Below are 132,500 nucleotides of genomic sequence, written 5' to 3' on the forward strand. Positions count from 1 at the left end.
TAGTGTAATAATGCTCATTGTCATTTCTGTATTGTTATTTATTTCGCTAATTGCTTCTTCGCTATCACTTTTACCATCATGTTTGTACATATCGTATTTGCTGAAGTTGCTCTATTGTTGTTGTTGTTGTTGTTATTGTTGTGTTTGCTGTTGTTTTTGTGTCTCTGTCTGATCCCCCTCTTGTCCCCACAATTCCCCCCTCTGTCTTCCTTTTTTTCTCTTTCTATCCCCTCCTGCTCCGGCCCGGCTGCACCAAATGATAATATAAATACATGTAATAAAGTCAAATACAAATAAGGCAACAAGAGAAGTATCCTACACTTCTCTTTTGTAAAGTAAATCTGAACAGCCAATATGGGCATCCACATCAACTATATGATTTGCCTGAGAAGCTGGACAGGGCAAAAAAAAAAGAAGAAAAAAAAAGGAAATATTAGAAAAGTAGTTTTGTTTTTTTTATAGCCAACCTAGCATTTAAGTGGAAGATGATGACGAGTGAACATCATCACTACTCACATGACGTGAGTAATGTCAACAATCAATTTATTAATTCAACAATAACTTAAGGATTGTTTTTTCTACATCTAAAACACTTCCTTGTGGTCTACAATAAATGTAATGGTGGTTCTTTGGTCATATTGTTGCATAGATTCGGTTCAAGCCACTTTCTGACCGTCTCTTCAGTTTTATTAACGTGCCTCCACTTGGACTGCGTCTTCTCCCTGCCAGCTGTTGAAGTTCAGGAGTTTCAAGGTCGTTTTAATTGAGGGCCATATTGCAGCATATTGCCGCTTGTTACAGTGACTAAATATAAATTCTAAATGTAAATTGGCCTCATTATATCATTTCACAATTCCCTATGGATTTGATTATTACATTTGTTTACGGATAATGTATGTTTTTGAAGTTAAAGGTCAGCGGGACAATCATTTTGTTCTCACAAAACATTTTTGGAATATATGTTAATATTACAGGGGTGTCACAACTCTTTTCCAACAAGGGCCACAGACTGAAAAGTCAAAGCATGCGGGGGCCATTTTGATATAGTATTGTTTTGTAAAAAAAATATGCTAAAAATACACATTACATATAATTAAATACAAAACTTAGTGTCAGCCTTGTGTTATAGGTGACTATTATTAAATATTACACAGGTAAAAAAAACAGCAGTGAAAAAAAAAAGTAATGTTGTGAGAAAAAGCTGAAATGTTGATACTAATAAGTAATAACAATGCACTGTCACTTATAACGGCAGAAGGGTTAGTGCGTGTGCCTCACAATAAGAAGGTACTGGGTTCGAATCCCGGGCTCGGGGTCTTTCTTTCTTTCCTAGTGGACTTTGCATGTTCGCCCTCTGGGTACTCCAGCTTTCTCCCACATCCAAAAACATGCACCTGAGGACAGGTTGATTGGCAACACTAAATTGACCCTACTGTGTGAATGTGAGTGTGAATGTTGTCTGTGTTGGCCCTGCGATGAGGTGTCCAGGGTGTAAACCGTCTTTCGCCCAAATGCAGCTGGGATAGGCTCCAGCCTCCTGCGACCTCGAGAGGGACAAGCGGTAGAAGATGTCACTTATAACCAGTGTTGGGTTAGTTACTGAAAACCAGTAACTGTTTACAGTTACTAGTTACTTTATTTCAAAAGTAACTCAGTTACTAACTCAGTTACTTACACCAAAACGTAATGTGTTAAATAGTAACTATGAAAAGTAACTATTTAGTTACTTCTTTATTTCTTCTTTTTTATTTTAAGGCTCCCATTAATGCCCTTTTAGCCTTCATTTCAGTACTGTTATTGCACTGGAGAATAATACAATCTGTTGATAAACTTGACATGGCATCACTGAACTCTGCTAAGCAATGTGCTCTACATACAACACACAAAGACAAAGATATGTTTGAAAGGGCCAATTTATTTCAGGCCAGAACAAATTGACAAAACTATTTTAAATATCTGCAACATAACATACATAAGTAACAAACAGCATAATAACAACATATCTGTAAACCTGGCTTCACCCAAGGAAGGCACACATGACATACACAAAGCCCAACCAGGCATTTTTTTCTCCCAAGGAATTGTAAAATAAAATCATGTCTTCAGGAGATCAACACTGCACTGAAGCCCAGAACACTCTACACATTTCCCCAGTTTTAGTTTAGAGAGAAGGAAAGATTGGCCTGGCCCACTAGGATCCCTCTTCATGTTTGTGAACTTTATAGTCTATACATTTAGAATGATGTGATAATCAAACACTCTAGAAGTCTAGAATTAAAGAGTATATAAGAGAATTGACAGAGTGTGTGTGTACCTTCAGTGCTGAATGATGAGCAGAGGCAGAGTTTGGAGTGTTTTCTTTAGCTCGCTTTCCATTTTTATGTCCTCACTGTCCAGGTACGTGGAAAATGTTTTCTGTGCCATTTGCTGTTTGACGCCAGTATCACTCCAATTAGCTGCCTGAAAGCGGGTGACTCCACTGTAGAAATAGCCTGCATGTCTTCTAGCACATACGCTGCAATGGCTCTATCAATGTTGTCCCGACTAGCTGTCCCTCCGTTAAAATCCTTAGGTGGAGGTGAAGGTGAAAGTGGAGGTGAAGTGGCATCGGAGTCTGTGTCTCTCTTTACTAGCTTCGTCGATGCATGTTGCTTTTGTAGCTGTTTCAGCATATTTGAATTGCTGTTTTGGGCAGTATATGGGATCTTTGATCCAACACACAACTTACATTTAACTAAAATGTCCGTTTCTTTGTGCTCAACAAAAGAAAAGTAGTGAGAATATCTCCATGTTAATGTCTTGTTAGAAAATGATAAATAAATGATAAATGGGTTATACTTGTATAGCGCTTTTCTACCTTCAAGGTACTCAAAGCACTTTTGACAGTATTTCCACATTTACCCATTCACACACACATTCAGACACTGATGGCGGGAGCTGCCATGCAAGGCGCTAACCAGCAGCCATCAGAGGCAAAGGGTGAAGTGTCTTGCCCAAGGACACAACGGACGTGACTAGGAAGGTAGAAGGTGGGAATTGAACCCCAGTAACCAGCAACACTCCGATTGCTGGCACAGCCACTCTACCAACTTTGCCACGCCGTCCCAGACACGCACCCCCCCCCCCCCCCCCCCCCCACACCCACACACACAGCGCGCCTCTTCTCTTCTCCCCCTTGTGACACAGGAAGATTCAGAAGGGCGACATCGCAGCTCTCCAATAAAACACACTCAGATCTTTTTAGTTTCTAGCCAATACTACATAAAAAATAACGTAAAATAACGCAGTAATGCATCATGTAGTAACGGTAACTGAGTTACTGAATATAAAAAATAATGCGTTTTAACTACTAGTTACCGCCGAAAATAACTGTAACACCGTTATTAGTCCCAACACTGCTTATAACCCAAATCTGACCCTAAGGTTTGTCTTTAAATACTGGAAATACTGTATAAAGGCCTCCGTATACTTTGACTTTACAGTATGAGACACTTGATGCAAGAAATGTGGACACTTTTTTAGGCTTTTTTTTTGCATTGCATCACAAAATGTTACTCTTTTTTTAATTATTTAAATGTTTACTGTTTTATCCACGAAAATGTGATATAGGAGAGCCCACCACAAATTTCCCAGGCACTGCTTCCTCATAGGAAGACGTGTAGGTGGGATTGAGGAGGTCTTCGAAGTATTCCCTCCACCGATCCGCAACATCCTGAGTCGAGGTCAGCCGCACATCATCCCCACCATACACAGAGTTGACAGTATAATGCTTACCCCTCCTGAGGTGGCAGATGGTGGCTCAGAATCCCTTCGAAGCTGTCCAGAAGTTGTTTTCCATGGCTTCCCCAAACTCCTTCCATGTCTGAGTTTTTGCCTCTGCGACCGCCAAAGCTGCACGCTGCTTGGGCCGTCGGTACCTGTCCGCTGCCTCCGGGGTCCCATGATCCAAAAGGACCCGATAGGACTTGAGCTGTTTAAAAAAGCGTAATGTTTAGAAAAGCATTTTATTAAAGCAAACTAATTGTCCAGTCATGGTAATGAAAACTTCAAAATGATCTGTCTTGAGTACAGTAATGATTAAAAAAGTATATCTATCTGCGATCAATCTTGACTAACTTTGCGTTAACTATGAACAAAGTGTGATTAATCGCGATTAAACATTTTAATAGTATGACAGCCCGAGTCTCTCTATAAATGGCACCTTTTGTTGCAACTTCTGCCACAATTTTCTTGAAAGGCTGCCTCGTATTTAGGCATTTTAGGCAACAATCACAAATAAAGCCGGCGAAATCCTGAAGGGACTGTTTATTTTCTCCTTAACTTGATGTCCTCCATGAATTTCCTCTGCGGTGCAAATGTTATCAATCAATCAATCAATGTTTATTTATATACTGTAGCCCTAAATCATGAGTGTCTCAAAGGGCTGCACAAGCCACAACGACACAACAAACTTTTACAAGCATAATATAATTTTAAAAATAGCTGATGTTAAAGTTAAAGTACCAATGATTGTCACACACACACACTAGGTGTGGCAAAATTATTGATGAAGTGGAATCCCTAGCACAATACACAATAAGAAATTGCATTTTTTATTTTTTAGAAGATTTAACTTCACCAAAGTAGACTTTTCAAGCTATCTGGTTGACTGCATTTCTTTTGGATCGAGTCGAAACCCAAAAGTATGGAGGTACATAAATTCTTTACATCTGTATGGGTCAACAAATTACGCATTAAACCATGACTTATTAATGCATCTGTAAGAAATATATTTAATGGGTGTTAATAAATACCCTCGCCGCTGAAGGAATGTCATATTTTTTTGATGCTAACTAGTACTACGTATATTGTTGTTACACACATCAACTTCATGCCAACTGTTACATAATTATGATAGTGCATCATAGGAAATCAGTTTAAAAATGGTCAGTTTTAAAGTCTCACACATAATGTCACACAGTACAGATACAGTACAATACAGTCGATGACACACGGGTGCAAAGGTTTTTGTACGAACGATAACACCCACATTCTGTTCATACAGACATGAACAAAGTGGTCGCTGCAAACTTAATCGTGTTGTTGACTTGACTCCACTTGCCGAGACGAGCATGACAGGCTTAACACAAGAAGCAACCTGTCTGTGTTTTTGTTTTTTTTTACCAACTTTTATTCCTTTATGGTGAACTATCTGAGGGACTTTTACCAAAATCCCTATTTGAACCCATTCCACAGGCTTAATGCTTTCAATGGACTTCTTGTTTGGAATACCCATGTTGGCACTTTATGAGCACATGTGGCCTCTGGCCGTGACGTCATGTGAAATCCAGCATGTCAATGTCACCAAACTATCAAACCCCTAGAAGGGTTGACAACCTGTTGACAACAGGTCAGAAGAAAAACCTGCCAACTAACAAACAGAAGGACAAACACAACATTACATATATTTTTTTACTTTTGCGTTAGGCCTTGGCAGAAGTGCGAGCTCTACAAAGTGACATTCTAGTAACTTCTTTGTGGTCATTTTTAGGGGTCTCAAATTATTGCGGTAATTGCGATTAATTAACAACAGCCATATTTAGTGTGTTGTGTTTTTTAATCGCCTTAATCTAATTGTTAATCTCTAACGTTGCTGTTCTGGTAAGCCTGTAAATTGCCTCTTCTGCTGGAGTCTGAGCAATTCTACGGTTTCTCCTTCCAGCTGCTTCTCCGTCAAACACACTATCAGCAGCTTCTCCATATTTTCATTGATAAATGTCTGCCTTTAAGATATTATTTTAACATCCTTGGTTGCCACTTGACACATTCTGCTTCAGTTTGGTGCAGACTAGCAGTGATACGCTCGAATTGTTTTGCCAAGTTGGCGACATGTTTTTGATGATTTATTTCTTTAATTCAATGTATATCACCCAGTTCTTCTTCTCAGCACTGTCCTTCACACTCCCTTTCCATCCCTTATGAAGTCAAGCATTGTAGTCCAAATGGTTTGATTGAAAGTAGGTCATGCGTATCCAGGATCATCAATGAAAAAACCTTTTATGACACTACAAGCCTACAATAATTCAATATTTGTAATTTAGTGTCTTGTTTGACCTTTTATACATGACTTAATAATGCTTACATGCACCTGTGATGCAACAAATATCAGTCATAAAACATCTGTTCAATAAAGATTAGACTGTCAATAAGCAGCAGAGGTGAGGCATCTGCTCTGTACTGTATGATGTCATTAGAACTGTTATATAATCAGTGGACAATTAAGCTTTCCTCATGCATGAATGCAGAGCATCAGGAGAGGGCGTGCATTAGTAAGTTAATCTCTTCTGCTTAGTTTAACTAACTACTTTTATTGTTTTTCTTCCCTCTAGTGTCCTGCAGCAGATGGCTGACCTGCCAGGCGGTCTAGTACCTGTCACTAGTGCAGAATCTGAAAAAAAAAAGTGAAAATATGAATATTTTTCACTGGCAAAAGTTTTGGGGGTATCAGACTAATTACAGGTAATTTGGGGGAAATAAAACATATGTTGTTGGCTATGTGTTTGTTTAATAGCTGTCTGTTTCTTTTTACTGTCATTACTCGACTGCTAACATTTGTTAAAATGGCACTATTCTACATTTACAAGTTTTCAGACTTATGTATATTATTGAAAATATTTTTACGCCTGTCATTAGGTTAGTGTGTTTTTAACTTATCCTTGATTGCCTTTTTTGGCCACTCCTTAATCCAGAGGTGGGTACTACTAAGTAGAATGCTACATTTACTCTGTTACTTTTACTTTAGTAACTGTTTGGATACATTTTACTTGTCAGAGTAATTTAATTGCAACATATTTACTTTCACTTGAGTATTTTTGAGAAGAAGAAGCTATACTTTTACTCAGCTACTTCTTCATGCGGGCGCTGTCACATGACTTGGTTTCACTAATCCTACGTAAGCACTAGAGACAATTGACTCTTTTCTCCAATCAAATGGAGCCTGGCTGTCACATGACCACACTGTTGGACTCACACTGTAAAAAGCAACATGATGGCATCTTCTTACAAACTACCAAAAAACATTTATATCATGCGCATCATTTGTGTGTGTAGAAATATTAACATTTTTGGCTGGCAAGAATTCCACTTCCAATTAAAGAAAACACATTGCAGTAGATCTTTTGAAAATTCAGATTTATTTAAAGTTTATTTTAAATGTTTTTACAATTATTAGAATTGTCAGGGGATTTTATTTTAAAATCCCCTGACGAGCAGGGAAACCTGCGAAACAGGCTTGTAGGGATGATATATCCTCTTGTGTTTGTTCCTGACCTAACGTATATTCCGCTCTATTGAGCACTGTAAACCACAGAAACCTCGACTATATATGTGTATATACACACACACACATATATATATATACATATATATATATATACATATATATATACATACATATATATATATATATATATATATATATATATATATATATATATATATATATATATATATATATATATATATATATATATATATATATATATATATATATATATATATATATATACACACACGTATATATATATATATACACCGGTATATATATATATGTGTGTGTGTGTGTGTGTGTGTGTGTGTGTGTGTGTGTGTGTGTGTGTGTGTGTGTGTGTGTGTGTGTGTGTGTGTGTGTGTGTGTGTGTGTGTGTGTACATTTTTTTTAATTAATTAATTGTATTTCTTTTGCATCCAACTTCAGCCCTAAAAATAAATACTAAACGTGTAATGTTTTTTAATTTAAATTTTAACCGTTTAAATTTTGATCAAATGAAAATGTTTTTAGTTCGTATAAATTTGCATAACTAATTCAAACCTGTGACATTATTTGATCAAAAGGCCGTCAAAAGGATTGCAATGTAAAAAAAAATAAAGAAATCATTACATAAGCAATATTTTTGTTTAGGACTAAAGCTTATTGAGCAAACAAAGTCAAATAAATTGTGAATCCAAAACTTTTGTGTCCTGTTTGGCATTAAAGTTGAGTAAAACAAATGTCCCTAGATTGTTTCCGGTAATTTACAAAATCTGATGACTATAGTGACTAAAATAAATACTTAATCTAATAAGCAGTATGTACAAATGACATCACTCAATTTTCAATCATTTATTAAGTTGACAGCATAAAGTAACACATTAAAGCCAATATGTTTGAATCAGAAGGCCTTAAAAGCTGGAAATCCCAAGACAGTCTTCTGGCTGTGTGTTCCCATTGCCAAAGTAGGACCACCATTTTCAAACTTTAAAGGCTTGAGTGAAAGACTTGGAGATTTTCTTGCCCACAGAAGAGAAAAATCTTTGGAAGGCAGAACGCTTCTTTGGAGGCGCAACAAGATGATGTGCGAATATGGAGGTGAGGGTGGCGGAGATGAGGTTGCTTTCAGGACATGAGTATAGAGAAACAAAAAGCTTCATTGCACTGCCCCACTCAACCAGCAGGTCTTTAAAGATCACCTCAACAATCAGTTCTGGGTCTGCGGACACAATATCGGCACATTTTACCTCAGCCCAGGTACACTCGTGCAGATGGTTGATGATGACCTCTGCTTTTTTCTCAACCAAAACCAAATGCACCTTCAAACTGGCCTCCTCCAGGATCATTTCCACGACCCTGTGCACCATCTTCTCCTCACTTTTAGGTGCAGACTCTTCCAGATGGTAAAACACAGCATTGCTCGTTTTCTTAGTAGTGACACCTGAGAGAGCGTGCAGAACACGGTTCATGTTGACAGCCCAGCTTGAGGTGAACATCAAACCTGAGCTTGTGTGTAGATGTATACTGTACACCGATAGTGCTTGGGCCAAGATATATATGACACAAACCTAAAAGCCATCAAAGTTTCAAACAGTGTCTTTGCTTATTATCACATCACAACACACGTGTAATCTCTCAGCAGTTTAATAAGTAAATCAACTTTACATAATACATATACATGTTTATATAAATACTGTATGTATATATATATATATATATATATATATATATATATATATATATATATATATATATATATATATATATATATATATATATATATATATATATATATATATATCCATCCATCCATTTTCTACCGCTTGTCCCTATATATATATACATATATATATATATATATATATATATATATATATACACATACAGTAGGAGCAGCACGGTGTTACAGGGGTTAGTGCATGTGCCTCACAATACGAAGGTCCTGAGTAGTCCTGAGTTCAATCCCGGGCTCGGGATCTTTCTGTGTGGAGTTTGCATGTTCTCCCTGTGACTGCGTGGGTTCCCTCCGGGTACTCCGGCTTCCTCCCACCTCCAAAGACATGCACCTGGGGATAGGTTGATTGGCAACACTAAATTGGACCTAGTGTGTGATTGTGAGTGTGAATGTTATCTGTCTACCTGTGTTGGCCCTGTGAGAAGTGGTAGAAAATGGATGGATGGATGGATATATACAGTATATATATATATATATATATATATATATATATATATATATATATATATATATATATATATATATACATACATATATATGTATGTATGTATGTATATATATATATATATATATATATATATATATATATATATATATATATATATATATATATATATATATATATATATATATATATATATATATATATATATATATATATGTGTATATATATATATATATATATATATATATATATATATATATATATATATATATATATATATATATATATATATATATATATATATATATATATATATATATATATATATATATATATATATATATATATATATATATATATATATATATATGTATCCCTTGGGGCGATGGACGGCGTGGCGGCGCTTACAGCAGCGGCTGGCAATCATGGCCCCACACTCCCTCCCCTCTGTGCAATTTTTGTGGACTCTATGTGTCACATAGTATGTGATATGTTTTTGTTTATGTGTGCTATGGCTATGAGGTTTTTTTTCCTTGGTCTCTGTCTGGACATCACTCTAGGGAATCCAGCCTTAGACTGAATTTTTTTTTTCTCACCCCCCTCCCACCCTTCCCCCAAATGTTGCCTATATCTTACCTTTTTAAGGGGCGCCGTAATGTGGGGGTCCTGTTTTTTCTCCCTGTAATGTATGTCTGCTCTTAGCGGGACTCCGCACAATTTAAATTCTTGTATGTCTTGTACATGGTGAGAATTGACAATAAAAGCATACCATACCATACCATAAGATATAGACACAGGGTTTAACCATGTAAAGTGCTTTGAGTCTCTAGAGAAAAAGTGACTACTATAAATAATTAATGAAATGTGTCATGAATGAATTATAATTTAAATCAAATATATAAATGTGTTATTAAATGAGTCTTTTTAAATGTAAAATTACATTTAGCGATGTAAATGGGTTATACTTGTATAGCGCTTTTCTACCTTCAAGGTACTCAAAGCGCTTTGACACTATTTCCACATTCACCCACTTTCACACACTGATGGCGGGAGCTGCCATGCAAGGCCCTAACCACAACCCATCAGGAGCAGGGGTGAAATGTCCTGCTCAAGGACACAACGGACATGACAAGGTTGGTAGAAGGTGGGGATCGAACCAAGAACCCTCAGGTTGCTGGCACGGCCACTCTCCCTACTGCACGACGCTGTCCCCGGTGTAATACTTAAATTAATTACTGATTTAATGATTTCATGATTTAATTGATGTTTTCATGACCTAATTAATATATACATTTTAAATATTAATAACACATTTAAGTATGTTTGAATATTTTATATTATTGAATTTTGTCCCAATTGGCCCTCCATATGTAAACAATTCTTTGATTTTGCGGCGCTAAATTGCCTGGAGCCCTGTGTGACTGTTCGGGCTTTAGGACCCAGCGGTGCACCGCTCAGGAGCCCTTTAACTCATTGACACAACAATGGCGGTGTTTACCTGAGTGCCACCCACTGACGACGCGTTTCGACCCTATCCGTGACGTTTGTTCTTTGTTCATCTTCAGTGGTCATTGTATTGTCACTGTGTTTGTGTTCATATCTGCTGATGGAGCACATCCGACTACCAAAGGTAAACGAGAGTCTGACTGTGGTCATCATTTCCGCATTTCAGCCCCTCGCTGACGCTAACCCTCGAAAAGCCACCACTCTACTGGGGTTTTATTAGATATAATAACACCGACTTTAACAGTAAGTGCCACGTAGACGAGTGTTGCAGGGTGTGTGTATCAGTCAGTGCACTGCAGTGTGTCAGTGTAAGGCAATTCAGGCTCCAGCAGTGCCAGATTTGATTGAAGATGACGTCATGCAAAAGGGTGGTTGAGATTGATGCCATATTTGCATATTCCAGGTGCAGAAGGTGAGGCTGCTTGACAGAGTGTTCCCCAGAAGAAGCAGCGTGGGCACCCTCTACCTGACGGCCACTCACACCATCTTTGTGGAGAGTGAAGGAATGCGCAATGAAACATGGGTAGGCAGACTCATGTTGAATAAACTGCAGTGTTTTTCAACCACTGTGCCGCGGCACACTAGTGTGCCTTGGGAGGTTATGTAATTTCACCTAATTGGGTTGAAAATATGTTTTGTACACAAGTAATTATAATCCGTAAATAATGTGCCGTTGTTTGAGTGTCTGTACTGTCTAGAGCTCGGCAGAGTAACCACGTTATACTCTTCCGTATCAGTAGGTGGCAGCAGGTAGCTAATTGCTTTGTAGATGTCGGGAACACGTCGTGTCGTGATCACAATATGCAGACGACAGCGGGAAGCAGCGTGCAGATAATAAGGTATCTTATGCTTAAACCAAAAAGAAAAGTAGGGATGTCCGATAATGGCTTCTTGCCGATATCCGATATTCCGATATTGTCCAACTCTTTAATTACCGATACCGATATCAACCGATACTGATATATACAGTCGTGGAATTAACACATTATTATGCCTAATTTGGGCAACCAGGTATGATGAAGATAAGGTCCTTTTTTTTTTTTAAAAAGTAATAAAATGAAATAAGATAAATAAATTAAAAACATTTTCTTAAATAAAAAAGAAAGTAAAACAATATAAAAACAGTTACATAGAAATTAGTAATTAATGAAAATGAGTAAAATTAACTGTTAAAGGTTAGTACTATTAGTGGACCAGCAGCACGCACAATCATGTGTGCTTACGGACTGTATCCCTTGCAGACTGTATTGATATATATTGATATATAATGTAGGAACCAGAATATTAATAACAGAAAGAAACAACCCTTTTGTGTGAATGAGTGTAAATGGGGGAGGGAAGTTTTTTGGGTTAGTGCACTAATTGTAAGTGTATCTTGTGTTTTTTATGTTGATTTAATAAAAAATAATTAACCGATACCGATAATAAAAAAAAAACGATACCGATAATTTACGATATTACATTTTAAAGCATTTATCGGCCGATATTATCAGACATCTCTAAAGAAAAGGCATTGAAGCTTAGGCATGGCTACGCAAAACGAAACTAAAACTGAACTGGCTGCAAAGTAAGCAAAACACAACAAAGACAGCAAAGACTTACAGCGTGTGGAGCAGAGACGGCGTCCACAAAGTACATCCGTACATGACATGGACAATCAACAATGTCCCCACAAAGAAGGAAAGCGTCCGCACAACTTAAATAGTCTGGATTGTGAAAACAAAGCAGGTAAGGGGAATAGCACTCAAGGAAGACATGAAACTGCAACAGGAAAATACCAAAAAAACAGGAAAAAACACCAAAATAGGAGCGCAAGAGAAGGACTAAAACACTACCCACAGAAAAACAAAAAACAACTCAAAATAAGTCACGGCATGATGGTCGTGTTAGTACACCTACTTTGAGACAAGAGCTATAGTGATGCATGCTTGGTTATGGTTTAAATTCATATCCAACAATTGCGAGAACGACTTTTTATTGTCAATATCAGCTACTGAGTTTCGTTTTTTAATGATTTCTGCTTGTGGTGTGCCTCAGGATTTTTTCAATGAAAAAAATGTGCCTTGGCTCAAAAAAGGTTGAAAAACACTGGAAAAAAGCAACTGCAAGCTCTTGCCTGTTTGCATTTCAAAGCACAGACTGATTATGTACTTTTTTGTTTTAGGTGCTTCACAGTTTGGTTTTTGGTGTGGAGAAACACACATCCACACCATCAGGATGCCCCCTCCTAATGCGCTGCAAGAACTTCCAAGTTCTTTATTTTGTCATTCCTCAAGAGCGAGAATGCCATGATGTGTATGTGTCTCTGCAGCGCCTCGCCCAGCCAGGTGAGATGCTTGCACACCATCACGTCACAGATTATTGCCTCCACCAAGCAGGCATGTTGCAAAAAGGTCTCATTTTTGTTGATAGAAAACATTTAGAAAACATTTGAAAAAAGTGGCACTTGTAGCAATTTGTATCTAGATGGGTCTGATTACTCCATAAATATAGCTAAGTTGCTGCAGAGCTGCAAATTGCAGACCCCTGCTTTATTAGACTATACTCTCTTTAATTACGGAAGCAAACTGTTGCGTGAAAAATGACTGTTTGTTCCCATTATTATTTATTGTCCATTTCAGCTTTCTTAGGATCCACTAGGGTAGCGCAATATAGACAATATACGATTATAAATTATACAAATTTGGCCAACGACAGAGCTTTTAATACTGTCATGCATGCATGTTGATGATACATTCTGTGACATGCAAATTTCATAACGACAAACGGCCGTGTCCTCAACGCAATGTAGCGTCCTTGTTAGTGAGATAGCGGCTAACATCCCTCCACCAATTGTTGCCTCTACAGTGACAAATAAACTGTTTCTTACAAGTAGGGCTGGATGATATGGACAGAAAAGTATATCTCTATATATTTTTACTTAAACTCGATATTCGATATATATTCCGCTGAAAGTATACATATAAAGATATTCATTTTTGAGTGAGATTCACTGAAATTTAAGTGAATGACAACAGTCCTGTAAACAGTCAGTGGCACTTTTATTTACCAGTTAGTCAAGATGGGTATTAACAGCAAAGAAAATAAACTGTTTAAGTAGCACAGAATTACATAACATAAATAAAATAGAAAAATATTCTTTCTACGTAAAATAAATAACATAGCTGTGCAAATAATACATTTTTGGCAGCATTTCTCATGCGAAATATGACTGTTCTCCAGTTGCTTGGCAACTGGAGAACAGTTTGGATTTGGGCGTACATGGTAAACAACTCAAATGTATGTTTTGTCCAGACGCATACATTTGTCTAAATGTGGCCAAGTAGACACATTGTGGTTTTCCTGGACGTGGTCTACATCGCTAAAAGAAAAATCTAAAGAAGAGAATCCCTCTGCCATCTTCCACTAGTTTTTTAATATATAAATCGCTCTTCTCTCCTATGACTCTCTCGTCGTCATTTGGGATGTCTGTTGTGATTTCCCTTCCTGGTTCGATGACCCGCCCTATCTTGCCTCTGATTGGCCTAATCTCAACCAATCGTGACTCATCATAGTAAACAACCCACAAATCATGGAAGTTCTTACATCGTCTTTTGCCTCCCCGTTTACCTCCAACACTTAAGTGCGAAGACTGCCCCACGCTTTTCCACATACACCTTGGACTGCACAGTCACTAGCATGCACACAGACAGCGAGTCCAGCTAGCTCAGAGAGTCCAGAAAGTGAAGATGAAGGTGGCAAATAAACTGTTTCTTACAAGTATTATTATCGTTGGAGGACAAGGAATAGTTTAACATGCTACACTACACACCGTAGGGGGCTACAACCCCGGATTTCCACGTGATGAATAACGGCTGCTGAACGGCGACACCATGGAACGTCTAGCGTGGCCTTTTACGAAATCTTGCGAATCCACGCAAAATCATGTGATAAGGGGAGTTGTAGTATAGCGAACCACAAACAGTTATTTTTTCCTTCCAGAGGAGCATAAGCAAATAAAGTCGGTCCTGCCATTCCAGATACGTACCGGCTACCGAACAGCAACACCGCAGAACGTCTCGAGCTTTGCTGTCCATCAACACTCACAGGCGGGCGTCTGTGATGGCAGTGACTAGATTTGACTCGTAAAAAAGATGACAGTTTTGCCCTGTAGAATGACAACTTTATTTTTTTGGTAGCAAGTAACAACACAACAGTAACATTATCCCTGGCGAGCGTTGTACACACACACACGCACACATACAAACACATACGCACACGCATGCACATGTATAAACACACGCACACACATTCAACTCCTGCTAAGTACTCCCCTGTTTCCCCATCCTCCGTATTAGCTGGTATTTGATACAGGCCCCTAAATAGTTATACAGGCCCCGAAATAGTTGTACAGGATATGCCTGTAATGTGATTCTTTGATATGGACCTTTTAGAATCAGCATGTCTTCATCCATTTTTGTCAGCAACGTGAAATTATGTATGAAAACCTTTGACAAGTTGACTTCAGGTTCGCCCCCGCCCATTAGGACATTACAAATGAAAAATACGATTTGCCTCAGCAAAAAATCTATGCCAACAGCCAGTAATGATATCAAGTATAGTATCAGTATATGGCCATTACGACAGTAATCAGATCAGACTTTTTTAGTATCATGAAATCCTAATTTTTGTCGTTTTGGTTTACAAACTCAAGAAATAAGTCCCTGGACACAGAAGGACTAAGTGCAAGAAGAAAGGATTTAAATCCAAGCCAATTATAGTTTTTGCTTATCTTTAGTCATTTTGCACTATTTACTTTATTTTGCTCAAAAATTGTATGTACCAAATTTCCCGGGCTATTGAGTGCACCGATATTTAAGCTGCACCCCCTGAATTTTATAAGAAAACTATTTTTTTTAACATATACTACCGTATTTTTCGGAGTATAAGTCGCACCGGCCGAAAATGCATAATAAAGAAGGAAAAAAACATATAAGTCGCACTGGAGTATAAGTCGCATTTTTGGGGGAAATTTATTTGATAAAACCCAACACCAAGAATAGACATTTGAAAGGCGAATAGACATTTGAAAGGCAATTTAAAATAAATAAAGAATAGTGAACAACAGGTTGAATAAGTGTACGTTATATGACTAATAAATAACCAACTGAGAAGGTGCCTGGTATGTTAACATAACATATTATGGTAAGAGTCATTCAAATAACTATAACATATAGAACATGCTATACGTTTACCAAACAATCTGTCACACCTAATCGCTAAATCCCATGAAATCTTATACGTCTAGTCTCTTACGTGAATGAGCTAAATAATATTATTTGATATTTTATGGTAATGTGTTAATAATTTCACACATAAGTTGCTCCTGAGTATAAATCGCACCCCCGGCCAAACTATGAAAAAAACTGCGACTTATAGTCCGAAAAATACGGTAGTTGGACTGGATTATAAGATACAGCTATATACGTTGTAAAATGAGATATTTGTAAATGTTTTGCATACCTTAATTGTTTCTAAACGGTGCCTGTCACACGGCAGTAAAACGGGTAATAAAACAAAACAGAAGTCCTTGTCATGGACACACGAGCTGCAAATGCTAGCTCTCCAATCAGCCAAATGGACTCAATAACACCACGGTGAATTTACGAAAATGAAACAATGCAAAAATAATGTCATTGTAAATTATTAATACTAACACAGACACTTGTAAATGTGTTAGCATATTCGCTAATGCTAAGAACACTAGCTTCATTACATTATTACGATAGGACGTACAAATATGCATGAAAAACACTTCTACCTACATCACACATTGGACGGTTTAGTAAGTATGAATAGCTTGTTATATTGTAAAACTTGAAATCATTGCTTGGCGTGATAAATCAAGAATCTTTTCGAGCAGAAATGCTTTGCAATAATGTTCATTTTCATATCTGTATTATTATTTATTTCACTAACTGCTTCTTTGCTATCACTTTTACTATCATTTTTATACATATCGTATTTGCTGATGTTGTTCTGTTGTTGTTGTTCTGTTTGCTGTTTTTGTCTCTCTGTCTTATCCCCCTCTTGTCCCCACAATTTCCCCCTCTGTCTTCCTTTTTTTCTCTTTCTATCCCCTCCTGCTCTGACCCAGCAGCACCAAATAATAATATAAATACATTTAATAAAGTCAAATACAAATAAGGCAACAAGAGAAGTCTCCTACACTTCTCCTTTGTAAAGTAAATTTGTACAGCTGATATGGGCATCTACATCAACAATATGAATTGCCTGAAAAGCTGGACAGGACAAAAAAAAAAAATGCTATGCACGGTTATAATTCCGGGTCAAGGCACGAAACAGGAAGTACATTTTCAACCGGCAGCATCTGCAGTGAACAAACTCGTCCAAAATATGTTGCCATAGCACGAACAATAACACACCTTTTCAGTGTCTTTGTTGGTGTAATATGAAAACTATTTGTTAAATACAAAACATCTATGAATTATCTATAAATTAGTCTTACCGTTTTATAAGCCGCGGGGTGCAAAGGGTTGGAAAAAAGTAGCAGCTTATAGTTTGGAAAATACGATAATGAAAAAGAATAAGGAAATTATTTGAATATATAATTGACATAGCATCCTCAGTTTTTGTCCAATTATAATTATGATAACAAATTTAATCATTCAATGATCTTGAATGTTTTATCAGCATTGGTATGACCAGTACTGCCTGCCTGTGTAACTACTTGGTATTGGATCGATACCCCAAATTTGTAGTACCTCCGAAATTAATAGCTTGTAATTATATTTTTAGGGGTATTCAGATCTGAAAGTTCCTGGTGTCACCCATCACAGACATGCCAGATTCGATGCTTCTCCTCAGACTGCGATCTGACAACTTTATTGGTACCTTGCAGAGCGCTATGAGGAACTGTATTGTTTTTCCTATAAACCGAACATGGATGAGAATGAGAAAGGACAGGAATGGGACTTTGTGAACCTCCGAGCTGAGTACAGCAGAATGGGACTCCCAAACTCCCTGTGGAAACTCTCCTCGGTCAACCGGCACTACAAGGTGAAGAAGTGACCAGGCACATCATAGTCATACTATTGTGGATCATGCAATAACTGATTTGTGTTTATTTTTGTAGGTGAGTGACACTTACCCTGCTGAACTCTTTGTCCCTGAGTCAACAACTCCTTCGGTCATCGCAGGAAGCTCCAAGTTCAGGAGCAGAGGTCGATTTCCTACTCTGTCGTACTACTCCAAAGACAATCATGTAAGTTGACAGCGTGCGTGTCATTTTGAGTATTTTTAGGAAACTAATTTGCTACAGTGTTTTTTTCTTACAGCAGTCTGAGGATGTAAAATTATGAGAAATAGCTTTTTGCTATTAGGATTGGGTATTGTTTAAATACTATTTGATACTGGTACGTAATAGGGATGGGCTTGAGATATATATTGCAGCCTCTTGTGATGATAATTTATATTATTTGAGTTATAAATGATAACAAGTTAAGATGGCTCCTTATTTAGATGCTGATGTATGTGCTAACAGATTGTGTCGTATCTGGTTGTATTTTCTCAAATCTAGGGTTGGGAATTGTTTGTATTTGGATGATTCCGATTCCGGTTCCCAGCGATTCTTGATTCTGATTCTTTTCAAAGGCAGGGTCAAAAATTTACTATTCTCACGGAGCTATTTTCAAGCAGTATATAAATGTCAATCCTCTTTACTTGAATATAATATGTTATGAAGTTTCTTTCCACAGATGTCCATCGACGTCCCATTGGGGTTGTGAGTTTTTCCTTGCCCTTATGTGGGCTTTGTACCGCGGATGTCGTTGTGGCTTGTGCAGCCCTTTGAGACACTTGCGATTTAGGGCTATATAAATAAACATTGATTCATTGATTGATTGAGATGTACACTTTCACAAAGATTCACTTTAATTTTGAAAACCGATATTAAAAAACATTTATACAGTACATTTCCTGTTGTACCTGTGTTAAATATAGAGATGTTCTGATCAGGGTTTTACCGTTGATTCCAATCATCAATGAGTGAAATTGGCAGATACCGATTACATATATTTACCATAATTTTTTAAATGTATTAGTGGTGAGTGCTTTTGATGGTTTAACAATATCAGCACCATCTTTGAACTAGTCCCTTATTTTATTTTATTACATTCAATTGTTTGATCAAAAGTCAGTATTACACAGTAAGTAAACAGAAGCAAAAACTACTATTTACCAATCATGTAAATCCTTTGGCTTTTGCCCTCAAAGTGCCAGGGAATTATCTGAGTTTGTAAACTTAAACAAAAATGAGACAAAAGATTTTTGGGATAATAAAAATATTGATCTAATCACGCTTCGGTATCAACATTGTCGATACATGGATTGATCCGTCTTCCCCTTTCGTATATGCCTGACAGTCTTCGCTGAACACCCACAGAACAGCACAACCGTTGTTATACAGTGCATTCGGAAAGTATTCACAGCGCATTATAAGGCACACCGTATTATAAGGCGCATATAGAGGCTGGGGTTACGTTATGCATCCTGTAGTTGTGAGACCTGTTGTGGCTCAATATTGGTCCATATATAAAGCGCACCGGATTATAAGGCGCACTGTCAGCTTTTGAGAAAATTTGAGGTTTTTAGGTGCGCCTTATAGTGCGAAAAATACGGTAATTAAATAATCTTAAACATGTTGGTATCCACATTGGTTTTGCCCATGTACGGTAACTACGTGGTATTGGGTCGATACCCAAATGTGTAGTGTCGCCCAAAACTAACTAACTAAACAACAGAACAATACAATCAAGTACATTTTAACATAAGTGTAGATGGAAAGATGTTACAATTGAAAGTAACCAGCTAATAATAGTAAACTAGCAAGTAGATTATTAATAGTTTTGATAAAATAATAAAACCGGAAATTACGCAATATGTTTTTGCATATGTCAGCAGCCAAATTAATTTGTAACCCGTTACATAGTAGTTATATTATCATTTATATGCCAAATTATATATCGTGATTTATATTGTTATCGCAAACGGCTGCAATATATATCACAATATAAATTTTAGGCCATGTCGTCCATACCCACTGGGTACAGCTGTCGACGTCAGCAAGTTTCAGTATGGATCCCTACTTCGTACCCCTTTTTTTCTTGCAGCCTTTCTTTCGTGAGACTCAGATTTTGCATGTTTATACCATCCAGTAATAGCGGCAATCCAGTGTTACTAACTATAGTGATTACAGCCACTGTATAAAACAGCAAATGTGCCTGTGGTTCTGTCAGAAGTCCAGTGTGATCAGGACTAATGTTTATATTTCATTTTGTTAATACTTAACAGAACAGTTGGGAGTGCTTTATGAGTGTTGGGTCAACTTCCCAGGGTTGAGGGCCCAATGCGTCAAGCCCAAACATATAACGGTCTTAAGTTTGGTTCATTGGCCTTAAGGGTGAACCACATAATAATTCTTGGTCTGGTCCCCTGGTGGATAATAAATGGAGATATGAGAAAATTATAAATTTTAATGTGTGTCAAGAAAAGGACTGTGGTTATTTGTTGATGTTTTTCTTTCCCCAAAACATCCATGTAAAGCAATAATGTCCTTAAGATGAGCTTATGGGGGGAAAAGATCCACATAAGAAGCTTTTTCTTGGGTCCTCCCAGGCTGCCATCTGCCGCAGCAGTCAGCCCCTGTCAGGCTTCAGCGCTCGTTGCCTGGAGGATGAGCAGATGTTGAAGGCCATTCTGAGGTCCAATCCCCGCAGAGACTTCATGTATGTGGTGGACACCAGGCCCAAGGTGAGCCCCATGAATGGAAAGGACACACTGTAATAATATAAGCCATGCTGTATTGTGTTATATGTTCAGGTGTTTGCTTTTCCAAACCGCCTTTTTGCAGCTGGACGGATGAGACTTGTGGAAACATCTTAGCTCTGGTCTAAGTAAGCCGTGACCAGGATTATGCAACTAAAGTAGGTCTTAAAGGGCCCCTCTAATGCTGTCAACATTGGCACTCATTTCATAGTTGTGGACCTCAAAATTATTTAAAAAAAATAGACACCGTAGTGATTTTAGGCATGTCAAACGAGTTACAGCAAATTAGGGAACACCCACTTATAATCACCGAATGATTCCCGAGCGTGGCACACGCTGCTGCTCACTGCTCCCCTAACCTCCCAGGGGGTGGACAAGGGGATGGGTCAAATGCAGAGGACAAATTTCACCACACCTAGTGTGTGTGTGACAATCGTTGGGACTTTAACTTTATAAATCCAATATGTGGGCGGGCATCAGCCTGCTGACGTCACATACAGAAGACTGGAGCCAATTTTATACAGGGCTCGAAAGTGTGACGTGGAAACACAATTCATTGTGGTTCTTGCTGGCCTCTGAATAGTTAGGACACAGTCTTGCCTTCAGCCATGTAAATAAAGTTGTTCTTTTCTTTAACTAGTGAAAAACATGGCGCGAACGTGCGACATAATTAACTGCCACAATGATAGTCTTCATCGCGTCAGGGAAAAAAAAGGATTTGGTGAGAGTTAAGATTAAAGATTAAAGTACCAATGATTGTCACACACACATTAGATGTGGTGAAATGTGTCTTCTGCATTTGACCCGGCCATCCCCTTGGGGAGCAGTGGGCAGCAGCGGCGCCGCGCCCGGGAATCATTTTGGTGATTTAACCCCCAACTCCAACCCTTGATGCTGAGTGCCAAGCAGGGAGGTAATGGGTCCCATTTTTATAGTCTTTGGTATGACTCGGCTGGGATTTGAACTCCAACCTACCTCCTTCCAGCCTAGAAGCAAAGCAAAGGAAGTCGGGTTAATGAGCTAATAAAGAGACGATGAATAGCCTCGATAGCAAGCTTGAGACTTTTGAATCAAAACATGTTTTATTCATTTGCACAAGTTGCACTTAGTAGGCTATTAGCGTTAGCTGCTAAGCTAAACTAGCTGCGGGTCATGAACAATGTACAGTATTTTGGGAAAAAAGCAATACCCCTATTCATAAACAAGTGTTGGGACTGTAACGCCGTTAGTTTCGGCGGTAACTAGTAATCTAACGCGTTATTTTTTATATTCAGTAACTCAGTTACCGTTACTACATGATGCGTTACTGCGTTATTTTACGTTATTTTTTATGTAGTATCGGCTTGAAACAGAAGATCTGAGTGTGTTTTATTGCAGCGCTACGGTGTCGTTCTTCTGAATCTCTTGTGTCACACGGAGGAGCCGCGCTGTGTGTGTGTCTGAGTGTGGGAAGGAGGGAGGGAGGGAGGGGTGCACGCAGCAGCATTCGTGAGGGAGGGGCGGAGACAGAGAGAGCGAGAGAGTTGTTAACGCGCATGCGTCGCCAGGCTCAGTTTTTTATCGATAGATTTATCAGATTACATTTTTTATTATCTATAGCAGGGGTGTCAAAAGTGTGCCCCGGAGGCCATTTGCGGCCCACAGCTAATGTTTTAAAAGCCCACAGCACATTCTAAAAATACTATTAAAATAAACAAAAACATAACAAAAGTGAAATAAAAAAGCTTAAAGGTGAAATGTAATTTAGAAAAAGTTGCAATGTTGACTAACAAAACAAAGCTGTTTTTTTTCTTTCAAACTGTCATTGCTCAAAACATAATATTGAATCAAAATCGTTGTGGCTTGTACAGCCCTTTGAGACACTTGTGATTTAGGGCTATATAAATAAACATTGATTGATTGAAAATCAATGTTATTATGAATTATAGTAGACACACTCTGTCAATTCTCTTATATACTCTTTCATTCTAGACTTCTAGAGTGTTTGATTATCACATCACTCTAAATGTATAGAATATAAAGTTCACAAACATAAAGAGGGATCCTAGTGGGCCAGGCCAATATTTCCTTATCCCTAAACTAAAACTGGGGAAATGTGTAGAGTGTTCTGGGCGTCAGACATGATTTTATTTCAGAATTCCTTGAGAGAAAAAACGCCTGGTTAGGCTTTGGTATGTAAAATTAAAGTTAAAGTACTTATTTGGTTTACAGCTATGTTGTTATTATGCTGTTTGTTACTTATGTATGTTATGTTGCAGCTATTTAAAATAGTTTTGTCAATTTGTTCTGGCCTGAAATAAGTTGGCCCTTTGAAACATATCTTTGTCTTTGTGTGTTGTATGTAGAGCACATTGCTTAGCAGAGTTCAGTGATGCAAATGCATGTCAAGTTGATCAACACATTGTATTATTCTGCAGTGTATTAACAGTACTGAAATGAAGGCTAAAAGGGCATTAATGGGAGCTTTAAAAAAAAAAAAGAAGAAAAAAATAAGTAACTAAATAGTTACTTTTCACAGTAACGCATTACTTTTTGGTGTAAGTAACTGAGTTAGTAACTGAGTTACTTTTGAAATAAAGTAACTAGTAACTGTAACTAGTTACTGGTTTTCAGTAACTAACCCAACACTGTTCATAAATCAATAACTGAGAATACTTCAAATATTTCCCACATTAATGCACAGTTTATTTCAGACTTGAAATATATTTGGTTTGAAACAAATTTCTCCAGGAGACCCACACAGTGAAGTCCTGTTGGCTTAACTCTGAACGGACGACAGTTTTCGTTTTTTAAATTAATGTAAAATTCTGAGATCTTGCACACACCCAAAGTTGGTTTGTCCGTGACACTTTATCAACTTTGCATTTCGAAATGTTTGGACTACATATAAACTGACTTCGTTGACGATCGAGATACAGGACACATTCGACAGCTTGTTCAAATCTTGTCTATTGAACAGGCTCATATGGATCAATTCTACCAATTTTAATTATTTTTTTCCAGTTTGCTTCGGTACAGTCCCAAAATGTTTTTCTTTTTTACTATCCATTTTAACCTAGTTTGTTGCTCTCTCACAATACCACTGGTGGAGTACAGCCATGTAAACAAATTCTTTGTCCAGAAACCATGGCTACCCAGCCCCACAGTGCATTGCGAAATCACGAGCCCTATTGTGTGGTATGTGTTTTGGTAGCATCTTCATCATGGATCACATAACTTTTGCACAGAATTAAAAACATTTTAAATGTTTGCCAGATGTATTGTTGGATGTTGTAGCAATACAACTAAAGAAGGGATCGGGCTGCATACATCTCCAAATTATGTAAATATGAAGAATAGATTAACGTTTCCTCGCAATTTGACTGGCACAAAATGGGATTGACTAAGCGAAAAGAGTGTAATTTGCAGAGATCATTTTAATGACTGATTTTGAAAAAGGGTTTTAGTCTGAGTTTGAATGGAAAAATTTGAAAAGATTCCAGCCCAACGGGATCCCAAAAATCAGGAGTACCTTCGAGGAGCAAAATAATGAGTCAGAAAACGGACAAAGTGGAAAAAACGGACAAAGAAGAGCAGACCCGACACTCAAAAACGAAAAACAAAGATAGTAAGCCTTTAGCATTCTATTTTGTGTCCTCTTCTGCTGATTTTTTTCTCAAGATTCTGGAGGAAATACCGAAAGAGCATGAGGAAACACAGGCTATGGTGTCTTTAGAAGAGGAGATTGAAGACCAGGACTCCTGGAAATAGCGATTCTTTTATATTTATGTTTTCCTAATGATGTTAAAACTAGTTTTGAAGTATTTATTGACCAGGGCGCCAGAGACATTCAAAAACACACCAAGAGGGGGCAGCATATCGAGTCTGGCGATTGAAAGGAGGCATTCCTATCACAATTAGTTATCTAATAATTACTCAAAAACTAATTAATATTAATGGAAATGACTGTCAGATTCATTTTCAAAAGTAAAAAATACATAAGGAGAATTTTTTGGTGAAATTTTGGTCATTTGTATGTCATGGGTTGTTAGAATAACTAAATGTTCTTTCAATCTCCCAAATGTATTTTATAGTTGAATGCGATGGCCAATCGAGCAGCAGGAAAAGGCTATGAAAACGAGGACAACTACGCTCACATTAAGTTCCAGTTTGTCGCCATCGAGAACATCCATGTAATGAGGAACAGCCAACAAAAAATGCTAGAAGGTACAGTAATTACAAATTCTCACAGAGACTTCATTTGTTGTTGGAACATTTCCTTGGCAGTGAATCCATTAGTGTGTCAGGAATATTTCATCACTTCAGTATTTGTGGAACAAAATGTATCATATTTGGCATCATCTTTAGAACTGTGTTGTTTCTTTACATGATTGCGGCACAGCCCCATGTTACCCCTTTGGCTCTCAGATGCACTCAGCGAGACTGCACTGAGCCCACTGGAGAATTTCTGGGTATCATGCAGGGGTTCTCCTAAGAAGACTTTGAATCCATCTGGGTTTTATTTCTGAGCTATTTTAGTTTCCTGGAGAGCACAATCTGCGACCTACCCCACCAAAGCAAAACTGAGGGCGTGAGAATGATGTGATTTGTGGTCTGAAAAGTTGTAGCCGCTCTTTACTTGTTATAACTCTTGGCGTCCTGGCAGCTCAGAAGAAGTCTTATGACGTTTTGAGACAAAGCTTTTGGCCTTTAGGGATTGCTAGCGTGTCCTTTTGCATGCTTAAATACAATTTCTGGCAGCATCAACTTTGGGTTATTTAGCTTGTAGCAATGCTCTTCAAAAGTCATTAAAGGTGGAGAGAACTTGTTCACCTGCTCACTCATAGACCCAGGAACACAGACAAGGTGGTAATTGCTAATGAAAGTAAAAGTGCACAGTGGTACCTCGGTTTTTGTTATTATTTCCAAAAGGTCCTACATATAATTAGTTATTATCATTACTATTACTCATTTTATTTTTTTCTGTTTTTATTACTTTTTGTAAAATCTGCACTGCGACCACATTATTTCCTCATTGTGTGATGAATACCTTTTTGATTCATTGAAACTTTTATTAGTAGATTGCACAGTACAGTACATATTCCATACAATTGACCACTAAATGGTAACACCCGAATAAGTTTTTCAACTTGTTTAAGTCGGGGTCCACGTTAATCAATTCATGGTACAAATATATACTATCAGCATAATACAGTCATCACACAAGTCAATCATCAGAGTGTATACATTGAATTATTTACAATCCGGGGGGTGGGATGTGGAGGGGGTTGGGGCGGGGGGGTTAGGTTTGGTTGATATCAGCACTTCAGTAATCAACAATTATATCATCTGAGAAATGGACATTGAAACAGTGTAGGTCTGACTTCGTAGGATATGTACAGCGAGCAGTGAACATAGTGAGTTCAGAAAGCATAAGAACAAGTACCGTATTTTTCAGAGTATAAGTCGCACCGGCCGAAAATGCATGGTAAAGAAGGAAAAAAACATATATAAATCGCACTGGAGTATGAGTCGCATTTTTTGGGGAAATTTATTTGATAAAACCCAACACCAAGAATAGACATTTGAAAGGCAATTTAAAATAAATAAAGAATAGTGAACAACAGGCTGAATAAGTGTACGTTATATGACGCATAAATAACCAACTGAGAACGTGCGTGGTATGTTAACGTAACATATTATGGTAAGAGTCATTCAAATAACTATAACATATAGAACATGCTATACATTTACCAAACAATCTGTCACTCTTAATCGCTAAATCCCATGAAAAAAAATAATATTATTTGATATTTTACGGTAATGTGTTAATAATTTCACACATAAGTCGCTCCTGAGTATAAGTCGCACCCCCGGCCAAACTATGAAAAAAACTGCGATTTATAGTCCGAAGAATACAGTATATACATTTGATTATTTACATTTGATTATTTACAATCCGGGGAGGTGGGATGTGGTGAGGGGAGGGTGTTAGTCTAGGGTTGTAGTTGCCTGGAGGTGTTCTTTTAGTGCGGTTTTGAAGGAGGATAGAGATGCACTTTCTTTTACACCTGATGGGAGTGCATTCCATATTGATGTGGCATAGAAGGAGAATGAGTTAAGACCTTTGTTAGACCTCTATCCTATCCTATCCTATAAACAAACACAGAGACTCAGCCACTTATGGCTTAAATGCTTGGGCACTTGATTTGCGGTATGATATGCGCAATGTTTGGCTGTACTATAATCGAGATGATAAACAAAAACTGGGACAAAAGGTTGGCAAAAATGTTTTGTCTCAAATCGAAATGTATTAAACAAAAAAAATTACATTGAAGTCATTGTATCTTCTATGTTCTGCCAAACACAGCTTTACGTTTCATTGCACACAGAGCCCTTTGACATGACAGAAAAAATATATTTACCAGTAAGGGGCTTTGCTTTAAATGCGATCGTTCTTGCTGCTGTTGAAAAAGTTATTTAATGCAGGGAGTATTGGTTTAAAATGTCCAAAGAACGATTATGAAGTTAAATGGCACCTCACACTTACCGGTACATATGTAGAAGAAGTGTGTTGTTTGATAAAGTGCGTAAGCTATTCCTTGTGTTTCCTGCCACTGAGACAGCTGTGTTGCTATTTCAGTGTGTGAGCTGCGTTCCCCCGCCATGTCTGACTTCCTGGAGGGCCTGGAGAGCTCAGGCTGGCTGAAACACATTAAAGCTGTTTTGGATGCAAGCGTCTTCATCGCCAAGGTCAGTCTGCAGTGTAATCCCTGCTGTCTGCATTACCGCTACTTTCATTATTATCTTGTTAGTGTTGCATCATGTGTGTGTGCTTGCTTTTTAATGCAGTTAAGACTCCTGAAAACAATTTACAAACATTGTTGTATGCACAAATTATTAGGAAGTATTATGATAAGAATAAAATGTATATTTCTAATTCACATCACATTTAGTTATGAGTGATATAGCTTTTGAACATTTTTTTAGGAATACAGCCAAAATCCATGCAAAGGCATAATGCTGCAGTCTGATCCCAATAACTTCTCCCTACTTCCTGACAGCCGCTGTATGATCAGGATATTATTATATAATACAATACAGCCATGTACTGTATATGGTCATCTTTATTCCTCCAAACACATACATTTGCACAGTTACTTTAAAGTCCTGATACCCTTGATTATAAGAGTGAGACTACCTAAGACCGGGCCTAGAATTGTCTCCCATAGATCTCTTAAATCATTTTAAAGTTTTAATCCCGGCTTGAAGTCACTAATTTGGGATAATATTTATTCAGAAAAAACAGACCAATGTTGCTCCAAATGTGTTTGCAAAGATGCTTCAGAAAGTAGCCAATAAACATGCACCTTTTAAAGAAAATGTATGTTTATAAAGACCAGAGCAACTTGATACATAACTAAAAACGTGAATGGCTCACCGAGATTATTCAAAGCAAGCTGCTGTAAAATCTGATGATCCAGGTACCGTAAACTGAAACATATGGTGACTAACATGAACAAGCAGAAAAAACATTCAAATTAAATCTATCTGGTAAAATTGCCAACTGTTTTAATATTTGTTTATGAGTAAGGTACATCAAATAGAAAATAATACAATCGATTTGATCAATGGACAATTTAAGCATACTAAATTTTGTGAAAAATTGCAACTTCACCTTTTGACCAATATCACCATATGATGTGAAAAACCTTTGGGCACTGTGAAAAATAAGTCTGGGCTACGTTGTCTTGATGGAAAATGAATACATTATATGTCAGATTACATTTCCGAACCTGTTTGTTATATTTTTAATCTGAGTTTAAAATATTGTATATTCCCCCAAGCTTGGAAAGTAGCCAAAGTGATAACCATAAAACAAATACAAAAAATAAAACAAATAAGATGTATATTTCCCCAAGCTTGGAAAGTAGCAAACATAATTATACAGACTTCTGTGGTGCCAACAGTAGACCAACTAATATTCTTCCTGTTCATAGTAAAATCATGGAAAAACTTGTTTCTTAAATTTTTTAATATTTTAATCCTGCTCTTAATTCCAGCATGCCTACAAAGATGGTCACTCTACAACTACAGCAATTGTCCATATGACTGATGATTGGCAGCAACAAATTGATGCTGTTTTACTAGATTTTAGTGCAGACGGTTTAGATCATGGTTTACTTTTGAGAAACCTTCTTGCATGTGTGTTTAGGAATTGTGCAATTAATTTGATGGAGAGCTATTTTAAATAGTAGGTCTCAATCTTTGTATTTTAAATGTAACCTTTCTAATGCAGGGAGATTAGACTGCAGAGTTCCCCAAAAAAGCTGCCTTGTTCCTCTGCTCTTCTCTATTTTTTACTAATGATCTTTTTTACATGTAAAAAGTGCATCTATAACTATATATGCAGATGACTCTACAGTTCATGCAACTTCAAATAACGTAAGTATTTTAAACAATATACTGCAAAGTACATTACACCAGTTTTAAAGTCGTTGCATTGGCTCCCTGTCCGCTTCAGGGTCGATTTTAAAGTTATATTATTAGTTCTTAATTGCCTTGCGCCATCTTATCTATCTGACCTGCTTTTATCACCCCTCGCGGATCCTGAGATCCTCTGGGATTGGCCTTTTATCTTTACCAAATACCAGAACAAAGACCCACATTAAGACACTATTTCCCTCACCTGTGGAACAGCCTGCCAGAGAGCCTCAGGACAGCCCTAAGACCTAACCCTATATCAATTCGATATGTCGTAAACAAAATGTATGTTTGTTGATGTCAATTTAATTTTTAGTGTCGTGTTTGTGTGCAGGCTGTTGCAGAGGATGGTGTCAGCGTCCTAATTCACTGTTCAGATGGTTGGGATCGTACTGCTCAGGTGTGCTCAGTGGCCTGTGTGCTGCTGGAGCCTTACTACCGGACCATCAAAGGACTCATGGTACAAATAAACTGATTTTTTTAAATATAGCATATTAATATTTTGGAAATATAGAGTACTGTATGAATATATACATCTAGACAAAAGTAAAAAGACACCTGGTCACTACACTTATGACAATGGCAGAAAACATGACAATAATCTTCCCTTTGCAGCAATTACAGATTTCATATAATATGAAAATACGTTCTACAAGGTTGTGTAGATTTTTCTAATCATACAATTGTCTAAAATGTCTTGTTTTTTTTTTATGTCTATGGGATTATATGGGGACCAAAACAATACCACAATCGTTGCACATAAAAACACTCTGCGTGGCCCCCTGTACGCAGACGCGGACTCACTTTACACTTGTGTGGCCTCTTTGCACGCAGCGTATTTTTGCCCGCACACTGACTTGTTGGTTTGCGCCTGTGATGTATTTTTCTACACGGGCGGTGTTGCACCCTTTTGGCAGGCATTAAATAAACGGCCAAGCAAATCCTTTCTGATTGATCACTTTAAACACGTACTGTCTCTTGGTCTGAGCTAATCCAAGGGTACTGTTGCCGTCAAACTGTGTCCCTTTTGAAGAAGAGTCTAAAGTTAAGACAAAATAACCTATTGTATTATTCCTTATGAAGTAAAGTGCTGAAAATAAAATCAATAAAATACCACATAAATTTGATCACATTATGAGGGTGTCACACTAGCAACTGGCAATATGACATCAGAGCGTAGATAGATGAGCTACCTTTTATCATATAAGTACATCTATATAATGCAACATTGCAATTACCTGGGAACATATATCCAGGAAAATATATTATCAGTTGAAATAATCTATTTTTAATTACATCAAATTTTTTAAAGGTTGTTGTTAAAGATTGAGATTTTTGACAGGACATCATAATAAATGTTAATGTTCTTGTTTAAAGTACCAGCATAATGTAAAACAGGTTGCCTCTATGTTGAAGCGGTTATCATATATTTCCATTTTATAACAAAAGACTTACAATGTTTGCGAGTAAAAAGATATGATCAAATAATATAAATCTCCCAGAGATTCCCAAGCCATTTTGTGGCATAATGAGCATGAGTGGTCATGTGATCTGTGGAGTGTATTTGCGAACTACAATTCCCTTCAACAACAAAAAACCTCCAACTCACGGCATACTTTGTGAGGGACAACAACGATTACTTAGGGACAAACTATGATCCATAAACTTATATTTTTTAGCCTGAATATAAAGAGGATGAGGAACAAAGTTTTATAAGTTGTGTGCTAAACAGATTAAGCTTTAGTTGAACACTTTTGCATCATGCAGCAATGCCGCTAAGTGCTGAACAAGAAATACAAACTAAGAACATAATAAAACAAGCACTTAAAGTACAATGTCTGCTCTCACTGGGATGCTGATGACAGGTTGTTAAAATCTTAAAAAGGGTTAAAAAAAAATAAAAATAAGCAAAAGCTGCTGCAGAGCCTCTTTTTGTGTTTTCTCACAATCTCTGGGTCAAAGTTGGATGTAAAATTTTACCAACTTTTCGGTTTATTGCTACAACCTTCTACTATGCATGTGAGTTGCATGATTTATAATGTAGAATTAACTTTCACAAGTTTAAAAGCGATGTAAGCGACCTACTCAGTGGCCTAGTGGTTAGAGTGTCCGCCCTGAGATCGGTAGGTTGTGAGTTCAAACCCCGGCCGAGTCATACCAAAGACTATAAAAATGGGACCCATTGCCTCCCTGCTTGACACTCAGCATCAAGGGTTAGAATTGGGGGTTAAATCACCAAAAATGATTCCCGGGCACGGCCACCGCTGCTGCTCACTGCTCCCCTCACCTCCCAGGGGGTGATCAAGGGTGATGGGTCAAATGCAGAGAATAATTCATCCATCACTGTGTTTCTGTTAATTACAATTACACTCAGCTGGAAATAATATTTATGTATGGCATGCACGTGCAGAGCACATACCTTTTACATGATATATCATAACAAATATATCATATAAATCAGGAGTCACCAACGCGGTGCCCGCGGGCACCAGGTAGCCCGTAAGGACCAGATGAGTAGCCCGCTGGCCTGTTCTAAAAATAGCTCAAATAGCAGCACTTACCAGTGAGCTGCCTCTATTTTTTAAATTGTATTTATTTACTACAAAGCTGGTCTCGCTTTGCCCGACATTTTTAATTCTAAGAGAGACAAAACTCAAATAGAATTTCAAAATCCAAGAAAATATTTTAAAGACTTGGTCTTCACTTGTTTAAATAAATTCATTAATTTTTTTTAATTTGCTTCTTATAACTTTCAGAAAGACAATTTTAGAGAAAAAATACAACCTTAAAAATGATTTTAGGATTTTTAAACACATATACCTTTTTACCTTTTAAATTCCTTCCTCTTCTTTCTTGACAATTTAAATCAATGTTCAAGTAATTTTTTTTTTATTATTGTAAAGAATAATAAATCAATTTTAATTTAATTCTTCATTTTAGCTTCTGTTTTTTCGACGAAGAATATTTGTGAAATATTTCTTCAAACTTATTATGATTAAAATTCAAAACAAATATTCTGGCAAATCTACAAAATCTGTAGAATCAAATTTAAATCTTATTTCAAAGTGTTTTGAATTTCTTTAAAAAATTTTGTTCTGGAAAATCTAGAAGAAATAATGATTTGTCTTTGTTAGAAATATAGCTTGGTCCAATTTGTTATATATTCTAACAAAGTGTAGATTGGATTTTAACCTATTTAAAACATGTCATCAAAATTCTAAAATTAATCTTAATCAGGAAAAATTACTAATGATGTTCCATAAATTATTTTTAAAAATTTTTCAAAAAGATTCGAATTAGCTAGTTTTTCTCTTCTTTTTTTCGGTTGAATTTTGAATTTTAAAGAGTCGAAATTGAAGATAAACTATGTTTCAAAATTTAATTGTCATTTTTTTTTTGTGTTTTCTCCTCTTTTAAACCGTTCAATTAAGTGTAAATATCATTAACTATTAATAATAACATAGAGTTAAAGGTAAATTGAGCAAATTGGCTATTTCTGGCAATTTATTTAAGTGTGTATCAAACTGGTAGCCCTTCGCATTAATCAGTACCCAAGAAGTAGCTCTTGGTTTCAAAAAGGTTGGTGACCCCTGATATAAATCAATACAATCACTTAGCATGTTATGTGGGTGTACATTTTGTAACAATAGGAATTATTTGTGTTTATGTTGCACAGACGTACAGTATATGAATGACGGACTGGAAGCCATATTGAGTGTTAGTGATAGCTACCGATGTGTGTGTGTACTGTGTATTATATAAATAAATTGACTCAGTGATCAAGTGCAATGCTCGATTGCCCAGTTTATAGTCAAAAGACAGAACGAACTGAAACACATTTAATTAAGCAAGATGTGTTTTTTAATGCCACGCAAAGGCGACGTAATGGAGTGACGTCAAACGGCAACCAGAGACCTGTCAGTAGACGCTATATTGCTTCAAAGCAACTTTATTTTATTACTTACTATTTTCACTTATTTGAATGGTATAATATTGGCCCGGGGATAAATGGATCACTAGGAGGATAGTTGATAAAACACGGTCGTGACGCATCGTGAGTATAATGCGTTCACTTCAAACTGACACAGCGTGCATGAATTTGAGGAGGAAATACTGTTGTTACAAACTTTTGTGTGGTGTTGCTTTCTTATTTGTCATTATTTAAAGCTGATCTCAATGTGTAGCAGCAGCAGCTGAACTAAATGTGACAGTGTGTCATAATTACGTCGGTCATGCTGGAACAAAAAATTACGGAATAAAACCGGTATACATCCCTTGTTGCTGGGACGCCTATTCAATGTATGCCTGTGAGTACCAAAAGAGTGTAACACTCTGCGTATATAGAAAGTGTCCGTGTGTGAGCAAAACAAGTCCGTGCGCAAAATTAGGCAGAGCGTGCACAGACAGGTCACGCAAACGTCGAGTGGGGTTTTTACACATTCGGTTTGGCACAATGCTACACCCCCTGATTGAGTGACTGTATGATTTAGAAGTGCGTCTCAATACTTTTGTACATAATTATGCACTAAAAAAAATGTACCGGTACATTCCACAGAGAAAAAATGTGCACCATTACTTTTATTGTGACGCAAAACAACTTTTATTACATAACTTTGACATGTTTTTTACCCCCTTTTAGGTTCTAATCGAGAAAGACTGGGTCTCATTTGGTCACAAGTTCTCTCACAGGTTTGACTTGAAGGCATTTGATTCACAGCATTGATTGTTTGGTTTGTTTTGGTCTGACAATCTCCATCTCCTGTCCAGATGCAACCATCGGGTTGGAGACCCGAAAGAGGTGTCTCCTATTATCGACCAGTTCCTGGAGTGTGTATGGCAGCTGATGGAGCAGTTTCCCTGCGCCTTTGAGTTCAATGAGCGGTTCCTAATCACCATTCACAGCCACATCTACTCCTGCCAGTATGGCAACTTTATTGGAAACAACCAGCGGGAGAGGATAGAACTGGGGTGCGATCATTATATGTTTCTCCTTCTGACAGTGTTTATAAATGACTGAATAATGTTCCAAATCCCTTTCCTTGTTTTCATATTTGACTTTCCCCTTTCTTCACCTTACTTAATATTAATGCAGACTTTGTACAAGGACCCACTCTCTGTGGAGTTATCTGTGGTCAAACCGTGCAGATTACGCCAACCCCTTGTACAGACCAAACCACAGCCAGGCACAGGGCCTCCTGCGGCCATCTACTGCCCCCTGCAGGTTTAAGTATGTACCACCCATACAGTAAACACCTTGATCGGCTAAAACACAACAGAACCTCTAAGGTCAAACATAATCTGCTCCAAGATACTGCCACTCTGTTTTTTCTTTTTTTTGTGCAGCAATTATTTGGTTACATTTTACCACTAATATAAAACAAACACTCTGATTAATTTGCCCGTGGAGATTCCACTGTACTGTATTTTTGAAGTATTACTTCAAATACAATATGTTAGTAATTTGTGAGTTGAAAGGCTCTTCTTGCCTTGCAGATTTTGGAGGGGTTTGTACAACCGGTTTGACCGCGGGATGCATCCTCGTCAATCTGTCGAGGATTACCTGAGGGCCATTCAGGAGGAAACACAGCAGTTAGAGGAGCTGCTCGCCTCACATAAGCAGGTCGGATGCAATAATTTAAAAGTTTATTTGTTTAATTGACTTTAAGTTAAATATAAGTGCTGTCAAATGATTAATTTCTCAATCAGAAATAATCACATTTGGTATTTTTGATTCATCTCAATTCTTCACGGTATATTACTTGCTCACATAATTACTTTTTTTTTTTTAAAAGACACCACTATTTTGACACAAAGCAATGTGATTTTCAGAAAGTCATAAACATTTTTTAAAGGTTTTTATGTGAATACACATTTATTTGCTCAAAGCTCGATAACCGTATTATCTACTGATGGGTAAATGGTGCCTTGGTGAGTGTATGGCATACCTGTATCTGCGTGTGTTAGTGTTTGATAATGTTCATTCGCCATCTGCTGGATTAAAAAAGTCACGACATTTGACCTGCAATTGAAATTGATAGTTTGTTCAAGATCCCCATTAGCTGCTAGTGGCTATTCTTCCTGAGGTCTAACATTTAAAAAACCCTTTAATTCAATAAAGCAAAGGAGAATACACACATTTATACATGACAATAACACCACATTCAAAATAAAACAACTGCGCAAATTTTTTTACAGTATACTAATGTAGAATTACACAGTAGCTATACAAATACAATTGTTTCAAGGAAAGTCTAAGCCCTTAAAAAAAGGTGCAGATTGAGTCCATGCAATCAAGTAATAAGTGTCCTTAGTTGAACAATATTGGAGTCTAATACACATTTGTCAATCTAAACACATCAAATAATCATAATTGTGTATTACTTAAAGATATAAAATCTCCAAAGCACAAGCATATTAGAACGTATCCAGTAGACAGTGTCCACATCATTCAACATGCTGTGTTAAGAACTCAAATCAATCAAATTTACTTATATAGCCCTAAATCACGAGTGTCTCAAAGGGCTGAAAACCTAATGAGTTATTTTGGCCACTAGGTGTCGCCAAAAACAATTACCACTTCACTTCAACTGAAAGACCGCAAAAGTCAATTTCAGACACCTATTAATAAATAGTTTAGGGTTTTTCATACCTCCAAATTATTAAAAGTATGTCTGATTCGTGCTCGTATCAGTTTAATATTGGTATCGGCCACTACTTAAGGAGGAACTGCACTTTTTTTTTAATAGTTCACAATCATTATCCTTGTCACGTCCGTTGTGTCCTTGGGCAAGACACTTCACCCTTGCTCCTGATGGCTGCTGGTTAGCGCCTTGCATGGCAGCTCCCGCCATCAGTGTGTGAATGTGTGTGTGAATGGGTGAATGTGGAAATACTGTCAAAGCGCTTTGAGTACCTTGAAGGTAGAAAAGCGCTATACAAGTATAACCCATTTATCATTTATTTATTTATTTATTATTGGAGACAAGAAGACACAATTTTTTTTTTTGCATTCCACCATACCAACTTTATTTATAAAGCCCTTCTAAAACAACCACAGTTGAAGAACAAAGGGCTGTACACCACAAAGAAATAGAGGCAAAGGACAGACTAAAAAATAACATTTAAAACAGAAGTAAAATACAAATTGAAAAAGCAAATACAAATTATCCTAAGAACAATTTTTTAGATAAAAAGCAGTTAAAAGGTTAAAAACAGTTAATTAATATATATATATATATATATATATATATATATATATATATATATATATATATATATATATATATATATATATATATATATATATATATATATATATATATATATATATATAGACGTTGGAGGGTTTTGAAGTTGTCTTAGAGCAGGGGTGTCAAACTCATTTTAGCTCAGGGGCCACATGGAGGAAAATCTATTCCCAGGTTGGCCGTAATGGTAAAATCATGGCATGATAACTTAAAAACAAAGACGATTTCAGATTGTTTTCTTTGTTTTACTTTGGCCAAAAATAGAACAAGCACATTCTGAAAATGTACAATTCCCAAATAATCCTTTTGACAAAACACTTAAAATTATGAGGGGAAAAAACTGTGTGACTTTGTCTCAGTGTATCTACAAAGCCGGTAAACATGAAGTCACAGCCTATCTGGGATTGAACAAAATAGATAAACTTCTAGGTGTCAAATACCTCAGCAAACTACACATACGGATGTAGAAACGGTTGAAGATGGTTGAGTTACACTCACTTTTCTCATTTTTGACAGACATTTAGGGGCAATGAAGGTGCCAAAGAACAATGCGTTTGAAGCAGAAGACCTAAAACTGCAGGTTTTGCGTTTAATTTGTTCGAGGGGAGGAGCCACAGCCACGCGTTACCATAGCGATATGCGCTTTACTGCGTGCCTCTTGCTTCAAGTGCCCCTGGCTGCAGCCCGCAGATCGAGGAGGGGCTAAACGTTTAACCCATGGGTTCACCCCCGCTGCAGTCAGGGGTTACTCGATCGAGGAGGGGCTTAAATTTTCCCTAAATGTGGGCTGGTCTAAACGTTTTATTGTACATTATAAACTAATGTATGGATAGACAAACAAGTCGAGCATTAAAAAATTCATGCAAGTAACAGCCAATCAGCATTCAACCGTCAAACTCAGTGCAGTGTAGTGCAGTCCGGGGTGAACTGCAGCATGGAGGAGAAAGTGATTGTTGCCGTTTGCGACATGGGTTAAACGTTTAGCCCCTCCTCGATCTGCGGGCTGCAGCCAGGGGTTACTCTTTTGCTTGGCCCTGGTATCAAGCGTTTGCTTGCCCAACAGAGTTGTTATTGCGACACCCAGTGGACACATTTAGATCAGCACTTTCTTTCGATAAACAATTTCAGCTCAATTTTATACTTAGCAAACTCATCTCGCGGGCCGCATAAAACCTGTTCGCGGGCCTGATCCGGCCGTTTGACACCCCTGTCTTTTGTTTTGAAGGCTACAACGGTGACTCCCATTAGCCGCATCTTCCAAGTGTTTTTTTTACCATCTTTAAAATTATTTTTAAAAATTCAAAAAAGACGTGTGTTCTTGTGTTAATGATTGTATTCCCCAAAAAGTGCAGTTCCTCTTAAAGGCTCCAATATCGGTATCGCATCGGGAGTGAAAAAGTTGTATCTCGACACTGCTAGTTAAAACATTTGCTATGGTTTTACATGATCAACAGAAAATTGCTGAACTGGAAGAGGAGCAGGTGTGGAGATGCACCCGTAAAGCCACCACCTATGATAAAAGCCCCACAGCCTGGGTTGTTAGTAACGACCTGGGCTTGGCAAACACCCCTCAAGACTACACCTCGGGCTTCCTCACCAGCAGCCCCTGTCAGCCTAAAGCGCCACGCAGCGGCCTGACCCTCTCGCCCCAAGATTTGAATCGAACGTTCGACTCCAACAACTCCAACGGCAGCGACCGGGAGTCTGGAATAGCGGACCTGAGCTGCCGTTCACCCTTCAGCGAGGACAGCGCCAGGGATCAAGACTCTGACGATACCGCCTACTCAGCTGCTTAAAAAAATGTAAGCAGCTACTGAAATCTCACTGGAGCGCTGAACAAACACTAACTATATAATTATGTACTCAAAAAAAAACTGGCTTTTTTTCTCATTTCAGTCAAAAGTAATATTCAGGTTGCATAAATAAGTTTTGTTTGCATGTGGTGTTGAACATATACTTGAACACTGTTACCGTAGCGGACCACTTTGTAGTTTCCACACAAAGAACAAGGTGTCAGATGAATGGAATATTTTTTCCCAAATTAAACCGTTACTCTGTGCAGACAGTTTAAAATAGTCAAGTGCCTCCTGGGCCATTTTGTAGGCCCATTATACACTCCAAAAAACATTATCTTGAGTGAGGAGCCAAAACACTTCAGACTTCAGAGTGCATGTGAAGTGGATGTTTATGTACATCGCCTCTTCGGTGTATTTATGCAGCAGATGGTTTACTTCACAATGCAAACACACGCAAAAAAAAAAAAAGACCAGAAGTAACCTGATAATAGTTGATGCATTGCAACAAATGGTATTTACTTGAATCTGCTTCAATCATGTATGGAAGAAAGTCATCTTATCAAATGGAACAAATATTTTAATCATAATACAAGGTGAATATGGCTTGTCATTTTTTTTTGTTGCTATAGTGACATTGTCACTCGAAGCCTTCATGTGAAACATTTAGTGGATGGCGCCAACAGTGGACCGCATGTGAACACAAAGTATCACTGTGTTAGTAGGAAAATCTGCCTATTATTGTACTGTATAACATTGCCAATGAACAATGCAGCATGCAAGTATATTTTTGTACTGTATTTTTTTGGTTTGTAATCCTCCTTGCATGCATGTCATTTTGTTGTATCCAGAAAGTTTACATTATTTTGTCCGACCTCATGATAAGGGGATGTTTTTGTTGATGTGGAATGAATGTCCCTGCGAATAATATTATTGAACTCTGGTGTTGTTAATTGTAATTTTTTTTGTCAAATTAAATAAGATATCACTGTCACCTATCCCATTGACTCCCCATTATTTATGCTATCTTCCAAATGGATTAAATTCATAAAAATACATTGGCGTTATTAACTTCAGGTTGTAAAGGCATTGAAATACTTTAACAGTATATAGGTTACCCATCTAACTCAATACTAAACTTGGTAGTTTTATCGATGACACTGTTCTTTATTCTTGTAGTAATAATTAGAATTCCAAACACTGATTAAGTGTCAAAATAGCATTAAATCTTTGGATTATATTTGGATATGATCCACATGTGAATATTTGTATTAATGCGTTTTAAATCCAATAGATAATACATGAAGAGAAACAGTACAGTAGACCGATAATAAATACATTACTGTAATCAAGTAGAAAATATGTAACAAAAGCTGTCCGTTTAATTTGGGTCGAATCTAAACAGTGGTGGGCCAGCAAGGCCTTCTCTGCCTACCTAACATAACCAATAATTAAAGATAAAATTACTTTTTAATTTAATTTCCCTAAATATCTAATAGTATTCATATCCCATTCATGTCATATTATGCTCCTTCCAGTGCTGTTGTTTTTAGGTTAGAGTTTGTACCCAATCAGAATTCAGCTATTCATGCTGTACGAAATCTGCCCGGGGCCTTCAGAATCAACAATGCAGGCGTCCAAAAACTATAAGTGAACGGACATGTACAGTTGATAGATAATTGTGATAGCCTATCAGATCACGAGTTGTTGTCAGTAAGGCCTTCTAGCTGGCGTCACGTTGAACGTGACGTTCACGCGTCCTATGATTGGATACTCACCTGGACCGTTAGCGGATGAATTTGAGAACACATACAGTTGACAGACATATGCGATAGCCAATCAGATCACAAGTTGTTGACAGTAGCCTATCTAGGTAGCCTGATGTTAACGAGTCTGCGATTGGATACTCACTTGTCACTCCAAAGTGAGTATCCAATCACAAGTTGCAATTTAGCAGGAAGCAGTTAGTGTTTACCACTAAGAAGGAAAACAAAATGTTGATTAGGTGGCAGATATATATTTGCGAGGCCGTTTTCAAGAAGGATATTTAAAAAGAGAAACTACATCTTGTGAGACGATGTCCGCGATTAAATAGGGAAATGCCCGCCATTTCCACTCGAATCAACGTTATATGGCGTCGAATGGGTGCTACAAATAGTGAGTTCAAACATTTTATTTCTTTATTTTTTCACGTTTAATGTTTTTTTCAATTTTCATTTTGACAGTACCACGTAAGATATGTCTTAATTGCTGATGCAAGTTTATTGATTTTTAAATGCGCCAGAAAATAAGCCATTTTGTACGCTGTTCAGGTGGTTCAATGGCCAGTAGTGCTTAATTGTGTTCCTTTATAGCAGCTGATTGTTTACCGGCCCGCCACACATTCTGGAAATGCTATTGCAAAAATTTAAAAAACATTAAAAAAAAGTGGAATGAGGTGAAATCTAACTAGAAAAAGTTGCAATGTTGACACAAAGCTGCCATGTAGGTTGTTTTTGTTTTCGTTTGTCCAACTTTATTTTTCTTTTTTTGCCATTGCTCAAAAAAAAAAAAAAAAAAAAAAATGTTATAATGGATTATTGACCTATTCAAGGCTCCAATTATTTCAAATATTTCACTTTAAAATGTTTTATGTGGAAAATATTGCAGAAAATATTGTGTGGTTGCCATACAAAAACATCAACGTTTTCTTTGACTAAAGAGCATAAAACAAACAAAATAATAGTTCAAACGTAAAATCGACATATATCTGAAGTTGATCTTGTAACTTAAGTGTTGAAAGTAAAAAAAACACTAATAAAAATGTATCACTTTATATGAGTGGGGCACCTTTTGGATCCCAAATATATTTAATGGGATTTTATTTATCTTTTCACTGTGATTACTCAAAAATAATAATGAATGAAAATCAATGGTGTCCTGCATTATTGATTATTTTAAGGCTCTAATTACTTCACATCAAACATTGCTTTCTGAATGTTTTGGACAGAGGGGGAAATACTGCATATTTCAGTTTTATTATAAAAAAACAAAGTTTTCTTTGACAGAAAAGGCATAAAACCTTTTTTTTTACTTTATATCAACCTGAAGTTGATATACTGAAGAGATTTACTGTAAGCGTTAAATAAATAGAAATAATAATTTGACTTGTTTTTAACATTTTAATGACTTAGACCCTTTATGGTCCCCGGAAGCCCTAAAGGTTAAAAAAATAAAAATACAAAAATACATATATTTTGTTATGGTTTGAAAATGAAAAATATCAAAATGGCCCCCGCATGCTTTAATTTTTCCGTGTGCGGCCCTCAGTGGAAAAAGTTTAGACACCCCTGCTTTATAGTATTTCTCCCACAATGGTCATGTGGTGACATATATGCTGGTATTTGGAGAGGTAATCATTGAAGTCGGACATCACTGAAGGCCTAGGTGGGAAACGCACGGCCCCCCACTGAATCTGAATACTTAATGAATAAAGATGAGTTTTGTTTAGTCTGCAAATATGACTAATAAAACTGGATTATTTCAAAATGTGTTTTATACAACTTGGAAATGTTTTTTACTCTGGTTGGACGACACGGCAACTGTTCATATCAATCGGATATTAAGTAAATAAAAATGTATTATTTGTACTCTATTTTTGTAAATTTTATGTTATTTCCCCCCATTATTGGTGTTTTTTTTTTAGTTTTCTTGGGTAATTGTATATATATATTTTGGTCGCATGACGTAGCCTACTAAACAGGTAAATATTTAAATAAGAGTTGATTTAAAATAAAAATCCGGGAAAAAATAAATATATTATATATAAAAATACAAATAAATACATTATATTTATATTATATATGAAAATAAATATATTATATTTATATTATATATGTTATATATTTTATTTATATATATATATATATATATATATATATATATATATATATATATATATATATATATATATATATATATATATATATATATATATATATATATATATACATAAAAATATATATATATATATATATATATATATATATATATATATATATATATATATATATATATATATACCTATATATATATATATATATATATATATATATATATATATATATATCAGTGGCGTGCCGTCACTAGAGGCAGGGGAGGCACGGCCTCACCTGCCATCATGGAAAGAAAAAAAAAGTAAAAAGAAAAAAAAAAAAATTAAATTGTTATATGTATCCAGTGAGTATACTAAAGTTATTTTCCATTTAACTTCACCAGTTTTAGATTATTTTTATTTTTATTTTCACATTTGCCGTTCAAATACTGAGAAGAGACGGTGCAGTGATCAGCAGCCAGTTGAGGCACTTGTGCCTCACCATGGATTGCGACTCGGCTAACTGCTGGCCTGCTGTGCAGTGAGACTGTATTGCTATATGAATTATATTATACATTTCCATAGTTTAGTTAGCTGAGGTATATAATGTACAGTGTATTTTGTCAACAACTGTATGTGTGTAACTTATTTTTAGTGCTGAGCGATCATAAATCTGCTGCGGAGACACACTGTGTGAGGCTCGTATCATAACCCCGCCTCCTGGTGCCAAGCACCTCCGCAGAATGCACCGCCCGCACCCAAACCCTCCACGTGCAAGACCGAATCCACCCAAAAAAAGTCACTTAACAAGAAGCCAAAAAGTGCAAAAACAACAATGCTCGCGCTGAAGGAGCCGCGAACAACCGCAGGCATAGGTGGATTAATGACCGGGCCTACCGGGCCCAGGCCCAGGGGGCCAGAGGCCCCAAGGGGCCAGGCCAACTTGGCCCCGCGGCCGCGACCCAAGCAAAACTACTTTTGCAAAAATAATAATCTTAAGCCCCAAGGGGCCAGGCCAACTTGGCCCCGCGGCCATGATCCATAGAGGGTAAGAGGCCCCAAGGGGCCAGGTCAACTTGGCCCCGCGGCCGCGACCCACAGAGGGCCAGAGGCCCCAAGGGGCCAGGCCAACATGGCCCCGCGGCCATGATCCATAGACGGTCAGAGGCCCCAAGGGGCCAGGCCAACTTGGCCACGATCCATAGAGGGTCAGAGGCCCCAGGGGGCCAGGTCAACTTGGCCCCGCGGCCACGATCCATAGACGGTCAGAGGCCCCAAGGGGCCAGGCCAACTTGGCCCCGCGGCCACGACCCACAGAAGGCCAGAGGCCCCAAAGGGCCAGGCCAACTTGGCCCCGCGGCCGCGAGCCACAGAAGGCCAGAGGCCCCAAGGGGCCAGGTCAACTTGGCCCCGCGGCCACGATCCATAGAGGGTAAGAGGCCCCAAGGGGCCAGGTCAACTTGGCCCCGCGGCCGCGACCCACAGAGGGCCTGAGGTCCTAAGGGGTCAGGCCAACTTGGCCCCGCGGCCATGATCCATAGAGGGCCAGAGGCCCCGAGGGGTCAGGCCAACTTGGCCCCGATCCATAGAGGGTCAGAGGCCCCAAGGGGCCAGGCCAACTTGGCCCCGCGGCCACGACCCACAGAGGCCCCAAGGGGCCAGGCAAAATTGGCCCCGCGGCCATGATCCACAGAGGGCCAGAGGCTCTCAATCATTATTATCAAAGCTAATTCTCAAATTGGATGGATCACACAACCTCACTCACATATTCTTTATCAATTATTAAAGGTTGTTTCTGAATTTTGATCACAGAACTTAATGCAAATATTCTTGATTGATTGACAAAGCTCATTCTCAAATTTTGATTACACAACCTTACTCTGACAAATTATCATTATCAAAAAGCTCTATCTCGAATTTGGATCACAGAATCTCACTCAAGTATTCTTAGCTGTGCCCCTCCCCCATCAAGTCTTTCATAAACCGGTCTGTTCTTTTAGAATCTCCTCATTTGGTATTTTGAACTCGTGAGAGACTGCTCAAAATTTGGTTTCCTTTCCCTCAGTTCAGACTCAGAGATAATTTGAAATCATTCAACAAGAAGTTTAACGCGCGCACACACACACACACACACACTTGAGTTGAGCATTACTTGGAAATTCTTATATTTTCCATTTTGCTGTTATTATCAGCATCTTCCCATTTTGTCCTTTTCTTTCGAGAAAGTTTACAGTCTGACATTTGTCACTGCTGTCAGTTAATAACTTTTTGGTCTTTGACCCATTTTGTCATTTTCTCGATTCGATCGTCACTGACCACTCTCTCCTGTCTGGCAGACATCGTTGCTGCCATCATAGCTAGCAAGCTGCCTGCAGCGGGTCATCCCTATGTTCCCCGTCCCTATGTTACCCGGGTCCTATGTTCCCCTCTACCGGGGAACTAAGGACCCTTTTTAAAAAAAAGGGTTCTATGTTCCCCGCTGCGGGGAACGTACAACACTTTTTCCAGAAAAGGGTTCTATGTTCCCCGCTGCTTCCAATGCGCGACTAAGTAAGACGCACGCAGACACGCATGACAGAGACGCGTTTAAGTTGTCGAAGGAAGGAAGTTCGCGTTTGAGTTGCTCTATCTGCTGCCGCACGCCCTGTGACAGGTTAGGTTTAGGGATGGTTTTGGTCAGGGCACAATTTCGCCAAAAAAGTGCTCCACAACGCCCTGTGACAGGTTAGGTTTAGGGATAGTTTTGGTCAGGGCACAATTTCGCCAAAAAAAAGTGCTCCACAACGCCCTGTGACAGGTTAGGTTTAGGGATGGTTTTGGTCAGGGCACAATTTCGCAATTTCGCCAGATACAATGCAGGGAACATAGGACCCTTTTTTAGAAAAAGGGTCCTAAGTTCCCCGGTCGCATACAAAGACCCAGGAACAACCGGGGAACATAGGACCCGGGGAACATAGGACCCGGGGAACATAGGCACGCTCCCGCCTGCAGATAGCAACATTTTGGTGTCCTTTGGGAAAATATTTAGAAAGAAGACAAAAGTACACACAGTTGTACAACTATTATCTTTATGATCTTTTTTTTGTTAGTTTCTCTGTTACTGTGTGTGGCCAATTAAGCGACTTTTGGCCATACCTGGCTGGTGACATTTAGCGACTTTCTGGTTGATGTTAAGATTAATAATAGCAACAGTTCTCTTCATCTTAATGCAATTTATTGTGTCTGTCTCTCCACATTTTGCCATTAGGTACTTTGAGCTCTTGTTGGTCAGTCACTCTAAGGTACATTGTTGCTGCCATCATAGCTAGCAAGCTGCCTGCAGATAGCGACATTTTGGTGTCCTTTGAGAAATATTAAGAAAGAAGACAAAAGTACAAGACATTGTACGATTACTATCTTTTTAAAATTATTTGTTTCACTGTGTGATTGACCGACTTTGCCGCTAGATTTCGCGTCTTTTGGCCATACCTGGCTAGCGACTAAAAACATCATTTAGCGACTTTTTGGTTGTGAAGATAAGTGGTAAAAGCAGATCTTCCTGTTGGTCTTCCCACATTTTGCCATTTGGTACTTTGCACTCTTCTTGGTCACTCCAAGGCATTTGTCCCTGCCTTCAGCTAGTCACTTGGCTCTTTTGGAATATATTTCACTGTAATTGGCTCTCTCTCTCTCTTTCTCCTCAGTACAAATCAGCCTGTTCCCTTGCCATTCATCACTGACCACTCTGCTCTCCTGTCTGTCAGACATTATTGCTGCTTGCAGATAGCTTGGGGTCCTTAGAGAAAATATCAGAAGAGAAAAGTACACAATTATCTTAATTATCTTTTTTATTCAGTCAGTCCTTCAGTGAGTCCCAGTGTGTTGGCGATTAAGCAACGTTGGCATTCAATTAGCGACTTTTGGCCATACATGGCTGGCGACTCAAAAAACTAGAAAAAAAGTACAAAAAGTTGTACAATTAATATCTTTATTATCCTTAATTCCCCTGAATCCTAGAGTGTGTTGCAATTAAGCAACTTTGCTGCTAGGTTTAGCGACTCTTGTTTTGGGCATACCTGGCTAGCGACTACAAACATTATTCAGCAACTTTTTGGCTGTTAAGATTAACGTTAATAAATTAAATCCTAATACAATTTATTGTGTTGGTCTCGCCATCTTGCTATTAGGTACTTTGAATTCTTGTTGGTCTCTGCTAAGGTATCTGGCTGTTGTCTTTGCCTTCAGTTAGTCACTTGGCTCTGGAATATATTTAACTGTACTTGGCTCTCTCTTTCTCCTCAGTACAAATCAGTCTGTTCCCTTGCCATTTAGACATTTTCTTGATTGGATCATCACTGACCACTCTGCTCTCCTGCTGTCTATCAGACATTGTTGCTCCCATCATAGCTAGCAAGCTGCCTTGGTGTCCTTTGTGAAAATATTTAGATAGAAGACTAAAGTGCACAAAGGTGTACAATTATTATCTTTTCAAAATATTTGTTTCACTGTCAGTGTGATTGACCGACTTTGCCGCTAGATTTCGCGTCTTTTGGCCATACCTGGCTAGCGACTGAAAACATCATTTAGCAACTTTTTGGTTGTGAAGATAAGAGGTAAAAGCAGATCTGCCTGTTGGTCTTTCCACATTTTGCCATTTGGTACTTTGCACTCTTGTTGGTCACTCCAAGGCATTTGTCCCTGCCTTCAGCTAGTCACTTGGCTCTTTTGGAATATATTTCACTGTAATTGGCTCTCTCTCTCTTTCTCCTCAGTACAAATCAGTCTGTTCCCTTGCCATTTAGACATTTTCTTGATTCGATCATCACTGACCACTCTGCTCTCCTGCTGTCTATCAGACGAATCAGTTGATTCTCTGCTCTCAATTGTCTATGCTAGTAAGCTGTTATTCTCTGCTTTGGAGTGTTGATGCTGGGTTGCTAGTTTTCTAAATCACCTCACACACTTGAAGGAAGCAGCACCGATCATAAACACACAAACAAACTCACACACACACACACACACACACACACACACACACACACACACACACACACACACACACACACACACACACACACACATAGTTGGTTTATCTGTTGTGATAGGCAAAGAGCCAATGTGCAAAGAAAGAAGGGAAATATGGATCATAAACGTTTAAGTGGAGGAGCTAGAAAAAAAATTCAGCAAGAAAAGAAAAAAAAGGAATCAGTTTTACTTGAGAGTGTTCCAAATATCTCCAGCTTCTTCAGTACAAAGACATCTGCTGAAAGCAATTCTATAAATGCTACTGCAAATTCAGCTAAGGTTAGCAATGCACCTGAGCTAGCATGTAGCTCCCAAGATCCTGAGACCACTACAAGTGTAGACACTGAACCAAATGCTTCTGATGCTTATGATTCAACCAATTCAGCAGTAGCCAGTTGCTCGGATGAATGTGAGGTCACTGCACCTCTGGACAGCATAGAAAATGAGCTGAATCTTTCTTCAACACCATCTACAGTGACAACTCTACCTAGTGATCCCGCTAAATGGGCTGAGACCCTCACTGAGTCAATGAAGGAAGTTCTTATTCAAAGAGGTGCAAAATCATTTCACAACCGTCACAGCCATTATCCAGCTTCTGTGAGGAACAGTGGGCTAGGAGGCAAAACCCGATGCCTAAACAATGAACATTTTACTTCACACTTGCCCAATGGACAACGAGTACAAAGAGAGTGGCTGATGTACTCTCCCTCTACTGGTAATGTTTACTGCTTTGCATGCAAACTGTTTTCCCCAAAAACGCATTCTTTTGTGACAGGCTATTGTGATTGGAAACACTCAGAAAGATTTGGTGAACATGAGCGAAGTGCTGAGCACATAACCTGCATGCAAGCAGTCTTGAACCGCGCCAAAGGTGCCACAGTTGATGCAGACCTGTTCAAACAGTTTCAGGCAGAGAGCAGCTATTGGAGGCAGGTGTTACAAAGAGTTGTTGCAGTCATTAAATTCCTTGCAGAAAGGGGCCTTGCATTTAGGGGTAAAAATGAATCGTTAGGGTCTCCTCTCAATGGGAACTACCTTGGTATTCTGGAGGTCCTGGCTGAATTTGATCCCTTTCTAAAGGATCACATCAGAAAGTTTGGGCAGATGGGTCGAGGTAATACCTCATATCTGTCCTCCACCATTTGTGAGGAATTCATTGAATTGATGGGTGCAAAAACCAAACAGGCTATAGCAGATGAACTGCAAGCAAGCAAATACTACTCTATCATTGTGGATTCAACCCCAGATTTATCTCATGTGGACCAATTGACATTCATATTCCGTTTTGTTAGCAAAGAGGGCAGTGTTGTTGAACGCTTTGTGGGTTTTGAGCCCATTACTAGCCATACAGGTGAAAGTTTGGCTAACTGTGTCATGTCTGTGTTGGAAAATCTAGGGTTAGAGCTGTCAAATTGCAGGGGGCAGGCTTATGATAATGCCAGCAACATGTCAGGGAGGTATAATGGGTTGCAGGCTCACTTAAAGAAAAGCAACCCATTAATACACTATATTCCATGTGCAGCTCACTCTTTGAATTTGGTGGGAGTCAACAGCATTGACAGATGTGGAAATGAAGTCTCTAAGTATTTTGACTTGATTCAGTCTATTTACAACTTCACAACTGCATCCACACACCGATGGGACAGGGTATTTGGCAATTCCAACATAGATCTCACACTTAAAGCTTTATCCAACACGCGTTGGAGTTGCCGTGCAGAATCTACCAAAGCACTGTGGCAGAACTACAGTAAAATAAAAGCAGCACTACAGGTTATTTCCACTGATGACACAGAGAAACGAGACACACGAACTGAAGCTGACAGTCTAGTGCGGAAGCTGGATTCACTTGAGATGGCCTTCATGGCAGGCTTTTGGGACACTGTTCTGTCCAGATTTCAGGCCACAAGTCTGCAACTTCAAAAAGCAGACATGGACCTTGGTACAGCAGTTAGATTGCTGGAATCTCTGCGCACCTTTGTTCTCTCCCAAAGAGATCTATTTGATCATTTTGAGCAGAAAGCCACATGTTGGGTGGCACCCCATCTTACAGGGCTGAACGGACGAGGAAACGTAAAAAGTTTGCTGATGAATCAGCATCCCCAGATGTTGTGCTTGAGGGAAGGCAACTGTTTCAAATAGAGACATTTATTGCCTCTATTGATCAACTGAGTTCAAGCCTTAATCACCGTCTGGAGGCCTACAAACATCTGAACAATTTGTTCAGTGTCCTTTTCTCTTTGGATACAGAGTCCAATGCTTCAGTCCTTCACAAGGCCAAGATTCTCACTGAATCATACCCATCTGACCTCAATGAAAGTCTTGGACAGGAGCTTATACAGTTCAAATCTTTTATACAGCTCAACAACACTGATGAGGAGAGGACCCCTTCAGGACTGCTCAAAACAATAATACATTTTGGACTACAGCCTACGTTTCCTAATACATACATTGCGCTACAGATTTTTCTCACTCTACCGGTCAGTAACTGTGAGGGAGAACGCTCATTCTCTCTTTTGTCAAGAGTAAAAAATGAGCTGTGCACAAGAATGACTCAGAAAAGATTAAATGCGTTATCTCTAATGGCAATTGAGAGTGAGCTGACAAGAGAGTTGGACTTCAATGATGTGGTGGATGATTTTGCAAAATTGAAAGCACGAAAGAAACCCCTTGCTTAAAGGTGCACTGTGTAAGATTTTTAGGTTATTTCCAGAATTCACCCATTCACTAATGTTAGGCTACCTGTTTTCATGAATACTTACCACCACCATAAAATTCTAAGTATCCATTATGACTTGGAGAATTGCACTTTTGCCATTTCTGGGAAGTGTCACCTGGATTGTGAAGATAGGATTGACTTTAGGCAGAAGCTTGGTGCTTTCTCTGGCAAACTGAACCTCAAGCTTCATTCTCTGCAGCTTTGCATTCTTGTGCAGACTTTCATCCACAAGGAACTTTTCAACTTCCCCACTATCGTGAAGGGGCCATCAAAAGATTTCAGTGTGTCCAGCATGTCTAGTCTCTTACTCTCCTTTCTTTGAGCCATCTCTTGTTTCTCATCTGCCCTACTCTCGAATTTTGCCTTCATGAATTTACTCCAGTTGAGTTCAACCTCCCTTTTTGCTTGTGCTGCTGCCTTGAAACCTCTGAAGCTCCTGGCTCTTCTGTAAAATTATTGACCTATTGACTGCGTTCAGTGTGCCCAACTTCTTCAGTTTGTAGTCCACCTTGCCACATTGTCTCTCCATCCCAATGTTGTGCACAGGGGTGCCATCAATGTTACTAGCCTGTTCACTGACAGGGTCCATTGGGAAGGTCTCCTCATCCATCCTCTGCCTGGCCAGGACAGTCTTCAGATGGGGCAGCATGAGATCTGTCAGCTGCTTCACTTCATCCAAGTATTCGGCAGCCACGTCTGACACTGAGTTCAGGACATGTCCAGTGCCTGTCCAGCCACTATAGCATTCTTGGAAATGGGCTATCTTGACCTGCATGCAGCCCTTGTACCATGAACTGGCCTACACCTTTCTTTGTGGTGCTCTCCGATGCATGTTATCATTTTACCTTTCTCCTTCTCCTCAAGCTTAACCACAAATAGATACAGACTTTGAGCCTCAATTTGCTGCACAGCTGCCGTTATGCCAATGTGTTTTCCTAAGATATTATTTTATTTTTAATGATAGAAGGGAGGAAAAGGGGGCAAAAATCATGTCCGATTTAGTTTTTTGGGTGGGTTGGGGGGTTTATTTCATGATAGCTACCAACTTCCAATACATAATATCTCTCAAATGACCCAATGCACCATCACTGAAGTGGGCGTAATCATTTTCAAAAATGTTTATTTTTAGGCCATTTATCCCCTCCCCCTGTGTCTGTGTGAAACCTGTGCTTGTCAGTGTCTGTGTGGTATACCTAATAGTGTGTGTGCAGTATGTGCACTCTTCTGTACAGTACAGTGTGCATGTCTGTTCACAGTATACAGTATTTCTTGCATAGTGCGTGCGTGTGTGTGCGCCCACACGCGCGGGGGGTTGAGGGGCCAAGACCATGTCAGGCCCAGGGGGCCAAAATTTCTTAATCCGCCCCTGACCGCAGGGACACAACATTAGGTACACCTTCACTGCAGGTTCATATGTTTTTTAATTTGACTGTGATGATGCAGTCGTGCCTCACCAGACATTAACCTCACCGCACGCCACTGATATATATATATATATATATATATATATATATATATATATATATATATATATATATATATATATATATATATATATATATACATATATACATATATATATATATATATATATATATATATATATATATATATATATATATATATATATATATATATATATATATGTATATATATATATATATATATATATATATATATATATATATATATATATATATATATATATATATATATATATATATATATAATATGGCTGTTAATTTGCCCGATCTATTTAAACAGTTTCTACTTGTAAGTAGAAAGTGTTGGTCTATTATTAACATCATCGTCTGCAGGCCTAGGCATTCTCAGAGAAATGCACCGGGACAACGTATTACGTACGCACTTAGCGTAAGGATGTGCGTGATGACGTCACACTGTAGGTTAGCTAGTATGATGGCAACCCGCAGGTTGACATATCTTCCATGCTGAATTGTAGACTACCAAACAAAGTTAGCGGGGAAAAGCCGTGGCGCGGTAACCCAGGTGAATTTAAGAGGTTAAGATAGTACACCCTTTAAACACTCAAAGCGCGCGGTTTTAGGGAAGGGTAAGTTAACGAAACATTGTGTGTGAGATAGCGTGTGTGTGTGTGAGATACTCTGCTTCTGACGTCGAAGCAGCACTCTTAAAAGTGTCGTACAGTTGTGAAGAAGTCAAACCTGAGAGCCAACTGTCCTAAACATGACTTGTACTGTGGGACCTGCTAGCTCCCAGCTAGCCCAAAGTGCTCCTGTAAGCTAATGTTAAGCTTCCAAAGACACAGCTGATCAGTGATCTTCACAATGTTTGATTAACTTATCACTGCCAACCTCACTAATACTCACTATTTATCATGTCTTTCTTACAGCTAACAGTTTATTGACATTACCTTCCCATTGCATTAGTCTAGTTTTTATAACACTGTGTATGTTTGCATGTTGAAGTGGCACTATGCCCGCAGCTACCGTGGATCACAGCCAAAGAATATGTGAGGTTTGGGCCGACAACCTGGAGGAGGAGCTGAAGAGAATAAGAAATATCATCCGAAAGTACAACTACATCGCCATGGTGAGTGATGCTCGCTGGGGCGTGTGACGTATTGTCTTGACCTTTTTGTTTGTCGTTGACAGGACACCGAGTTCCCAGGCGTGGTAGCCAGACCCATCGGGGAATTCCGAAGCAATGCTGATTATCAGTACCAGTTAATGCGCTGCAATGTGGACTTGCTGAAGATAATCCAACTGGGCCTCACATTTATGAACGAACATGGGGAATACCCGCCGGGAACATCAACTTGGCAGTTCAATTTTAGGTTTAACCTTACGTAAGATGACTTTCCTGTCTTTTGTTGCTCTTAAAATACATTCTTACGCCTAAACATGGGACGAGAACAAGGACTAATATTCTGATTCCCCTCATCGCAGTTATTCCTCAGAGGGACCGCTTGTAACAGTAAATATAAACATATAATAGCCTCATTACACATAAAACGGCCACATAAAACGACGTGGAGGAACACATAAAATGACATGGCAAGCCAGATCTTGCCCCCAGTTCTTGAGTTTGTTACCTGTGTTCTAGAGTGTACTAAAATGAAAAAAATGATCCTGCTCAAGAAGGCTCATTATGTCTTCTTATTCATATACTCTTTCAAATTTTCTTGTAATCTAACCATAATTTTCGGCATATTAGATTAAATATTTACCTGACATGTTTCTTAGACTTCTTTTTATTGTCATTCAAATTTGAACTTTACAGTACAGATAAGAACAACATTTTGTTGCATTAGCTCGTTGTAGTGCAGGATAAAAGAGCAATAAGGTGCAAATATAAATAAATAGATTACAGAAATATATTGCACTTTTTGTATATGCATCCATGTTTATGGATGTATGTTATATTGTCTTTATATTCCAGCGGGTTAATCCGTTTTTGGGGGGGATTTGAGGGGATTATTATGATGCGTTCAAGAGTTTTATGGCCTGAGGGAAGAAGCTGTTACAGAACCTGGAGGTTCTGCTACGGATGCTGCAGAACCTCTTTCTAGATTCCAGCAGTGAAAACAGTCCTCGGTGGGGGTGGGAGGAGTCTCGGCAGATTTTCTGAGCTCTGGTCAGGCAGCGGCTTTTTGCGATTTCCTGGATAGGAGGAAGAAGAGTTCTGGTGATCTTTTCCGCCGTCCTCACCACTCTCTGCAGAGACTTCCAGTCTGAGGCACTGCAGGCTCTAGTCCAGACAGAGATGCAGGTGGTCAGTAGGCTCTCTATAGTGCCTCTTCGACTGTCATCTGCAGTCTTCTTCAGAAGGGTCACCTGATCACAGTGACGTGTTGCCTTTCAGCTGTTCTTATAGGCGTGGCAAACCAGGTAGACTTGGTTGGCAAACCAGGTAGACTAGACCCCCCATGCTCTCATCCCGATTGATGATTTCCTTTGGCCGCTTCCTTAGTTCGATCGCCTCTTTAATCCATCGTTTGAATATGTTACTTTCTGGTTGGCCACGCCCATAAGAACAGCTGAAAGGCAACACTTCACAGTGGTCAGGGGACCCTTCTGAAGAAGACTGCAGATGACAGTCGAAACATGTCAGGTAAAAATTCCATCTAATATACCGAAAAATATGGTCTGATTACAAGAAAATTTGAAAGAGTATATGAAAAAATTATCATCTGTAACTAATCTTCAATTTCCCCATCTCTTATTCAGAGAGGACATGTACGCACAGGACTCTATCGAGCTCCTGACAACTTCAGGGATTCAGTTCAAGAAGCTAGAGGATGAAGGCATCGAAGTGTTATACTTTGCGGAGCTGCTGATGACATCAGGAGTGGTGCTCTGTGATGGCATCAAATGGCTGTCTTTTCACAGGTATTTTCACTCATTACCTCTCTTGATCCATTTTTTTTAATTGAAAATAAACCATACTATAAATCAGGGACCTTAAAAAAAGGCCCAGATTCTCTTGTGACAGTCCGGGATGCTCCGCTCCACCCAAAAATAAAGGAGGCGGCTAAAATCACCCCTAGGCCAGTGTTTCTTAACCATAAACATTGTTGGGCCACAATAAAATATCTTTCTCAGCTGTGGTGTATATTGGTAGCAGCAGTTGGTAGCCCAGTTGTAATACACTTTTCCAGCACTTGTGGCAGTAATGAAAATATCAAACAAACTGGAGCTAAAGTCAAAGATAAGTTTCTTAATCATTATGACTAATATGGAGGAGCTGTATTTTCTTTTGCACTTAAATTTTATTGACAATTTAGGAAATATGTATATGTTATTATTTATCATTAATTTAGTTGGAATTTATTTATTTTAGCACTGCATAATTTATTTACCGTAAATTCTGGGCTATAAATCGCTACTTTTTTCTTACGTTTTAATCTCTGTGGCTTATTAAACAGTGCGTCTCATTTATGGATTTTTCTTCGGCCATAATGCAAAAAGTTTTAATGAAACACAAGCCAAGACGTTGAAAAGGTGTGTTATTGTTTGTGCTACGGCGTCGTCTTTTGGACGAGTTAATTCATCGACAGTATTTTTTTCTGTTTAGTGCTTTCAAACAGAAGTACAAGTGCCGTTTCGTCTTCGAGTTGTTAATAGCATTTCTACTCACATGGATTCTTCTTTCATCACTCCAAAAATACATTTGTAAGTTTTACTTTATAACTAAAACCATTCATACTAACTAGACTGTCCTACATGTGATTTCTGTAAGAGTGTTTCCATGTTTATTTGTACGCGCTATCGCAATGTAAGGAAGCCAGCGTCGTTAGCAATAGCTAATATGCTAACACATTTACAAGTGTCTGTGTTAGTATTATTATTATGAATAATTATTAATGATTGTAAATGATAGGCAACATTCCAAAGAAGTGCAGTTCACTTTAAGAAACTTCTCTATGATTATTTTGATTTGTTTGATATTGTCATTATCGCCACAAGTGGTGAAAAAAGTGTATTGCAGCTGAGTGCCCCTGCCACCCATATGAACCTCAACTGAGAAACAGGTATTTGGCCCTATTGGTAAAAAATCCTGACTTGAATCATTAATTGACTGTAGATCCAGGTCCGCATGGGATGGCGTCAGGGTCCGAACTCAGAACGCAGACTGCTAATTAGTGATCTCTGCTAAAAATGGTTGGTCGTTCAGTTTAGGGATTCTTAACCACCAGGTGTCGCAAAACTAATATGACACTGGGTATTTTTTAGATAGCCTAGCTACTGACCTACATTGGACTGGTTTTAGCATATTTTAATGCATAAAATGTATCAAAGAGGCCTTCAGGTTTTCTGTATGCTGCACTCGCTGGAAAAATCGGGACACTCCTGCACCAAGATATCCACATACTAGAAACCTGAAAAGTCACAGACCGTCTCTCAGGTTTTTTTGCCCATTATCCGGGGTGTAGCACCAAATTCGAAGCACCCTAAAACCACTGTCGGCTCCCCAGACACACACTTGTCATGTATACATGCACTAAAAAAGTAATGATTGCATGGATTTGGTTGAAACCAGCTTTTTAAAACACATGTAAAAACCTTAAATCGTTTTGTTTTTTTTACTTTATAAAGATGGGATTAACATATCTAGATAAACCCCCCTAAATTATTTGGTTTTGTTTAAAATAAGATTTTTTTTTAAAGTCTTCTTTTTTTAAATTTAATTTCTTACAAAAAAGCGCCTAATAAATTTAATATGAAATGGCCAGGATATTGTTTTAAATAATCCTATAACCTGTCATTATTCACTTAAATATGATTATAAATCTGTAAAGTTTCCTTTTACTTCAGAGTGTAAAGTAGAGATTGGCTGATTCAAGTATTGTCAGCATTTAGGTAATCATAATAGTACATTGTTATAATTATTATTATTATTGTATTATTAATATTAGTGTTTCTCCGGGTTAAGTCTCCCCCCGCTTTGAAATCTAGCGACGCGTTCGTTTCTAACTCAAATCAAGGGTCATTGAACGCACCACAGTTATGTGAAATTAGATGAGTGAAACTTGTACATAACTTTCTACTATGTTCACATAGATATATTTATTATATTTTTACCTTTCTTCTATCCAAAATGTTTGTGCTGTGTGTGAATATACTTTAAAGGTAAGCTTTGATGTGTTGAGTGAGTCGTTTCATGCTGGTTTTAGCGCTATCCAGGTGAAACGAACCATTTTGCATTTTTGATAAAGGGTTTGGGTAGTTAAGTGTTCTAAATTTGATTCAAGCAACCTTATTATTGAACATTCACGGATATTTATTTTTTATATCAACTAGGGCTGGGCAATATGGCTAAAAATGTATCACTATAAAAGTGTTTTATATCAGGCGATACTGATGATTATTGATTGACCAGGAGAAAAATATATTAAAGGAGCAGTAGAATGGAAAAACAAGTTGAATTTATATGTCTAATTGTGTTTCATTGTATCCATTGAACCATATCCAATCGTATTTACAATTTGCAAAGTATGTAAAAACACAGTTTAAAGATCACAAAATTCAGTCAGCTATTTTGAATTTTACGCTCTGAATAACTTCGGCTATTTCTGCAGATTGACGTCACTGTAGTAACGCTTCTGCACTCTGACCATTGTATCAGATCAGTCAAACTGGAAATACGCAAAAAATAAATAGGGATGTGCTGTTGATAATTCACAATCCCTATATAGGACATGAACACATATGCATTCTAAGTCGTAAATAAATAAATCTATAAAAAGTCCTCTAACAATCTAGTCCATGGGGGCTCTCTATTTCGCCCACAAAACCCTCTAAATAACCATCTAAAACCTGCAAACAATATTCTATACACTTATCGTGACTTTAATATCAACAAATTATTAGCGATGTTGTTACTAAACTATTTTTTGCAGCGCAATGGTACAAACAGCTAAGTAGCCCTCTGCTGCTTTTACTGTGAGCCACTAGTCCTGCTGCTCCCACATCATCGCGTCTCAGCTCATCAAAGTTATTCTAGATTATAAATCATGCCTCTCATCTGGTAAATAGGAGGATTTAACCATCAATCTAGAAGTTGTTCATCTGTGACATTCAACGTATACCTGGTGATGGAGACAAACGCAACCAAAGAGGGTATCTGCAGGGAGACTTCCTTGTTAACCCTTCGTGTGCACCATGATTAATTTCTTTATGTAAACGGGAAGATAAGGACATCATATCAATCGTCATCAAAGTAAGAGCAGACATTGTACAGTAAGCTATGGTTTTATTATGTTTGTAGTTTGTATTTCTTGTTTAGCACTTAGCAATACTGCTACATGATTATATAGTGTTTCACTAAAGCTGGATCTGTTTAGCTTAGCTTTTAAAACTTGTAGCTCATCCTCCTTATATTAAGAATCAACAATATAAGGTTATGGATCATATTGTTCCCCAAATTAATTGTTGTTGGCTCTCACAAACTCTGCATGATTTGCGGTTCCTACCTCTATGTAACGCGATCATGTGACTGGCTTCCTTATTATCTCTCAAAATGGCTCGGGAATCTCCATGAGTTGGATACTATTTTGATCATATCTATTTACTAGCAAACTTCGGAAGTCTTTCGGTGTCACACATCAGATATATATGATCCTTTCTTCAATATGGGGCAACTTGTTTTTCCACTCTACTGGTACTTTAAATGTTAACATTTGTATTTAAAATGTAACCTTCCTTTTGATTATAATCCCTCAGCTATCAAGGCAGAAAGCGGAAAAAAGGTCAACACAACTATAGAAAACATTCAAACAATCAATGAAAATAAAACTCTAAAATCACATTGAACACTTAATAATAAGCTCTTCAAATTAAGGTGCAAAAATAAGTAATTATATGTAAGAAATGCTTAAAGTGTAACAAAATGGTGCAACGTGTTTACAATTTGCAAAGTATGTACTATAAACATGGAACCTGAGAATAACTATTTTCTGCAGGTTTAGTGCCAGGAAGTTACTGCCGTGCTCGGGGGAGTGTGGCTAAGGTGGTCCACCTTCGTCTGACTACGGTCCGTTTGAAAAAATCTGAAAAAAAACTGCAATAAAATCAAAGTGTATTTATATAGCCCTAAATCACAAGTGTCTCAAAGGGCTGCACAAGCCACGACGACATCGAGGTGACTTTTCCTGTTTTATCGACCATTTCTTTGCTCTCTGCAGCAGTCTTTCCATGCAAAGAATCAACCGCGGCGCAACCAAACTTGGTAATTGATACTGTTACCTGAATGGCCGTTAGCGTGTCACTCCCACTGATCAGTAATTACTTGCTGCATTGCTCGGTTACCAGAGAGCAGAAGCCTTTGTTCATGCAACCCACCTTATTAAAATTATCCAAAGTGTAATCGGAACGCATTTTTTCAAGGACTCTATCGTGGTAACTATTAATATCGTTTTATCGCCCAGCCCTAATATTACAATTTATGATGTTGTTTTTTTCTAACATGCATATTTAAATGACTTGTACTGGGGGCACCTGTACAGCATCCCTCCCCACTTACCCCCCTCGTTTCAACACCTCTGCCCATAATATTCAAAAATGCTGTGGATGTTGACATGAGAGGGCTCACTGTTCTGTGCTATGAACAAAACACATTTTGAGGTCATTAGCCTGATTTATCTGTGCAGTGCTGAACTATGATAGAACACAATTACAATACATAACAGAAGCACTGGTCTACTCCGTATACAAACTGACAACTACTGCCGTAGTTTAGTATAACATGCAGGCAAGACACATTTCCACAGGCGTTAGTGACTCCTTGAAAGTCAATTTTTATTTCTGCGACATAATTGTGTACACCTTTCCTATTTGTGATGGACTTTTTTTTGCAGTGGCTATGACTTTGGATACCTGATCAAGCTTCTGTCCAATGCCAAACTGCCAGAGGAGGAGCTTGATTTCTTTGAAATTCTTCACTTGTATTTTCCAGTCATTTATGATGTCAAGTACCTCATGAAGAGCTGCAAGAACCTGAAGGTAGGATTGTTGCCAAGTATTCCAGTTCAAGGTTGTGTACGGTGATTGACAGGTATGGTAAATGTGTGTCGTGTTCAGGGTGGACTGCAAGAAGTAGCAGAGCAACTTGAGCTAGAGAGGATTGGCCCACAGCATCAGGCGGGTTCGGACTCTTTACTAACAGGCATGGCTTTCTTCAAGATGAGAGAGGTAGGCTCCTGAGGGTAATGGTAATGCTGTAGTTGTGTTAACTTGCATTCAACACATCACACATTGACAGTTACACAATTCAACATGTCCGAAAAGGATGAAATGTTTTGGTTAGACTATAAAGTTGGAGATAGATTTTATGATAGAAATAAATAAAGGTGTGAAGCTAACTGACCGTTCGAACTGAAATGCTAACAATTAGCATGCTAGGCAGATAGCAACAACTAGCAAAATACATGACTCTTGGGTGGAGACCAGCAAAATTCTAAAACAAAAGCTAGGGTAATAACATGCTAACGTTAGCTTACTAAAAGTTAGCATGTGTGAGATAAAGTATTTGACTCTGAGGCATATACCTGCAAAATTGTCTGAAAAGCTGGCATGTTAGTGTTAGCATGTTAAACATGCTAACAGCATGCGTGAAATAACAAAATATTTGACTCTGAAGTGTATACCGATACCTGCAAAATGAGCTGGTATGCTAATGTTAGCATGTTAACACGCAAACAATAATGTTAACATTAGCTTGTTTACGGTTAACATGCTTTAGGTAACACTATTTGATTTTGAGGTGTATACCTGCAAAATTAGCCAAATAGTTTATACGTCTGATGTGTATATTGGCAAAGATTACCTCAAAGGCTTGCATATTAACATGTTAACTGTTAGCATGCATCAAGTAACAAAATATTTGAGGCATATACCAGGAAATATTAGCTAAAAAAGCTAGCATACTAATGTTAGCATGCTAACAATTGACTAAAATTAGCAATTAGCATTTTGACTTTGAAACTGTTGAGAAATTTGCCAGTAGTAACGCTGTGTTATGGACATTTGGGAATTGTTTGAACACAAAAAATACACAACCTGAATGTTGTTGAATAATTGGAATATTTTAAAAAATATGGGAGAAGTATTCGGGGAAAAAAAGGTGGGAACAGTCGAATTGAAAAGTCTTTGGCGGGTTATTAGCCTAATTATTGCTTGTGCAAAAAGTCAGCAAAAAACACGAAAATCTAAACAAATATTAAGAAATACAAATGAACTTACTTCTGTCGCTTCTTTTTGTGGCTTGGAGATAAGCGGGCCAACACTTGTCCTTTTTGCTACATTCAAAGACAGTCCCATTATAATGTGTATGTGAGTGAAGGCAAGCAGGTAGCGCTACATGTATCTGTGGCGGTACAAATTTGAATGAACGTATGGGAAAGACTGATATGTGTGTCTTTTTAACAATGGCGTAAAGTCTTCTTTAAATTGTTTTTGAGGTTGTGCATTAGTGTAGAAATGCCATGACCTCATATTTAAATAACGTTCTTACTCCTACACCACAACCACAATAATAAACATAAGAATATTCATATTTGTGCATGATATTCTCCATCTTGTTTCCACCAGATGTTCTTTGAGGATCATATCGACGATGCAAAGTACTGTGGCCACCTGTACGGGCTTGGTTCTGGCTCCACCTACGTCCAGAACGGAACAGGGAACGCTTACGAAGAGGAAGCCAACAAGCAGCAGTCGTGACACGACACTCGCAACCGTCCTGCATGGGCCAGTGCGGCACAGAGGCTGAGCTTGGACAAGCGGATAACGATGACAGCGGTAACAACGGAGGAAGCGCTTCTTTTGTCATCGTCTCTCTTGGTCTTAGACAACTGAGTGAGTGTCAGTGAGGAAAAGTACCACAGTTTTCCCCCCGACGTGACACTTGTGTGAGTTTAACCTTTTACTCCGGCAAAGCAGCACAAACATCTGATCGCTTCCTTTCAATTCCACATGCTTGAAAAAAAAATGGGATTTTAGTTCTCCTAAAATGTTCTGTCGAATATTTTTGCACTTTAAAGCTCTAACCTGATTTTATATGGAAATGTATCTGATGTTGCTTTGTTGCCTTTGTCTGTGTTTACTTTGTGAACACAGCGTGTTTATTTAATGTTACCAAAACATTTCGCTACCACACTCAGCCTTAAAAATGCATCATTTTTAAGTTTTAATTTGTCGTGCCGGTACTTTACTGCTACTAAAAGATGCTGAGTTCAACACTAAGATGCCACACGTTACCTTATTGCCTCAAAATGAGAAAGGGATTATGGGTGTGTGTTCACATGCACACAGAGTCACACACTGTAATTCAACTTATTATTTCATCTTTGCACCATAACGACCCAATGTGAGAAGCCTTTAATATCCATGTCAAAGCGGTCAAATGCACATAAATGATCACTGATTCATGCACCTCATATCTCCAATGCAAGGAAACACAACGTCAGACACGCTGAATACTCTGTTGTGACCACGTTTTCATTTTGTTTTAATTACGGTTGCTTGTGCAGAGTTTTAGTGTTGTAATAAAAGAAAATAACACTATTATTCCGTGGGGAATATGGTGGCATTTTTACATGCATTATTTTGTGTTGCATTTCCGCTCTAACATGCTGCATAGAGGTACCGCATGTTCAAAAGGTTTTGCACAAATGCCGAGTCGTTGAATAGTGTTATGAACATTTGTAGCTGTGTGCTGAAATATTAATCAGTGTCATGTTGATGACTGAAATGGGATTTATTTTTTCTTTTATTTTTTCGTTTTTGCAGTGCATCCTTGGGCACTGAAGAGGGAAAAAGTGTGAGGTACAACAGTTGTTTTTAGATTGTTTTGTAAATAAAGGCTCAAAGCTTTTGTAAAGTACTATTTCCAAAGTTCACTGTTATATCCTACTTTGTTTTATTATTGTTTACGTGGACTCAGACGCATAGAAAAATACAGTATATTGATTAACAGTTGGGCTTTGTCAAACATTCTTCAAATACATAATGACTACTCATAAGAAACTGCTAGGAAGCAGCTAGAGAAACAATGTGTGCCTCATTTTGCAGAGGTTTCATAAAATATAATGAGACATTGCTGTACAAGTGGACAATATTACAGATAAATGGGCACACAGCTCTTCCATCAGGGCTGTTATGAAATCCACAACCTTTCTATATATTTTGATTTCAGGTAATAACTAGTGATGACATCATGTCATATTACACAGACGTGGGTGCAGCACCGACCTGTAAAATGATATAAAAAAAATATATATCCATGACATACATTTTACTCTTGTCTATATTTTGCACACTTACACTTCCAACAGCATCCAAGCTTTTCCTTGGCTATGCCTCATTTTCTAAGGTCATCACTGGGTTATTCGTGCCTATTAGTGGGATAATAACACAATCAGCTGATAAAATCATGACACAGTAGATCAGTAAGGTGTTGTTTACCCCTCTGGTCGACATCAGCTGCAACGTCACTTTCAGTCCAGGAGGAGGTGCTGCAGAGAAGTTGGCGTTGACTGTCACTCATTGGCTTGGATGGGAAGTGGCGACCTTCTGCTGCACTGGAGGCAACAACAAAAAATACATTTGTCTCTTTGCATCCATCTCTAAATTATCAACTTGTTCATTTTTGTGTATTGGTATTGCAGTATTGTTCAATGACGAGTACTTTTTTACCTCCTGTTTGCAGGGCTATGGCCAGTGGGTGAAGATGGCTGCTCGGGGTCAGTATTCATCAAGCATGTTGGGAACGCGCAACCATCCCCTAAACTAGAGTGTGCAAGAGAAAGAGGTGATTACAGATGAAATATGCAAACTTATTATATACAGTATAATAATTTGATTGTTTAACTTGAATAATGATGATTTAACTTATGCTTTGGAGTGCATGAGAAAGTGTTGTAATAGAAATAAGGGGAATTAATATAACTAATGAGTCCATTACAAACAACAGTGTAATATGGCTTCTTTTAAATGAACACCTCAGCTTTTTTAAAGTGCATACAGAGGTAGATAAAGTTGCTGAATGATAACCACTCATACGACAAAATATAGAAAGGACCTTGACTTTTGAGTATACCAACTAGCGAGTTTTTTGTGATACAAGCGTCTCTCTGACAAGGTTATGCTTTTATTTATTTATTTTTGTTTTTTTACTTTTATTTACCCAGGGAATGTCCCATTGAGATTAGGGATATCTTTTTCAAGGGAGTCCTGCACATTCATACATCAGTGTAGGTGCCACTGGGAACAAGGTGGGTGAAGCATCTTCCCCCACACTGGTATATAAATATACTGTAGATCAGTGGTTCTTAACCTGGGTTCGGTGAGTCGGCCTCAGGTGTTCGGCGGAGGTCAAAACACACCCGACTCATCGTGTAAATAAAAACTTCTCCCTATCGGTGTATTACGGATACGGCAACAGCAGAAGTCAGACTGATTGGCAGATGTGTACTTTGTTGTGAGTTTATGCACTGTGTTGGTTTTGTTGTTTGAACAAGGTGATGTTCATGCACGGTTCATTTTGTGCACCAGTAAAAAAACATGGTAACACTTTAGTATGGGGAACATATTCACCATTAATTAGTTTTTTATTAACATGCAAATTAGTAACATATTGTCTCTTAACTAGTCATTATTAAGTACTTATTAATGCCTTATTTGGCACGGCCTTATTATAACCCTAACCCTCTAACCCTGGCCCTAACACTCTAACCCTAACCCTAACCAAATAACTCTAAATTAAGTCTTTGTTACTTAGAATATGTTCCCCTAGTGTCCAAATAACTCTAAATTAAGTCTTTGTTACTTAGAATATGTTCCCCTAGTGTCCAAATAACTCTAAATTAAGTCTTTGTTACTTAGAATATGTTCCCCTAGTGTCCAAATAACTCTAAATTAAGTCGTTGTTACTTAGAATATGTTCCCCATACTAAAGTGTTACCATAACATATAACTTTGTCTTGAATTTGAAAAAAAAAAAAAAAAACACTAAAGAAGGGTTCGGTGAATGCGCATATGAAACTGGTGGGGTTCAGTACCTCCAACAAGGTTAAGAACCACTGATATAGATTATGTTGTCTCGATCGCGCTTCAATATAGCGCAGAAAAGATGGTACATTTTATATTTGTGTGCTGCATGTTAACATGACGAAACGCCACAGGTAGGACCATATGAGACCATAAATGTGGAGGGAAATGAGTGTCTCCACGGTGACAGCCAGTAGGCAAAAACAAAAACCTCATTTAAATATGTCAGTCTGCACCACGTACATGCAGTCTTAGTAGATCACCCGCAGCACACCCACTAAAAAGTACTATTTTATCATTTAGACACGCTATTTAGCACGTTATTAGGATATTACTAGAGCCTGATATATTAAAGTTGATCTACTAAGCTTGTGCGCAAAAGATTGCGTCTCTTAAGTGAGGAAAATAAGCAAAGTTAGCGTGTCTGTCTTCAATACGATGCAAAATATATGCTGATCATCAGAAGGCTCACTACACTGGGAGTCAAATATATTGTACATGCAAATACACAAATACTTACATACATACGTACCTACGCTCCCACATACAAATACAGTACATACCTACATACTCAAAGTTCGTACATCCACACGCACATTCACTGTACAAACATACACATACCGTACATATACATTCACTGTACAAACACACATATACACATACTGTACATATACATTCACTGTACAAACATACATATACACATATTGTACATATACATTCACTGTACAAACATACAGATACACATACTGTACATATACATTCACTGTACAAACACATATACACATTCTGTACATATACAAGTACATATACATACATACACTCATGCACATAATCACGTTTCATCAAACATATATTAACGTTGTTGCCCTAGGGTAAACTGGGTAACACATGGCACACTGACAAAGCTTAACCTATTATTACTATAACAATATACAAGGTTAATATCAATCAATCAATGTTTATTTATATAGCCCTAAATCACAAGTGTCTCAAAGGGCTGTACAAGCCACAACGACATCCTCGGTACAGAGCCCACATACGGGCAAGGAAAACTCACCCCAGTGGGACGTCAATGTGAAAGACTATGAGAAACCTTGGAGAGGACCGTATATGTGGGTAACCCCCCCCCCCCCCCCCCCCTCTATAGGTTGCTTCTCTTTCTTCCCCTCCATTTTTCTGCATTCTTTTGTATCTCTAGTTATCATTACGTATATGTATTGTTGCATTTGAACAACTGTATTGTTGATAAGAGGTAAATTATTGGTATTGTTCATTATCAATAGTGCTATTTCTATTGGTATTTGTATTGCTCCATTTGTAGTATAATAACGCTCATTGTCATTTCTGTATTCTTTTTTATTTTCGCTAACTCCTTATTTGCTATCAATTTTACCATCATATTTGTACATGTCGTATTTGCTGATGTTGCTCTATTGTTGTTGTTGTTATTGTTGTGTTTGCTGTGGTTGTTTTTGTCTCTCTGTCTAATCCCCCTCTTGTCCCCACAATTCCCCCCTCTGTCTTCCTTTTTTCTCTTTCTATCCTATCCTACTACGGCCCGGCTGCACCAAATGATAATATAAATACATTTAATAAAGTCAAATACAAATAAGGCAACAAGAGAAGTATCCTACACTTTTCTTTTGTAAAGTAAATCTGAACAGCCGATATGGGCATCTACATAAACTATATGATTTGCCTGAGAAGCTGGACAGGACAAAAAAAATAAAATAAAATAAAATAAACAATACAGGGAGGCGTAAATGCAAATTACATTATTTATGGCACACAATGTGATTTATCAAGACTGAAATTGTACGGCAGCCGCTGTTTTGCGTCTATATTTAGTACGTCTAGAACAGGGGAGTCAAACTCATTTTAGCTCAGGGGCTGCATGGAGGAAAATTTATTCCCACGTGGGCTGGACGGGTAAAATCATGGCATAATAATTAAAAAATACAACTACGACAACTTCAGATTGTTTTCTTTGTTTTACTTTGGCCCAAAATAGAACAAGCACATTCTGAAAAATTACATATCACAATTAATCCCCTTGACAAAACACTTCAAGTTAGTTGAAAATTCTGAGGAAAAAATTGGTGCAGTTTCAAAAACACCATAAAGAACACAATGAATTTAGATTTAATCTCATTTTATCGACAAAGCAGTTAAACTTTCAGTCACAGACCATCTAGGATTGAAAAAAAACAAAATAAAGCATAAATAAGAACTCTTCTATGTGTCATCTACCTCATTTGTCATTTCCACGTAATAATCCTGTGCTAACTCAACAAACCATACTTTTATTTTACTCCTGTTTGTTTTACGTTGAGTCGAGGGGGAGGAGTGGCAGCCCTGCTTTAGCGTGTACCTCTTGTTTGGTATACGTGCTCGCCCCGGTATAAACTATTTGCATGCCTAACAGAATTGCTATTGCAACATCCAGTGGACACATTTAGAACAGCAATTTATTTAATTTAAAAATGCAGCTAAAATTTTACACTTTGAAAACTCATCTCGCGGGCCGGATTGAACCTGTTCAGGCCCGCGGGCCGCATGTTTGACATCCCTTGTCTAGAAAGAAGGTGCAAACTGGCAGTTGCACAGAAGTAGCTGTGAGAAAGGAGGCAATCGCGCGCTGTCCTACAAGTATGCTTGTTATCAAATATGGACAGTCAAACATTTATATATTAGACATATCCTTGATTCAGCAACATCCTTTTATAATGTTATAACTGCATGCTGAGTGAGTTAAGGGGCTGATTAAAACAAGGTCAATGGATTTGTTTTGCTGTCTGCTAGAGTTTTTTTTTAAATTACATTTGTTTATTCATATATCGGGAAAAAACTTCTTGCAATATGCATTTTCTTGAGTTGGGAACAATCTAGCACACGCTCGCAGTTAGTGCCAGCGACTACCCAGGGCGCTAAAGTGGTAGATGTCTCCTGCATGTTGGGGAAAAAAAGGAAAACGCCACAGGTAGGAGCCTGGTAACATAGAGGTGCAGTAGATGGTTAGTGGAAAGGTCCTAGTACAGGCAAAAAAGTAATTTAAAGTACCAAGAACCGGATTTATAAAGATCCAAATACAACGCGCCAAACAGCGTATGAAATCTATAAAATTGTGTGTACTATTAGTGGGCGTGTTGTGTGTGAGTAATAACACTGCGTGTACAATTGAAAAGTGGTGCAGACGGCCTTATTTAAAAGAGGATTTTGTGTGTACTACACGGGGCATCACCACGGAGACACTCTCATTTACTGCATATTCATGTTATCATGCTCATGGGAGAGAGGCTGCACTTACTGTGCAAAAATATGCATATTGCAAGAAGTTATTTCATTTAGGAGATACATTAATGATATTCTAAATGAAAAAAAACAAAACGCCAGCAGACACCAAAACCATCAATTGAATTTTTTTTAACCAGCCACTGAAAGGGAAACTGCACTTTTTTTTGGAATTTTTCCTATCGTCCACAATCTTTATGAAAGACATGACGAAGGATGGATTTAAAAAAGAATTCATTCTCAGTATTAAATAAGCGTAAATAAAAGTCCAGTTACAGTGAAGCCAATGGCAGCACCACTATTTCGCCCATAAAATCAGATAACCATTCAGAAAGCGCCAACAATACTCCCTTTACATTTCATGACTTAATTATTAACCAAGTATTAGTCATGTTGTTATTATAAGTTCTAACACAGACAAACTATTTATAGCGGCAACGTGATCGCTACCTGTGTCCCTATGTTTACATCATCGAGCTGCTGCTGCTTTCTCGCTTCCTTGCTCTCTGTAAGTTTATGGTAGATCATAAATCATGCCTCTCACCTGGACAGAAGGTGGCTGGTGATATAATCCAATAAGTTGGGACACATTGACCGCCACTTAGGACCTGGAACTGGCGAGAACGACACGAAAAGCCCTTGAATTTATTTAATATTTAGAATGCATTAAAAGAAAATCCATCCATCCTCATGTCTTTTATAATGATTGTGAACGATTGGGAAAATTCCCATAATAGTGCAGCTATTAAATTATAAAAGGATGTTGCTTTGTTGATTTGTGTAATATTTTTTATTTCTGACACACCATGCAATAAGTTGACACACACACACGTATGACGCAGGATTCCCTGTCAATCATCTGTCTTTGCAGCGCGAGCACCAAGTGTGTGTCAGTTTGCACGTACTTTTCAGACGTGCTAAATAGTGCTTGTAAAACGGAGATGAGTGTTGATAAATCACAATATAATAATTTAAGATTATAATTATATTTGCCCTATATATGTATATATATATATATGTATAAATATATATATATATATATATACATATATATATATATATATATATATATATATATATATATATATATATATATATATATATATATATATATATATATATATATATATATATATATATATATACATATATATATATATACATATATATATATATATATATATACATATATATATATATATATATATATATATATATATATATATGTATATATATGTGTATATGTATATATATATGTGTATATATATATGTGTATGTATATATATATATGTGTGTATATATATGTATATCATATACATACACTATATGTATATCATGTATATATATATATATATATATATATATTTATTTATACATATATATATATTTATTTATACATATATATATATATATTTATTTATACATATATAGGGCAAATATAATTATAATCTATATATATGTGGGGCAAAAAACTGCAACCTTAAAAACTTAATGACCCTTTAAGACCCTGCATATGCATCCTAAAAAAAGACAAAAATGTTGCAATGAATAAAAGAAACACTCTAAAATGTAATGATGACTGATCAGTAGATCAGTAGAGTCGGTCCGTCACAGCCCACATTTCCTTCCTTCTTTTTTCTTTCCATCTCTCTCTCTTTCTTTCGTTCGTTTATTTATATGTATAAATATATATATATATATATATATACAGTGGGGCAAAAAAGTATTTAGTCAGCCACCCATTGATGGGTGGCTGACTAAATACTTTTTTGCCTCACTGTATATATATACACACAAAATTATCTTTTCATCTTCAGTATTGTGGGCGTTTTGATGATCAGCATATATTCTGCTTATAAATGAACGCAGAGACGCAAAATGGATTGCACGCCTTATTCCGATCACTTAAAAGACGCAATCCACTTTGCACGCATTTAGTAGATCAGTCTTGTGTGCTGTCAAGTTTGCACATGTTTTAGTACACGCAAACCTTTAGTAAATCAGGCCCCGAATGGTCTATTTCAACTGCTGATTGTGCACTTGTGTCCACATTGTATACGTGTGTGTCTTTTTAATACCCGCAACCAACTGATCCAAGGAGTGTACCTGGAGAAAACAGGAAAGGGCCAATATTTGGCTTCATCGCCAAACACTTGGCGGAAGTTCTTACTGGAACCCAGACTGAATCCGTTCTTGTCTCTGCCGTGACGAAAAACAGGTGCACGAACAGCCTCTGATAGCACACACAGCCACGGGGAATGGAATTTTAGTATTATGTAACAGACAAAACAGATGAATAGTAACACTGAGTGTCAGACGGACGCTATGAGTGACTTCTCCTGCTGAGGAGTGTCTATAATCAGCCGTTTGTCTTGCCCTGACGCGACAACATACACAACACACATCTGTCTCCTCTCTGTCTGACAACAACAACACAAATATGCTCATGAAAGGAGGCGGACAAAGTGCAAACAAGACAATGCAGCCTACCGAGTGTGGACCTGTTCTTGCAGACGAGCCAGCAGTGATAGATGAAAAGCGAAGCGAGGCTGACTGAGAACATGGAGGCTGAGCAGAAGAGGAACAGGATGTGGAACTTGGCCTGCGTGTCTGGGAAGCCGTTCTGTGGGAGGAACGAGCGACACGAATGCGTGAGTGGAAGCTACGCTCTGATCACGCATGAACGATGTTGACCCAAATATAAGACAAAATCAGACTGAAATAATACTTTTTTTAAATCATGTAATCAGTGATGAATTGAAAAGAAGGATATCTGCTTTATTAGTCATCATTATCATACCATACTTTAACCTTTGGGACACTTTTTTCCTGTGGCACGGCTTCAAGTGTGTGTGAGTGACAGGAAGAAAAGCTCTTCAGGGTTGTGTTTTTCAGACTTTACACACATAAAAAATATTGTCCTATATTGGGGTCAATATGTCTACTTAGTTGGTGGGTGTTTACCTCTTCAGTACACATATTCACATCTACCATACTAAAGTACGCTAACTAGCTTGAGTGAATGGCCAAATTGTTACCAGATATTCTTTCAGACGGAAATGGGCTCGACCTCCAGCCTTGTGGAAAAAATGTCAAATCGAACAATGACTGAGTTCTTTACAGATATTATCTACTTGTAATCTACCCAATATATACATGTATATGTATATACTGTATATATACACACAGTATATACATATACATATATATGTATATATATATAGGTATACATATATATGTATATATACACACATATATATATATATATGCATTTATATATACATACAATATATATGTATGTGTATATATAATGTATGTATGTATATATATATATATATATATATATATATATATATATATATATATATATATATATATATATATATATATATATATATATATATATATATACATGCATGTACCGTATTTTTCGGAGTATAAGTCGCTCTGGAGTATAAGTCGCACCAGCCGGAAATGCACAATAAAGAAGGGTAAAAAAAACATATATAAGTCACACTGGAGTATAAGTCGCATTTTTTGGGGAAATGTATTTGATAAAACCCAACACCAAGAATAGACATTTGAAAGGCAATTTAAAATAAATAAAGAATAGTGAACAACAGGCTGAATAAGTGTACGTTATATGACGCATTAATAACCAACTGAGAACGTGCCTGGTATGTTAACGTAACATATTATGGTAAGAGTCATTCAAATAACTATAACATATAGAACATGCTATATGTTTACCAAACAATCTGTCACTCCTAATCGCTAAATCCCATGAAATCTTATACGTCTAGTCTCTTACGTGAATGAGCTAAATAATATTATTTGATATTTTACGGTAATGTGTTAACCATTTCACACATAAGCCGCCCCTGAGTATAAGTCGCACCCCCGGCCAAACTATGAAAAAAACTGCGACTTATAGTCCAAATAATACGGTATATATATATATATATATATATATATATATATATATATGATTGAGGTATGTACTTACCATCCAAAACTTAATGAAGTACTTAAGGTCTGTAGCCGTTATAAAAAGGCAGTAGAGTAGGGAATATGACAAAAACAGCATAAACGGCTTATAGTTGGAAAATCCCACGCAGTTGTTTACCCTGTGGGAATAAGATGAGACAGCAGTAAGTAAAACTGTAATATCTCACATTGTACACATACATACTGCATCGTTGTACACGTAAGATGGCAGGAAGCTCAAGAGGTTAAAATGAGTCACATGTTAACATATTAAAGGGGACAATTTATGCAAAACCAACTTTGCTTACCCATTGGTTCCTGGTTTTGTGTACTGTATTTGGGATATGAATAAGTCCCTAAAATGTTTGATATTTATAAAACAAGTTTGCCTTCCTTCATACTTTCTCCAAACGTGCTGTTTGGAATTTGCTCAATTTGTGACGTTTTTCCCAATTTGACATCAGCGGATATCTCCAAATATGGTCAAGTTTTACTCGAAGATCTTTGAGCATGTCCGCCATCATAGTCCGACGTAGTAGTCAATAAACTCCTTATTTTTCTCTATCCTCTTGTTGTGAGGCAGACTGGCTCGTACATGCACATGCATCCTCTGATGTTGTAATTTCTAAAACAAAGCAGTATGTAGTTCTAACTTATATCTGTCAGTAGACTCCATATGGAAGCGCTAAAAACTCCAACATGTCTGACAGGGAGAGGACGAAATCGGAGTGGCGGCACGTGAATAAGACCGCCCACAAAACGGCACATCCTGAAGAAACGGTCAAAAAACATAATTATGCAGAATTTTGACCAAAGAACCACTATTACATGTTATGTAGACCACAAGGGAGTGTTTTAATTAGGGATGTCCGATAATATCGGACTACCGATATTATCGGCAGATAAATGCTTTAAAATTTAATATCGGAAATTATCGGTATCGGTTCCAAAATTATCGGTATCTGTTTCAAAAAGTAAAATTTATGACTTTTTAAAACGCCGCTGTGTACACGGACGTAGGGAGAAGCACAGAGCGCCAATAAACCTTAAAGGCACTGCCTGTGCGTGCCGGCCCAGTCACATAATATCTACGGCTTTTCACACACACAAGTGAATGCAAGCATACTTGGTCAACAGCCATACAGGTCACACTGAGGGAGGCCGTATAAACAACTTTAACACTGTTACAAATATGCGCCACACTGTGAACCCACACCAAACAAGAATGACAAACACAATTCGGGAGAACATCCGCACCGTAACACAACATAAACACAACAGAACAAATACCCAGAACCCCTTGCAGCACTAACTCTTCCGGGACGCTACAATATACACCACCCGCGACCCCCTGCTCCCCCCGCATCTCAACCCCACCCCCCCAAACCCCGCCACTTCAACCTCCTCATGCTCTCTCAGGGAGAGCATGTCCCAAATTCCAAGCTGCAGTTTTGAGGCATGTTAAAAAAAATAATGCACTTTGTGACTTCAATAATAAATATGGCAGTGCCATGTTGGCATTTTTTTCCATAACTTGAGTTGATTTATTTTGGAAAACCTTGTTACATTGTTTACTGCATCCAGTGGGGCATCACAACAAAATTAGGCATAATAATGTGTTAATTCCACGACTGTATATATCGGTATCGGTTGATTTCGGAATCGGTAATTAAGAGTTGGACAATATCGGAATATCGGATATCGGCAAAAAAGCCATTATCGGACATCTCTAGTTTTAATTGTAGAATTGTAGGACTAAATTAATTTATGTCCCTCTTTGAGGGGATGGTGGGTTACAGAAGCGAGTATATGACGAATGATGTCATCGTTGAAATTCACAGCAGCTCGTTGAGGAGTGATACATACTTTCTTGGCAGGGTGCCCAAAAGTCTCATTAGATTTGTCACGAGTCGATTTTTTGGAAAAGTGTATCGACTGGGGTCTGACATGCCTCTATTATAGGGACAAAGTCGTTAAATTGGTAGCACTGATCCCTCATGCGCCGTCGTCTTATTCTCTGGCAGACGAGGTGTGTTCAGAGGCGGAGTCACAATGTATACCGCCACTTTCCGTATGGACTTGTAACAAAAAGCTACATTCACAAATAGTCCTATTATAATGTGGTTTATAGTCCCACTATAATGTGTTAATGAGTGTGCTGTCACCAACAAATGTATGCTTAAGAAACATTGGTGACCTAATTCATATTTATTTTTATTTTTTTTATTTTACTTTTTACAACAATTCTGTTGACATATGTGTTTTGAATATATTCATGGGATTCAGTGTTTATTTTTGTGTGTCTTTGTTTTCTTACTGTACAACAATAATTGTTACTTAATACTTGGAAAAAACAGGTGAAAATCTTTTTATGATGCTTTGAAAATGGTTTAAAGTAAAATGATTGCATAGATTATGTGGTTTGATATTCCACTTTTCATGTTGTCACTTTTACTAAAACTGTGACCTGATATTAGGCATGCACTAAATGTTGCAATTATTGTTATACACTTACCATTTGGCTTTGAAGAAGGATCTTTTATTTTATTTTATTAAATAATATTTCCTGATTGTCTTATCTGGTTACAGCCTCAGCTTATCTCCTAAATTCACTAATACTATAAACAACTCCTTATGTAAAATGGGAAGCTGATCATAAAATGCGTGTAATAATTTATTTGAGTAATAACTGGACTATTTTACAGAATTAAAATACCTTTGCATTTGTTTGCCTTATCCTCCTGTTTCCACAATTTTCAACTCTTGACTTCTTTTTCCCCCGTTTTCTTTCTATCCCCACTGGCTGCGCCAAACATTAAATATATACTGTATATATATACAAAAAGACCTACAAGAGAAGTATTCCACACTTCTATTTTGTAAATTAAATATGTACAGCAGATATGGGCGTCTACATCAATAATAAGATTAACCTGAGCGGCTGGACGGGACATATGTAAAAAAAAAATATATATATATAGATTTTTTTTTAAACTTGGGACGTCTTGAGGGCCAGATTGTGGACGCTAGCGGGCTGGACTCCTGGTGTAAATACCGATAATAAATATGCCCATGATAGTTAGTCTGGTTTTTAGTTATATCTAGCGTACGTACCAGGGACAGTGGTGATCCATCTTCAGGATGCATCTGAAACAAAACAGGGTCGGATGTCAGCGTTATTGGATCTTCCTCTGTCGGTACGACATCATGAGCTCCTGTCCTTGCAGATATACTACTGTACGTGCAGAGCGGGAGTCATACTTATCGCAAACTGAACAATGGTGACATCGATCAGGCTTCAGCAGCTGGCAGCGGTCACAAAAACGGATTGCTGAGGAGAGAGAGACAATTAGAACACACAGCTTGATTAATCAGTCCCTTAAATGTAAATAAACATGTCACATAATCTTTAAAGTGCCGTTTTTAGGAGTAAATGTCAAATGGTTGGGATTGACTGATGCAATTTCTTTTTGGTCTTTGAAGCAGTTATTACAGAGTCACCACTTTTTGAAATGATGCTTTCTGTGTATTTTATAACATTGTCATTTTAAAAAGGTACATCAGACAGTGAGTTTTCTTGGTAAGAAGCCCAACTTAATGTTTTATTTTCGTCTTTACATCCATCCATCAACCCTCTACTGCAGTGGTTCTTAACCTTGTTGGAGGTACCGAACCCCACCAGTTTCATATGCGCATTCACCGAACCCTTCTTTAGTGAAAAATACTTTTTTTTTTTTTTTTCAAATTCAAGGCAAAGTTATGTTTTTTTTACTGGTGCACAAAATGAACCGTGCATGAACATCACCTTGTTCAAAACACAAAACCAACACAGTGCATGAACTCACAACAAATTACACACCTGCAAATCAGTGTGACTTCTGCTGTTGCCTTTGAGAGACCAGTTCAGACATGCATGGCTTCACCTTGGCAAGTGCCCCTCTCATGTCATTTTAAATGATAAATGATAAAATAAAATGATTTATTTATTTTCACAGCAAAGTCTGTTCCTTTTCTTCGTTTTCCACCCAGACATACAATACTAGAACACAGCTCATGAAAAACAATATTTTTTGTTATTGTCATTGTAAGTGGGCCAAAACACTTATATTAGAAAATAATCTCATGGAAATGACAGCTGTCATTTGATTATAATAATAAAACATTTAATTTGTTATTTAGTCAGGTTTGGGACAGGTGTGCTCACATGTGCTCCACTGAATATTCAAGGAGTTTTTGCGTTTGCTCACGCATATGGAAAATTAGAGGGAACATTGTTTGAGGGTATCCATAATACGCCAATAGGGAGAAGTTTTTATTTACACAATGAGTTGGGTGTGTCTTGACCTCCGCGGCGGAGGCTCCGCCAAACCCCTAAAGCCGACTCACCGAACCCCTAGGGTTCGATCGAACCCAGGTTAAGAACCACTGCTCTACTGCTTAATGTTCAGGCTTGAGGGGTTCCTATGGGTGAAAAACACTCTGGACTGGCTGTCAGTCATTGAAAAACACATATCGACAACACACAACCTGATCTACTAGTATCCAAATAACAAATGTTAAACAGTGTGTGCCAGCTATAAAATTGTGATTATTATTAGTGAGTGTGTTGCGTGTGATCTACTGAGACTGTGTGTACAACTGATACCAAGTGCAAAAGTGGTGCAGACCGCCCTATTTAAATGAGGGCCTTTTTTTTTTTCACACTCATTTCCCTCTACATTCGACATCATATGTGCCGACAGTCCAACATGTGCTGTTTGGTTATTTTGTGCACAAAATATAATATCAATATATACAGTCGTGCTCATAAGTTTACATACCCAGGGAGAATTTATGATTTCTTGGCCATTCTTCAGAGAATATGAATGATAACACAAAAACCAAAAAGGTAAATTTTGGTCTCATCACTCCAAATTACTTTTTTTCCAGAAGTTTTGAGGCTTGTCTTTGTGCTGCTTGGCGTAATGTAAGCGGGATGCTTTGTGACATTTGCGCAGAAATAGCTTTCTTCTGTTCTGGCGACTCGACCATGCAGCCCATTTTTCTTCAAGTGCCTCCTTATTGTGCATCTTGAAACAGCCACTCCACAATTTTTCAGAGAGTCCTGTATTTCAGCTGAAGTTATTTGTGGATTTTTCTTTGCATCTCGAACCATTTTCCTGGCAGTTGTGGCTGAAATCTTTGCTGGTCTACCTGAATCCCTCATTTTCCACTTCTTAATCAGCGTTTGAACACTGCTGATTGGCATTCTCAATTCCTTGGATATCTTTTTATACCCCTTTCCTGTTTTATGCAGTTCAATGACCTTTTCTCACAGATCCTTTGACAATTATGTTGCCTTCCCCATGACTCAGAATCCAGAAACATCCGTGCAGCACTGGATGAAAGATGCAATGGTCTGTCAGAAGCCTTTTATACACACACATTAATTACAAACAAACAGGTCACAGGTGAGGATTGGAACCTTGATTAGCCATTCAAACCTGTTCGTGTCAACTTTTGTGCATGTTATCAGATCAAAGTCACTGGGGTATGTAAACTTTTGATCAGGGTCATTTGGGTACTTTATTTTGTCATTTTGATTTAAAAAGAGTAAACACAGTTGTTTGCCAATAAATAGCTTCACACAACCATTAAGCATGAGTGGAAGAAAGGTTTTTGTGTTATCATTTATATTCTCTGAAGAATGGCCAAGAAATCATAAATTCTCCCAGGGTATGTAAACTTATGAGCACAACTGTACATATACATACATATAATACACAGAAACCCTTAAAAGATCAGGCCCAAAGATAGCACGGGTGTAATGCATACCGCCAGAGTTGGTGCGAGTGTAGACGGGCAGCTTCTTGGCTATTCTCCTCAGGATCTCCTGCTGAGACTCACCCCTGTCTTCACGCTCCAGCAACTCTTTTTCCGAGTAGGACAGGTGAAACTTTGTAGAACAAGACGCAAAGAAAACACGAGCTGTCACGCCCTGTCAGTGCTTTGTTTGTTTTGTACTCTAGCATGTTAGAGACGTGCAGGAATATGTTGTTTAAGCGTGAAGAAAATATGGTTAGGGTTGTGTTTTTACTCACTTAAATGGAACAAATAACTATGATGCGAACAAACAAGTTTTGATTTTTATTACAACCACCAAATCTGAGATGACCGCCAGTATCATAAAGCAAAGCCTCATCCGCTAGGAAACTTTGCATTGTGACTTTGGAAAGTCCTCTCATTTTTAATGTGTGTGTCGTCACAGACACGGAGCTGAGTTGCTGCATCATAGACTATTGCGCCTCGTGCGAGGTGGTATTAGTCCAAAATGCAGCACTCGCTCACACACTGAGGCTGCAGCCTACCTGCCTCTGGACTTCCCACAATGCCTCAACTCACGCTGTCAATAACAAAGCGCCGTCGCCTCACTCACCTCCTTCAGGGGGTTCATGGGATTGGTGAAGATAGTCTGCCAGTAAGCCCAAATAAACATGATGAAGATGACATGGTACAACAATAAGTATAAGACTGAAAAGAAGAGAAAATAAGAGAAAAATACAATCGATCATTCATTTGTCAAAATTGTGGTTACGAGTGAATTTTAAAGGCTTTTAGTTTCTTTAGTGTTTTGCACAAGACAAATTAGTATGGGCGTCTCGATGCATTTCCTATACCATACTGATATCAGAGTCTTGAGTATTGGCCCATACCAATATTGATTAGATACGATATCAGCATGAATCATACATACTTTTATGAGTTGGTAGTGTAGAATGTTCAATAAGGCTTGATTATGACTCAACTGTAAGTGGAAAAAAAACAATAATTTGTTATTAACCGCCTGGAATGGACTTATGCAGTCATTCAATAAATTGAAGTGGAGTGGTAATTCATGACGCAGTGGGTTAAATGATGCAAACACGTTTGTTACTGGATACTGTCCAATATGCTTCTGCCTTGGAGACTTAGTGTGTTTTGAGTATAATTCTTTAATACTTGTTTATTGATAAATGTGTTGAAGACTGCAATATTGTTTAATTAAAGGCCTACTGAAACCCACTACTACCGACCATGCAGTCTTATAGTTTATATATCAATGATGAAATCTTAACATTGCAACACATGCCGATACGGCCGGGTTAACTTATAAAGTGCAATTTTAAATTTCCCGCGAAACTTCCGGTTGAAAACGTCTATGTATGATGACGTATGCGCGTGATGTCAATGGTTGAAACGGAAGTATTGGGACACCGTTGTATCCAATACAAAAAGCTCTGTTTTCATCGCAAAATTCCACGGTATTCTGGACATCTGTGTTGGTGAATCTTTTGCAATTTGTTTAATGACCAATGAAGACGGCAAAGAAGAAAGCTGTAAGTGGGATTGGTGTATTAGCGGCTGGCTGCAGCAACACAACCAGGAGGACTTTGACTTGGATAGCAGACACGCTATCTGACGCTAGCCGCCGCTAGCCGCCGACCACATCGAGGATCGGGTGAAGTCCTTCGTCGCTCCGTCGATCGCTGGAACGCAGGTGAGCACGGGTGTTGATGAGCAGATGAGGGCTGGCTGGCGTAGGTGGATAGCTAATGTTTTTAGCATAGCTCTGTGAGGTCCCTAAGCTAAGTTAGCTTCAATGGCGTCGTTAGCAACAGCATTGTTAAGCTTCGCCAGGCTGGAAAGCATTAACCGTGTAGTTACATGTCCATGGTTTAATAGTATTGTTGATTTTATGTCTATCCTTCCAGTCAGGGGTTTATTTATTGTGTTTCTATCTGCAGTTAAGCCCGATGCTATCACGTTAGCTCCGTAGCTAAAGTGCTTCGCCGATGTATTGTCGTGGGGATAAAAGTCACTGTGAATGTCCATTTCGCATTCTCGACTCTCAATTTCAAGAGGATATAGTATCTGAGGTGGTTTAAAATACAAATCCGTGATCCACGATAGAAAAAGGAGAAAGTGTGGAATCCAATGAGCCCTTGTACCTAAGTTACGGTCAGAGCGAAAAAAGATACGTCCTGCACTGCACTCTAGTCCTTCACTCTCACGTTCCTCATCCACGAATCTTTCATCCTAGCTCAAATTAATGGGGTAATCGTCGCTTTCTCGGTCCGAATCTTTCTCGCTGCTGGTGTAAACAATGGGGAAATGTGAGGAGCCTTTCAACCTGCGACGTCACGCTACTTCCAGTACAGACAAGGCTTTTTCTATCAGCGACCAAAAGTTGCGAACTTTATCGTCGATGTTGTCTACTAAATCCTTTCAGCAAAAATATGGCAATATCGCAAAATGATCAAGTATGACACATAGAATGGATCTGCTATCCCCATTTAAATAAAAAAATCATTTCAGTAGGCCTTTAAGGACTCTTATTACATATGTTTAGCTTGTGTGCTATTTTGTGCGTAGCTGTTGTGGAGCTGCTCACTCCTACACTTCAAAAACTGAAATCTAAGTAAGATTCAATATCTCAAATAAGGGTGATATTTGCTTATTTTCTGTCTGATAAGATAATTCTTCTCACTAAGCAGATTTTATGTTAGAGTGTTTTACTTGTTTTAAGGGTTTTGGTCCTAAATTATCTCAGTAAGATATTACAGCTTGATGCTGAGATTTTATGACCTATATTGAGTAAAACATGCTTGAAACTAGAATATCAACTGTTGCAAAGCTGTGTCGACAACATTTACAAGTGTAAAACTACTTTTTTTTTAAAGTAATAATTTCTTATTTCAAGCATGAAAAAAAAAATCATGATTTTGACAAAATTGTGTCTCATAATTAAAACAGATGGCAGCCACATGGACTTTGCTGATTTATTTTCAATGAAACAATAGAAAATAGGTACCCATATAGTAGTACAGTTGGCACAGTACAGTAAACGGACAGTTAATATTTAAACATTTAACATGTGAAATTTCTAACAATTTTGAACAGAGATAGTTCATGCACATTCAGATAAATTCTTCAAAATTACAATTTAAAAAAATTTAGCCAGGGGCCGGGCTGTATATACAGTATGCGCACTAATTGACTGAAAGAGCACGCACTTGGCGCGATGATGTCATGTTGTCGATGGAAAAATGCATTTTTAGACCATATGATTTGCCTGAGCGGCTAGGAGACCCCGAGAGTAACAATCGGTTGCCTTGTTGCCTTTCCATTAAGAACAATAAATTAGTTTTTAGTGTAAGTTTGCTGGTTTCAAGAAATGTAATGCCGAGCGCATATCATTATGTCAAGATAATGGCACTAGCATCTACTTAATTTAAGAATATTTTTCAACATATTGAGCAAAAAGGTCTCATTTCTTTTCTACCAAGAAAAGTGCACTTGTTATTAGTGAGAATATACTTATTTTAAGGTATTTTTGGGTTCATTGAGGTTAGCTAATTTTACTTGTTTTGGAAAGTCTTGACAAGCCAAATTTTCTTGTTCTATTGGCAGATAATTTTGCTTAGTTCAAATAAAATACCCCTACTTTTTGTATTTTTTGTTGTTGTTTTTGAACACTGACTTTTTGCAGTGTAGTAGCCCACAGCCTACCGTGTGTTACCTTACCTGCCATCGAGTGGGAGAGCATTTACTTGTTCTGTCTGTCACTACAGAATATGTTGCTGACCAATAAGGGGAAATTAAATACTTGGATAACATTAATTCACCGCAGCACAGTGGTTGGGAATCCCTGGTCTAAACATGCTGAAAAGGGAAAAGCCTTACAAGCAATACTGCGCTCCTATAAAGTATGGGAAATTAAATTCACAAATCCCACACATAAAAACATGCTCTGTAAGCCTCAAAAACATCGTTCAAAATGCGAGCCAAATGGAAAGCTGCCTACCTCCGAAACATTTTCCAAAGTCCTACTGGGACTTTATTGGAGTCAGTTCTTAGGTTTTTTGAAATATACAAGAATCATGGTAAAACTATAAACGATGAAATTGCTAAAACACCCAGGTGGAATAGTGTTCCCTATTAAGTATGTGGAGGAAGTCATGAAAAATATGTCAGGAGGCAGATGAGACAGACTGCAAGAAATGTTTTGATGTGAGTTGCAGCTGCACGGACTTCTCCTGACTGGAATCATCGCGTCGTCTGACGCTTGGAGATTAAATAATTCTTCTTGATTTCAGACAGTGTTATGAAACACTTACCCTTTTCCCACGTGTTTTCGATTGACACTGCAAAGAGAAAAAAAATACATGTAAGGAGCATTTGTATGTGTCAACTTAAATACAAACCCCGTTTCCATATGAGTTGGGAAATTGTGTTAGATGCAAATATAAATGGAATACAATGATTTGCAAATCCTTTTCAACCCATATTCAATTGAATGCACTACAAAGACAATATATTTGATGTTCAAACTCATAAACTTTATTTTTTTTTTGCAAATAATAATTCGCTTAGAATTTCATGGCGACGTCCACAGTTTCCAAAAACAATTTGAAATGTGGACTTGTCAGACCACAGAACACTTTTCCACTTTGTATCAGTCCATCTTAGATGAGCTCAGGCCCAGCGAAGCCGACTGCGTTTCTGGGTGTTGTTGATAAACGGTTTTCGCCTTGCATAGGAGAGTTTTAACTTGCACTTACAGATGTAGCGACCAACTGTAGTTACTGACAGTGGTTTTCTGAAGTGATTCTGAGCCCATGTGGTGATATCCTTTACACACTGATGTCGCTTGTTGATGCAGTACAGCCTGAAGGATCGAAGGTCACGGGCTTAGCTGCTTACATGCAGTGATTTCTCCAGATTTTCTGAACCCTTTGATGATATTACGGACCGTAGATGGTGAAATCCCTAAATTCCTTGCAATAGCTGGTTGAGAAAGGTTTTTCTTAAACTGTTCAACAATTTGCTCACGCATTTGTTGATAAAGTGGTGACCCTCGCCCCATCCTTGTTTGTGAATGACTGAGCATTTCATAGAATCTACTTTTATACCTAATCATGGCACCCACCTGTTCCCAATTTGCTTGTTCACCTGTGGGATGTTCCAAATAAGTGTTTGATGAGCATTCCTCAACTTTATCAGTATTTATTGCCACCTTTCCCAACTTCTTTGTCACGTGTTGCTGGCATCAAATTCTAAAGTTAATGATTATTTGCACAAAAAAAAATGTTTATCAGTTTGAACATCAAATATGTTGTCTTTGTAGCATATTCAACTGAATATTGGTTGAAAATGATTTGCAAATCATTGTATTCCATTTATATTTACATCTAACACAATTTCCCAACTCATATGGAAACGGGGTTTGTACACTAAACCCTATGCTGGTGGTTTGCAAAGAGCAACATTTGTTAAAAATATGAACATAATTGGTTCACATACTGTGTATATATATATATGCTAACTTTCAGATAAAATCACATACTGGTGCACAGGGAGTACCTGACACACTTTTCTGCAAACAAGAATTAGCCAAGCATACAATAATTCATCATGAGCAATTAACCAGGATAACAACCTCACTCTTTCACGCACACGCATGCTACATATAATGTAAGGATGTAAAACTGCAATGCATTATACTGAGAGGTGTTTCCAGTACTGTATTTCAGTTACCCTACTTAGCTGCACGAGAGAGTATTGGAAACGCCTATCCGTAAGATGACTTACAGTTTAGTATTTCCCATAGGACTGCAATCTATTAGTGGTGGGTTGTAATTGTTAAAATTGCAGATTCCAACTCATTTGCGAAAAATGACAAAAAAAAAACATGCATGGCAAGCAGATTAATTATGTTTTAAAGACAAATTAATGAAGAGTATCTACAGGGGTTTGATTAATAATTATCTGGCAGACCAGGTACCTACACTGCAAAAAGTCAGTGTTCAAAAACAATAAAAAAATTAGGGGTATTTTATTTGAACTAAGCCAAATTATCTGCCAATAGAACAAGACAATTCGGCTTGTCAAGACTTTTCAAAACAAGTAAAATTAGGTAACCTCAATGAACCCAAAAATACCTTAAAACAAGTATATTCTCACTAACAAGTGCACTTTCCTTGGTAGAAAAACAAATGAGACCGTTTTGCTCAATATGTTGAAAAATATTCTTAAATTAAGTAAATGCTAGTGCTATTATCTTGACATAATGACATGCGCTCGGCATCATGATTTTTTTTTTTCATGCTTGAAGTAAGAAATTGTTACTTTAAAAAAGTAGTTTTATACTTGAGTGTTGATGACACAGCTTTGCATCAGTTGATATTCTCGTTTTTAGCATGTTTTACTCAATATAGGTCATAAAATCTCAGCAACAAGCTGTAATATCTTACTGAGATCATTTAGGACCAAAACCCTTAAAACAAGTAAAACACTCTAACATAAAATCTGCTTAGTGAGAAGAATTATCTTATCAGACAGAAAATAAGCAAATATCACCCTTATTTGAGATATTTAATCTTACTTAGATTTCAGTTTTTGCAGTGTACTCAGGAATAATTTCGCCACACCTAGTGTGTGTGTGACAATCATTGGTACTTTAACTTTAACTTTAGGTACACTGTAGGATGTGTTTATGCACGAGGGCAAACAGGTAGCACCATGGCCTGGGCCGAATAAATCAAAAGAACGATAAATTAAATTAACTTGACAATAACTTTAATTGCCACGTTTATGTTTGTTTTCTTTGTCTTTCAACATTGCCGAGTTTTTTGGAAAGTGACAGCAACAACAACAAAAAAGACAACAAAAAAGACAACAAAACAAACCATTCGACCCGTTTTTTTTTCATCAGGGGGAAATCATTCAATCAAAGTGTATTTATATAGTCCTAAATAACAAATGCCTCAAACGGGCTTCACAAACAAAAACGACATCCTCGGATCTGATCCCACAACCGAGCAAGAAAAAACTCAACCCAATGGGAACAATGAAAAACCTTGAAAGGGACCGCCCCACCCTGGGTGAGCGGTGCAATGGATGCTGAGTGGATATGTTTAATAATGTGAGAGTCCAGTCTATGGGGAGGTCAGCAAAGTATCCTCTTGCATGTACAAAAAATACAATATTTATTGAAGAGCAATTTTTGCTAAAATAGATTGAGAGACAATTATATTTTTGTTTACTTATTTGGGACGATTTAAAGTTATTGACCTTCCATTTACAATAGTAAAAAACCCAAATGATTAATAAAAGTTTTAAAGAGTTACTTGTATTATTAGTTTTTAATATTATGTTTACAATAGTACTTGATTTTGTCTCAAAATAATGCTAACAATAATACCATTTATTGGCAATAATTTGTGGGACAATATATCGTCAAGCAAAATGTGTAATCGGCCCAGGCCTCGTAGCACCATATCTGTCTGTGGTGGTCCAAATGTATTTGTGGTGGCCCCAAACCTGTAAACCATCCTGTTTCCCCAAGGAACACTCCCTTTGAAGTATTGTTTTTCTTATTTCCTAAAGGCTTTCCCATTCCCGTAATTGAATTTTTTTTATTTATTTATTTATTTATTTTTATCCCATCCTGTCCACTCCGCAATACTCGAAGAAGTCCAGCCCAAAATGTCAGGGCTACAAAATAAAAGCATACCGATGAAATAACTTGGTTGCACCACAGTATGCAATCAGGTCTTCACACCAGCACACCCACTGGTGAGTTATGCGCTCTCATTAAAAAAAAAAAGTTTTCTTGTTTTAAGTATATACTTTGATAGGTACCAACCAAAATTCCATCTGTAAAATCAGACAGTGCCATATTTCTATACCCGTGTTGCTTGTGATATCACATCCGGTTGCAGACTCCAAATCGGCTTGAGCACTTGGCGAGGAAACAATCGCTCAAGCAGCACACAGGGCCAAACTGCCTCTAAATAATTTTCAATGCCAACAAAGCGAGTATGCCTGAAAAAAACACTTGAATGTAAAGTAAGGCATCACTATTCCAAAGTATGCTAGCTTGATGCTAATTTACATTGACTTTGCCATATACATGCTATCGATTAGCATTAGCAATTTTACATGGCGATTTCCAACCCCTTTTCAAATTTGGTATTGAAAACTACAACTTACATGCTTGTTGCAATCAAACAGCTGGTGTGTATTATACAGTATATACTATACTTACAGTATACATACTTTGTAGGGCTCAACATAAGACGACACTGATGGCAAAGACTATTTCTTGCCCAGGCAGCACACTATACATATATATATATATATATATATATATATATATATATATATATATATATATATATATATATATATATATATATATATATATATATATATATATATATATATATATATATATATATATATACTACTGCCTTTCAAGTCTTGGAATTGTAACTGCACGCAAAGTTTAGAAAACTTTCAAATTGTACTCAGAAATGTAATAAGAAAACAAGTTAGCACAGTTATCAAAATCCTCTCATTTTTAAATGTTACATTAACAATGTTGATTGTATTATTAAACAACTGATATTTATTAACACACAGAAAAGTACTGCTGAGTAATGGTATTCATTCCAATGTACCGGGTATTGGTACCGTATCAATTCTTCCCTAATTATACAGTATTACTCTCTATTTGCGTGTTTTGTATGCACTTTGGTACATACATATATTTTCCGAGAGGTTTTTCATATTTTTAAATGCAAACGGGCAGGCCGCCACAAATAAATGAACGTACGGTTAACACTACGAGCAATGTTAAAATGAATATGTCAACAAAAAATGAATCATGTAGACAACTTTCTACAAACACAACATTCAACCCCATTAATGAAAACATCATAAAGCTTTATGAGTTACGGCATGATGCATTATCGTGACACCGACATGCAATAAACCTAAATAATATCGCTAAGAATAAAAGTTTTTTTTAATGAACAATAACAAACTTTTTTGCGGAAAATTAGAGAAACTTGTATAGAAAAGTAAGGGCATTTTACAAGAAATACGAACCTTTTTAACAGAAAATAAGGGACGTCAATTATTTTGCGAGAAAATTTCCATTATTTTCCATAAAATGTCCCTCATTTTTAGTAAAAATGTATCTTATTTTCCTTCAAAATTGTCCTTATTTCCCTAAAATGCCTGTTACTGACCATTATGATGTCCCTTATTTTGCGTAAAAAATGTCCCTTATTTTCCACAAAATGTCGCTTATTTTGCGTAAAAATGCACCTTATTTTCCATTAAATTGTCCTTATCTTCCGTGAAATGTCCCTTATTTTATATAAAATATATATTATATATTAAATATTTATATAAATCCCTACTGTGCAATATTACCCTTCGAGTGCAATACATCCGACACTGATTGTTATTTATTACTCCGGTACTCTTGTCTTGTTCTGTATATTGTACAGTATTTTGTATTTCTATAGTGTTTTGTATATTGTACAGAATTGCTAATTATTCTTTTTGGATAGTAGTCTGTTTATTTCAATTGTTAGTTTTTTTCTTTATTGCCTGTTGTGTAATTTATTTTAATTTTATTATTTATTTATTTTTACCCCATATTTGTTTCCACTACCACACCTTAAATTAGAGTCCTTAATCTCATTATATTCAAATATAATGACAATAAAGTCCAATCTATTCTATTCCATTCTATAAAAATGTTCCTTATTTTCAGAGACATGTACGTTTATTTTCTGTAAAAATGTTTATGTTCCGTAAAACATTTTTTATTTTCCATAAAAATGACCGTTATTTTGCGTAGAAAATGGCCATTATTTTTCATAAAATGTTCCTTATTCTCCATAAAAATGTTTTTATTATTTTCTGTAAAATGCCCCTTATTATATGTTTATATGTGTTGGCCCTGCGATGAGGTGGCAACTTATCCAAGGTCTACCCCGCCTTCCACCCGAATGCAACTGAGATAGGCTCCAGCAACCCCCGCCACCCCAAAAGGGACAAGCGGTAGAAAATGGATGGATGGAATATCGTTAAAGCTTGTATGGTGATACTGTACCAACACGTCCGACATCATGGTTATTTGCATCGATTTCCACAATCTGCAAAGCGATGGTCCGAGTGTTCAAAGGCAGATGTTGGTTGCTTTAAAAGAAAGTGGGTCAACCTCAGATTGCTTGAGGTGAATTATATAAACCCGACAATGGGATTAACTGAGCTGCTGAAAGACTGTCAGCTGACACGACTTCCACACAACTGTCTCTGTGTGCGTCTGCCGAGCACATGCTTTGTAGCCTCTGTCCCGCGTCTCATCACGCTGCCCCCTGTGACTCCAGTCAGACTGCTGTGGCCATTTTTTTTAAAGAATGTTCCTCGCAAGTCTTAAATTCATTCTAGGGCACTCCGCTCTCCTGTTTAAGTGAAGCTGGAGACTCTGTTCGGACTCGAAACATGTTCAAAGTATTTTATTAGTTCGACGTACAGACATGCGAGCACCCTTTAAGAAAAAAAGAGGAAAATTTCTATGCCACCGCAGGCACATTTTGAAAATCAAGACTAAATTACCTGCAATTAGGTGCATTTCTACACTTTATTTTACCTTTAGATTTATTATCATCTACCAACCTCTTTTAACGTTTAAGTTAAACCAATGATTGTCTCACACACACTAGGTGTGGTGAAATTTGTCCTCTGCATTTGAACCAATCCCCTTGTTCACCCCCTGGGAGGTGAGGGGAGCAGTGAGCAGCAGCGGTGGCCGCGCCCGGGAATCCTTTTGGTGATTTAACCCCCAATTCCAACCCTTGATGCTGAGAGTCAACCAGGGAGTTAATAGGTCCCATTTTTATAGTCTTTAATATGACTCGGCCTACCGATCTCAGGGCGGACACTCTAACCCAGTGGTTCTTAACCTGGGTTCGATCGAACCCTAGGGGATCGGTGAGTCGGCCTCATGGGTTCGGCGGAGGTCAAAACACACCTGACTCATCGTGTAAATAAAAACTTCTCCCTATCGGCGTATTACGGATACGGCAACAGCAGAAGTCAGACTGATTTGCAGGTGTGTAATTTGTTGTGAGTTTGTGCACTATGTTGGTTTTGTTGTTTGAACAAGGTGATGTTCATGCACGGTTCATTTTGTGCACCAGTAAAAAAACATGGTAACAATTTAGTATGGGGAACATATTCACCACTAATTAGTTGCTTATTAACATGCAAATTAGTAACATATTGGCTCTTAACTAGTCATTATTAAGTACTTATTAATGCCTTATTCGCCATGGCCTTATTATAACCCTAACCCTCTAACCCTGGCCCTAACCCTAACCCTAACCAAATAACTCTAAATTAAGTCTTTGTTACTTACTATATGTTCCCCATACTAAAGTGTTACCAAAAACATATAACTTTGTCTTGAATTTGAAAAAAAAAAAATTTATTTTTCACTAAAGCAGGGTTTGGTGAATGCGCATATGAAACTGGTGGGGTTCGGTACCTCCAACAAGATTAAGAACCACTGCTCTAACCACAAGGCCATTTTTGGCTGTCTTTTTGACACTTACGTGTAATGTACCACTGATGTTTTTTTTCCTAGATAATTTACTAACATTATTATCATTAAAAATGTCTATTACATGCATGCAAAGAACTCAGAAAACGTTTCCCATTTGGCGACTCTACTCTGTAGCCACGCCCCCCTCGGGTAATATATGTCCGGTGTTGTGACCTCTGTGTCCATTCAAAAATAGACCTTCTCGCTGGCTACTAATGAATACTCTAGAACTACAACTGGTTCGGAACTAATATTCTCCGGATTTAAATCGTCCAAATATGATTAGCAGCAAAGTAGGAAGCCATCAACGATGTGGACCAGACAGCGAACGCAGGTGACAACAAGTAAGATAGCTAGATGATGTTAACTGTGCTAAGTAGCGTGCTTGTTTTGGCACAAAAGTGATATTTTGACGCAAAAATTAATGTTTAAAAATGCGTATTTCCACTTTTTCACATGCCTGAATTTACTATAAATAATTATGTTTATTACTCACTTGTGTCTGGATCCTAAAATTCATTGTTCAGAAGCACAACATAGTATAAACAAGACAAAAAACACCATATTATTATGGTACTAAGATGGTTGTAAATCCTTAAAGGAATGTTTCTGTATATGCAGTGGTTTAGTGATTCCCAACCACTGTGATGCGTCAAATTCTACTTAATTAGCCAGAATATTCAAATGTATTTACTTTTTTCATCTGTACCTAGGGCTGCTCGATTAAACCCATTCGTTTGATTGTATAAAAAAAGCTTTGATTTATAATCGGTTGCTTCGATTATTTGTTACATGAGTGTAAGTAATAAAATGGTGAAAATACAGACAATATACATACATATACATATATATGTATTATGTATATACATATATATACATATATATATACACACACACATATACATATACACACATATATATATATATATATATATATATATATATATATATATATATATATATATATATATATATATATATATATATATATATAGTCAAGGTTTCTGTGGTTTATCCGTTATACAGTGCTCAATACTGGAGAAAAACATAGAGGCTATTTCATCCCTACAAGCCTCTTCAGGGGATTGTATTGAATAAAATCAATCAATAAAATCCACTGAAGAGGAGGGAAACCTGCAAAACAGGCTTGTAGGGATGAAATAGCCTCTGTTTTTTTCCAGACCTAACGTATACATATATATATATATATACTGTATGTATGTATTGCCATGAGGTGGCGACTTGTCCAGGAAGCACACTGCCTTCCGCTGGGAATGGCTCCAGTCCCCTCGCGACTCCGACAGGGACAAGTGAATAAAATCAACTATCACCAGGTGCATGTCTTTGGAGGTGGGAGGAAGCCGGAGTACCCGGAGGGAACCCACGCAGTCACGGGGAGAACATGCAAACTCCACACAGAAAGATCCCGAGCCCGGGATTGAACCCAGGACTGCTCAGGACCTTCGTATTGTGAGGCACATGCACTAACCCCTGTGTCACCGTGGTAGGCAATTTTTTTAAAATTATTTTTATTTTATTTTTATTTTTTTATAAACCTTTATTTATAAACTGCAACATGTACAAACAGCTGAGAAACAATAATCAAAATAAGTATGGTGCCAGTATGCTAGTTTTTTTTCAATAAAATACTGGAAAGGATAGAAATGTAGTTTGTCTCTTGTATCCGATTATCAATCGATTGATCGAAGTTAATAACCGACAGATTAATCGATTATCAAATTAATCGTTAGTTGCAGCCCTAATATATATATATATATATGTATTTTATATATATATATATATATATATATATATATATATATATATATATATATATATATATATATATATATATATGTATATGTATTTACGTTAGGTCAGGAAAAACACAGAGGCTAAATCATCCCTACAAGCCTGTTTCGCAGGGTTTCCCTGCTCTTCAGGGGATTTTATTAAAACTTATAAAAAATTAAATGTATGTATTTATATATGTATGTATTGCCATGAGGTTGGCGACTTGTCCAGGGTGCACCCTGCCTTCTGCTGGGATACGCTCCAGCCCCCTGGCGACCCCAACGGGGACAAGCAGTAGAAAACGGTTGGATGGAGTTTCAAATTACTATTGGCTATTAATTTCCCTTCCAATACTTCTTAGTAAGGACATTCCCCTCATGACAAGGCTGAACCCACCTGTTGCCATTCACAAATAATTCACTTTCACATATAGTAAAATGTAAAATGTGTGCTGAATAAAAGTTAGCAATCACGGCTGTAGTGCGTGATGTAGTCCAGTGTTTTTCAACCACTGTGCCGCGGTGTCGTGAGATGCAGTTTGGTGTGCCGTGGGAGATGATCTAATTTCACCTATTTGGGTTAAAAATATTTTTTGCAAACCAGTAATTGTAGTCTGCAAATGATGTGTTGTTGTTGAGTGTTGGTGCTGTCCAGAGCTCGGCAGAGTAACCGTGTAATACTCTTCCATATCAGTAGGTGGCAGCCGGTAGCTAATTACTTTGTAGATGTCGGAAACAGCGGGAGGCAGTGTGCAGGTAAAAAGGTATCTAATGCTTAAACCAAAAATAAACAAAAGGTGAGTGCCCCTAAGAAAAGGCAGTGAAACTTAGGGAAGGCTATGCAGAACAAAACTGGCTACAAAGTAAACAAAAACAGAATACTGGACGACAGCAAAGACTTACTGTGGAGCAAAGACGGCGTCCACAATGTACATCCGAACATGACATGACAATCAACAATGTCCACGCAAAGAAGGATAAAAACAACTTAAATATTCTTGATTGCTAAAACAAAGTAGATGCGGGAAATATCGCTCAAAGGAAGACATGAAACTGCTACAGGAAAATACCCAAAAAAAGAGAAAAATCCACCAAAATAGGAGCGCAAGACAAGAACTAAAACACTACACACAGGAAAACAGCAAAAAAGTCAAAATAAGTCAGGGCGTGATGTGACAGGTGGGGACAGTACACCGACTTTGAGACAAGAGCTATAGTGATGCATGCTTGGTTATGGTTTAAAGCAGGGGTGTCAAACTCATTTTAGATCAGGGGCCACCTGGAGAAAAATCTACTCCCAAGTGGGCCGGAATGGTAAAATCACGGCACGATAACTTAAAAATAAAGACAACTTCAGATTGTTTTCTTTGTTTAAAAAAAAAAAACAAGCACATTCTGAAATTGTACAAATCATAATGTTGTTGGGTTGTTTTTTTTTACACTTACATGTTGCGGTTAGCAGTATTCTATCTTTATTTGTCGTTATTTATATTTTCTGAAGAAATGATGTGATAATGTTCATCAGTCAACTCATAGGTGTTAATTTTCAATCTATCAAGATAAAAAAAACAATATCAAAATCAAATTACAGGATGTTATTTATGTAGTTTGCTCATATTCCTCGACTGGTGCACTAACATCATGTGGTTTGTTTTGAACATATGTAGCATCATCTACAAAGATACAAATAATTGCTATTGCGACATCTAGTGGACACATTTAGAACAACAGTTTCTTTCATTTAAAAATTCCGGCTCATCTTTATACTTAGCAAACTCACCCCGCGGGCCGGATAAAACCTGTTCGCGGGCCTGATCCGGCCCCCGGGCCGTATGTTTGACACCACTGGTTTAAAGTCATATCCAACAATTGCGACAACGACTTTTTACTGTCAACTGAGTTTCGTTTTTTTTTTTATGATTTCCGCTGGTGGTGTGCCTCCGGATTTTTTCAACGCAAAAAAAATGTGCCTTGGCTCAAAGAAGGTTGAAAAACACTGATGTAGTCAACTACTTCATCCTATCACAACATAAACACCACTACGCTCATAAGATGTGTGCATTTTAAAATGGTGACTCAAACCATGTGAGTGACAGGTGTCCCACGCTGCGCCTGCCTGGCCACATGACACTCATCTGGCATACATACCTTGTGCAAAATAATAGTAACCATGGAAGTCAGACCCCCCCTTCATGCACACGCAGTGACCAGACATGTGTCGTCTTACCCACACAAAGCTGCACAACATAGGCGTAGTACGACCAAGCCACTATGAGGGCGATGAACAGGACGGGGATCCAGTAGAAAACTCTCCTGCAGCCCCATTTGACATTCCGCGAGCCCGACGGTGCCATCGTCTAGGAGCGGATCATAGCCAGTGCGCGTTCACGTCCGCGTGTTTACTCGCCTAAGTGGGCGTGCGCGCGCGTCTCGGTGTCTCCCTGCCCGTCTTTCATCTCCACGCACCACGTGACGCCGCGGCTACAACGCCACCAGGAGCTCCGCCCCTCCCGCCGGTTGCCATGGCGGCCGCAGGATGCTGCAACGCTGGCACAATTCCCCCACCTGAACCGGAATGGGTTCACTGGGTTCATGTGGGCGGCAGCCAGCCCGGTGGACACGCACGCCGTGTAATATCCACAACGCAAGGAACGCTCCACATCATTCTTGTAAAAAAAAAGGTGAGCGCGTTCGTGGGACAACTTTTTGTGCGTCGCAACACTGGTTTAATAATGCACGTCTTCTCCCGCCCCCGCGAGGTTGAAATGTGTATTACAAGGGTTGACAGTGCAGAAAATGAATGGACGAGTGTTCCATGCACTCTTTGACTCCTTCTTAGACATACTTTGTGCCTATAACAATCCGGATGGTTCTTTTCCTCTTTGGACACGACGTCCACAGTTTCCAAAAACAATTTGAAATGCGGACTCGTCAGACCACAGAACTCTTTTCCACTTTGTATCAGTCCATCTTAGATGAGCTCAGGCCCAGCGAAGCCGACGGCGTTTCTGGGTGTTGTTGATAAATGGTTTTCGCCTTGCAGAGGAGAGTTTTAAAGGCCTACTGAAATGAATTTTTTTTATTTAAACGGGGATAGCAAATCTATTCTATGTGTCATACTTGATCATTTCGCGATATTGCCATATTTTTGCTGAAAGGATTTAGTATAGAACAACGATGATAAAGATTGCAACTTTTGGTATCTGATAAAAAAAAAGGCTTGCCCCTACCGGAAGTAGCGTGACGTAGTCAGTTGAACATATACGCAAAGTTCCCTATTGTCTACAATGATGGCCGCATGAAGTGAGAGAGATTCGGACCGAGAAAGCGACAATTTCCCCATTAATTTGAGCGAGGATGAAAGATTTGTGGATGAGTAAAGTGCAAGTGAAGGACTAGTGGGGAGTTGAAGCTATTCAGATAGGGAAGATGCTGTGAGACAACCTGACCTGATATTCAGCTGGGAATGACTACAACAGTAAATAAACACAAGACATATATATACTCTATTAGCCACAACATAACCAGGCTTATATTTAATATGCCACAAATTAATCCTGCATAAAAACACCTGCGTGTTTGTTACGCTAGCTCCTAGCTCCTCTGCTAGCTCCTAGCTCCATAGAACACGCCAATACAATTCAAACACCTGATCAACACACACAATCACTCAGCCCAAAAGACCGTTCACCTAACCCAAGGTTCATAAAGCTTATATATTTTAAAAAAGTTACGTACATACGCAAAAAAAAGTTGTGCACATACGGTCAAGCGATCAAATGTTTAGAAGCCAAAGCTGCATACTCACAGTAGCACGTCTGCGTCTTTGTCATCCAAATCAAAGTAATCCTGGTAAGAGTCTGTGTTGTCCCAGTTCTCTACAGGCGTCTGTGTATCGAAGTCAGAAGTCCTCCTGGTTAGAGTCTCTGTTATCCGAGTTCTTCCATCTTGACTGCATCTTCCGGGAATGTAAACAAAGAAGCACCGGCTGTGTACTGTTGTTGCTGACTACGTTCGAAAAATACGTCCATTTCGCACCGACAACTTTCTTCTTTGCTTGCTCAGCTTCCTTCTCCATAATGCAATGAACATGATTGCAACAGATTCACGAACACAGATGTCCAGAATACTGTGGAATTATGAAATGAAAACAGAGCTTTTTCGTATTGGCTTCAATGTGGAAGGCATACCCGTGTTCCCCGGGTTACGTCACGCGCATACGGCATCCTCAGAGGCGTTTCGAACCGGAAGTTTAGCGGAAAATTTAAAATGTCACTTTATAAGTTAACCCGGCCGTATTGGCATGTGTTATAATGTTAAGATTTCATCATTGATATATAAACTATCAGACTGCGTGGTCGGTAGTAGTGGGTTTCAGTAGGCCTTTAACTTGCACTTACAGATGTAGCGACCAACTGTATTTACTGACAGTGGGTTTCTGAAGTGTTCCTGAGCCCATGTGGTGATATCCTTTACACACTGATGTCGCTTGTTGATGCAGTACAGCCTGAGGGATCGAAGGTCACGGGCTTAGCTGCTTACGTGCAGTGATTTCTCCAGATTCTCTGAACCCTTTGATGATATTACGGACCGTAGATGGTGAAATCCCTAAATTCCTTGCAATAGCTGGTTGAGAAAGGTTTTTCTTAAACTGTTCAACACGCGTTTGTTGACAAAGTGGTGACCCTCGCCCCATCCTTGTTTGTGAATGACTGAGCATTTCATGGAATCTACTTTTATACCCAATCATGACACCCACCTGTTCCCAATTTGCCTGTTCACCCTGTGGGATGTTCCAAATAAGTGTTTGATGAGCATTCCTCAACTTTATCAGTATTTATTGCCACCTTTCCCAACTTCTTTGGCACGTGTTGCTGGCATGAAATTCTAAAGTTAATGATTATTTGCACCAAAAAAAATGTTTATCAGTTTGAATATCAAATATGTTGTCTTTGTAGCATATTCAACTGAATATGGGTTGAAAATGATTTGCAAATCATTGTATTCCGTTTATATTTACATCTAACACAATTTCCCAACTCATATGGAAACAGGGTTTGTATATATATATATATATATATATATATATATATATATATATATATATATATATATATATATATATATATATATATATATATATATATATATACATCCTGAAAATATGCAAACAAAACTGTGTTTAGATAATTGATACTTCAAGCTTGCACAAATAAATCTTAAGGAATATAACATAACTTGGCTTCTGAGAGCTTCAAAATGTAATGAATAAAATGCTAAAGTTGTTGATAAACAAGCAATTATTTTAATAATTAAATATGGTCATTTTAAATGAATCATTATGATCATTTAAAATTAATTATTTCAAATATGTTTATTTTAATGTATAATTCTATGGCTGCATTTAATAAGGAGTCATAAAAAATACAAATAAAAATACAATTAATTTTGATGTTTTTAGCAAAATATAGAAAACATTTATTCAGTTTTTAAAAAAATAATAATAAATATATTTGTTTTTAGGTAAGATAAACATAATAATACAATTTATCTCTAGTCTAGATGATTTAGTTCTTGTCACCCTGTTGTCCTCCCGTCTCTTCCCCAAAGATGGCTCCCTGAGCTGGGCAAACGCTTGGAGATGCCCTACGTCAACAACACGGTCGGCGGCCCGTCGGTGCGCAGCTCGTACATCGCCGCCCTCTACTTCACCCTCAGCAGCCTGACCAGCGTCGGCTTTGGCAACGTGTGCGCCAACACGGACGCCGAGAAGATCTTCTCCATCTGCACCATGCTCATCGGCGGTATGCCGGACGCCTCGTATGGAATAACGTGATTGGGCAGGCACGCTGTTTATATCGTGGGAAGGCGGCCTTGAAAAAGGCTGTCCTCACTCAGGTCCGCATGGAGCTGGAGGGGGCGTGACCTCCAGCTCCTGCTGAAAAACGGGAGATTTTCGGGAGAATATTTGTCCCGGGAGGTTTTCGGGAGAGGCGCTGAATTTCGGGAGTCTCCCGGAAAATTCGGGAGGGTTGGCAAGTATGGTTATAGACCAGGGCTCGGCAACCCAAAACGTTGAAAGAAACGTTCAATGACTTCACTATAAAAGTGGGTGGCATTGTTATCACCAGGAAAGATGAGGTCACCTACCTAGGTTCCATTCTAGAGGCTTATTTTTCCTGTGATAAAATGGCAACCAAGGTAATCAAAAAGGTCAACCAACGAACAAGATTTCTCTACAGAATCCCCTCTCTGGTCAACAAAAGCACCATGAAGATTCTAGCGGGAACTCTCGTTCAACCCTTTTTCGATTACGCATGCACCTCCTGGTACCCTAGCACCTCCAAAACCCTCAAATCTAGACTCCAAACATCCCAGAACAAGCTAGTCAGATTACTTCTAGACCTCCACCCCAGATCACACCTCACTCCTACCCACTTTTTCAAAGTGGGCTGGCCCAGGGTGGAGGACAGAGTAAAACAACTTGCACTGAGCCTAGTCTATAAAATCCGCTACACCTCCCTGATACCGAAGTACATGTCAAACTACTTCCTTAACGTAAATGAGCGCCATAACCACAACACCAGGGGGATCTCCACTAACCACGTTAAACCCAGATTCCAAACTAACAAAGGTCTTAACTCATTCTCCTTCTATGCCACATCAATGTGGAATGCGCTCCCAACAGCTGTAAAAGAAAGGGCATCTCTATCTTCCTTCAAAACCACAATAAAAGTACACCTCCAGGCAACTTCAACCCTAAACTAACACCCTCCCCGGATTGTTTATAATCAAATGTAAATAATCAAATGTAGATACTTTTTGTTATGCTTTCTGATCTCTCTCTCTCTCTCTCTCTATGTCCACTACATGCTGTACATATCCTACCAAGTCAGACCTACACTGTTTCAATGTCCATTTCTCTGTTCTCAATTGTTGATGACTGAAGTGATGATAACAACCAAACCTACCCCCCCCCCCCCCCATCCCACACCCCGGATTGTAAATAATGTAAATAATTCAATGTATATACCCTGATGATTATCTTGTGTGATGACTGTATTATGATGATAGTATATATCTGATAGTATATATCTGTATCATGAATCAATTTAAGTGGACCCCGACTTAAACAAGTTGAAAAACTTATTCGGGTGTTACCATTTAGTGGTCAATTGTACGGAATATGTACTTCACTGTGCAACCTACTAATAAAAGTCTCAATCAATCAATCAATCAATCAAAGCCATTCATGGGGACGACGTGGCGCGGTTGGGAGAGTGGCCTTGTCAACAACCTGAGGGTTCCTGGTTCGATCCCCACCTTCTACCAACCTTGTCACGTCCGTTGTGTCCTTGAGCAAGACGGTTCACCCTTGCTCCTGATGGGTCGTGGTTAGGGCCTTGCATGGCAGCTCCCGCCATCAGTGTGTGAATGGGTGAATGTGGAAATAGTGTCAAAGCGCTTTGAGTACCGTATTTTTCGGAGTATAAGTCGCACCGGCCGAAAATGCATAATAAAGAAGGAAAAAAACATATATAAGTCGCACTAGAGTATAAGTCACATTTTTTTGGGGACATTTATTTGATAAACCCCAATACCAAGAATAGACATTTGAAAGGCAATTTAAAATTAATAAAGAATAGTGAACAACAGGCTGAATAAGTGTACGTTATATGACGCATAAATAACCAACTGAGAACGTGGCTGGTATGTTAACGTAACATATTATGGTAAGAGTCATTCAAATAACTATAACATATAGAGCATATAAGGTATGTGGGCTTGTATTAAGCCTCAGGGAGTTGAACGCCCCTGCCTTACATAGTTCCGGGTCACCCTTGGGCAAGGTGTAGCACCCGAATGCCCCCCCCATCAGGGTTACGATACCCCCCATGAACTATACTAAAAGAGGATGCGTTACCCGGCCCGGAGGAAGCCCGGGGCCCTCCTCCGGAGCTAGGCCCGGAGGTAGGGCTCGTCAGCGAGCGCCTGGTGGCCGGGCTTGCCACGGAGCCCGGCCAGGCACAGCCCGAAGAAGCTACGTGGACACACCATCTTCTCTGCCACGTGGGCCCACCACCCGCGGTCGGAACCAGTGGGGTCGGGTGCGCTGCCAAGTGGATGGCGGTGAAAGTGGAGGCTCCGGACGGACCAATTCGGGGCAGCAGAGGCTGACTTTCGGGACGTGGAACGTCTCTACGCTGGTGGGGAAGGAGCCTGAGCTGGTGCGGGAGGTGGAGCGCTACCGGGTGGATCTGGTGGGGCTTACCTCTACGCATAGCAAGGGCTCTGAAACCACACTCCTGGACAAGGGATGGACCTTGTTCACTTCTGGAGTTGCTCAGGGTGTGAGGGCACAGGCGGGTGTGGGGATACTCACGAGTCCCCGGCTGAGTGCCTGTACGTTGGAGTTCACCCCAGTGGACAAGAGGGTCGCCTCCCTTCGCCTTAGGGTTGGAGGGGGGAAAACTCTGACTGTTGTTTGTGCATACGCACCAAACAGGAGTTCAGAGTATTCAGCCTTCTTGGATACCTTGCATGGGGTCCTGTATGGGGCGCCGGTAGGGGATTCCATAGTCTTGCTGGGGGACTTCAACGCGCACGTGGGCAATGACAGTGATACTTGGACTGGCGTGATTGGGAGGAACGGTCTCCCTGATCTGAACCTGAGTGGTGGATTGTTACTGGACTTCTGTGCTAGTCACGGACTTGCGATAACAAACACCATGTTCAAGCATAAGGATGCTCATAGGTGTACCTGGTACCAGAGCACCCTAGGCCAAAGATCAATGATCGATTTTGTAATCGTATCAGCTGATCTGAGGCCGTATGTTTTGGACACTCGGGTGAAGAGAGGGGCTGAACTGTCAACTGATCACCATCTGGTGGTGAGTTGGGTTAGATGGCGGGGGAAACCTCTGGACAGACCTGGCAAACCCAAGCGTGTAGTGCGGGTGAACTGGGAACGTTTGGAGGAGTCCTCTGTCCGGAAGGACTTCAACTCCCACCTCCGGCGGGACTTCTCTGCCATCCCTGTGGAGGTTGGGGACATTGAACAGGAATGGGCAATGTTCAAAGCCTCTATTGCTAAAGCTGCAGATGCGAGCTGTGGCCAGAAGGTCTTAGGTGCCTCAAGGGGCGGTAACCCTCGAACACCCTGGTGGACAGTGGTGGTCAGGGAAGCCGTCCGACTGAAGAAGGAGTCCTACCGGGGTATGTTATCCCAGGGGACTCCGGAGGCAGTTGCAAGGTACCGACGGGCCCGAAGGGCAGCGGCCGTGGCTGTGGACGAGGCTAAGCAGAGGGTGTGGGAGCAGTTCGGGGAATCCATGGAGAAGGACTATCGGGCGGCACCAAAGCTGTTCTGGAAGACCATACGGCACCTCAGGAGGGGGAAGCAGGGAACCATCCAAGCTGTGTACGGCAAGGATGGGACTTTGCTGACTTCAAGTGAGGAAGTCGTGGGGCGTTGGAAAGAGCACTTTGAGGAACTCCTGAACCCAACTACATCAGACACACCCTCCCTGATAGGAGCAGGGCCTGAGGATGATGGGGGATCGACGTCAATCTCTCGGAGTGAAGTCACTGAGGTAGTTAGACAACTCCACGGTGGCAAAGCTCCGGGGGTTGACGAGATCCGTCCAGAAATGCTGAAGGCTCTGGGTGTTGATGGGCTGTCTTGGTTGATACGCCTTTTCAACATTGCGTGGAAGTCTGGGACAGTGCCGAGGGAGTGGCAGACTGGGGTGGTGGTTCCCCTTTTCAAAAAGGGGGACCAGAGGGTGTGTGCTAATTACAGGGGTATCACACTACTCAGCCTCCCTGGGAAAGTTTACGCCAAGGTACTGGAAAGGAGGGTCCGGCCGATAGTCGAACCTCAGATTCAAGAGGAGCAATGTGGATTCCGTCCTGGTCGTGGAACAACTGACCAACTCTTTACGCTTGCGGGAATCCTGGAGAGGGCCTGGGAGTATGCCTATCCAGTCTACATGTGTTTTGTGGATTTGGAGAAGGCGTATGACCGCGTCCCTCGGGAGATCTTGTGGGAGGTGCTGAGGGAGTACGGAGTGAGGGGAACCCTGCTGAGGGCCATCCAATCTCTGTACAACCAAAGCGAGAGTTGTGTCCGGGTGCTTGGATGTAAGTCGGATCCGTTTCCAGTGGGGGTTGGTCTCCGCCAGGGCTGCGCTCTGTCACCTATCCTGTTTGTGATTTTCATGGACAGGATTTCTAGGCGGAGTCGTGGCCATGGCGGAGAGGGTATACGTCTCGGGGGGCTAAAGGTTGCATCACTGCTGTTTGCAGATGATGTGGTCCTGATGGCACCTTCGGTTCGTGACCTTCAGCTCTCACTGGATCGGTTCGCAGCCGAGTGTTCAGCGGCTGGAATGAGGATCAGCATCTCCAAATCTGAGGCCATGGTTCTCAGCAGGAAACCGATGGTTTGTACAGTCCGGGTAGGGGACAGGACTCTGTCCCAGGTGGAGGAGTTTAAGTATCTCGGGGTCTTGTTCACGAGTGAGGGAAAGATGGAGAAGGAAATCAGCCGGAGAATCGGAGCAGCTGGGGCAGTATTGCAGTCTCTCTGCCGCACTGTTGTGACGAAACGGGAGCTGAGCCAGAAGGCAAAGCTCTCGGTCTACCGAGCTATCTACATTCCTACTCTCACCTATGGTCATGAAGTGTGGGTAATGACCGAAAGAATAAGATCGCGGCTACAAGCGGCCGAAATGAGTTTCCTCAGAAGGGTGGCTGGCATCTCCCTTAGAGATAGGGTGAGAAGTGCAGTCACCCGAGAGAGACTCGGAGTAGAGCCGCTGCTCCTTCGCTTGGAAAGGAGCCAGCTTAGGTGGTTCGGGCATCTCGTGCGGATGCCTCACGAGCGTCTCCCTAGGGAGGTCCTCGTTGCACGTCCCACTGGGAGGAGGCCCCGCGGCAGGCCAAGGACCAGATGGGGGGATTACATCTCCTCTCTGGCCTGGGAACGCTTCGGAATTCCCCAGGAGGAAGTCGCAAATGTTGCTCTGGAGAGGGAAGTCTGGGGGTCTTTGCTGGAGCTGCTGTCCCCGCGACCCGATTCCGGATAAGCGGTTGAAGATGGATGGATGGATATAGAGCATGCTATACGTTTACCAAACAATCTGTCACTCCTAATCGCAAAATCCGATGAAATCTTATACGTCTAGTCTCTTACGTGAATGACCTAAATGATATTATTTGATATTTTACGGTAGTGTGTTAATAATTTCACACATAAGTCGCTCCTGAGTATAAGTCGCACCCCCGGCCAAACTATGGAAAAAACTGTGACTTATAGTCCGAAAAATACGGTACCTTGAACGTAGAAAAGCGCTATACAAGTATAACCCCATTTACCATACTGGACCAAAAAAAAAAAAAATCTGTCTGGAGCTGCTAAAAATTAAAAGCCTTACATACGTGTTTGTCAGGTTCAAACACTGAAGACATCTGTTAAAAGAGAAGAGACGCAAGGAATCATGCAGAGACAGAGTTAAATTTTGCTCAATTGAGGAGACACGTTTTTTGGGCTGTACTCTAGTTACAGATCCAAACTACGTTCTAAAAGTCCAGCCCGCGTGCTTCCTCTATTTATTTGGGAGGTCCCTGGTTACATCACTGAAGCTGTCGCTGAGGGAAGGGGGCAATCTCGACAACTCCAGTTAGACACAATATATGATTATACAAAAATGCAAATCTGTTGACGCTGGTGATATCACCTTGTCTCTGCTCTGTCTGCGTCACGGCGGTGTTCGGTCTTGGCAGTCAGCAGGCCGAGTCTGGACACAACACTGATACGAGACGGCTGGCAATCTTTTGGATTTCCAGCTTTGCACAGATATAAAAATACAGATGATAACTATAGCAACGGCCCTTTACGCTTTAAGTTGTGTGATAATACACTACCGTTCAAAAGTTTGGGGTCACCCAAACAATTTTGTGGAATAGCCTTCATTTCTAAGAACAAGAATAGACTGTCGAGTTTCAGATGAAAGTTCTCTTTTTCTGGCCATTTTGAGCGTTTAATTGACCCCACAAATGTGATGCTCCAGAAACTCAATCTGCTCAAAGGAAGGTCAGTTTTCTAGCTTCTGTAACGAGCTAAACTGTTTTCAGATGTGTGAACATGATTGCACAAGGGTTTTGTAATCATCAATTAGCCTTCTGAGCCAATGAGCAAACACATTGTACCATTAAAACACTGGAGTGATAGTTGCTGGAAATGGGCCTCTATACACCTATGTAAAAAAAACAGACATTTGCAGCTAGAATAGTCATTTACCATATTAGCAATGTATAGAGTGTATTTCTTTAAAGTTAAGACTATTTTAAAGTTATTTTCATTGAAAAGTACAGTGCTTTTCCTTAAAAAATAAGGACATTTCAATGTGACCCCAAACTTTTGAACGGTAGTGTATATACATGATTATTCTAACAGTGTTATAATGAAGGCACCACATGATGTAAGTGTCTATATTAGCCTACTATCAAATGCTGACGCAAATCTTAGTTGACAGAAATGTTGTAATTTAATTTTCATTCTACACGTCTGCTACATTGGACATCATTAGTAAATTGGAGGTTTCTCACAGGATGAGATAACTTCTGGAAATTACTGGTTTAGAATGGCCAAAAGGTATAGATGTGTTATGATCCGTTGCCCGGATCATAGTTTGTTTACGTTTTAGGTAGAGATGTCCGATAATGGCTTTTTTGCCAATATCCGATATTCCGATATTGACCAACTCTTAATTACCGATTTCGATATCGGATAAATACAGCCGTGGAATTAACACATTTTTATGCCTAATTTTGTTGTGATGCCCCGCTGGATGCATTAAACATTGTAACAAGGTTTTCCAAAATAAATCAACTCAAGTTATGGAAAAAAATGCCAACATGGCACTACCATATTTATTATTGAAGTCACAAAGAGCATACTTTTTTTAACATGCCTCAAAAACAGCAGCTTGGAATTTGGGACATGAGAAGGTTGGGGGGGGGGTTGAGGTGCGGGGGGTAAGGGGTAGCGGGGGGTGTATATTGTAGCGTCCCGGAAGAGTTAGTGCTGCAAGGGGTTCTGGGTATTTGTTCTGTTGTGTTTATGTTGTGTTACGGTGCGGATGTTCTCCCGAAATGTGTTTGTCATTCTTGTTTGGTGTGGGTTCACAGTGTGGCGCATATTTGTAACAGTGTTAATGTTGTTTATACGGCTACCCTCAGTGTGACCTGTATGGCTGTTGACCAAGTATACATTGCATTCACTTGTGTGAGTGAAAAGCCGTAGATATTATGTGATTGGGCCGGCATGCAAAGGCAGTGCCTTTAAGGTTTTTTGCCGCTCTGTACTTCTCCCTACGTCCGTGTACCACTCCGTACAGTGGCGTTTGAAAAAGTCGTAAATTTTACTTTTTGAAACCGATACCGATAATTTCCGATATAACATTTTAAAGCATTTATCGGCCGATAATATCGGTAGTCCGATATTATCGGACATCTCTAGTTTTATGTCTCATGTTGGCTTAGTTCTGTTTCAGCGCCCCTGTTTTTTGTGTCTCCTTGGTTGCCATGGTTATTTATTGTTTTCACCTGCCTCGGATTAGTGTTTGGGACGCTCAACTGTTCCCGAGCACTAATCAGAGAGCTATTTAGTCCTGCCTTTTCCCGTCACTCAGTCTGGTGCTTTTGTTTGCTTTACGCTAGTGGTCCCAACCACCGGTACCGGTCCGTGACGCATTTGCTACCGGGCCGCAGATAAACATTAAATAATTTATAAACGACAGCATTTTCTCCGACTTAACTTTCGCCTGTCCCACTAGACCAGACCTGGGCATTGTACGGCGCATCCCTGTCCGGCCCGCGTGAGGCCAATCATAAATTACAAAATACATTTCAAAAAGTATCTATGTCGAGTGTGCAATACAACGGTGCTGCTTTTGTTTTGAAAAGCGTTATTTGTATTACTTCCGTGTGGACGCATGCGCGTGTGCGATTGTGAGTGAATTTAACGGCGCAATCACAAATTACAAAATAAAGTTGAAAAAACATCTATGTCGTGCGCGCAATACAACTGTGCTGCTTTTATTTTGAAATGTGTTATTTATGCCGTATGTCCGGGGGGAACCTGTGAGTGACGGTGCATAGAGACAAGTGATGAGACGCTAAAAAAAGAAAAGTTGATGACGAATGGCGTGTTTTCAACAAGACATGGAATGGCAAGTATTTCTTTACATAAATTAATGGTAAAGCCGTGTGCTTAATTTGTGGTACACAGCTTGCTGTGTTTAAAGAATATCCTTTTAATCGCCACTACACGAAGAAACACGAGGGAAAATACCGGAATGTGTCTGATGAAGCGCGCGCAAGGGAGGCCGATGCGTTGATGGTAAAACTGCAAACCCAACAAGGACTTTTTGCCATATTTCACACCCCCAGAGATGCAGCCGTCAGCACAAGTTTCGTCATTTCTCACAAAAGCGCCAGAAAAAGTAAGGCGTTTTCTGACGGAGAGTTTATTAAGGAGTGCTTATTGGACTCTGTTGCGCTGATATGCCCGGAGACATGGACTGTTTTTCGCTAACTTTGGATGACAGCTGTGATGTACGTGACACCGCCCAGCTGCTCTTCTTCTTACGTGGGATAACTGCAGACTTTCAAATCACGGAGTAGCTGGCAGCCATGCAGTCAATTAAAGAGACAACCACAGGTAATGACTTGTTCACATAGGTAAATGCGTGTTTGGACATGTTAGGACTGAAATGGGACAAGCTGGCAGGTGTGACAATCCAATCCACTTTATTTATATAACACATTTAAACAACAAAATGTTTCCAAAGTGCTGCACAACAATATTAAAAACAATATTCAAATATTATCCTTAGCTCCACCAATGACTGAATAAAAAGAAAAAACAATTACATATAAAACCAATATAAAAAACAATATAAAATAAATATGATTAAAAACTATTTTTAACAACAGATGGTTGTCCAAAATCTGATGGGGAAAAATGTTGGATAATGCAGGATAAAATGACCATCAAAAGCAATCTGCTTTTGTATAAAGTTAAGTTAGGTAAAATTAAATTATTATTATTAATTATTATTATTATTATCATCATTATTATTTATCTTACGGTATATCAAAAATAATATTGAGCAACATTTAATTGAAATATTGTCGTGTGGCCCTCCAGCAGTGCTCGGGTTGCTTATGCGGCCCCCGGTGAAAATTAATTGCCCACCCCTGCCTTAAAGGTAAGCACACTTCCATTATCCACTTTCTCTTTCCTGTTCATCAATGGCTCACGGTGTTCATGAGCCATCTTGTGTCCACTTTTAAGTCTGTGTGGTACAAAATGAGTAAAACATCAATCCAGTATTTGTTGAAATCCTGTACTGTTTGAGGTTAAGGTTACAAAGAACACTTAAAACATAGATAACAAATTCATAAAATCACAAATGTAATCAAAAATGTGCCTAAAAACATTGCAACTTTTTGAAAAAGAGCATTTTTGGCTGCCACAATCACACACACAAAAAATCTTATACAATCTTGGAAGGACTGATGATAGACATACGATCTTTCACACTCACATTCATAATACAATTTAGAGTCTGCATGTTTTCGGACTGAGAAAACCCACAAGCATGATGACAACATGAAAACTGCATCGTGCTGCCTTCCAATTCCCCATTTGTCCAAGAGAGTCCAAACTTTTACATATGGAGGGGCCATTTGTTATATATTTCTCTAATTCTGTAAAAAAAAATAAAAAAATGTATATACAATTCAATATTCCAAAGACATTAACATTTCTCTTTACGTTGTGCCTTTTTGCTCTATTTCCCCCATTTTATTGTTGACAAACTCTAAGGTGATAATGACTAACTTGTTTTACCTTTAAGTACATATTTGCTGTATTTTGGCTTTAAATTTTGTTGTGTTACTCCATGAGCCTGCCTTTTTTTTCTAAAAGGATTATTTTCATGCTCGAGTTTAACAATTTTTTTCACGGGTGTACAATACACGGGAAACAATACCCCAAAGCCAAACAGGACATACATTTTAAAAACATTTTATATCCATATTTTTTTACTTTTTTCTTAAGACATACATTTTAAAAACATTTTATATCCATATTTTTTTACTTTTTTCTTAACTTTGTTTTCCTCAAATCTGTCAATCAACTTCAGCCCTAAACAAACATATCACACGTCATGTTTTTTAAATTATTATTATTGGAATAATTTGAAGGCCTTTTGTCAGAGTTTTTAATGTATATATATTTGCATAGCATTTTTTATTTTACAAAGTAAGCCTGTGACATTATCTGGTCAAAAGAGTCAGAATATAGAACAATATTACATCTTTGATATTTTTGTTTAGGACCGAAGTTTATCGAAAAATTTGAGCAACAAAAGTAAACGAAAAATCTAAATAGTTTTCTACGCCCATCAAAAAACTAAATACTTTTATGTAATTTTTGGCTTTGAAGATTATTCAAACCAAATCTCCCTAGAGCAGGGGTTCTCTAACTTGTTTCACCAAGTACCACTCGGAAAAACTACGCTCTCCAAGTGCCACCATTATGACCAATATCAAAATACAGTAACGTAGTATAGGCCTAAATATTCATTCTAAACAAGACAGAGGTTTTATTTGTCAAGTATATTTAATATTTTTCGCCCCAAAAATAGAGATACTCTGCATAAAATGTTTGTGAAACCCCCAAAATCCATTTTACACGTACATTTTGATTGTCTATAACGGAGGTCAGCAATCCCTAGTGGCCCTTTAGCGCCGTCCTAGTGGCTCCATGCACCTCTTTCAGGGATGTGTGAAAATGGAAAAAGATGAAGAAAAAAAAAAAAGTTTTGTTTTAATATATTTTCTGTAGGAGGACAAACATGACACAAACCTTCCTAATTGTAAGAAATCCCACTATTTATACTAAACATGCTTCACTGATGAGAGCATTTGGCGAGCGCCGTTTTGTCCTACTGATTTTGGCGGTTTTTGAACTCACCATAGTTTGTTTGCATGTACAACTTTCTCCGACGCTGCCACAGAAAGACGTGTTTTATGCCACTCCTTTGTCTCATTTTGTCCACCAAACGGTTTATGTTGTGCGTGAATGCACAAAGGTGAGCTTTGATGATTTTATTGATTTGTTGGAGTGCTAATCAGGCATATTTGGTCAATCCATGACTGCAAGCTAATCGATGCTAACATGCTATTTAGGCTAGCTGTTTGTACATATGGCATCATTATGCCTCGTTTGTAGGTATATTTGAGTTCATTTAATTTCCTTTACTTATGTCCTCTGTGTATTTATGTTATATTTGCATGTCTCATGACTAGGGGTGTAACGGTACACAAAAATTTGGGTTCGGTACGTACCTCGGTTTAGAGGTCACGGTTCGGTTCATTTTTGGTACAGTAAGAAAACAACAAAATATACATTTTTGGGTTATTTATTTACCAAATTTTCAAAATCTTCCTCCAAAACTATTTTTCTTAGTGTAATATTAGATGTGAAGTAATCACAACCTTGGATAGGTCAATAATTCATAATAACATTGATTTTGATTCAATATTATGTTTTGAGCAATGACAGTTTGAAAGAAAAAAAACAGCTTTGTTTTATTAGTCAACATTGCAACTTTTTCTAAATTACATTTAACCTTTAAGCTTTTTTATTTAACTTTTGTTATGTTTTTGTTTATTTTAATAGTATTTTTAGAATGTGCCGTTGGCCTTTAAAACATTAGTTGTGGGCCGCAAATGGCCTCCGGGGCACCCTTTTGACACCCCTGCTATAGATAATAAAAAATTAAATCTGATAAATCTATGGATAAAAAGCAGAGCCTGGCGACGCATGCGCGTTTATCATAACTCTCTCGCTCTCTTTGTCTCTGCCCCTCCCTTACGAATGCTACTGCGCGCACAATTTGTTTTGTTTTTAACCCCTTCTTAACCCTGAACGTACATTGGAAATACACGCAACCCTGACTCAAAATGCCGGACATTTGAAGCATTTAAGAAACTCCGCCCTGACAGCTCCGCAAAAGAGGACATGTTCGGTGAAAAGAGGACGTATAGTCAGTCTATCGTAGCCCGTTAGCTGCTAGCATGCCGTGTGTTGTGCCTCGGTGTGCATTGTTTACACAACGTGCGTTACGCTACTTAATATGTCCGTGTGGAAACTCGTTCGGTACACCTCCGAACCGAACCGGAACCCCCGTACCGAAACGGTTCAATACAAATACACTTACCATTACACCCCTACTCATGACACATTATCTGTATGTAATATTGGCTACATTTCTCATAGTAGTTTGTGTGTGCTATGTTGTTCCAGACCACAGCAAACGTTACACAGCTTGCAAAGATTGTAATAAATCCATTAGAAGAAGACAGCCTGCTGTTTCCTTAAACTTGGACACACACATCTTGTAACGTGGTCGATGGCGAGGAGGCATGGTAATACGGGGATTGTTCTTCCGACGATGATGCAGGAACTCTGAAGACAGCGTGTAGGTAGGACAATGATTTATTTGCATAAATCATACAAAATGAACAAAACAAGCAAAACACAAGGAGAGCGAGAGCGTGAAGCTAACGGGATAGTTATACACAGGGAACGCATAAGGCAAGGCTTAGCTCGGGACACACAAGGAACAACGTTAGCAGTTGCGTAAAGCAGTGGTCCCCAACCTTTTTTGCACCACGGACCGGTTTAATGTAGGCATTATTTTCCGGGACCGGCTTTCCACTTGTGCCAGATAAAAATACAGCAAAAATAAGTGCATGAAAAATTCAACTCACTATAACACTGAATTAGTGGGAGCCCTGGGCTTGTTTCTTTGCAATGAGATGCAGATGGAAATCAGCCTTTGGCTACAATCTGTCACATTTATATTTTATATGTTCTTTAATGTGCATTGTATCATGTCACAAAGTTAGAACAAATATAACAAATGGCAACTCACTATGAGGAGTTTTATTGTACATCTATAAAAAAGCTTATCAGTGTGTCTAGTGCAGGGGTGGGCAATTAATTTTCACCGGGGGCCGCATAAGCAACCCGAGCACTGCTGGAGGGCCACACGACAATATTTCAATTAAATTTTGCTCAATATTATTTTTGATATACCGTAAGATAAATAACAATGATGATAATAATAATAATAATTAATAATAATAATTTAATTTAACCTAACTTAACTTTATACAAAAGCAGATTGCTTTTGATGGTCATTTTATCCTGCATTATCCAACATTTTTCCCCATCAGATTTGGCCAACCATCTGTTGTTAAAAATAGTTTTTAATCATATTTATTTTATATTGTTTTTTATATTGGTTTTATATGTAATTGTTTTTTCTTTTTATTCAGTCATTGGTGGAGCTAAGGATAATATTTGAATATTGTTTTTAATATTGTTGTGCAGCACTTTGGAAACATTTTGTTGTTTAAATGTGCTATATAAATAAAGTGGATTGGATTGTCACACCTGCCAGCTTGCCCCATTTCAGTCCTAACATGTCCAAATACGCATTTACCTATGTGAACAAGTCATTACCTGTGGTTGTCTCTTTAATTGACTGCATGGCTGCCAGCTACTCCGTGATTTGAAAGTCTGCAGTTATCCCACGTAAGAAGAAGAGCAGCTGGGCGGTGTCACGTACATCACAGCTCTCATCCAAAGTTAGCGAAAAACAGTCCATGTCTCCGGGCATATCAGCGCAACAGAGTCCAATAAGCACTCCTTAATAAACTCTCTGTCAGAAAACGCCTTACTTTTTCTGGCGCTTTTGTGAGAAATGACGAAACTTGTCCTGATGGCTGCATCTCTGGGGGTGTGAAATATGGCAAAAAGTCCTTGTTGGGTTTGCAGTTTTACCATCAACGCATCGGCCTCCCTTGCACGCGCTTCATCAGACACATTCCGGTATTTTCCCTCGTGTTTCTTCGTGTAGTGGCGATTAAAATTATATTCTTTGAACACAGCAAGCTGTGTACCACAAATTAAGCACACGGCTTTACCATTAATTTATGTAAAGAAATACTTGCCAGTCCATGTCTTGTTGAAAACACGCCATTCGTCATCAACTTTTCTTTTTTTAGCGTCTCATCACTTGTCTCTATGCACCGTCACTCACAGGTTCCCCCCGGACATACGGCATAAATAACACATTTCAAAATAAAAGCAGCACAGTTGTATTGCGCGCACGACATATATGTTTTTTCAACTTCATTTTGTAATTTGTGATAGCGCCGTTCAATTCACTCACAATCGCACACGCGCATACGTCCACACGGAAGTAACACAAATAACGCTTTTCAAAACAAAAGCAGCACTGTTGTATTGCACACTCGACATAGATACTTTTTTAAATGTATTTTGTAATTTATGATTGGCCTCACGCGGGCCGGACATGGATGCGCAAAGGGCCGGATGCGGCCCGCGGGCCGTACAATGCCCAGGTCTGCTTTAAGGTGAAGAATACTCTGGATCCGCCTGGAAAAGGTATCCTACCATCATGAGAGGTAATCATGAGTGTAAAAAAATGACCTCTTTGTGGAGCTCGTATGCTCTTCCTGCACAGGTCCTGTGGTTTTCTACCACAGTCCAAAAACATGCATCCTAGGACATTGTAATTTCCATACAATTGTTTGTCTATCTATAAAATATGTGCCCTGGCAATCAGTCAGCTGGGATAGTCTACAGCCTCACCCAGAACCCTAATGAAGACAAACAGTATAAGTAATAGATTCATTCTGAGATACAGTTTAGGCCCTAAAATGTATCTCAGAATTAAAAGCCCTGAACTTTAGGACTTTTCTTTCTGCTCACAGTCCCTTCTCCTGTCAAGTGGAACAGATATTGTTTAAATTATTTATCGTTTTTCTTAAATTAAGTTAGGCCTTGAAGTATGCAGGCTCTATGGAGTTAGGCTTTTATTAACTACTCTTCGGGGGTTGGCTATAATTTATATTTAGCTACAAGAGGAAGGAACCGGGTATCAAAATGTGCTAAAACGCTAATGAATTATTATGAACCACTGTAACTGTAGGCAGTCTGCAATCAATACAATAAGCTTACTATTTGTAATTGGCTATCAGGTTGATGGATCTACTTTTCTGAATAATTGTATAGTAGGGTTTGTTTTGAACATGGTTTATAAGTTACATGATTACATTTAAAACATTGAAAGTTTCTAAAAAGGAGTTGGCAGAAACCTAATCCTACCCCTTCTCCATGTCTATTATAGAAATGTAATTCATGCCATACTTTTTAACACATGTATGTTCCATGAACTCTTTTTTTTCTCACTCCTCCGGTGAACTATAGAACTACAGGAAAATACTCCTTAATCCAGAGCCAGAGTCGTGTATAAAGAGAGTATGGCCAACTCGGTTTCAGGCAATCTCCTCAATGATTGGTCAAAAGGCACTCAAGTGACTACAGGGCGCCATGACTGCTACCAACTTTGGAGCTGATGCTTTGTGTTTGCGGCACTTCCTTGTTAGTTTTGTCAGTGTGTAAAAATACAATGGGCTGCTACACGCCTGAGAATTGTGGAAAGCATTTACATCGCTTTCCCAACAACCCAGAAAAAAGACAAATATGGGAAGTGAAGGTTTGCCATCAACACTGGAGGGCCACCGCTTGTGCGAGGTAAACACAAGTCTGCATTTAGTTCAGGAGACAACACGCAGCAGCTAATACAAATAATAACAGAAGAAATTTTCAAATTAAAGAGATGGTTTGACAAAAACAGACTATCTTTGAAACTCAGTAAAACTAAAATAATGCTATTCGGTAACAGAAGAGAAAGTAAAACACAAATACAAATAGACGGACATTGAACGAGTAAAAGAAACATTTTGGGTGTAATGAAATATGACAAAATGAACTGAAAATCTCATTAAAAATACAACATAAAGCGGCAAAAATGTGTCAATAATAAATAAAGCAAAGTAATTTCTGGACCAAAAGTCACTCCATGACTTTGTGTTACCATATTTGAGTTATTGTTCAGAAATATAGGGAAATAACTACAAAAGTACACATATTCACTTAGCATGTTACGTAAAGGAAAGATCAGTTATAATAATACATAAATAGTGATTCGTAGTGATTACCAATACATGAGTCAGACACCACAGTTGACACACAAGTCACAATTTCTCTGTGATTGTTGGTCCAAAATAAATGAAAATGTTGGCAAAATGAGTTATATATGTATAAACATAAATATTTTTGGGTCGTTCTGTGTATTTTTTTTACGTATTTTGCATCATCGGGTGCGTGTGAAAGTGTCTGCTGGTCACGAAACTCTGCAGGAATGTAGTAGCAGAGTGCGTCAAATACAGTCGCAAAATTATACTTTTACTAAATAAAATCATGTTTTATTGTAAGTTTATGAGCTGCCGTATGTTTAGACGTTTAATTTTGGTTAATTTCGGCAAAAAAACTAACATCAAAAGGACAACAATTGCATGCATCAAGGCACAGCCGCACAAGTCCTTGGTAGCAGTCATGGCGCCTGTTGTTTAGTTGACCATGCTCTCTTTATACACGACTCTGTCCAGGGCGCGTCAATGTTGCCCTCGAGTGGTGGAAAGCAGTAACTGCACCTATCAAAAAACCACAACCTTGATAAACACGGCGCAAATTTCCTTTTATCATTGATACTGTAAATTGATAAACGCATGTAGTAAATGATGACACTGCAATAAAATGTCTGTGCTCTAATAAACAGTCTGTAACATCATTAAATTAAAAAAAATAACACTGCTAACCACAATAATATCAAAGAGTGTGGCATGGAATTTGTCAAAACCAATACATGTTAAAGTTTGGATAATGATAATAATAATAATAAATATAATATAATATTAAACATTTTCAATACAAAAATAAAGACAAGTAAATGCCTTGCAGGGCCATATCATATTTGTATTTGTACATGTATTAATAAATGCATAAGTATTAATATCCATCCATCCATCCATCCATTTTCTACCGCTTATCCCTTTCGGGGTCGCGGGGGGTGCTGGAGCCTATCTCAGCTGCATTCGGGCGGAAGGCGGGGTACACCCTGGACAAGTCACCACCTCATCACAGGGCCAACACAGATAGACAGACAACATTCACAGTCACATTCGCACATTAGGGCCAATTTAGTGTTGCCAATCAACCTATCCCCAGGTGCATGTCTTTGGCGGTGGGAGGAAGCCGGAGTACCCAGAGCAATGCCGGCCCAAGCCTCCATGGGGCCCTAAGCAAAATTTGATTTTGGGGCCCTCTATTTCTGCCAATAATATTGATTGTTGATCATTCACACACCTACTATAAACTCATTGCGGCTCTGGCAGTGTTGTTTACATTATCCTATTGTCAGCCTCGTATGTCTTTACAAATGACATGTCATTTATAAAGATATGGGGGTGGCCCAGTTAAGAACATAAATAATACCAATGAATGAACGAATGATGTCCAGAGTGCCACATATGGTTCCTAATCTTAAAATGTAGAAAACATTCAGCTACAAGCGTGGCCTGGGGTTGAACAGTCCAAGTGATAAAGCTTTGTATTTACAGTAAAAGTGTCATCTTGTCTCATCAGTCTTGTACATATTAGTCTTTAATTACTAGTTTATATTTTTAGTTAATTGTTCATATTTAATGTTTACTTTGTACAAAGAGAGCGCAGTCTACTGAAGTTAAATTCCATGTGTGTTAAACATAACCGGACAATAAAGCTGATTCTGATTCACTTTATTATTGCACCTATGTTGACCCAATCCCGCTGTCCCTCGGCTGCCAGTTTTAAGGACTTTTTGGAAAATAATTTGCAGCAAAAGCAATAGACTGCATCTTTACTTCTTGAATAAGTCAGCCAGCTACGCTTGACTTGTTCCCCATTGACTAGCTGTCTGTAGATATAATGATAATGAAAACTTCGGCCATCATGCCGTTTGGGGAATGAAAAGTTCTCCTTAATAGACAGTGGTCCTCTGATCACCTGCTCAGTCCTGTCTGAATCTGAGAGGAAAGAAGGCCACTCAGCTGGGTCAACTGGCGGAGCTGATGATGGTCCATGGTGTGAAGGGGACGTTGTGGTGGAAGTTGCTGAGGAAGTGACCAAAGAAAGACAATGACTAAAAAAGAAGGACCTATAAGGTCATTAAATTGCACTGTTGGACATACTTATTAATCTCAGAATGTTCTGCAGTACAATGATCAATTATAAAGGGTGTTTTGCAGTTAACTTACTAGATAAATCAGCTGTGGTTTCAGACATGGAGGGGACAGTGGGCACAGAGGATGGAGGTGTGTGAGAGAGCACTGTAGAGGATGGAGATGGACCTAAGATGAAGTACATACATACATACATATAGGCACACATATTAATGAGATACTTTGACTATATTAATTTCCCTTCAGGTGTAATGTTTATACCAAGAAATTAAATGTATACTGTATGGTGACAGTCTTTTCCTCACCGGATTCATCACTCACAGTTGAGCCTGAGGATGTGGACTGGCTCTGGGCTGATTCTGTGCCTCAAAAGTATTTTAACAATGCTCCTGGGGAAGTTTCACATAACTTATGAGTTGATGTAAAAAATAATGTTTATTTTACTCACATAAATTACCGTGCTCTGCTGCAAACAATTTGTGCAAACAACATATCTCACTAGTAACCTGATGCTAAAAACATATTGCTAGCACCGCGCTAGCTAGCTAACGTCACCTAGCTAAAGCTAATTACAGCTACAAATCTCTTTGATAAACTTTTTATTACCAAGTCATGCAAACATACCTTTATCATGGCATTTTTTCTCCTCTTCCACTTTCTTCTTCTTCCACTTGTCTGCACCTGAAGGATATGTCCTTTTTTGTGACATTGTTTTGCCTCTATCTGCGCTTTTGATGCCCAGTGCGCACTGGCATTGCACGGCAGGCGGCAAACGTCACAGGTGCAGTAGAGGCAGCTTAAAGAGAGGCAGGTATAATGTATGGTATGTATGTATATGTATAATGTATAAATGTATAAATAAAACTTAAAATAAATAAAAAAATAAAAAAAGAGAGGCAGGAAGAATCACTAGGTCTAGATCAGCAGCAGCACTCTGTTGACCTAAAATTGTGTTTTTGTACAATAATATATCTTTGATCATTTAGAAATCATCAGTCAGACTCGTACATGCAAAAAATAAAAATAATAATTTTTTGTTAATTGCTTTTGGGGGCCCCCTGGTGGCCGCGGGGCCCTAAGCAAGCGCTTAGTACGCTTATGCCTTGGGCCGGCTCTGACCCGGAGGGAACCCACGCAGTCACGGGGAGAACATGCAAACTCCACACAGAAAGATCTCGAGCCCGGGATTGAACTCAGGACTACTCAGGACCTTCGTATTGTGAGGCACATGCACTAACCCCTGTTCCACTGTGCTATGCAAATTCAATACAAATACAAATACAAAATCAAGCATATTTATATTCAAATCTCAAAAATATATTTACAAATACACGTTTATTTATACAAATTCTTGATTTATTTGTATGTCACATTTTTATATGTATACATTTTATTTGTATATAAAATATATGTACAAATACGCGTTTATTTATACAAATGTATTTATTTGTATATCACACTTGTACTTGTATATTTATTAATATATGCATATGTATTAATATCATATTGATATATATAAGTTGATGTGAGACAATTCTACTTCCATAAAATTGTAGTACTACGCTGCAAAAAATACACAATACATTTCATGACAAAAAAAACTAGGGATGTCCGATAATGGCTTTTTTGCCGATATCCGACATTCCGATATTGCCCAACTCTTAATTACCGATACCGATATCAACCGATACCAATATACACAGTCGTGGAATTAGCACATTATTATGCCTAATTTGGACAACCAGGAATGGTGAAGATAAGGTCCTTTTTTAAAAATAATCATAAAATAAAATAAGATAAATAAATTAAAAATATTTTCTTGAATAAAAAAGAAAGGAAAACAATATAAAAACAGTTACATAGAAACTAGTAATTAATGAAAATTAGTAAAATTAACTGTTAATTGTTAGTTCTATTCGCGAACCGGCAGCACGCACAATCATGTGTGCTTACGGACTGTATCCCTTGCAGACTGTATTGATATATATTGATATATAATGTAGGAACCAGAATATTAATAACAAAAAGAAACAATCCTTTTGTGTGAATGAGTGTGAATGAGTGTAAATGGGAGAGGGAGTTTTTTTGGGTTGGTGCACTAATTGTAAGTGTATCTCGTGTTTTTTATGTTGATTTAATAAAAAAGAAAAAAAATATTTAAAAAAACGATACCGATAATAAAAAACCGATACCGATAATTTCCGATATTACATTTTTAAAGCATTTATCGGCCGATATTATCGGACATCTCTAAAAAAAAACTGTTGTGGAATATTGTTCTCCCACAAGATTATTTCATGTAATTGAATGGCTCTGAGGAGGATATGCCGTATTTAAAGGGTGCGCTTGTTTAAACGTCAATCACGAGGGTTTTTGTTTTGCGCTTTCATGACGCAAGAGACCCCGCCCCTACGGAGTGTCCGCGTTGCCAAAGCTATCGCCCTCTTTCTGCGCGGCCCCACGTGCCAAATAAAGGCAGGCAGAAAAACATCACGAGTGAAGTGCTGCAGACACAGCACATGGTCCTCCTGCCTGCTAGCGGACACCACCCGAGAAACAGCCTCCAAGCTCGGTTAACACTAAAGAAAAGCTGTCACGGTTAGCTTGCCATAGACTTAAAGTGTTGTGAAGGCTGTCCGAGAGCTTTAAACTGCGAATTTGAGGCATTTTAAACTCTTATCTCGCTAAACTTTTTGTTTACTCCATCAAGCAAGAAGCCAGCATGTCGACAAATGACGTTAAAAGCTGCCCCATCCCCACTCGGGTGCTCACCCTGAAGGACTGGTCCCAGCTCCCCGACTGCTACAGCCAGACTCCCGGTGGCACTTTGTTCTCCACTACGCCCGGAGGTAAGAACGCCAAGAACTGTCTCTCGAAAATGACACGGTGTCGTTGTTCGCAATCCTACTTGTTTAAAAGTTTTTGTTAAAAACGCATATGCGCTCACACAAAAACAAGTTATCACGAGATTCTGTCAGAAATCACGTTGTCTCCTCAGCGTATGATTTATAGCAGTGGTCCCCAACCACCGGTCCGGGGACCGGGACCGGTCCGTGACGCATTTGCTACCGGGCCGCAGAGAAACATTAATTTATAAACAACTGCATTTTCTCCGACTTAACTTTTTCCTGTCCCACTAGCAGGCATGTGATTTTTCCGTCTAAAGTCGGAATTCCGTCTTTTTTAATCTCTGGGGGGGGGAAAAAAAGATCTCCCGTTTTTCTGTTTTTTTTTCCGACCCTAAGTCAAGATTCGAGACGTAGTTTATATTACGCCGTAGTTGATTGGTCGATATGTTCCTTGTGACCAATCGGGACATCTGTTATGAATGATGACGTTAATAACGTCATCTTTCATAATGGTTATTACCGCCATTTTCCATATGTAAACGATGTCGGTTCTCGAGAGAAAGGACGCTTTACGAGTAAAAGAAATTGATAAACATGTCAAAAATAAATTTCGATGGGACTGGATGGAAAGGGAAATCACTGATACTGTTGGGAAGAAGGAAGTTACGACTTTGTTCGGTGATTTTATTCGGAAAATCGATCGTCCCGGAAAGTTTTTGTGCACGTGGTGTCATGATAATATTGACTATGGATCACGAGGTTTCAAGGCTTTGGAAGTACATGCGAAATGCCAAAAACATATGAAACAACTTGAAGCAAGGAAAACAAACTTTTCACTAGCTGGTACTTTTGGATGTCAACCGAAAGTGACATCAGAGGAAAGATCCACCCACAGCCCACTTCAGTTGCAGACAGGGTTGTTAATAATGAGGTAAGCTAAAAAATATTTGCTTGCGAAATACGCATGTTTGTTTTAAATATTAACCAATTATTGCTTTGCGAAATATAAATGGGTTTTTCTAAAAATAAAAAGCCACGTGAAAATATATTATGAAATGACAGAAATTCAAAGAGTTGCATTATTGACTCCAGTTAACAATTTATTTGAAATACATTTGCATATAATACTATTTTGTAATATTAAGTTCTTATGTAGTCTCTTGAAACTATTGTCAGTGGGGTAACAATCTTGAAGGTAAATATTTTCACACTTGTTTCATGCAATATGTCAGTGTCCTCACATTATTATTATTTCCTATTTTCAAATATGAGTAAACAATTCTAAACATGTTTAATTATTTTCATAAATATATATCCTATTTTGGCGAAAAGAATGAAATGTTTACATTTGGTATTTTGTTATATTTATCCAAAAATCCAAAAAAGAAGCTACAAAAGCAGAGACCAAAAGGAAAATGCAGGCTGCTCAGAAATTTGCAAGGAAGGCTCATGTTAGGGCTCTCCGAGAAAGCTAATCTGTGAAGTGAACTGAAGTAATGTGGTAATACTGTAAATAAACTGTAAATAATATCACTGATCAATGTGACCCCTGTGGATGTGAAATGAACACAAGATGTAAATATTAGTGACTAAATACTGTTGGGACTGAACCATATACAGTGATTCATTATTATAATTGGGTTATGTATGTTCTATTAATGATGTTTTCATGTCTTTAAACACTAAAACATTTTCTTCAAATGGTGCTGTCTTTGTTAATTTTAGCATGTTAAATTGGTGAAAAACCAGGAGCTTTGGGGGGCGTTGCCCCCCTTGTCCCCCCACCAGGGCACCGCCCTGGACCTGGCTGAGGGCCTTCGACCCCCAGACCCCCGGAAATTTTTTCAGTCTTTTTCATTGTGGTCAAATCACATGCCTGCACTAGACACACCAATAAGCTTGTTTACCCTTTAAAATCGTTTTTAATCATATTTATTTTTATATTGGTTTTATATGTATTTTTTGTTTTTATTCAGTCACTGGTGGAGCATAATATTGTTTTTAACATGGCTGTGCAGCACTCTGGAAACATTCTTGTTGTTTAAATGTGCTATATAAATAAAGTGAATTGGATTGGATTCCTGAGTAGTCGTGAGTTCAATTCCGGCCTCGGGATCTTTCTGTGTGGAGTTTGCATGTTCTCCCCGTGACTGCGTGGGTTCCCTTCGGGTACTCCGGCTTCCTCCCACCCCCAAAGACATGCACCTGGGGATAGGTTGATTGGCAACGCTAAATTGGCCCTAGTGTGTGAATGTGAGTGTGAATGTTGTCTGTCTATCTGTGTTGGCCCTGCGATGAGGTGGCGACTTGTCCAGGGTGTACCCCGCCTTCCGCCCGATTGTAGCTGAGATCGGGGTTGCGAGGGGCGCTGGAGCCTAAGGGAATAAGCGGTAGGAAATGGATGGATGGATGGATTGTTTATAGGGTTAACCCTAACCCCAATAAAACTCCTCATAGGAAGTTGCAATTCGTTATATTGGTTCTAACTTTGTGACATGATACAACGCACATAAATGAACATATAAAATATAAATGTGACAGATTGTAGCCAGAGGCTGATTTCTAGGGGTGTGGGAAAAAATCGATTTGAATTCAAAATCGCGATTCTCACGTTGTGCGATTCAGTATCGATTCTCATTTTTCAAAAATCGATTTGTTTATTTTTTGTAATTTTTTAAAATTTTTTAATTTATCAATCCAACAAAATAATACAAAGCAATACCATAACAATGCAATCCATTTCCAAAACCAAACCCGGCCCAGCAACACTCAGAACAGCAATAAACAGAGCAATTGAGAGGAGACACAAACACGACACAGAACAATCCAAAAGTAGTGAAACAAAAATGAATATTATCAACAACAGTATCAATATTAGTTCCCATTTCAACATAGCAGTGATTAAAGATCCCTCATTGACATTATCATTAGACATTTATAAAAATGAATAGTGTCACAGTGGCTTACACTTGCATCGCATCTCATAAGCTTGACAACACACTGTGTCCAATATTTTCACAAAGGTAAAATAAGTCATATTTTTGGTTCATTTAATAGTTAAAACAAATTTACATAATTGCAATCAGTTGATAAAACATTGTCCTTTTTAAAATTATAAAAGCTTTTTACAAAAATCTACTACTCTGCTTGCATGTCAGCAGACTGGGGTAGATCCTGCTGAAATCCTATGTATTGAATAAATAGAGAATCGCATTTGAATTGAGAATCGCGTTGAATCGAAAAAAAGTCGATTTATAATCGAATTGTGACCCCAAGAATTGATATTGAATCGAATCGTGGGACACCCAAAGATTCGCAGCCCTACAGATTTTCATCTGCATCTCATTGCAAAGAAACAAGCCCCGAGCTCCCACTAATTCAGCGTTATTGTGAGTTGTATCTTTCATGCACTCATTTTTGCTGTGTTTATCTGGCACAAGTGGAAAGCCGGTCCCTGAAAATTATTTGCCAACGATAAACCGGTCAGTGATGCAAACAAGGTTGGGGAACACTCATTTATAGGACACAGCACGTGCATGTACTGTAAGCCATAGTTTGTTATACATGGGCGGTACTGCACATGTTAGTAATGAGCTAATACCAAGCAAATAGTGGGTCAGTATTTTTAATACTTTTTACTTGATTTTTTGAACCACTAAATGATTTTTCCCTTAATTTGTTGATCATGATTTATATAATGGGCAGCACGGTGTGACAGGGGTTAGTGCGTGCGCCTCACAATACGAAGGCCGCAAGTTCAATCCCGGGCTCAGGATCTTTCTGTGTGGAGTTTGCATGTTCTGCCCGTGACTGCGTGGGTTCCCTCCGGGTACTCCGGCTTCCTCCCACCTCCAAAGATAGGTGGGATAGGTTGATTGGCAACACTAAAATTGGCCCGAGTGTGTAAATGTGAGTGTGAATGTTGTCTGTCTATCTGTGTTGGCCCTGCGATGAGGTGGCGACTTGTCCAGGGTGTACCCCGCCTTCCGCCCGAATGCAGCTGAGATAGGCTCTAGCGACCCCGAAAGGGACAAGCGGTAGAAAATGGATGGATGGATGATTAATATAATCAAGACTAAAACACAGGACAAAGTGTTGAGGCAAATGTGTGTGTATATATATATATATATATATATATATATATATATATATATATATATATATATATATATATATATATATATATATATATATATATAACAACAATCATATTTGTGTTTAGTGTAACAATATCACCAAAATATTGAAATTATTCCAGTTCTCCGGTTTACTATCACAATTATTTGCGCAAAATACTCTCAATGGTGCAAAATAAGTAAATCTAAGGCCCCGTTTACACTAAGGTTATCCAGGGTAAATCCCACCTAACCTTATCCTTGTCCACACACAACAATGCCACCGTTTAAGACCCCTGCCCCCCGCCGGCGCAACGCTACCTAATACGCATGCGCGGAAAATGCGCACGTCATAGTCATCTCCAGTGTTGGTTTGTGTGCAAGTTCTTAAATGTAACTTATCTGAAAAATATCCAGTGTTATGGTATTTCAATTAACTGGAATCCAGTGTGCAGTGGCACCCTATTGTATCGAATCACACCTGAGCCATCATAAATTCATCAAATCTTTATTAGACACGTAAACAATGTGATAATGGATAAATGCATAAGAAACAAAAAAACAATGAAAGTGTCAACTGTATATGGCTTGTATATAAGCATTTTCATGAAAGGAATAAAAAGAAATAATGATGATGATGAGGATGAGGATGAATGTGATAAAGAACATTTTACATCACTCAAACCAGGGATCTAGATATATGGTCAGGACACTCCTCACTCTTGCCTTCACCTTCATTTTCCATTCGTTTTTGGTGACTTTATATACTCTGGACCTAGACGTTGAGTCCGCGACGTACACGGTGGACAATAACTGATGGTCTGCTTTGCCAGTCCAAAAGCATTCGCTGTTTTCTATAGTTTTCCCTCGACGGCCAGGTAATACAAAGCACACGCTACCTTTTTTATCACATCCACGGGAGCTTACATTCTCGTTGACTCTCCTTCGACAAATGGACAATGTTTTTCGGTAAGTACAATCACAGCTGACCTGGACATTCGAAAGTTCTATTGCCATCTGAGAAGTGTTGTATCTGAAATAGCTGCAATCGCTTCCTCTTAAGTGATAAATAAATGATAAATGGGTTATACTTGTATAGCGCTTTTCTACCTTCAAGGTACTCAAAGCGCTTTGACAGTATTTCCACATTCACCCATTCACACACACATTCACACACTGATGGCGGGAGCTGCCATGCAAGGCGCTAACCAGCAGCCATCAGGAGCAAGGGTGAAGTGTCTTGCCCAAAGACACAACGGACGTGACTAGGATGGTAGAAGGTGGGGATTGAATCCCAGTAACCAGCAACCCTCCGATTGCTGACACGGCCACTCTACCAACTTCGCCACGCCGTCCCCGCAAATTAAGATATTCATGTGTGATTTCCACAAGCGTTTGTACAGATTTTTTCACTGTATTTCCAGTGGTTAGCTCCGAGTTACGAAACCGCTTTATTATGAAGCTGGCTGTGGAGCGTTCTTTCTGACGTCACTTCCTGTGTGGGGCGCTGTCTTTCTGGCGTCACTTCCTCTCCGAATTCAGTTTGTAAACGATCAATGAGTCCATACAAAGCTAAGTGCCGGAGATTCAAGAAATACACGGCGCACTTAGCCGTGTAAAAACTTGCCCGAGGAGGGGGGCCTTAAATGCTGGTTTGGTGTGGCTGAAACGGGGCTTAGGCTAAATTATTATTCGTTTAAGGCAGACCTGGGCAAATTAAGGCCCGGCGGCCACAAGCAGCCCGTTAATTCTTTCAATCTGGCCCGCCGGACATTCCCAAATATTTTTTTTTAGATCTTTAAGATGGAAACTGTAGCTGCCATTATGATGTGCAGTGGTTTTTTTTTCAAATGACCGTAAATCTTGAACTATACAAAGTATTTCAATCGTTGGAATATGCGCTTTTGCATGATATACTAGTTACTATGGTAATCTAAGTCACAGCAGCTCAGACGAGGCACCAAGCAGTGTGGGTGGGGAGCGTTTCCACAGAGTGTTTCCAAATGTGGGTGTCAGGGACAGACGCGGAAGGAGATTTTTACAACAAAGTTCTAAACCTTAGTGATATATCGGACAGTAGGTGGGTTTTCTTTCGTTTTTTCGCGTTCATATTTCGCTGTTTGTTGCATTTTGGTGCGTTTCGCTTGATTGTAAAATATGTCAGTCGACGTTCATATGTTGTCAATATTCAGTGTTTTATCGTTCATAGTTAATATTGTAAACCCCACATTCTTTATTTTCATATACATTCTGGTTCATTCAGTAAAAAAAATTAAAATTCCATTCTGTTTTTTAGGCGGTCTGTCATAACGTTTTTAGCATTCAATCAGACATTATTGTGAGGTTTTGCATTAGTGTTCCTAAAATAGATATTTAGCCCCCGAGTCAAAATAATTGGCCAGGCCTGGTTTAAGGGGTTAAACGACTTAGTGTAGACATGGCCTAATAGTGCCCCAACTTAAAAGGGTTTTGAGATAAGAAATGTCTCTCAGCTAATTGTGTTAAATTGCAAGCAAACACTTGACTTACAATCATCCCTGCTATTATTGGGCGTAGCAAATGCCACCGTGAACCCCTTAACATCCGCCCAAAACACCCAGCCTTACTTGCTAGCATTAGCTTATAGCTAGAGATCGACATAAGTTTTGTTTTCTAATCATGAGTAGGAAAATGTGAGTGTGAAGGACAGTGCTGGGAAGAACAATTGGATAATATTTATTGAATGAGAAAAGTAATCCTCCAAGACATGACCAAGCTTGTCGCCAACTTGGCGAGATCATTTGTGTATCACTGGTCGTCTGCACCATACTGAAGCAGAATGAATATCGCCAGCCTAGAATGTTAAAATATTATATAAACGGTGAACATTTATCCATGAAATAACGGAGAAGCTGCTGATGGTGTGTTTGTCGGCAAAGCTGTTTGAACGGCTGCCATCATTTTCCAAATTTGTCGATATACACGGGAAATGCACAATACTTACAGCAGCTGACCCGTTATCATAGTTTCAAATAGGTGTCGATGTCCTCGACGGAAGGAATCGCCAGGCACACGACCCTCCACTTCTCCCAAGCATCCATCCAGCAACAAACGTTCAGTCAGGACAAAGCTTCCCCTGAACCGGAGCTTCTTATTAAGATCTTGTCAATTTCATCGAGAGGCCGGTTGATCAATAACATGTAGAGTTTGAAGAGCAGCGCAAAAAGAGGCTCCTAAAACTAAGATGAGAAGTGAACATAAGGGAGAGGAGATTGTGTTGTTTTTATACAATATTTCCCATCTATAAGTTAGTTGCTCTTTTTAAAATACATGTTACATGTTGGAGGGAAAGCTCCAATTATGTATTTAAATTAATTTCAATGGGAGAGAATTTGGGATACAAATGTTTTAAGTTAAAGGGGAATTGTACTATTTTTGGTATTTTGCCTATCATTCACAATCCTTATCTAAGACAAGAACATGTTCAGTTTTTTTAATGCATTCTAAATAGTAAATACATGCAATCAAAAGTCTGCTTACAATGGCGCCTACAGAAGTTGCTCTATTCTGCCTATAAAGCCCTCCATAAGGTTTTATATACATGATGTAAGTATCAATGTATTGTAGTACTAGGCACATTTATAATAGCATGTAATATTTACGTATTTTGATCATTTTTAACATACACGGCACATAAGTTTCAAAAACGCATCATGGCGTTTGCTTTTTTCCCCAACTAATTTTTACTAACTGCAGACTTCATGAGAGCCAATAAACATAATTAAACATCACTTACTGTACAATGTCTGCTGTCATTAGGATTCCGACTGATAAAATGTTATGTTCCCGTTTAGCTGTATAGTGACTCATAATCCTCGTGAAGAAAAAGAGGGTGGAACCAACTGTCTTTTTGTGTCTTGCTTGTCATTTTCGGGTCTAAATTGTCTGTGAAAGTGTACCAACTGGTCGGATTAAGTCCTCATCTTTCTACTATCAAAGTGAGAAGCATGATTTATGATCTAGAATAAACTTTCACGAGCACAGAGGCAAGGAAGCAGCTCATCAGTCGATCTTGTCAACATTGGTACACAAGCTTGTGATCACAGCGCCACTATAAATAGTTGGTCTGCGTTAGCACTTATAATATCACTAACACTTGGTTAATATTGACGTCGCAAAATGTAAATGGTTAATTGTTGGCAGTTTTTGGGTGATTATTTTTGGGGTTTAATGGGCAGAACAGAGGACCTCCCATTGACTCCATTGTAAGCAGACTTTTATTTACGTTCATTTACGAGTTAGAATGCATTAAAAAGAAAACGCATCCATTGTAATAATTGTGAACGATAGGCACAATTACAAAAAAAATGCAGTTCCTCTTTAAGAACAGGGTCACAGAACCAATTAAGCTCGTGAATTGGCTTTGGCTTTTTGCTCCCAAGGCCCTCCAGTGTCCAATAACTTCTTAAAAGTTTGTCAACAGGATAACAGCATACACAATCTAACACAAACTACACTAAAAAACACAGACATTTGTGAAAATGAACAGAAAAAAACCCAGAAAATATTGAACTTATTTCCTTAGTTTTATTCTGGTACTGATACTAATGTTTGTATCAATACTGTAGATATTTGTATCAGTCTGCCGCCCCTAATTCTATAGTTTTAACTAACAGAAAATGTGCTGATTGCTGTATACCCTTTAATTTACCAATAAACATTATCACAGTGTGCATGTTAAAGTTAAAGTTAAAGTACCAATGATTGTCACACACACACTAGGTGTGGTGAAATTTGTCCTCTGCATTTGACCCATCCCCTTGATCACCCCCTGGGAGGTGAGGGGAGCAGTGGGCAGCAGCGTAGCCGCGCCCGGGAATCATTTTTTGGTGATTTAACCCCCAATTCCAACCCTTGATGCTGAGTGCCAAGCAGGGAGGTAATGGGTCCCATTTTTATAGTCTTTGGTATGACCCGGCCGGGGTTTGAACTCACAACCTACCGATCTCAGGGCGGACACTCTGTGGAGTTTGCAAAGTCTGTATAATGTGGTTTCAAGTCTTTCAAGTAGCCACAAATATGCCAAAGTATATATACATTTTTTAACCATAGACCAAAAACTGACTGATTATAAAATGTCTTCTCAATATAACAAATGGCTTTTTATACTCCGTAGCCAGTGTTTTATGCAGTTGTAAACAAGATTTCTCCCACCCAATGTTGTTTAAAGGGGGTGTTTATCCTGTAGCCAGTACAGCAAAGTGATTGGTTGCGTAAAGGCTGGAGGCTGTCCTATATCTGCATGGTTTTCTGCTCTACATTTCAGGGACAGAACTTGTGCACACTAATGGGAATAAATGTTTTGCATTCCACTATTATGTGCAATTGAAGGAATGAAGAAAATCGGTTGAAACAAGAAACAGTCTTACAATCTGTGTGTTGCTGATCCCAGGCATGCACAATACAGTATAAATACAGAAACTGCTGTTGTGTTATGCTTGGCAGCCCATATTTCACACCTTATCACTATCCCCGCCCCTTCTTCTCCTCCTCCCTTTTGTCCCGGACAAAGTGCTCAGAGTGCAGTTCTTGCATAATGTGTTTTTCCCCCTTGTGAACGGACCTGATCAGCTGTACAGAATGGGTCAAACTCCAATTGAGAATGACACCAGCAGCTGATCACCCCATGTCTCTGACATATACTCTGACAGCATTTTATTGCTCAGTGTGTTGGAAATTGGCCCAAGTCCAAATCTTGACACACCACAAACATGCCAGGATGGTGTAATATGTGCCAATCTTCATGTTTAATATAAGAACTTTTTTATTATGTTGCAGAGAACAAGAAGAATGCAAACCTTCGATTACATGGCTGAGAATGTTGTTTTGTTCGAAAGCCTGCAGCTGAGCCAAAGTCTAAAAACATGTGGCTTCAATCTCAGTGTGTCTTTTTGAAGAGGGAATGTTATGTGCCCTGATTTCCTAGAAGTCATTGCAGCCTAAACCACTCCCCTCTGCATTCCCATACTCTCATACATCAACACACACACACACACGCTTCTATAACTTGGTTTCTTCCACTCAAGGAATAGGGTTTGTAACTCCTAGCCTATTCAGTCCCCAAATGTATTTCAGCAATTATTACTTTAAAGCAGGGGCCGGGAACCTTTTTGGCTGAGAGAGCCATGAAAGCCAAATGTTTTAAAATGTATTTCCGTGAGAGCCATATAATATTTTTAACACTGAATACAACTAAATGTGTGCATTTTTAAGTAAGACCAACATTTTTAGAGTATAATAAGTCTCTTAATCTTTTTAATAACATTGTTATTCTGAAGCTAACCAATAATAAATAAAATACTTCTTACCAATATTACGACTTCTTGAACAGGTGCGGTAGAAAACGCACCCCCCCCCCCCCCCCCTGTCTCTGACATATACTCTGACAGCATTTTATTGCTCAGTGTGTTGGAAATTGGCCCAAGTCCAAATCTTGACACACCACAAACATGCCAGGATGGTGTAATATGTGCCAATCTTCATGTTTAATATAAGAACTTTTTTATTATGTTGCAGAGAACAAGAAGAATGCAAACCTTCGATTACATGGCTGAGAATGTTGTTTTGTTCGAAAGCCTGCAGCTGAGCCAAAGTCTAAAAACATGTGGCTTCAATCTCAGTGTGTCTTTTTGAAGAGGGAATGTTATGTGCCCTGATTTCCTAGAAGTCATTGCAGCCTAAACCACTCCCCTCTGCATTCCCATACTCTCATACATCAACACACACACACACACGCTTCTATAACTTGGTTTCTTCCACTCAAGGAATAGGGTTTGTAACTCCTAGCCTATTCAGTCCCCAAATGTATTTCAGCAATTATTACTTTAAAGCAGGGGCCGGGAACCTTTTTGGCTGAGAGAGCCATGAAAGCCAAATGTTTTAAAATGTATTTCCGTGAGAGCCATATAATATTTTTAACACTGAATACAACTAAATGTGTGCATTTTTAAGTAAGACCAACATTTTTAGAGTATAATAAGTCTCTTAATCTTTTTAATAACATTGTTATTCTGAAGCTAACCAATAATAAATAAAATACTTCTTACCAATATTACGACTTCTTGAACAGGTGCGGTAGAAAACGCACCCCCCCCCCCCCCCCCCCCGGCCCTTAACTTGCTGGAAATATGGCCCGGTTGAACAAATTAGTTAAATAGTCCTGCTATGAAGTCTGATTTGACAGTTAAAACAATGTTGTTATACTTTTCTCATCAACACAGGTACCCGCATCATCTATGACAGGAAGTTTTTGTTGGATTGCAGAAACTCTCCTCTCTCCCGCACCCCACCATGTCTCCCCCAGATCCCGGGGGTAACGTGCCCTGCAACTCACCCTGGGAGCAAGCTGCAGGATGTCAAAGAGGAGGTGGAAGAGGAAGAGAAGGACATTGCAGGTACACTGTTTTCAAAATCCACATATTTTACCACAGATAACATTGCATAGTTTGAGTTGTCCAGAAGTATAGCAATATTTTCTTTTTTTTTTTGATGACAAAAAAAATTAAATTAGTTTTTGTTATCGTTTACAAATTTAGGAAGAAGTCGTTTTTGCTTATGTTGAGTTATTTTGCTTGAAATATTGTATGTAATGATAGGCAATAAGTAATTTGAATATTTGATTTATATTGTTACACTACAACCTGTGTTTTGTCTGATTTATAATTATGATCGAAAAATGAATCATTAAATGAGAATTTTAAGTATCAGCATCAGCAGTTTTACTAATTCTGCCCCTGTTACTACGTAGTAATGGATTGATACCCACATTTGTAGTATCACTCAAAACGTATGTAAAGTATCCAAACAAAAAAATAAGTGCTTGTTAAAATTTTTGCTTGTAACTTAAAGGAGAACCGCACTTTATTTTTGAATTTTGCCTATTGTTCATAAAACATGCACCTGGGGATAGCTTGATTGGCAACACTAAATTGGCCCTAGTGTGTGAATGTGTGTGAATGTTGTCTGTCTATCTGTGTTGGCCCTGTGATGAGGTGGCGACTTGTCCAGGGTGTACCCCGCCTTCCGCCCGAATGCTGCTGAGATAGGCTCCAGCACCCCCCGCGACCCCGAACGGGACAAGCGGTAGAAAATGGATGGATTGCCTATTGTTCCCAATCATTATGAAATACATTAAGACGGATAGATTTTTTTAATGCATTCTAACTCGTCATCATCTTACAGTGGAGCCAATGAGAAGTCCTCTATACCACCTATAAACTCCAATAAAAGAACATGCAAAAAGCACCAACAATACTCAATATACATTTCGTGATTTGAATATTAACCAGGTATTCGTGGTATTGTTATTATAAGCGCTAACGCAGACGAACCATTTATACCAGCGCCGTGATCACGAGCTTGTGTGTAATTTTTACATCGAGTGGTCTGCTGTTTCCTCTTCCTTGCTCTCTGGAAGTTTATTCTAGATAGTAAACCATGCCTCTCACCTGGATAGAAAAAGCATTAGGATGTATTCCGATAAATTGGACTCTTTGACAGCCAAATTAGACTCGTAAATGGCGAGAACGACACGAAAAGACGTTTGGTCCCACCGTCCTTTTTCTTTGCGAGGATTGAGTCATTCTTCATCTCAATGGGAATATATGAACATCCTAGCAGTGGGCATCCTAATGACCGCAGACATTGTACAGTAAATGATGGTTTGTTATGTATGTTGGCTCTCATGAAGTCTGCAGTGAGCAATAATCGGTGATTATGTTAAAAAAAAAAAGCGAACGTTGCAATGTTTTTTAAATTAATGTGCCACGTATGCTTAAAAGGTTCAAAATTGTTAAATATTACATGTTATTAGAAATGTACATTACATATATACTTACAGCACGTATATAAAATCTTAATGGAGGTGTTTGGGTTTTTTCTTACGGGCTTTATAGGCAGAATATAGCGGCTCCCATTGGCTCCATTGTAAGCAGACTTTTGATCAAATGTATTTAATATTTAGCATGCATTAAAACAATCCATCCGTCGTTATGTCTTTCATAATGATTGTGAACGATAGGCAAAATTCCAATAAAAGTGCAGTTCCCCTTTTTAAAGCATAACAAGACAGCTCTTCTCAAAATACTCTTAGGGGCACTCTTTAGTTGGCTTACCACCATAAGTGGTAAGCCATTGACATTGTTTTGCACTATTGCTGTTTGTACATTCTGTATATTTTGTTTACTCTTGACTTGAATGCTTGAGGTTGACTTGGGAAGTTCAGAGTCTGATATTTCCTGTGTTCAATTGTTGGTCAAAAATAGCTCCTCGCCAATTTTAGCTCATTTCCACAGAAACCTAGCATATTTTAATCTTGAGAGATCTGTTAATAATAACCATTGTTTTGGTCCTTTCCCCTCCCTAAATGAGGATTTACTTGGCTGCGTGACCAAAGGTTTTGGCTGAGTGACAAGTTGACACAGCAGTTTGTTGTGGGCGAGGGAAATAACGGCCAATATCAACACGTTCTCCTGTTAAAATAGCCTTGGGGCTGAAGCGTCAGCTGTGTCTGGTGTTATAAACTGGTGTTCACAGACCATCTCAGGTTGTGTCTGTAAGGGTCAGTCAGGCCCTCTGTGTTTGTGTCTTGTCAGTTGTGAATGGAATGATAAGCGCTGTTTGCCTCGCTGTGTTCTGTTAAGGTGTGTTTCCTTTTTGAGGTGGGGGCAGCAAGCATGAATTCACTGATTTCACTCTCCTTTTCCACAGATGACAACCAGTTTGAGATGGACATCTGAGCTCCAGTTTTACCTCCTGTGGAGAGCTATCACTCAAAACACCTCCATGGTCAGTACTGACCGTAAAGCATTGCAATAGTTTTATTTTATTTTTTATTTTATTTTTTAAACAAAGGCTGCGGAACCAAAAACAATCTTAGAAAAGTAGGGTGTTTTTGACCCTAAAAGGTGTTTTGCTAGACATGGTACCAAATGGGTTAATTGCTCACTTGAGCTTTAGCAGGATTTGAAAATAAAAATCAATTTTGATTTAACTTTTTATATCTTTTGTATATATTACAATGTACTATGTAGCTTAATTTTAAGTTGGCAAATAAAGATGATTACATTGAGAGATGTAAAGTCATCATTTTCACTGCAGGCTTGTTTTTTATTTTTGTTTTTTACCCTTTGCTTAAAAGGCACTGCAATTACCACCAAAGTGTCTCCTTTTTTGGGGCAGACTAAAAACTGCTCACGCTGTTTTTTTTTAATGGAGAAAGGGATTAAATGTGAATAATTGAAAATAAAGGCTGTTCAAAATGTGTCACTTTGTTTTTCTTTCTACTTATACATTGATTATACTGGATTTATCGTGTATTTTACTGAGAGGAGCTTGTTTTCATGCAGCCAAAAAACCTTCAT

The 132,500-nt window shown here is 38.6% G+C and overlaps 4 protein-coding genes across 11 annotated transcripts; 3 read left to right on the forward strand and 1 right to left on the reverse strand.

Annotated features, from left to right (window-relative positions):
- The first annotated feature begins 10,908 nt into the window (after positions 1 to 10,908).
- On the forward strand, positions 10,909 to 39,292 carry mtmr7a (myotubularin related protein 7a). Its single transcript, XM_062045559.1, has 14 exons — positions 10,909 to 11,098; positions 11,378 to 11,497; positions 13,139 to 13,301; positions 17,876 to 18,033; positions 18,110 to 18,238; positions 20,650 to 20,784; positions 24,873 to 25,005; positions 27,422 to 27,531; positions 29,597 to 29,722; positions 33,902 to 33,951; positions 34,030 to 34,230; positions 34,355 to 34,489; positions 34,756 to 34,882; positions 37,964 to 39,292. The coding sequence occupies exons 1-14, from the start codon at positions 11,075 to 11,077 to the stop codon at positions 38,303 to 38,305; spliced, it is 1,953 nt and encodes a 650-aa protein (XP_061901543.1). The 5' UTR covers positions 10,909 to 11,074; the 3' UTR covers positions 38,306 to 39,292.
- A 12,423-nt stretch (positions 39,293 to 51,715) lies between these two features.
- On the forward strand, positions 51,716 to 62,238 carry cnot7 (CCR4-NOT transcription complex, subunit 7). Of its 3 annotated transcripts, none has more exons than XM_062045566.1 (7): positions 51,716 to 51,946; positions 52,323 to 52,446; positions 52,509 to 52,702; positions 54,084 to 54,245; positions 59,213 to 59,357; positions 59,436 to 59,546; positions 60,945 to 62,238. In XM_062045566.1, the coding sequence occupies exons 2-7, from the start codon at positions 52,330 to 52,332 to the stop codon at positions 61,074 to 61,076; spliced, it is 861 nt and encodes a 286-aa protein (XP_061901550.1). In that variant the 5' UTR covers positions 51,716 to 51,946; positions 52,323 to 52,329; the 3' UTR covers positions 61,077 to 62,238. The 3 variants fall into 3 exon arrangements, with proteins under 3 accessions (XP_061901550.1, XP_061901552.1, XP_061901549.1); XM_062045568.1 differs by having other exon boundaries at positions 52,340 to 52,446; XM_062045565.1 differs by having other exon boundaries at positions 51,716 to 51,882.
- zdhhc2 (zinc finger DHHC-type palmitoyltransferase 2) lies at positions 59,094 to 93,349 on the reverse strand. Of its 5 annotated transcripts, XM_062045563.1 has the most exons (15): positions 93,127 to 93,214; positions 81,818 to 81,844; positions 78,415 to 78,465; positions 78,097 to 78,191; positions 77,496 to 77,616; positions 74,943 to 75,012; positions 74,796 to 74,828; positions 71,701 to 71,821; positions 70,733 to 70,771; positions 70,185 to 70,317; positions 69,801 to 69,927; positions 63,051 to 63,143; positions 62,820 to 62,935; positions 62,679 to 62,749; positions 59,094 to 62,606 (listed from the first exon to the last, which is right to left on the reverse strand). In XM_062045563.1, the coding sequence occupies exons 4-14, from the start codon at positions 78,154 to 78,156 to the stop codon at positions 62,709 to 62,711; spliced, it is 954 nt and encodes a 317-aa protein (XP_061901547.1). In that variant the 5' UTR covers positions 78,157 to 78,191; positions 78,415 to 78,465; positions 81,818 to 81,844; positions 93,127 to 93,214; the 3' UTR covers positions 59,094 to 62,606; positions 62,679 to 62,708. The 5 variants fall into 5 exon arrangements, with proteins under 5 accessions (XP_061901547.1, XP_061901545.1, XP_061901544.1 ...); XM_062045561.1 differs by lacking the exon at positions 78,415 to 78,465 and having other exon boundaries at positions 93,131 to 93,349; XM_062045560.1 differs by lacking the exon at positions 78,415 to 78,465 and having other exon boundaries at positions 93,127 to 93,349.
- A 24,233-nt stretch (positions 93,350 to 117,582) lies between these two features.
- On the forward strand, positions 117,583 to 132,402 carry eif4ebp3l (eukaryotic translation initiation factor 4E binding protein 3, like). Of its 2 annotated transcripts, none has more exons than XM_062045569.1 (4): positions 117,583 to 117,734; positions 117,851 to 117,985; positions 129,360 to 129,533; positions 131,848 to 132,402. In XM_062045569.1, the coding sequence occupies exons 1-4, from the start codon at positions 117,656 to 117,658 to the stop codon at positions 131,874 to 131,876; spliced, it is 417 nt and encodes a 138-aa protein (XP_061901553.1). In that variant the 5' UTR covers positions 117,583 to 117,655; the 3' UTR covers positions 131,877 to 132,402. The 2 variants fall into 2 exon arrangements, with proteins under 2 accessions (XP_061901553.1, XP_061901554.1); XM_062045570.1 differs by having other exon boundaries at positions 117,587 to 117,734; positions 117,847 to 117,985.
- The last annotated feature ends 98 nt before the right edge of the window (positions 132,403 to 132,500 follow it).

This window comes from Entelurus aequoreus, linkage group LG04 (assembly GCF_033978785.1).
Source record: "Entelurus aequoreus isolate RoL-2023_Sb linkage group LG04, RoL_Eaeq_v1.1, whole genome shotgun sequence".
NCBI classification, from domain to species: Eukaryota; Metazoa; Chordata; class Actinopteri; order Syngnathiformes; family Syngnathidae; genus Entelurus; species Entelurus aequoreus.

Coding starts and splice junctions, on each gene's coding strand:
- mtmr7a (XM_062045559.1), top strand. CDS start 11,075: ATGGAGCACATCCGACTACCAAAG. Junction 18,034..18,109: donor CGGTCAACCGGCACTACAAG/GTGAAGAAGTGA, acceptor TTATTTTTGTAG/GTGAGTGACACTTACCCTGC. Junction 34,883..37,963: donor TGCTCGCCTCACATAAGCAG/GTCGGATGCAAT, acceptor CATGATCAACAG/AAAATTGCTGAACTGGAAGA.
- cnot7 (XM_062045566.1), top strand. CDS start 52,330: ATGCCCGCAGCTACCGTGGATCACAGCCAAAGAATATGTGAGGTTTGG. Junction 52,703..54,083: donor AATTTTAGGTTTAACCTTAC/GTAAGATGACTT, acceptor TCTCTTATTCAG/AGAGGACATGTACGCACAGG. Junction 59,358..59,435: donor AGAGCTGCAAGAACCTGAAG/GTAGGATTGTTG, acceptor TGTCGTGTTCAG/GGTGGACTGCAAGAAGTAGC.
- zdhhc2 (XM_062045560.1), bottom strand. CDS start 93,253: ATGGCACCGTCGGGCTCGCGGAATGTCAAATGGGGCTGCAGGAGAGTT. Junction 78,192..81,817: donor CGAAAACACGTGGGAAAAGG/GTAAGTGTTTCA, acceptor TCTTCTTTTCAG/TCTTATACTTATTGTTGTAC. Junction 70,772..71,700: donor ACTTCATTAAGTTTTGGATG/GTAAGTACATAC, acceptor TTTTTCCACAAG/GCTGGAGGTCGAGCCCATTT.
- eif4ebp3l (XM_062045569.1), top strand. CDS start 117,656: ATGGTCCTCCTGCCTGCTAGCGGACACCACCCGAGAAACAGCCTCCAA. Junction 117,735..117,850: donor ACTAAAGAAAAGCTGTCACG/GTTAGCTTGCCA, acceptor CCATCAAGCAAG/AAGCCAGCATGTCGACAAAT. Junction 117,986..129,359: donor GTTCTCCACTACGCCCGGAG/GTAAGAACGCCA, acceptor TCATCAACACAG/GTACCCGCATCATCTATGAC.